General features: G+C 44.3%; 8 protein-coding genes across 12 annotated transcripts; 3 read left to right on the top strand and 5 right to left on the bottom strand.

Annotated features, from left to right (window-relative positions):
- Positions 1-23,797: 23,797 nt before the first annotated feature.
- Positions 23,798-25,241, top strand: LOC136950650 (piggyBac transposable element-derived protein 3-like). The gene is given in 3 exon segments (XM_067245091.1): positions 23,798-23,815; positions 23,978-24,777; positions 24,779-25,241. Coding segments are annotated over 3 exon segments (1,281 nt in total).
- Positions 25,242-43,288: 18,047 nt separating this feature from the next.
- qki2 (QKI, KH domain containing, RNA binding 2) lies at positions 43,289-52,109 on the bottom strand. Of its 3 annotated transcripts, XM_067245307.1 has the most exons (8): positions 51,438-52,109; positions 50,062-50,210; positions 49,120-49,236; positions 48,698-48,841; positions 47,928-48,015; positions 46,953-47,240; positions 46,392-46,466; positions 43,289-44,356 (listed from the first exon to the last, which is right to left on the bottom strand). In XM_067245307.1, exons 1-8 carry the CDS (start codon positions 51,577-51,579, stop codon positions 44,334-44,336), a joined length of 1,026 nt encoding a protein of 341 aa, XP_067101408.1. In that variant the 5' UTR covers positions 51,580-52,109; the 3' UTR covers positions 43,289-44,333. The 3 variants fall into 3 exon arrangements, with proteins under 3 accessions (XP_067101408.1, XP_067101407.1, XP_067101410.1); XM_067245306.1 differs by having other exon boundaries at positions 43,289-46,466; XM_067245309.1 differs by lacking the exons at positions 43,289-44,356; positions 46,392-46,466 and adding an exon at positions 46,472-46,796.
- Positions 52,110-60,430: 8,321 nt separating this feature from the next.
- prph2a (peripherin 2a (retinal degeneration, slow)) lies at positions 60,431-64,851 on the bottom strand. Its single transcript, XM_067245338.1, has 3 exons — positions 64,271-64,851; positions 62,322-62,568; positions 60,431-60,637 (listed from the first exon to the last, which is right to left on the bottom strand). Exons 1-3 carry the CDS (start codon positions 64,849-64,851, stop codon positions 60,431-60,433), a joined length of 1,035 nt encoding a protein of 344 aa, XP_067101439.1.
- A 1,018-nt stretch (positions 64,852-65,869) lies between these two features.
- Positions 65,870-67,152, bottom strand: tbcc (tubulin folding cofactor C). The gene has a single exon (XM_067245047.1). It carries the CDS (start codon positions 67,093-67,095, stop codon positions 66,052-66,054), a length of 1,044 nt encoding a protein of 347 aa, XP_067101148.1. The 5' UTR covers positions 67,096-67,152; the 3' UTR covers positions 65,870-66,051.
- An 822-nt stretch (positions 67,153-67,974) lies between these two features.
- bicral (BICRA like chromatin remodeling complex associated protein) lies at positions 67,975-75,804 on the top strand. Of its 2 annotated transcripts, XM_067244641.1 has the most exons (13): positions 67,975-68,035; positions 70,294-70,342; positions 70,536-70,581; positions 70,777-70,825; positions 71,085-71,150; positions 71,251-72,426; positions 72,605-72,674; positions 72,791-72,840; positions 72,952-73,001; positions 73,162-73,304; positions 73,402-73,496; positions 73,572-73,674; positions 73,777-75,804. In XM_067244641.1, exons 3-13 carry the CDS (start codon positions 70,541-70,543, stop codon positions 74,238-74,240), a joined length of 2,307 nt encoding a protein of 768 aa, XP_067100742.1. In that variant the 5' UTR covers positions 67,975-68,035; positions 70,294-70,342; positions 70,536-70,540; the 3' UTR covers positions 74,241-75,804. The 2 variants fall into 2 exon arrangements, with proteins under 2 accessions (XP_067100742.1, XP_067100741.1); XM_067244640.1 differs by having other exon boundaries at positions 73,402-73,674.
- Positions 75,805-76,050: 246 nt separating this feature from the next.
- Positions 76,051-79,507, bottom strand: si:dkey-21c1.4 (mitochondrial nucleoid-associated protein 1). 2 transcript variants are annotated; one of them, XM_067244643.1, is made up of 5 exons: positions 79,434-79,507; positions 77,543-78,901; positions 77,312-77,422; positions 77,110-77,226; positions 76,051-77,013 (listed from the first exon to the last, which is right to left on the bottom strand). In XM_067244643.1, the coding sequence occupies exons 1-5, from the start codon at positions 79,450-79,452 to the stop codon at positions 76,985-76,987; spliced, it is 1,635 nt and encodes a 544-aa protein (XP_067100744.1). In that variant the 5' UTR covers positions 79,453-79,507; the 3' UTR covers positions 76,051-76,984. The 2 variants fall into 2 exon arrangements, with proteins under 2 accessions (XP_067100744.1, XP_067100743.1); XM_067244642.1 differs by having other exon boundaries at positions 77,312-77,425.
- A 1,475-nt stretch (positions 79,508-80,982) lies between these two features.
- On the bottom strand, positions 80,983-86,701 carry LOC136950167 (guanine nucleotide-binding protein subunit alpha-13-like). Its single transcript, XM_067244313.1, has 5 exons — positions 86,377-86,701; positions 85,644-85,870; positions 83,781-83,831; positions 83,448-83,648; positions 80,983-83,239 (listed from the first exon to the last, which is right to left on the bottom strand). Exons 1-5 carry the CDS (start codon positions 86,657-86,659, stop codon positions 82,868-82,870), a joined length of 1,134 nt encoding a protein of 377 aa, XP_067100414.1. The 5' UTR covers positions 86,660-86,701; the 3' UTR covers positions 80,983-82,867.
- A 20,391-nt stretch (positions 86,702-107,092) lies between these two features.
- On the top strand, positions 107,093-116,325 carry LOC136950208 (regulator of G-protein signaling 9-like). Its single transcript, XM_067244385.1, has 17 exons — positions 107,093-107,268; positions 108,266-108,362; positions 109,140-109,190; positions 109,288-109,394; positions 109,472-109,523; positions 109,612-109,670; positions 109,785-109,861; positions 110,107-110,188; positions 110,722-110,784; positions 112,079-112,108; positions 112,958-113,019; positions 113,212-113,325; positions 113,482-113,597; positions 113,713-113,800; positions 115,268-115,406; positions 115,561-115,643; positions 115,794-116,325. The coding sequence occupies exons 1-17, from the start codon at positions 107,203-107,205 to the stop codon at positions 115,966-115,968; spliced, it is 1,461 nt and encodes a 486-aa protein (XP_067100486.1). The 5' UTR covers positions 107,093-107,202; the 3' UTR covers positions 115,969-116,325.
- Positions 116,326-121,896: the final 5,571 nt, after the last annotated feature.

Below are 121,896 nucleotides of genomic sequence, written 5' to 3' on the forward strand. Positions count from 1 at the left end.
GCGTTATGTAGCAACAAGTAACAGCTGACACTGTCAGCTGACGTTATGCAGTAACAGCTGAGGTAAAGCTAGCTAGTAACCCTAACCAACGCAACTGAAAATCATTAGCTTATCGACTCTATACATTAGTCACAAAGAAAGCAGAGGCTGGCAAACGTTAGGCAGAATAATTTATTTGCAACAATGAAAAGATATGACTGAATTAATGAATTTGATGAAAGTGTATACAGTAGCACCTATGAGAGCTCAAATTAAGTGCAGGTAACTGTTATACAAAAGTATCATTTAACAGTTACCTGCACTTTAATTTGAGGTTGTCATAGGTGCTACTGACACTGTCTGCATACCAGTGACGTGCGTTGATGTTAGTAAGAGGCTAAGCACTGAGTTATGAAAGCCAGATTACCTAATTTACTGTTGGGCTAATATGTAAAAACAGTAAACGCCGTAAACAGTGCAGGCAGTAGCCTACAGCCGCTGACTATTAGCACAGCCACATAGCCAATCTTTTATTCCATACCAGTCCGTTTGAAACGATCGAAAAAATGTTGTCCCTTTTGCTGAAGTAGTCCATCCAAGTCTGGCGTAGACCTCCCTCTTGCTTATATAACTCCTTTTTTGAATAAAATCGTTCTTGGAGAAATTCCTCAACTCTGTGATATCGGCAGACACCGCTGCTGTCATTTTGACTTGAATTTCGCGGGGATTACGCTTACAATGTAGCTGGTGTAATGACGTTAGCTGCGCAAATGTCCAGTAATATCTCATTTTAATTGGTCCATGTTGGTGATTACTGGCATAACATATTTAAGTGCAAAGGCACAGCAGGGTTGTGCTTTTCTACGTACATGTTGAAGAACACAGGATCAAAGTGCGCATGCGCAACATGAGTTTTTCGCTTGTCGTCCGCAGTGAATGGACAGTAAAAGCACTGCTTATTCTACAATTTTTGGTGTATTTGATTATGCGTTACTGCTACATTTGTCATCATAACGTCTAAACAATTGGAATAACACACATATTGCATATATAAATCACAAGAATATATGATTTAATAAAAAAAATTACGTTTTAATTTTGGCAGGGTAGGCAGTGCCTACCCAGACTGCACGTCACTGCTGAATACATAACCCAAACATGCCTTTTTGACATAACTTACCACAAAGGTTCATTGACTTGTGCTGACCTACTGAATAATGATTTCAGAATTTTTTATTTTTAAGCATTTCATTAATGGAAGGCGCAGCAAGGAGTTTCCCCATCCTCAACAAGGTACAAGGACTGGGGCTATGGTAGCAAAACTCTGTCGTCCATCTCCAAAAAAGAGGTACAGCAAACTTTAAATAGGCCTACTTATAAATATTGGCATGGTTAATATTGGTGAATTAAGTTATTTCTGTAACTTTGAGTGCCACCAATTTATCTACCATTTATTTGCAGAAGGAGATGTGAATGAGCAGTCACAGTGGAGGACCAAGAAGTCAGAGAAAGAGGTTAGATACATTTCTTGTCACAAAAGTTATTTACATGAAATTCACGAAGCTTTGAAATCATTGCATTGATGAACTTGACATCTCTGTCAACTTTCTCGGTGTTAGGGATGCGTATCGATGAGATTTTAACGATTCCGACTCCTTATCAATTCTTGCTTATCGATTCGATTCCGTATCGATTCTCTTATCGATGTTCCCCTCTACAGCAAACTAGGTCTGTGCGTCCTGCACCCCCCCACACACACTCGTTCTAAATGAATTTCTCAAACTGGCTTTGACTGGCTCTGAAATGAGCGAATACCTACCACCTCTAGGCCTCTTCAGGCCTCTGTTTTCAAAACAAAATCTAGTCGGAAATAGAAACTTTCAGTTTCCTTGTGTTCAAGCTTCTATTACTCAACACCAGTAGGACTTACAGGGGTCCTAACAACAGGGGAAATAACTTCAGTGTCACCTTTCAAAAGAGACCATTTACATGCATGTACTCCAAATGGTTCAACAACAGCTTTCAATGTACTTTGAGTATGTTGTTTAGGCGTTTTCAGGCACATTTAACAGGACTATTAAAAGGTTAAACAATTAAAATGCTAAGTTTAATAATGGATTAAAAATCATTATGCTCAGTTTAATAATGCGACACGCGAACGTTTGCTGAAAACACACGCCGCCCCGATAACGTGAAATGATCAATAAGATCAATACTAATGGAAGACGAATGCCGGAGCTAAAATGTATGCTTCAAACGACGGGACAGAAGATAACTAGATCGACTACACACAATAAAGGCAAATTGCTTCACACAGTAACGAGTGGTTGTGATCACTTTTGAGGAGTTTAGCTCTACCTTAGATAGTTAGAGATGAAGCGTGAACGTTAGCTGCGCTGCTGCATGCATCGAACACATGACGTTCCAGTAACTTCATTCCATGCTATGTGTTCAAATGCTTCTTCATATTTGTAGTATTTCCTCCCTTCGACGAAATATACTTTTTACACGCGTTACAAGTGGCGTTGTTGTCATTTTGTCTTGTGAAATACAACCAAACTTTAGAACGCTTCTTCCTAGTTGCCGTTTGCTGCAGTCTGTCTTCACGCATGCGTGCGCGAACTTTTATAGTTTATTCAGACAGACGTTCGCGTGTCCCATCATTAAACTCAGCATATCGATTTTTAATCCATTATTAAACTTAGCATTTTAATTGTTTAACGGCACAGGGAATCGTTAACAGAATCGTTAAGGAATTTTGCTAACGATTCCAAGGAATCGATTCACTGGGAACCGGTTCTAAACAAGAACCGGTTCTCGATACCCATCCCTACTCGGTGTACAGATCTTTCCTTGTGTAAAGGACAAAAAGTCAAGTCCACTTAAAAGCAGCTGTCCTTGGATTTGATGGTAGCAGTTGTGGTTTTTTGACACTTTGATGTCTTGTCCATTGATGACCACATAGAAGTCTTTGATGGTTGAGGCTGCCTCTGTTACGGTCATGTCTCTTGCTCCAAAAGGGCACTTAATTTCCAGCAGTCCAGTTTCCTCGTCGTCACATATGACGGCGTCTGGTGTTGCACCAAGAAACTGCAGCTCTGGCTGTAGCATCAGGCCAGCATCATGTACAATGCAGATTAGGATACTTCTCTTGGTAGAGCTGCTTGGCTCATTGGTAGTGCCGTAGCTTGTTGCTTTAGCAGTGAAGGTTTTTGGGTAGTATGTTGCCTGAATGAACTGCTCAGTGAACTTCCTTTTCACGATCGTTCCAAAGTTGGAGGCTGTCAATCTTCCCTCTCGCTCTTTGTGCCATTTGTCACAGGCAGCCTGCGCCTTTGTCTCAACCTGAATCTTCCTTGCTTCCTCCAGGTTGAAGCTGTGATTGCACTGTAGTGTAGATGTTGGTATGTCTGTGTCTGGAGAGAGGGGCATGGGGATGTTGTCCGCACCGGAACAGGATATGGGCGAGGAGGATGATACCGGCTTGTTTAACAGTGGAAGCTACAAGTAGAGAAAATAAAGTCATGACATGAAACATGACAAAATATTTGTAAGCAATAACATATGAGAGGGAGTGGTATATTGTGGTTATTGGCACCGGTGTGCTGCGGTCTTGATAATCATGATCAACATTTTGTATTGCCTTTCTTCCAAATTAACCATAAACTTGTATTTGCAGAGCATCCAGAGGAAGAGCAACCACAACTGGACCAGCATCTGCCATCAGAGGACCTGTTGAGATTAAAAACTCTGCTGGCTCAGAGGGATGCCGAAATTGATATATTGAGAAAAAAATCCAAATAGACTGACACCAGAAATCTTGCACCACAGCAATATCGCAAATTATTTCCAGTATTGCACTGGCTTTAGTTTAACAAGTTTAACACCCTTTGCTCTGTCTTTGCAGTGCCAAGCACTGAAACATCTGCACAAACTAGTGTCCTACTGAGTTATAAGAGGGTGGATCAATAAATTAATAAATTGCCACTACGTCACCAACTATTGCTAGTTCTTATGAAGTTACGCCAAAACTTAAAGGGCCGATTGATTGCAAAACCGATTTTACCTTGTCATAGTTGAAAAATGACAGTTTGGTGTGTAAAATAGACATACAGTGAATCTCAAAGTCCATTGAAACCTCTTTCCTATCAAAATTTCACTTCTCACTACTATTTTGAAACTGCAACTTGCAAACGCTAGCTTTTGAAACAGTGCAACTTGTGACGTCACTACGGTGGCCCACAGGTGCACACCACAGCAACATTAGCGAAGCAAACAAAATTTGAAAACACAACAACATTAACACACAACACAACGACATTGACAAAAACGAAACATTTATAAAAAAATACAAATACAAAAAAATACAAAATAAAAAAACAATCTAGTACTTACAACACAACAGCATTGGTTCACACCACCAACATCAGCCGTGTAACGGTGCGGCTGCCCGTTACCGCTAGCAAGCAAACGTACCGTCGCGGGGAAGCCGTTCATGCACCGCATGGCGAACGTTGTGCGGGGCTGGGCAGTGGCACGGGGATATCCTGTGTCCGGACAGAGGAAAGACCTGACGGAAAGTCGGAAGGGTCTTTTTAAGACGTGAGCGTACGGAACGTAAGACTTTGTTGGTGGAAGGACAGGGGTGTTTGTATAAGGTGAGCGCTGGGGAGCTATTTAGCGGGTTAGACATTGTGTAGCAGGATGGTATGTGTATTTACCTGTCGGTAGTATTTTAGGGAATGTATTTATTTTTAGTAAGGTGGAGTAGGTAGTATAGTAAGATTAATTGATTTAGGAGGGGGATAATGGGCAGAATGGTTGAGGCTGCGCGGATAAAAGTGCAGAGCAGAGCAGGTGGAGGAAGCGGGGACTAAGGGGAACAGCCGACCACACCTCTGGCGAACACGTATGTAAAAATGCCGAAATGATCTGAGTTAGCGGAAATGTTTTGAAGTGTCTGGTTATTTGGGAAGTTGTGTAGGTAGGGGAAATGAGGGTTCCAGAGTTTTCTTTTTTTCCCATTTTATTAATAAAACCTGCGGGGAATGACTAAATCCTTGAATCACTGCCTCCAAGTTTTTGGTCACCGCTGCAACGGTGGCCATCCTACAATTGGTGTCAGAAGAAACTGGAGCGCCTTAACAGGGGGCAGTGTTCAAGATGCCGCCTAAACCCAAACCAGCCAAGGGGGCCGAGGCCTATCCCCAGTCAGGGGAGGAGGGGGACACCACCTCAAAGCCAGCAGATGGAGATGAGGCCTCAACATCTACAAAGTCAGCAGAAGGGGCAGTGGCAGAACTGGCCGGGCTTATGAGGACATTACTACAGGTGCAAGAGCAACGAGATCAAAGATGGGAGAACGTGGTGCAGTCCCAGGACCAGCGATGGAAGACAATTAATCACCAATTTCAACAACTTCAGGGCCAGGTGGGAGACATCCGTCAGGGCAACGAGGGGCCAAGGCCCAGGACACTCCAGTCGCCTGCAACAACGGAAGAACCCAGAGAATTCGTTAAGGAACCTAAGCTTCACCCACTGTCCAAGGACGACGACATTGAACCTTTTCTGGCCACATTTGAGAGGGTGGCAGTGACGTGCAGATGGCCAGAGTCAACATGGGCCATACGGCTGATACCACTGCTGACTGGGAAGGCCCGCAGTGCATTTGTTTCTATGGAGATGGCGGAAACAGGGGACTATGCGTTGGTGAAGGAGGCCATCCTAAAGAAATTTAACATAAGCCCTGAGACCTACCGTCTGAGGTTCCGCACGACAGAGATCTGGCCGGATGAGACGCCCAAAGAACTGTATGTGCGCTTGAAAGACCTCTTTATAAAGTGGGTTAGGCCAGAGAAGCACTCTGTACAGGAAATTACAGAAATTATCATTCTGGAACAATATATGGATATGCTGGGCACAGAAATGGCTATCTGGATCCGGGAGCACGACCCCAGAACTGCAGAGGAGGCAGCTAGATGGGCTGGAGTGTTCCAGTCTGCCCGACTAGGCACCATGGGCCCAAACACCAGCCAGCGGGGCGCAGCTAAAAGTAAATTTAGTGGGGGTTGGGAGAGTCACGGTCAAGGCTATGGTAGACCTACAAGTACTAGATGGCCAGATAACACCAGACAGGACGTTCAGTGTTACTTCTGTGGGAAATGGGGTCACACTAAGCCAAACTGTCAGGCAAGGAAAACGCAGGACACCAGTGTCTGCTATACACCTAGGCCACATACACCACATATACCTAACATCACAGGTCACACAGTTCAGGTGCTGGTCAATGGAGAGTCAGCAAAAGCTCTAGTTGATACCGGCAGTTCACAAACACTGGTTCACGAGAGTCTAGTTCATGAGGAGTTGGGTAGTGGTCAGCCCTCAGTAAAAGTATGTTGTGTCCATGGTGATGTGAAGAGCTACCCAACTGCAGAGATTTTTCTTACCGTTAGTGGCCAAACTTTTTTCATGTCGGTGGCGGTAGCACCGCAGCTGCCTTATAGGTGGTGTTAGGTCATGATCTCCCAATTTTATGTGACTTAGTTCCCCAGGTTAAGCACTGTAATGCAGTCACTAGGGCCCAGGCTGCTAGTGAGAGGAGGGCACTTCCTTTTGCTGAGGCTGAATTGGTGCTAGATGTGGAAAGTAGGCCGGGAAGGAGGCATTTGTCAAGGCAGGAGAAACGCAGACAGAAGTTAAAAGGGACAGTTGGTCAGAAGGAGCAAGAGTGGCCACGGCCAGAGATTACATTGGACATCGATATACCCACAAACATTGTTGAACTGCAGGTACAAGACAAGACCCTGGAGCTATGGTTTCAGAAAGCGACAGGGGGCGACAAAGAGACACCGGGCACGGGTAGTCTCTTGGAGAAAGAGGGATACATACTGAAGAATCAGATGCTGTATCAAGTGAAAGGAGGGATTGAGACATTGGTGGTGCCAGGCCCCATGAGGCAGAAAGTTATGACACTAGCCCATTCTATCCCATGGTCAGGACATCTAGGGAGACACAAAACCCTTGCCAGAGTTGGTAGCCGGTTTAGTTGGCCCAATATGTACACGGATGTAGCAGAGTTTGTACGTACATGTTCTGAGTGTCAGTTAACATCAGGCAGAGCAGCCCCACGGGCACATCTTCATCCTCTTCCGATCATCGATACACCCTTTGCACGTATTGGGATGGATATAGTCGGCCCATTAGAAAGAAGTAAGGGGGGGGTAACAATACATCTTAGTAGTGTGCGACTATGCCACAAGATACCCTGAAGCATTTCCCCTTAGGAACATCAAGGCAAGGCAGGTAGCCAATTGCTTGGTACAGCTATTCTCACGGGTGGGGGTGCCGAGAGAGATAGTGACAGATCAGGGCACTAATTTTCTGTCCCTACTTCTGAGACAAGTGTACAGTCTCTTAGGCATTAAAGGCATTAAGACCACGCCGTATCACCCCCAAACAGACGGGCTAGTGGAACGGTTTAACCGTACCCTCAAAACCATGCTCCGCCGCTTTGTCTCACAGACGGGAAAGGATTGGGATGAGTGGCTGCCGTACCTCCTGTTTGCATACAGGGAGGTTCCACAGGCCTCGACTGGCTTCTCGCCCTTTGAGCTTCTTTATTGTCGGAAAGTGAGAGGTCCATTGGACCTACTGAAGGAGCTCTGGGAGGGGCCCAAAGACAAGAAGCAGAATGTGGCACTGTACGTCATCCAGATGAGGAACAGGCTGGAAGAAATGTCCGCTCTGGCGCATCAGAACATGGAGATGGCGCAGAAAAAGCAGAAAACATGGTATGACAGAAAAGCCAGGGAAAGAACTTTTGTGCCAGGCCAAAGGGTGCTGCTGTTACTGCCCACTGATGACCGCAAACTCCTTGCCAAGTGGCACGGCCCCTATGAGATCACCAAGAAAGTGGGAGACGTCACCTATGAGGTCTCTATACCAGAGCGGGGTAAGAAGAAACAGACTTTTCACATTAACTTGTTGAAAGAATTCCATTCCAGAGAACAAATGGAGACGCAGTTGTTTGTCCGAGCTGTGATCGAAGTAGAGGAGCCGGAGGAGCAGTTCTTCCCTGTTGGGACCACCTCACAGAACGTGGACCTTTCCTACCTGGAGGAAGGTAAGCAGCACCAGGTGAAGGAGCTGTTAGATCCCAATGTGTTCCAGGAAAAGCCTGGGCGGGCAACGGCAGTGGAGTACGACATCATCCTGCGGCCAGACACATCCCCCCAGCGGAAGAGCTACCGGGTGCCAGAGAGATTGGTGGCTGGCCTGAGGGAAGAGCTGGATGTCATGCTGTCACTGGGAGTTGTGGAGCCCTCCTCTAGTGACTGGTGCAGCCCAGTGGTACTGGTGCCGAAGCGTGACGGCACCATCAGATTCTGCATAGACTTCCGGCATGTCAATGCCCTCAGCAAGGTGGACCCTTACCCGATGCCCCGGATTGACGATCTGGTGGAACGGTTGGGGGAAGCGAAGTACATCTCCACAATCGACCTTTCGTGGGGCTATTGGCAAGTGCCCCTGAGGGAGCGCGCAAAAGAGGTGACGGCTTTCCGGACCCCTTTCGGCCTGTACCACTTCCGGGTAATGCCGTTTGGCCTGCAGGGGGCGCCAGCAACTTTCCAGAGGCTAATGGATGGTGTTCTGGCGGGCGTCCACAAGTTTGCCGCGGCATACCTAGATGATGTGGTAATCTACAGCAATAATTGGCAGGATCACATGTATCACCTCACGCAGGTCCTCAAACGCATCCGGGAAGCAACCCGAAGAAGTGTTCGCTGGCAAAGAAAGAAGTCAGTTACCTGGGCTACGTGATTGGCAATGGCGTCATCCGGCCACAGGTGGAGAAGGTGGAAGCCATTCGCAGCTGCACACCTCCAACAACAAAGAAGAAGGTGAGATCGTTCCTGGGGTTAATGGGGTGGTATAGAAGGTTTATCCCTAACTTCTCCAAGAGGTCCTCTCCCCTTTCGGATCTCACCAGGGCTGCGTTGCCAACCAGAGTGGTGTGGACGGAGAAGTGCGAATCGGCCTTCCAGGATCTGAAGGGGGCAGTCTGCAGCGACTCAGTCCTGTTGAGCCCGGACTTCAACAGGCCCTTTATCGTCCAGACGGACGCCTCTGGGGTGGGGCTCGGGGCAGTCCTGCTCCAGGAGGTGGACGGGTCCCGGAGGCCGGTTGCATTCATCAGCCGGAAGCTGCTACAGAGAGAAAGGAGGTACTCTGTGGTGGAGCTAGAGTGCCTGGCAATCAAGTGGGCGCTTGACTCTGCGGTACTACCTCCTGGGGAGATCGTTCCAGCTGGAGACCGACCACAGGGCGCTACAGTGGTTGGGGAAGATGCGGGACACTAACTCCCGGATCACCAGGTGGTACCTGTCTCTCCAGCCATACAGCTTCACAGTAATGTACCGGCCGGGTGCTTCAAACAGGGTTGCAGATTTCCTCTCCCGCATCCCGGAGGATGAGGGGGAGGGGGTGTGAGGATGGTGCCCTACGGGGAGGGGCGCGGCTCTTCCCTGAGACGACAGCCATCGTCTGTAGAGGAGGGGGGATGTGTAACGGTGCGGCTGCCCGTTACCGCTAGCAAGCAAACGTACCGTCGCGGGGAAGCCGTTCATGCACCGCATGGCGAACGTTGTGCGGGGCTGGGCACTGGCACGGGGATATCCTGTGTCCGGACAGAGGAAAGACCTGACGGAAAGTCGGAAGGGTCTTTTTAAGACGTGAGCGTACGGAACGTAAGACTTTGTTGGTGGAAGGACAGGGGTGTTTGTATAAGGTGAGCGCTGGGGAGCTATTTAGCGGGTTAGACATTGTGTAGCAGGATGGTATGTGTATTTACCTGTCGGTAGTATTTTAGGGAATGTATTTATTTTTAGTAAGGTGGAGTAGGTAGTATAGTAAGATTAATTGATTTAGGAGGGGGATAATGGGCAGAATGGTTGAGGCTGCGCGGATAAAAGTGCAGAGCAGAGCAGGTGGAGGAAGCGGGGACTAAGGGGAACAGCCGACCACACCTCTGGCGAACACGTATGTAAAAATGCCGAAATGATCTGAGTTAGCGGAAATGTTTTGAAGTGTCTGGTTATTTGGGAAGTTGTGTAGGTAGGGGAAATGAGGGTTCCAGAGTTTTCTTTTTTTTTCCCATTTTATTAATAAAACCTGCGGGGAAGGACTCTAAATCCTTGAATCACTGCCTCCAAGTTTTTGGTCACCGCTGCAACGGTGGCCATCCTACAAGCCGAGAACACAACAGCATTAGCCGAGAACACAACAGCATTAGCCGAGAACACTGCAGCATTAGCCGAGAACACAACAGCATTAGCACAAAACACAACAGCATTAGCCGAGAACACAACAGCATTAGCCGAGAACACAACAGCATTAGCCGAGAACACAACAGCATTAGCACAAAACACAACAGCATTAGCCGAGAACACAACAGCATTAGCCGAGAACACAACAGCATTAGCCGGGAACACCGCAGCATTAGCCGAGAACACCGCAGCATTAGCCGAGAACACAACAGCATTAGCCGAGAACACCGCAGCATTAGCCGAGAACACCGCAGCATTAGTACAAAACACAACAACATTTGCAGAAACGCTGCATTTCAAGTTCACAACAAATCGTTCTCCAGACCACTAGGGGCAGTGCATGCAAAGTGGGGTGTTTTTGGTGTTTTACCCAGTGTTGCCAGGTCTGCGGTTTTCCCGCGGAATTGGGCTACTTTTGAAATGTTGCCGCGGGTTGAATTTTTTGTCCGCTGGTTCGGGTAGACCTACTTTGTATATAAATTACATTAATATCTTTAAATAAAAATCCATATTTTAAATTAAATAATTTATTTATACCCAAATACTACCAAACTGACTCCAGATCAGCACGTACACACATTGACATGGGACAAGCCCACATACATTTACATTTAGCAGACGCTCTTATCCAGAGCGACTTACAGTAAGTACAGGGACATTCCCCCGAGGCAAGTAGGGTGAAGTGCCTTGCCCAAGGACACAACGTCAGTTTGCATGACCCGGGAATCGAACTGGCAACCTTCGGATTACTAGCCCGATTCCCTCACCGCTCAGCCACCTGACTCCCTGCACACGCACTGTGCGTGTGCACACGTGCCTCATGCTCTCAGTCTCCGGAGAAAATCTCCTGAAAACTGCTTTTAATGCTGGCATACTAAACATTTGGTGTTACTTTGTAGATATTACAATACATTTGGCAATGATAGCAATGCTGTTGGACTTTAAAAGCAGTGTATATGGTTTGGCAGGGGCATATTTTGAGTTCTGATATTGGGCTGGTTTTTATTGGCCATTGGGCTGGTTTTGTCACACAGACCTGGCAACCCTGGTGAGAACCCAACTAATTCCACTTTGCACTGCCCCTAGTGGTCTGGAGAACGATTTGGTGTGAACTTGAAATGCAGCGTTTCTGCAAATGTTGTTGTGTTTTGTGCTAATGCTGCGGTGTTCTCGGCTAATGCTGCGGTGTTCTCGGCTAATGCTGTTGTGTTCTCGGCTAATGCTGTTGTGTTCTCGGCTAATGCTGCAGTGTTTTCGGCTAATGCTGTTGTGTTCTCGGCTGATGTTGGTGGTGTGAACCAATGCTGTTGTGTTGTAAGTCGTAGATTGTTTTTTGAAATGTAGCGTTTTTATAAATGTTTCGTTTTTGTTAATGTCGTTGTGTTGTGTGTTAATGTTGTTGTGTTTTCAACTTTTGTTTGCTTCGCTAATGTTGCTGTGGTGTGCACCCGTGGGCCACCGTACGTCACAAGTTGCAGCATCAACTTTGTCACGCTACAAAATTTACATTTACCCGCCCTCTGGTTTTCTGGTCCAGGAACATAAACGGAGGTCGCGGAGGTTGGCAAGGAATGCAAGAACAGCTAGATAGCGAAAACACCTAGACTGTAGGCATGTTAACTAGTTTAGCTTGCTAACACAAGAGCTTAGGTAGAATGTGTGATGATTTAGCCTAGTTTATTGGCAATGGGGCTAACGTTATTGCATGTTCCTGACTGTTTAATTCAAATAAATAACCTGTGTTGTCATGTAAATCTACAATTCAAGATGCATGTTTGTCCAGATCTATTTTTCAGCAAGATAGCTAGAGCTAACTGAAGCTGAGTTGAATCACGATAGTTTGTTTGCTAAGCTGTAGTGTTAACGTTACATTTTACGGATACAGTGTACACAAATTTGCACATCACACCAATGTTAACACCACTGTTAAGGAGCTGGAAATATTGATCGGCATCTACCTGCGCATGGGTCTTTGCCAACTGCCGGGAAATCATGCATACTGGGAAAATGACACAAGATGTGCCATGGTGGCAGACATCATGTCACACAACTGTTATCAGACCCTGCTGGCATCTCTACACTTCACTGATAACACTGATTTGTCAAACAGGCAAGAAGAGGATAAGTGATGGAAGATCAATCCATGGCTTAAAATGTTTTGCAAACAATGCCTTGAGATCACCCCAGAAGAGCACAACTATTCAAGAGCAAATGTTGTCTTTCAGAGGGACTCACAGCCCAATAAGGCAGTATGTCAAGAGCAAGCCCCACCCTTGGGGATTGAAAATTTGGGGCTGTTGCACTTCCTCCGGAATGCTCTGTGATTTTGTGGTCTATGAAGGTGGTACTGGTAAAAAACCACCTCACTTGCCATGGAAGTTTACATTGTGGTCAAGCTGTGTAAATCTCTCCCATCAAACCAAAACTACAAAGTGTTTGCAGACAACTTGTTTTCTTCAGTAGCACTGGTGGTTGAGCTTCTTCAGCGACAGATTTACTTTACAGGACCACTCTGCAGCACTCGCTTGGCTGGTTGTCAACTTGAAGATGAGAACAGTCTTACCAGAGAGGCAGAGGATCTGTAGATGCCAGGGTGGAGAAAGAGGGATCAATGGGCATTGTCAAGTGGTATGATAACAGATCTGTTAATCTGATCTCTTCCTACTCTGCAGTTGAACCTCATGACAAAGCTCGACGCTGGAGCAAGTCAGACAAAGCATTTGTGGAAGTCAACAGGCCACACATTTTGAAGGAGTACAACACATTCATGGGGGCCAGCAAGCGCCATAATCATTGCATGACTGCTGCATGCGCAATCGACCCTGGAGCGCCAATACCTGCCATCATTGAGGGGGTCCAGAAGATGGACAAAGCCCTCCACTTGAAAATGGTCAATGTTATGCACACTGCATATTATGTGGCAAAGAAGAAGCTGCCTTTTACTCTGTTAACATGCTTCCAGCAAGCTTCCAGACTGTTATGCCACGGACGAAGCTTGCTTGAGTATAGTGTTCCACGTACACTGTAAAAAAAAATCTGTAGCTTTAACGGTAAAAAAATGTTAATTATAAAACATGAATTAACCTTTGAATTCACAGATAAGTACTGTTAATGTAAATACGAGAAAGTTTGATAACTTTTGCATTACTGCTTTGTAAAAACGATATTATTTTACCATATAAACAACAGTAAAGTAGACAAAAACACTAAACAGTAAATCACTGTGTTTACTACAGATGCATGCTGTTAGAACTGTTTTTACTTGTGTTTTTTCATAATAAATCACAATGATATGGTCAACAAGAACATGTACCTCTATGAAAATAGCCTGCACTACAAAATGCTGGGTTGAAACCCAGCGGCTGGTTAACATTTAGTCATTTGGCAGGTTAAATATGAGAGAACACACGTTGGGTAACTCAGCAAGATTGACCATGTAACCCATGCAAGTTTATCATTCAACCCAAATATGGTTCATATTGAATTGACCAGAAGGCTGGGTTAATTTGACCTCATAAATGGGTTATTGTTATTGTCAAGTTTCCTTACAGTTAAATCTAAAATATTTAGTTAACGCCTAGCTAGCATTACCAGAACACGCTATAGCAAGTCACTGGGCTGCCAACTTAAAAAAAAAAACCTTGGAGTGAGATTTGGTGGGTCCAACCAAATGTTTGCTGCGTACAAAGCAAAGACGAGCTTTCACGGGTGTTCGCGCGTCTGTATTGCTTCATTCAGTATATCTGTGCCTCGTCAATTACATACAACGTTAACAGAACTACTTGGTTGGCGTTGCCTTCTTAGCTAAGAAACACATTGTGTGGCGTGAGAGCATGTGAACTGGTTGAAATGCGTGTCTCACAGCCAATGCGTGAGAGTTGGCAGACCAGCACATGCAACTATTTAAATGGTTTATACAAACACGAAGATAACTAATGTTGTTAGATACGGTTTTATTTTCCGTTTAAAGATCCTGTAAAGTGGACCTGGAAACGAGTTTTAAGTTCGCCACACCACAGAATAGTGTGTTATTAACTACCCATCCAAATTCGAATGAAAAAATAACACCAACAAGTATGTTAAATTAGGCTTTGAAATCGTGAAAAAATCAGTAGTCTTCTCTGTTTGAGACTGGGGGGGGGGGGGGGGGGGGGGGCGTGTCTCCTGAAGGAGCTGAAGCCCCGCCCCTCGCTGCCTAGTGCCTATATCCGACCCAGATAATGGACGCTATGTCAAGCCGAACAAAACCGTATAGAATTAGAATATATTTGTTCATTGAGTGAAACATACAGATGCATATACAGTTAGGTCCATAAGTATTTGGACATTGACACAATTATCATCATTTTGGCTCTGTATACCACCACAATGGATTTGAAATGAAACAATCAAGATGTGCTTTAAGTGTAGACTTTCAGCTTTAATTTCAGGGTATTTACATCCAAATCAGGTGAACGGTGTAGGAATTACAACACATTTTATATGTGGCCCCCCCCTTTTTTAAGGGACCAAAATAATTGGACAAACTGGCATAATCATAAATCTAATTGTCACTTTTAATACTTGGTTGCAAATCCTTTGCAGTCAATGACAGCCTGAAGTCTGGAACCCATAGACATCACCAGACGCTGGGTTTCGTCCCTGGTGATGCTCTGCTAGGCCTCTACTGCAACTGTCTTCAGTTCCTGCTTGTTCTTGGGGCATTTTCCCTTCAGTTTTGTCTTTAGCAAGTGAAATGCATGCTCAATTGGATTTAGGTCAGGTTATTGACTTGGGCATCGCAGAACATTCCACTTCTTTGCCTTAAAAAACGCTTTGGTTGCTTTCGCAGTATGCTTCGGGTCATTGTCCATCTGCACTGTGAAGCGCCGTCCTATGAGTTCTGAAGCATTTGGCTGAATCTGAGCAGATAATATTGCCCAAAACACTTCAGAATTCATCCTACTGCTTTTGTCAGCAGTCACATCATCGATAAATACAAGGGAACCAGTTCCATTGGCAGCATTACATGCCCACGCCATAACACTACCTCCACCATGCTTCACTGATGAGGTGGTATGCTTTGGATCATGAGCAGTTCCTTCCCTTCTCCATACTCTTCTCTTCCCATCATTCTGGTACAAGTTGATCTTGGTCTCATCTGTCCATAGGATGTTGTTCCAGAACTGTACAGGCTCTTTTAGATGTTTTTTGGCAAACTCTAATCTGGTCTTCCTGTTTTTGAGACTCACCAATGGTTTACATCTTGTGGTGAACCCTCTGTATTTACTCTGATGAAGTCTTCTCTTAATTGTTGACTTTGACACAGATACGCCTACCTCCTGGAGAGTGTTCTTGATCTGGCCAACTGTTGTGAAGGGGTTTTTCTTCACTAGGGAAAGAATTCTTCTGTCATCCACCACAGTTGTTTTCCGTGGTCTTCCGGGTCTTTTGGTGTTGCTGAGCTCACCAGTGCGTTCTTTTTTTATTAAGAATGTACCAAACAGTTGATTTGGCCACACCTAATGTTTTTGCTATCTCTCTGATAGGTTTGTTTTGATTTTTCAGCCTAACGATGGCTTGCTTCACTGATGGTGACAGCTCTTTGGACTTCATATTGAGAGTTGACAGCAACAGATTCCAAACACAAATACCATACTTGAAATTAACTCTAGACCTTTTATCTGCTCCTTGTCAATGAAATAACGAACTCCCTTTATGAGGGAATAACATACACCTGGCCATGGAACAGCTGAGCAGCCAATTGTCCAATTACTTTTGGTCCCTTAAAAAGGGGGGGGCCACATATAAAATGTATTGTAATTCCTACACCGTTCACCTGATTTGGATGTAAATACCCTGAAATTAAAGCTGAAAGTCTGCACTTAAAGCACATCTTTATTGTTTCATTTCAAATCCATTGTGGTGGTATACAGAGCCAAAATGATGAAAATTGTGTCAATGTCCAAATACTTATGGACCTAACTGTAAATGAAATGTTCCCCTGAGCTGTAACAGTAAAAATGGACACCAGAGACAGCAGACAGTGAGCTCTCCAACTAGGCTACTTCTAACACATTAGCTACCATTTCACCAAAATACCATCATTCTACACCGAGTAGCCTAATATCAATTTAGCGGTTTGCACTAACTCATAGCAGAGATACCTCTGGAAAAGTTATCTAGTATAATTATAACAAGCACACAGAACTGATGAACTGCTGGCGGCGGTGGATGGTCCAGGTGCGACCGGAGGATGAACGGCCGGAGGGGCGATGCTCGATACGGCTCCGCGCTGCAAGAGAAGCCGTGTGTTGGTGAACCCCGTCTGTGTCTGGTCCATGTTAAAACTGTCTGTGGTGAAATGGTCAGTGCAGAGGCGCCTGCTGGAGTTTATCCGAAGCTTTCCATGAGCGTGGCTCTTCACAAAATCTATCCACCTGTTTTTCCTTTCATTATCAATAGGGAACTTAAATGGCGTTGCAGCGCAGCTGGAGTTCTTGCATCCAGGGTGCAGTTGCGGGTGGTGGGAGACATCCTGAAGTTAGTTAGCTGATGTAGGCTACAATAACAGTACAGCAGGAGGAGCCATTCATTGATCTGACGTAGATAGGGCGAAATGACGTAGATAGGGCATTTTTTGGCTCCGCCCATTAAAACCTGATCTGAAAACGGAAGAGAAACTGTTCTTCCGTTTAACTCCACATTTAAGTGTGACAAAGTTTTAGCGCTTTGCACATGCTTTCAGGAACCTTCAGTAGTAGGAGGCCTTCAGTAGCCTACGTATTTTGGTGGGGTGCTTCTGTGTTAACAATAATCTCACCAGTCACTGCGACACCACCGGACTGGTATTTTTGCTTGGCAAAGTCCCTTTCACCCTTTAGACCAGTCAAAACTAAATATATCAAAGACACTTTTTAATTTTGCACCTTGGCACATGAAAGCCTCCGGGTTAAAATGACCCACAACATCATTGTATACAAAATCTACAGACATTTCACAACACATCAGTGTGTCCACATTTTGCAGTTAGGTTCATGACCCTAAATGAGGAAAATTAATTTAATTTCATGTTGAAAAGCGAGTTTAACTAGTATTTTAGACAACTCAAAAGTGTAAATGGGTCAAATTGACCTGCAACATATAAGACCGCGGTCTCCCAGATTAGACGATTTCAATGACTCCTTGTTGAAAAGCATAATTTGTGTGTGTTGAAGCGCAGTCTTTTTTTTATTGGCTTTTCAGTTGTCCAATATGTGCCACGATGCTGCATAATATAAAGAAACTATATTTTTAACAAGCATTTTGTTTTAAAATTATTGTCTTTTGAATTGTCCAATAAGCGCTTAAGAAGTTGCATCACGTGCGCTCGCGCCTTTTGCCCTTGAACTGGCGGTTTTTCTGGAATAGACTGCAAGCAAGAATAAAGTCACAGACCATGGCAAGCAACTGAAAAATAAAAAGAATTCCCACACGAAAGCTGTCTGGTAAGCACAAATAAAGAAGTTGAAGTTAAATAATATATTTTTACAAGCTGTTGACTACAGCATGTGTGTTGTAATGCGTTTATTTTATTTTCAAATACTTAGCCTAATGTCATTATCGTAAATGACGTGGACCTGTTGGCTGTCTTGGTGGAAGCTAACGTTTTCTCTTATATATATACTTATTCATTGGAAATACACAAATTCGCTCTAATTTCTTTGATTTTAAACGTTTTTAAAGAGGTTTAGCAGTAGGCTATGTCGTTCTATGACAATTTGCTAGGCAAACTTCATGTTTAAAAGATATCTTGCATTGTGAAGGACTGAAATTCGTTTGTGTCTATTCCAATATGTAATGATGGTATTCAATGACACAAGTCTGTGTTCTAGAAAGAGTGGTCTGGAGTCGCAGAGGTCCGATAATATCAGCTTTAATGCAGCAGTTGGAAATCAACTAGTACAGAGCTCTGGGGTTGTCTACGTTTCCCTACCCGCAACAGAGTTTGAGTTGGTTCACAAAGTCCAACTGGCTATCTGTCCCTGCCCCAGCATATATTATACAGTGCAGTAAAACAAAAAAACAAGAAGAGGGTTGAGCTTGTTCTCCTGTGCAGCAGGGAGTTGTTCTTGCCTACGCGTCCCACCTGCTCGGGTGCCATCTCCACCCGGTTTCAAGGTTGTCACCCTCACCCCTGACTCCCCCCGCCCTGTGTGAGAAACAATGTTTAAGCCTGAGCACACTTCTAAGTTTATAAGACAGAAATTTAATAAGCACAATGCATAACTTTAATAAGCACAATATATTCTTGAATCCCTCTTTTGATCTCTGAAAACACCAGAGATCAATCAACATAGCCCGGACCAACCACCGCCTCCTCGTCCTGGTCAGCCAGCCCCAGCAACGGCATTTGGAACCCCGTCTTTGGGTTCTCCACAGCCGAGACAATGATCCGGTTGCACAGGGACCTGATACACGGGATACAGCAACAATCATGTTGATATTGATATAGCACACTTGGCAGCCGTATGACTCCTCCGCTTATTACAAAAATGCCCAGGACACAGACGACCACAAAAGATGAGAGATATAATATAAAGCTACTACGTTTAATTTTACATTTAAGAAGGGGTCAAAGATAATTATGTTAAAATAAAAGGGAAAACCAGCAGTCTTTGGCTCAGAATGAATGTCCACAGTGACACAGTTCGGCGGCGGCCGAAGGCGGGGGCCTTGGCGGTCCGATCCTCGGCTGCAGAAGCTAGCTCTAGGGACGTGGAACGTCACCTCGCTGGCGGGAAAGGAGCCGGAGCTGGTGCGCGAGGTAGAGAAGTTCCGGCTAGATATAGTCGGCCTCGCCTCGACGCACAGCATCGGCTCCGGAACCAGTCTCCTTGAGAGGGGCTGGACTCTCTTCCACTCTGGAGTTGCCCTCGGTGAGAGGCGTCGAGCTGGGGTGGGAATACTTGTTTCCCCTCGGTTCGGCGCCTGTACATTGGGGTTCACCCCGGTGGACGAGAGGGTAGCCTCCCTCCGCCTTCGGGTGGGGGGACGGGTCCTCACTGTTGTTTGTGCTTATGCACCAAGTGGCAGTGCAGAGTACCCACCCTTTTTGGAGTCTCTGGGAGGGGTGCTGGAAAGCGCTCCTCCCAGAGATTCCCTCGTCCTCCTGGGGGACTTCAATGCTCATGTGGGCAATGACAGTGAGATCTGGAGGGGCGTGATTGGGAGGAACGGCCCCCCCAATCTGAACCCGAGCGGTGTTTTGTTGTTGGACTTCTGTGCTAGACACGGCTTGTCCATAACGAACACCATGTTCAAGCATAAGGGTGTCCATATGTGCACTTGGCACCAGGACACCGGAGGTCTCAGTTCGATGATAGACTTTGTAGTCGTGTCGTCGGATCTGAGGCCGAATGTCTTGGACACTCGGGTGAGGAGAGGGGCGGAGCTGTCAACTGATCACCACCTGGTGGTGAGTTGGCTACGATGGTGGGGGAAGACGCCGGTCATGCCTGGCAGGCCCAAACGAAATGTGAGGGTCTGCTGGGAACGGCTGGCAGAATCCCCTGTCAGAAGGAGCTTCAACTCCAACCTCCGGGAGAGCTTCGACCATGTCTCGGGGGAGGCCGGGGACATTGAGTCCGAATGGGCCATGTTCCGGGCCTCCATTGTTGAGGCGGCTGACCGGAGCTGCGGACGCAAGGCGGTCGGTGCATGTCGCGGCGGTAACCCTCGGACTCGGTGGTGGACGCCGGAGGTGAGGGAAGCCGTCAAGCTGAAGAAGGAGGCCTATCGGACTTTGTTGGCTGGTAGGGCTCCAGAGGCAGCTGATGTGTACCGGCAGGCCAAGCGGAATGCGGCTTTGGCGGTCGCGGAGGCAAAAACCCGGGCGTGGGAGGAGTTTGACGAGGCCATGGAGAATGACTTCCGAACGGCTTCGAAAAGGTTCTGGACCACCATCCGGCGACTCAGGAGGGGGAAGCAGTGCACTGTCAACGCTGTATATGGTGGGGATGGTGCGCTGCTGACCTCGATGGGGGACGTCCTGGATCGGTGGAAGGAATACTTTGAAGACCTCCTTAATCCCACCATCACGCGTTCCGACGTGGAGGCAGAGTCTGGGGACATTGGGGGGGGCCCTTCTATCTCTGGGGCTGAGGTCGCCGAGGTGGTTGAAAAGCTCCGCGGTGGCAAGGCCCCTGGGGTGGATGAGGTCCGCCCGGAGTTCCTTAAGGCTCTGGATGTTGTAGGGCTGTCTTGGTTGGCACGACTCTGCAACATCGCGTGGACATCAGGGACAGTGCCTCTGGACTGGCAGACCGGGGTGGTGGTTCCCCTCTTTAAAAAGGGGGACCGGAGGGTGTGCTCCAACTTTAGGGGGATCACACTCCTCAGCCTCCCTGGGAAAGTCTATTCAGGGGTGCTGGAGAGGAGGGTCCGTCGGATTGTCGAACCTTGGATTCAGGAGGAGCAATGTGGTTTTCGTCCTGGCCGTGGAACTGTGGACCAGCTCTATACCCTCGGCAGGGTTCTGGAGGGTGCATGGGAGTTCGCCCAACCAGTCTACACATGTTTTGTGGATTTGGAAAAGGCGTTCGACCGTGTCCCTCGGGGGCTCATGTGGGGGGTGCTCCGGGAGTATGGGGTACCGGACTCCCTGATCGGGGCTGTTCGGACCCTGTACGACCGGTGCCAGAGTTTGGTCCGCATTGCCGGTAGTAAGTCGAACTTGTTCCCGGTGAGGGTTGGACTCCGCCAGGGCTGCCCTTTGTCACCGATTCTGTTCATAACTTATATGGACAGAATTTCTAGGCGCAGCCAGGGCGTTGAGGGGGTCCGGTTTGGGGACCTCAGGATCGGGTCGCTGCTTTTTGCGGATGATGTGGTCCTGTTGGCTTCATCGGGCCGTGACCTCCAGCTCTCACTGGAGCGGTTCGCAACCGAATGCGAAGCGACTGGGATGCGAATCAGCACCTCCAAATCTGAGGCCATGGTTATCGACCGGAAAAAGGTGGAGTGCAATCTCCGGGTCGGGGAGGAGATCTTGTCCCAAGCGGAGGAGTTCAAGTATCTCGGGGTCTTGTTCACGAGTGAGGGAAGGATGGAGCGTGAGATTGACAGGCGGATCGGTGCGGCGTCCGCAGTGATGCGGGCTCTGCATCGGTCCGTTGTGGTGAAGAAGGAGCTGAGTCGAAAGGCGAAGCTCTCTATTTACCAGTCGATCTACGTTCCTACCCTCACCTATGGTCACGAACTGTGGGTAGTGACCGAAAGAACGAGATCGCGAATACAAGCGGCCGAAATGAGTTTTCTCCGCAGGGTGTCCGGGCTCTCCCTTAGAGATAGGGTGAGAAGCTCGGTCATCCGGGAGGGGCTCAGAGTAGAACCGCTGCTCCTCCGCGTCGAGAGGGGCCAGTTGAGGTGGCTCGGGCATCTGATAAGGATGCCTCCTGGACGCCTCCCTGGTGAGGTGTTCTGGGCACGTCCCACTGGGAAGAGGCCCCGGGGAAGACCCAGGACACGCTGGAGGGACTATGTCTCTCGGCTGGCCTGGGAACGCCTCGGGGTCCCCCAGGAAGAGCTAGTGGAAGTGGCCGGGGAGAGGAAAGTCTGGGCCTCCCTGCTTAGGTTGCTGCCCCCGCGACCCGACCCCCGGACAAGCGGAAGATGATGGATGGATGGATGGCTGCACAACATATACAGTATGTATACATACACATTTACATTTTTCCGTTGCTCTTCTTCTACACTTCTATTAGCTACGCTAGCTTATCTATAGAATCTTCCATTTTCAGCCAAGGTCAAATCATATAATATGACAGTGTCAAACAATCGGCCATTCTGTTAAACAATTAAAATGCGAAGTTTAATAATGGATTAAAAATCAATATGCTCAGTTTAATAATGGGTTAACACGACAACGCGAACGTTTGCTGATAACACACGCCCTCCGATAATTAACGTGGAGTGATCAATAATGGGAGACGAATGCCGGAGCTAAAATGTATGCTTCAAACGACGGGACAGAAGATAACTTGATCGACTATACACAATAAAGGCAAATTGCTTCACACAGTGACAAGTGGTTGTGATCACTTTTGAGGAGTTTAGCTCTACCTTGGATAGTTAGAGATGAAGAGCGAACGTTAGCTGCGCTGCTGCATGCATCGAACACATGACTTTCCAGTAACTTAATTCCATGCTGTGTGTTCAAATGCTTCTTCATATTTGTTGTATTTCCTCCCTTCAATGAAATATACTTTTTTACACTCGTTACAAGTGGCGTTGTCATTTTGTTGTGTGAAATACAACCAAACTTTAGAACGCTTCTGCCTAGTTGCCATGTTTGCTGCAGTTTGAATAAACTATAAAAGTTTGCCCATGCGCAACGGCACAAAGAACCGTTAGCAGAATCGTTAAAGAATTTGGCTGACGATTCCAAGGAATCGGTTCACTGGGAACCGGATATAAACAAGAACTGAGCTGGTACTTACACTGCCATCTGGTGGTGTCAGAAGTTTATAACACACTACAGTCAAAATTCAAAATGGCGGCGAACACAAGGGAAGATTCAAGTGCTAGCTCCATACACAAACGTCGACCAGGTAAGAAGTTCTGTCATATTTCATGGCTTATTCTGATTTAGATATTTATAAAAGCCTTGTATATTTGTCATGACATGCAAATTTGAAAAAAAAAGTGTAAAACTAGCAACTTTGTAGGTCGCTAAACATGAAGTACACGTAAGTGTACTTATGGACTGATGCTCCTCGAAACTAAGCTAATATGCACACACGTAAAATGGGAAAAAGCTAGCTCTGATGCAGCATAAAAGCTGTACATGGTCCCAATGAAATAAATAACAATTAAATCACTAAATACATACATACTTAAATTAGTTGGGTTGAAAATGTTGGTAAAAATGTAATATGCTAGTAAAAATGTGCACATGTAAATTAGCTTGCATATTATCCCATTGGAATAAATAACAATTAAATAATGCAAACCTACATACATAAATGAAATTAATTTGTATTTGATTTTATCATGTTTTTATTTCCAGAGAGTTTTTCTTTGCAAAGAGCATTGGAGCTACTTGGGTCAATTGATGGAGACAACTCAGATTTGGACGTGTCTGACAACGATGATCCCATCCTGGATGGCAATTACCAACCATCACCACAGGAGGAAAGCAGCAGTGAGGACAGTAGTGATGATGAGGACCCCATGCCTGAGCCCGCTGACTACAGCAGAGGACGCAAACATCTCCATAGTGCAGATAATGGTTAGCCAAGACCCAGTAGATATTTGTTTATTTTATGCAGTTAGGACCTTAGGGCTATGTGAAGGATTGGAAGCAAAATGCTTATTTACAAAACTTGTTGACAGGTTCAGGGACAGAGACAGGTACAGGTTCATCCCGCACTCTCAGACGTCGCCGTCAAAGTCAAGAGATTGAGGCTGATAGCTCAAAAGATGACTTGGAAGAGCCAACACCAAGGCCAAGCCAAACAAAAAAAAGAAGAAAAATGGAGACTCTGAACAAGGTAATTGTTATTATTTTTGGCCTTCACACCTTGAGGGTAAATCTTCAAATTTCATATAAACTTCCACACAGATTCAAGTATTTTATGCACCAATACACCTCAATTGCTTACATGGGTAAAAATGTAACTTCCTACAATAAATACTATTTTTATTCTGATTAGGGTTGTGCAATCAATGCCATCACTGACAAATTCACACGTGCCAGATTCTTCAAACTGAGGGGAGCAATAAAAGTGGTTATTGATCATGATGTGCCAGAAGACCTGAGAATGTCGGACAAATTCTGGAAGGTGAGGCCTTTTCTGGATCGGATTCTGCGAGGCTGCTTGTCTCTGAATCGACCTGATTGCGCATCTATTGAGGAGCAGATGATTCCTTTCACAGGAGCCTGTCCCTGCAGACAATATCTGCCAAAGAAGCCAAACCCTGTTGGCATAAAGAACTTTGTTTGTGCTACAGCAGATGGCATTGTGCTTGACTTTGAGCTGTATCAAGGCACAGGTTCACTGATTGAGAAGGTCGAAGAACCAGAGGGCCTGAGTTTGGGAAGCTTAGTCATCGAGCGTCTGTGCCAAACTCTGCATCGTGGCACAAAGGTGTATTGTGACCGGTTCTTCACCAACATCAAAGGTGCGCAACGAATTATGGAGAAAGAGCTGTACATGACTGGTACAATAATGAAGAACCGACTCGCTGAATCGAAGCATAAGTTACCCAGTGACAAAGCCATGAAAAACGCAGGAAGAGGTACCTCATCAGAAGTTTCCGCTGAAGATGGAAAGTTGTGTGTAGTGAAGTGGTACGACAACAAACCAGTATTGCTGATGTCTGTTGTTCATGGTACACAGCCTGAAGACACCTGCCAGCGCTGGGACAAGAAAGTGAAACAATATGTCACTGTCTCGCGACCAAGCATTGTCCGTGAGTACAACATCAAGATGGGTGGAGTTGATTTGATGATGAATGATAAGTTACTATCACATGAGCACCCGTACTAAGAAGTGGACAATGCGGATGGTAATGCACTTCACGGATCTGGCTTTAGCCAACAGCTGGCTACTCTACCGAAAAGACCATGCAATATGTGCTGGACCAAAGACAAGACCGATCCAGTTCCTTCAGTTCCACATGGAAGTGGCTAAAATCCTCTTGGCCCAGCATCATGGTGCAGATGCAGACCTTTCGACACAGTCAGAGGAAGAAGAAGATTCAAACCAGGGAGTGAAACGTCACGTGACAGAGTTGCCCCATGTCTCGGTCCGCAGGAGGGCTAATGCTCACCTCCCAGAGATGATCGGCCTGAATAATGCAATGCACTGCAGACAACAAGGTTGCACTGGAAGAACCCGAGTTCCTTGTATGACCTGCAAAGTGTTCTTGTGCTTGCAAACCGAGCGCAACTGTTACTCAGCCTTTCACACATAAGTGATGGCAGTGATTCTCAAGGTGTGTACATGTTCCTTGGTTCCTCCATGTTCTCCGACTCCGTGAAGGTCAATCAATCAGGTGACCTCTGGGCCTCTGTAAGAAGGCCTGGTCCTTCAGTGCTCAGTTATCGCAGCCTTTAACATGTTCCCTTTTTTACATTACCAATGCAAAATGTCACATGAGCTACTCACCTACTATGTTTTTTTCTTTTTTTCACTATGATGTTCAAAACACATTGGTATCCTAATGCAAGAGTGACTATTTAAAATGCTTTGAATGTTTTATATTTTGTTACAGACATACAATGTCATCCTGCAACTGTTTTGCAGCATATCAAATGTACCAAACGCTATTTTTAACTGTCCAAAATGGACAAAAATGCAATGTTTCCATGTTGTTTTTACTCTGATAGTCACAACATGTTATGTGTGTTAAATATGTGTGTATGTGTTATTAATACATTAAAAAACAATCAGGAAAAAACTGCTGCGTTCAAGGCAGAAATAAAGAGTTTTTCATTCTATTACACTAAGGTGACTTTATTGACTTTTAAAGGTGTTTAATGACAATTCGGACCATGAATCCACATATGTGGACATCATTTTTCTCTAAAAGTACATCATATCAAAAGATGATACTTAGATTTTATTCTAATTAGGTTCCAATAAGCCCAAATAGCACAGAGAAATAAAAAATGCATGTAAAAAAACAGCTTGGGCCTTAAGAGGAACTCCGGGCGTGTCTTAAGGAACTCCGGGCGGACCTCATCCACCCCAGGGGCCCTGCCACCGCGGAGCTTTTTAACCACCTCCGCAACCTCAGCCCCAGAGATAGAAGGGCCCCCCCGACTCTGCCTCCACGTCGGAAAGCGTGTTGGTGGAATTAAGGAGGTCTTCGAAGTATTCCTTCCACCGATCCAGGACGTCCCTCGTCGAGGTCAGCAGTGCACCAACCCCACCATATACAGCGTTGACAGTGCACTGCTTCCCCCTCCTGAGTTGCCAGATGGTGGTCCAGAACCTTTTCAAAGCCGCTCGGAAGTCATTCTCCATGGCCTCGCCGAACTCCTCCCACGCCCGGGTTTTTGCCTCCGCGACCGCCAAAGCCGCCTTCCGCTTGGCCTGCCGGTACATTTACATTTATTCAACATTTACATTTGCTTTTATCCAAAGCGACTTCCAAGAGAGAGCTTTACAAAGTGCATAGGTCACTGATCATAACAACAAGATAGCCAAAAATCGCGAGTAGCCAAAACATGAAGCACACATTGTGAACAACCAAAGTAAGTGCCAAAGGGAAGAACCATAAGAGCATGTAGTTAAACAGGTTACAATTAAACAACATGAACCGCTATAAGTGCAAGTGTACCTGTGGAAAAAGCAAGCAACAATAATAAAAACAATATATCACAGCGAGTACAAAAATGTAAATCAGTTACCACTAACCACAAGAGCAACAAGTCTCTAAGCAAGAGTCATTGTGATCCTTGAGGAAACTAACATCGGGTCAAGCGAACCATTCCTAAGTACCGTTGTATTCCCGGAACAAGTGCGTCTTGAGCCTTTTCTTGAAGGTGGAGAGACAGTCAGTGTCTCTGATGGAGGTGGGGAGTTGATTCCACCACTGGGGGGCCAGACAGGAGAAGAGCTTGTGTTGTGTCTGAAGAAGACCACAGGTGACGGGTGGGGGTGTAAGGCTGCAGGAGAGACTTGATGTAGACGGGTGCAGTCCTGTTCACTGCTCGGAAGGTCAATACCAGGGTCTTGAATCTGATACGGGCCATGATAGGTAGCCAGTGGAGAGAGATGAGGAGCGGGGTAACATGGGAGCGTCTGGGTAGATTGTAGACCAGGCGGGCCGCTGCGTTCTGAATCCTCTGAAGAGGGCGGTTTGCACATGCTGGGAGACCAGCGAGCAGCGAGTTGCAATAGTCCAACTTGGAGAGGACAAGTGCTTGGACTAGCAGCTGGGTGGAGTGCTCAGACAGGTATCTCCTGATCTTCCGGATGTTGTAGAGGGTGAATCTACACGACCGGGAGACCGCAGCAATGTGGGCCGTGAGGGAGAGCTCGTCGTCCATGGTAACCCCAAGGTTCCTGGCAGAGGATGAAGGGGTCACCGTCGCAGATCCCAGGGTGATTGAGAGATCGTGGGAGATGGAGGGTTTAGCCGGGATGATGAGAAGTTCTATTTTGGCGAGGTTCAGCTGGAGGTGGCGCTCGGTCATCCAGGCAGAGATGTCCGGTACACATCAGCTGCCTCTGGAGTCCTACCAGCCAATAAAGTCCGATAGGCCTCCTTCTTCAGCTTGACGGCATCCCTCACCTCTGGCGTCCACCACCGGGTCCGAGGGTTGCCGCCGCGACATGCACCGACCGCCTTCCAGCCGCAGCTCCGGTCAGCCGCCAACTCTCATTCTGATAGATTAATTTAGTTCATTCACCTTTGCTCCTTTGTTTGTTGTACATTGGAATACCGACCAGGTACATTGCCGTATTACTCTTTGTTCAGTTTTATTTTTTGTGTGCCAACGGTGGTTCCATGTGTCATCCCAGAGTGTCAGTGTCATCCCCAGAGTGTCATCCCCAGAGTATCATCCCCAGAGTGTCAGTGTCATCCCCAGAGTAGCATCCCCAGTGTCATCCCCAGAGTGTCAAAGTGTTACCCCCAGAGTGTCATCCCCAGCGTGTCATTGTGTTGTACAGTTTGGAGACACACCCTGGCTGAAAGGGATCAAGGGAGATGCAATCGTGTTCGGGGCTGCTGAGTGGAGCTGATGGGAAGGATGGGAAATGTTTAGTCTTGGCATAATGACCATTTTCACTGAATTAACTCTACCTGCCAATGATATGGGTAGAGACTCCCAGCGCATGAGATCCTCTTTTGCCTTAGTAAGGGCCGGTTTCAGATTCTTATTAAACAATTCCGCATATTCTCTTGTCACTCACACCAAGGTATGTAAAAGAGTCAGTCGCCACATTGAACGGCAGTTGAGTGAGAGAGAGTTTGGAGGCACTTGCATTGACTGGGAAAAGAATACTTTTAGATACATTAATTTTATAGCCTGACACCATGCCAAAAGAATGTATGATGTTCAGAGCAACAGGTACCGAATTGAGAGGATTAGAGCAGTACAAGAGCAGATCGTCGGCATACAGAGACAGTTTGTGCGTATCCCCTCCTCGCTCAATGCCAATAAAGTCATCCCGCCCCCGGAGAGCCACCGCCAGTGGCTCAATTGCTACGTCAAACAAAAGGGGCGATAGAGGGCACCCTTGTCTTGTACCTCTCCGTAAGGGGAAATACTTAGAAATAATTCTGTTTGTACGAACTGCCGCTAGTGGTGCAGAGTATAAGACTTTTATCCAGGAGACAAAGCCAGAGCTGATACCAAATTTACGAAGTGCTGTAAATAGGTAATCAAACTCAACACGGTCAAATGCTTTCTGAGCATCAAGGGAAACAACAACCTCCGGGGTGGGCGCTGAATTTGAGTAAATAATATTATAAAGGCGGCGGAGGTTTCCAAAGGACTGCCTTCCCTTTATAAAACCTGTTTGATCAGGGTGGATGATTTTGTTTAAGACAGTCTCTAATCGTCGAGCTAGGACTTTAGCAAGAATTTTGTTGTCACAACAAACCAGACTTACCGGCCTGTATGATTCACGTAGTTTAGGATCTTTGCCTTTCTTTAAGAGGACTGATATAACTGCCTGCGACATGGTGGGGGGTAATGAACCTAACTGTAGCGCCTCTGCATAGACTTTGCACAGCAAAGGTGAAAGTTGTACAGAGAATTTTTTATAAAATTCTATTTGAAAGCCGTCCGGGCCAGGGGCCTTGCCACTGTTCATCAGTGTTATTGCCTGAATAATTTCAATCTCAGATATGTTACCATCGAGGGATGAGGCATCCTCAGAGCTAAGTGCCGGAAGCTGGAGAGACTGAAAAAAATCTGTGGAACCGGAGCTAGTAGGTGTGTCTGAAGAGTATAGGTTTTCGTAAAAATTCCTAAATTGGTTGTTAATAGCCATCTGATCAGAAGTGGAGTTCCCAGTAGATGTGGTGATTTCAGTTATTAGGCCGTCTACTGTGGACTGTCTCAGCTGCAGAGTAATTTACTGGCTCGTTCGCCTTGCTCATAGTGGATCATCCGTGACCTCAGATAGAGACCCTGAATGTGGGCAGATGCCAAAGAGTCATATTCTGTCTGCAGTGCAATGCGTTCCTTAAACAGGTCAGAAGATGACGCTTCTGCATGTCTTTGATCAATATCTTTAATAGAATGCACTAGGTCATCCATGCGTTTTGTCCTAACCCTGTTAGTACTAGCAGTGTAAGATATAATTAGGCCACGGAGGTATGCTTTTAAAGCCTCCCATACAGTCCCTATGCTCGTCCCAGGCTCCATGTTTGTTTCCAGAAAAACATCAATATTCACAGACACAAATTTTATAAAATCTTCATCCGATAAAAGGCCTGTGTTAAGCCGCCATGCTCGGTGCGGGGGGACACATTCAGGAAAGCAAAGTTGCATTACCACTGGGCTGTGGTCTGAAATGACTATGCTCTCATATTCAATAGAGTTAAGAATAGGAAGCAGTTTTTCATCTAGGAGGAAATAATCTATTCTAGAGTATGACTGGTGAGCAGGGGAAAAAAAAGAAAAGGTTTTTGCTGTTGGATTTTTAAATCGCCAAGGATCCACAACCCCATAACTATCAATGAAGGAATTAATAATTTTACCAGAATTCGATAATGGTTTTGAGTTGACAGTTGAGCGGTCGAGGGAGCTATGGATAACACAGTTCCAGTCCCCAGATAAGATTAACTGATGAGAGTTTAAGTCTGGTAGTACTGAAAAGAAATGCTTAAAAAAGTCAGCATTGTCCCAGTTGGGGGCATAAACACAAGCCAGCACAACTGGTGTATTGTACAAGCGACCCTGAACAATGACATATCTCCCATTCTTATCAGTTATAGTGTTAGACTGGACAAACTGTACCTGTCTGCGGATCAATATTGCAGCCCCTCTACATTTAGCCTGAAATTTAGAATGAAAAATTTGAGAAAAACCATCTCGCTGAAGTCTAGTATGATCTTTCTGGCGAAGGTGTGTCTCTTGCAAATATACAATGTCAGCCTTTAGTTTTTTAAAGTGAGCGAACACTTTACTGCGTTTGACTGGGTGGTTAAGGCCCCTGACATTCCAGCTCACAAGGGTTGTTGCAGCACTACTAAACTGGTATGGCTTTGTCATGGTGGATGACGGTACACAATATGCCTTACTGGGGCAAGGGAGCTGAAGTAGGAGGAGGAGGAGGGGGGGAACAAAACTTAAAACAAAAACACTAACATGACACACAATATACAAACTAAAGTCAGAAAACAGTGTAGATTTAGGATTCAGTATGATACTCTGAAACGTATGTCCAGGACCCAAACTGACATAACCCAAATCCTGCCGGTCTCTCCCCCATGGAGAGACTGCATCTAACTCCACGGAACACTCGTATCCCAAAGACAGCTTACCTAGCGAGGCTGAGCTGCACCAGAATCGTATTAAACTTTATCTTAATAGAACATGTATATTAGCTATATTATTCAGAATTGCAATGTTAATTATAACTAAATAACTTCACTACTATAAAATGATGAAGTAACAAGAGAACGTCAGATAAACAGTGCCCACTGCCAGGCGAAACGTCAGGAAACTTGACGTGAGGGATGATAATAAAAAAGATTGGAAAAAAAAACACAAAAAAAACCCATCACGTTTACTGCCAGTAGCTAGCTAGCCTTATTGGCTAAGCTAGATAGGCGGGAGCTAACGTCAGCACCAAGGCAGGCTAACAATATTCCTCTAATATCAATCGTTGGCGATATGAGGTTACACTACGTATATAAACACCGTACAATAACCTTAGCAGCTAACTAAGCTGCGCAGCACTAGCACCCGGGAGAGTCAGAGCAAAGCCCTTCGCCTTGATCGGATCTTTGAAGCTGTGTCGCTGGCCGTTAGACTTGGTGGTGATTAGCAACACTGCTGGGTACCTCAGCCTGTACTCCACACCGTCACAGTCCCTGAGGATCTTTTTGACATCTCTGAAAGTAGCCCGTTGCTTTACCACAGCCTGTGTGTAATCCGGGTGTATACCGATTTTATCACCGTCTGGTGTTGTCAGTCCTTTAGCCTTGGCTGATTTACGTAGGATCGCCTCCTTTTCCTGAAAGTAATGGCACTTAATCACAAAGGCACGGGGCGGTTCCTCATCTCCTGGTCGTTCGCGTAGGGTCCGGTGTGACCTGTCCAGTGTTGGCGGGCTGTCCAGCCCCAACGTGACCTTCAGCAACCCTGCAATAAAAGCTACAGGTGTTTTCTTCGCCTTCCGTCCCTCTTTCACTCCAGTGATACGGAGATTGCACCTCCTTGATCTGGCCTCAAGATCCTCATTTTTATCTGACACTGCTTTAACGGCCCTTGTCAGCTGCTTAACTTGCTCCCCCAATTCAGCGATTATGTCTGAGTGGCCATTGCACGCTGACTGCAGGCTCTCCACCGTGCCCTCGAGCGTCCCAGTCCTGCTGCTAACATGCTCAATGCTACTTCTCAGCTCCTCTCTCAGCTGGGAGATTTGCTGTTTCAGTTCCAAGGACTGCGTCTTGGCATTGTCGTCCATTCTTTTCATCAGGTCGTCCCTTAGGCATCGGATCGCATCTAGAATGGTATCAGATGATTCGCCACTGGTCTCCTGGTATTGAGCCTTGTTAGCACTAGCGCTGGACTTAGCCTTAGCAGTGGCATTAGCAGTGGCGCGTGTTTGTTGAGTTGCCATGTTCAGATGGAAAACCTAAGATATCGGGCGCAAAAATGTGGTTGAAGTGCTTCCAAAATTCTAAAATTATTTGAAGTGAGACTATCAAAAATTAACAATTCAAAATATAGCCAATATATACAAAATGAACAATCCTGATGAGGAGCTCAAAGGAATGTGACCTCACTCTGCACCGCTCATACCGGAAGCCCCCAGAGTGTCATCCCAGAGTGTCATCCCAGAGTGTCATCCCAGATTGTCATTCCCAGAGTGTGTGTGTTCGAGCGTATGCGTGCAATCTTGCTCCCTTGTTTGTTGTAAATTGCTATACATCGCCGTATTACGCTTTGTTCAGTTTTATTTTTGGTGTGCCAACGGTGGTTCCATGTGTCATCCCAGAGTGTCAGTGTCATCCCCAGAGTATCATCCCCAGAGTGTCATCCCGAGAGTGTCATCCCATAGTGTCAGTGTCATCCCCAGAGTGTCATCCCAGAGTGTCATCCCCAGAGTGTGTAATGGTGGAAATTCAAGTGGCACTGTGTAGATCTGAGTAGTCAAGAGATGTGGTTTTAATACAATTTATTTAGATTATACAATTACGTAATATTAAACAAAGCTTTGCTGATCAGTCATTACAAAGGAGGTGCTATAGCCACAGGTCGTTCGCAAGAGTGAAGAAGAACAACCCTAAAACCCTGCCTTATATAAACTTTAGATCAAATGGTTCTTCTGATGGTCAATCTATCAATGTAGCAAACTCTGTGATGGGTCAGCACTGCTCAGTGACAGTTTGACTCCATACCAAGTGTCCCACAGTTCTTTGATGCCCCAGCTCCCTCTCTTAAGAAGGAGATGGTTAATGATACACAAACAGGACACAGGACACAATCTCCTTGGCCAAAAGGTTAGGTCAGCTCGCTCAACTGAGATAACAATCTCCCCCAACCCCCAGACCTAACTAAGACCCTCTGGCTCTTAGTTAGGTATCATAAAACAACACCATAAATACCTTAAGACAATCTAAGTGTCCATTCTACAGAGTAAACCACACCACAGAGCCTCAGTTTCTAACATTCGTCTGTCTATAACAAAGGAACGTACTTTTTACCGCTTAAAGAAACATAGATATTGTAACTATGTCAAAAACTGCCATAACAAGTGTCAGTGTCATCCCCAGAGTATCATCCCCAGAGTGTCAAAGTATCATCCCCAGAGTGTCATCCCCAGTGTCAGTGTCATCCCCAGAGTAGCATCCCCAGAGTGACAGTGTCATCCCCAGAGTAGCATCCCCAGTGTCATACCCAGAGTGTCAAAGTGTCACCCCCAGAGTGTCATCCTCATTGTGTGTGTGTGTGCGAGCGTATGTGTGCATTATTGCTCCTTTGTTTGTTGTAAATTGGAATACCGACCAGGGCTGCGTTTCCCGATAATGATGGATCGTACCTGTTACGAGGGTTCTCTACGATCAAAATAACGATCCATCGTTATTTCTTACGTGCGTTTCTCGAACATGCTCTTAAGGAGAACCATCGTACGTGTCTCTTAAGTTCCACTTAACAAGACGCTGTCCATTGTACTGAAATGTGATTCTTCTGACGCAACTTTAAGACTTTAAAATTAAAACGTTAACCAAAGTAATTGACGAATTACGGGACACAAAACATATTTTCTTGTCGCTACAGAAAACTTTACATTTAGTATAGGCTACTTATTTTAGTACTTTTCAATGTACATTGTATGATGCTACATGAAGGCAAAGACAATAAGGTGAACATGCAAACTATGCTGCATCTGAGTTTTACACCGGTGTCAGGACCAGCGACACAGGATGCTAAATACCAAGAGAAGGTCTTGGAAATTAAGTGGGCTTGTCTCCAAATTGAGGTGAGGAAGCTCTTGTTTGTTAGATGAAGTTCACAAGGCCCTCCATTTCTGTGCCTATTCTTCTGCCCAATCAACAAGGTAGTGTCAAATTTAGGTTACCTTATAGCCTAAGCTACAATGTTTATTTAAATTAAGTAAAGGCTGAATTGTGTATTGTATCATATATTCAGTGTTGCCTGTCCAATCCTTACATTTTCACATCCTTACAGTTTACCTTATAGATCCATGTGAGGAGCAGGAGCAGGTAGAACAAACTCCCATAAAACAACTATTTCTCAAATTACTTGTGCCTTGGTTTTGAACTCTTCTTGGTACTCCACTTTCCATAGGCAAATATATATAGTTATGAGTCCTATATTTACTACTTGATTGAACTACAAGGTTAAAAAACATGCATATAAATGGTATCACACATGGCATGTCCCAGCTAGCAGCCTAAATAATTCAATGTACAAATACAAGCATCTCAATTCAACATATTGACCAACAGCTTTCCAAGACCATGTTTGCAATCTCATGATTCTCACATATTGGCCACAAATGACATTGTGACAAATGACAAACACATAAGTAATGAATACCCCGTGTCTTCAACATGGAATCATTGTTTCTGACATGAATAATCAACTCTACTTTAATTGATGGTTGATCAATTATACTCATTATGAGTATAAGATATGTCAGATGACATCATGATCTCATGATGCTCCTGAACCTCATACAAGCAGACCTGCAGAGGCTAACAAGGAGGTCCTTTGCACTGACCCCTACAACCCTACTGGCAGTGTTAAAGTTCTAGGCCACTGGAGGTTTTCTGGAGGTTCTTGGAGATGAACATGGGCTCTCCAAGGCCTCAGTGTCAAGAGCTGTGCAGGCTGTAACAACTGCATTACTTTGCCACATCCCAGACCACATCCAATTCCCCACAACCAGAGGGGACAAATCAGCGGTGCAGGACTTAGGCTATCTTCAATGGCTTTTATGATTTTTTAGGGAGTTTTCACTCCCTCCCAGCCCCTTCACCTGTGTGACTTCAGAATCTGAATCAGAATTCGGTTTATTCGCCATGTATGTTATACAAACACGGAATTTACTGTGGCAGGGAGGTGCAAACACTAAACATATACAAATCTTAAATGAAGGTACAGAAGTTTAACTATTCCTAAGAACTAAACAATCTAAGAATAAAACAATTTAAATATAAAATAAAATATATATAAGAATAAGAACTAGAGAGGGTACAATTTCTGGGGAAATTGTAGGGTGTGCTTGCTTGCGTCGGTTGCACAGGGGTCCGTTTTTGAATGACATTTTTACAACTGATATTTCTGTATATTTTATATAAAAATACATACTTATTATTAATAAAGATGACATAGATTTAAAAGCATCTTTTTTTTTGCTGCTCATTTACAACTCAAAATACGAGTGAAGTGTAGAATGAAATAGATGTCTTCTCATGTCCCAGAAGGCAGCCTCATAGCTGAAGAGGCAGCCTCATAGCTGAATCAAAACGAATACATTTGGCAGACCGGTGTAAAAATGGACCTAATCTCTATGACTTTAACGTCCTTTTAAGTTTTTCCCTTCTCATGATATTTTCAGGCATTTAGCCTACTCATGTTGCATTCATTCATGAATAAACAACCCCTTTGAAGATTATTCTACGACGTTACCCGGCAGTAGAAGATTTACATTACATTTACATTTAGTCATTTAGCAGACGCTCTTATCCAGAGCGACTTACAGCAAGTACAGGGACATTCCCCTGAGGCAAGTAGGGTGAAGTGTCTTGCCCAAGGACACAGCATCAGTTGGCATGACCGGGAATCAAACTGGCAACCTTCGGATTACTAGCCCGATTCCCTCACCGCTCAGCCACCTGACTCACCAAGATGGAATCGCGATTCAAACAGTACCATCTGCTAACTGAAAATATGCCCCCCAAAACGTAAATAAGCTTGACATTTATTTAGTGGAAAATCGCTCATTCATAAAAAGCTCACTGGTAGCGATCATTGTCAGTAACAACGCAAAATGGGATATAGCCCTGTGTGGAGAAGCTGCCCCGGTAAATTCTACTACTACAGTACAGTACTAGACTACTGCTGTGTTCGTCTTGGTAGCGATTGCGTTGGTTGAATTGGATTTAACGTTCCGTTGTACGGTTTAGGCTGAAATTAATTATTTTCATGAACAGATTGACAAAGTTTAGGCTGTGGCAATGAAGTTCAGGTTAGTAGTCAGATTGTTTCAACTATTGAAAGACTTTTGAGTAAGGGGAGTGCCGAACATGTTCTGTCGCCGTTTGACTTGAACAGCTGAGGAGTTTTTGTTAGCTACTCACACTAGTGTCTCGGGTAGGCTACAGCGTTGCAGTGAGCTACACTGGTTTGAAACCACAGGTAATGGTAATTTCACCAACAAATCGTTTACTAATGTCAGAATAAATCATACAACGAAAATGTATATGTGAGGAATGTTTATTTTAACGATTGAAAACAGATACATCATAGACCACTGTAGTATGTGTTGCCCGGGCAACACAGGCTAATGTCATGATGCTAATACTTCAGTGAAATAGTAGACTACTGTTTCCGAAAGTAGATGTACTTCCTTAATAATATCAGCTTATATTGTACATTACACATCACAATTGTGTGTCATATCACAAAGTAAAATGAGTAAATAGTTATCACCCTGGCCTCTTTTCTTGTGGCGTTTCTGCAGCTGCCTTGCAGTAAAGCTATAGTTAGCCTAGCTATCCCCCAAGTTAACAGATGCGAAACGAATGTTCTGCCAAAGGTAGTCACGCGTGTTTTCGTGACGTTAGTGACGCAGTGATGTTAGTAACGTCAGTGACTGTGGCTAGCAAATTAGCCACCGTTAGCTTCACTTTTCGCCACAAAAACTTAACTTAAGCCCAAACCATGCAACGGAACGTAAATTCCAATAGAAGCAACTCAATCGCTACCAAGACGAAACTTTTGACACCTACGTTGTCTATGTAGGCCAAATATTGACTGAGTTTTAGGGGGGCAAAAAGAATAATAATAATAAGAAAATATATATGTGAGAGAACAAAGGTTGTGCCCTTGCCGAAGGCAAAGCACACCCAATAATATATATGTGAGAGAACAAAGGTTGTGCCCTTGCCGAAGGCAAAGCACACCCAATGAGCAGCATGAGTGGTCAACATAGTGCAATAGTGCAATCAGATACTGGGTTAAATAATGAATGAATGTCAATGGGAGTCCTGGGCCTTGTTGAAGAGGCCATTAGCAGATGGAAAGAAACTGTTCTTATGGCGTGAGGTTTTGGTCCTGATGGACCGCAGCCTTCTGCCGGAGGGGAGTAGCTGGAACAGGGAGTGGCCAGGGTGGGAGGGGTCGGCCACAATCTTCCTCGCTCACCTCAGGGTCCTCGAGGTGTGCAGGTCCTCGAGGGCAGGCAGATTGCAGCCGATCACCTTCTCAGCAGTGCGGATGATACGCTGCAGTCTGCTCTTGTCCTTGGCAGTGGCAGCAGCGTACCAGATGGTGATGAGGTTGGACTCAATGATGGCTGTGTAGAAGTGCACCATCATTGTCTTTGGAAGGTTGAATTTCTTCAGCTGACGTAGGAAGTACATCCTCTGTTTCTTGGTGAGGGAGCTGATGTTCAGTTCCCACTTGAGGTCCTGGGAGAGGATGGTGCCCAGGAAGCGGAAGGACTCCACAGTGTTGACTGGGGAGTCGCACAGGGTGATGGGGGTGAGTGTGGCTGTATTCTTCTTGAAGTCCACAACCATCTCCACTGTCTTAAGAGCATTGAGCTCTAAGTTGTTCTGGCGGCACCAAGTCACCAGGTTGTCAGCTTCCCACCTATAATCAGACTCGTCCCCGTCAGAGATGAGCCCAATGAGGGTGGTGTCGTCCGCAAACTTCACAAGTTTGACAGACGGATGACTGGAGGTGCAACTGTTGGTGTACAGGGAGAAGAGCAGAGGGGAAAGTACGCAGCCCTGAGGAGATCCGGTGCTGATGGACCGGGAGTCAGAGACTTGTGTTCCCAGCTTAACGCACTGCTTCCTGTTAGACAGGAAGTCTGTGATCCACCTGCAGGTGGAGTCGGGCACGTTCAGCTGGGAGAGCTTGTCCTGAAGCAGGGCGGGGATGATGGTGTTGAAGGCAGAGCTGAAATCCACAAACAGGATCCTGGCGTAGGATTCTGGGGAGTCCAGGTGCTGTAGGGTGAAGTGGAGGGCCATGTTAAAGGCGTCATCCACCAGCTCTGTAGGCAAACAGGAAAGGGTCTGTGATGGATTTGAGGTGTGCCAGCACAAGGCGCTCAAAAGACTTCATAACCACAGAGGTCAGGGCGACGGGTCTGTAGTCATTGAGTCCTGTTGGCCTTGGCTTTTTGGGCACAGGGATGATGGTGGAGGACTTGAGACAGGCTGGCACATGGCATGTCTCTAGGGAGGTGTTGAAGATGTTGGTAAACACCGGAGACAGCTGGTCAGCGCAGTGCTTGAGGGTAGCAGGAGAGACAGAGTCCGGCCCAGCTGCTTTGCGGGGGTTCTGCCTCTTGAAAAGTCTGTTAACTTCACTCTCCTGAATGGAGAGAGTCGTCACTGTAGAGGGGGGGAGGGGGGAGGCCTCTTGGGTGGGAGGGGGTAGATCAGGACAGTCCAATTGTCTTTCAAATCTACAGTAGAACTCGTTCAGGTCGTTGGCCAGGCGGGAGTCGTTAGTGGAGTGGGGGGCTCTGGGCTTGTAGTTGGTAATCTGCCTGAGCCCTCTCCAGACAGAAGCAGAGTCGTTAGCAGAGAACTGGCGCTTCAGTCTCTCTGAAGCGCCAGTCGTGAACATATCCCAGTCAGTACAGTTCAAGCACGCCCGCAGATCCTCCATAGCCTCACTGATCCACTGTTTTGATGTCCTCACAACAGGTTTACAGAGCTTTAATTTCAGCCTGTATGCAGGAATCAGATGGAACATGGCATGGTCAGAGTGACCCAGTGCTGCACGAGGGACGGTGTGGTAGTACTGACTGTAGTGTAGCAGTGATCCAGAGTCTTCTCTGGTTGGGCATTTGATGAATTGTCTGTATTTAGGGAGTTCGTGGCTGAGATTTCCTTGGTTAAAGTCGCCAAGTACGATAACAAGGGAATACGGGTTTGGTCGCTCCACACTCAGAATCTGGTTGGCGAACATGCGTTGGGCCTCTTTAACCTGTGGACCTGGCGCCATGTAGACTCCGACCAAAATGAGTGATGCAAATTCTCTTGGCGAGTAAAAAGGTTTACAGTTTATAAATAATTCAGAACACTGAATTAACAGACAAAACAAGACAATACAGAGCGCACCTAGCAACCGAGGCAGCCATCATCGGCACCATCAGTCAACCCTGTGGAATCCTTCCATTTCCTGGGCGCTACCATCTCCCAGCACTTTTTGTAAATCTCTCTCTTAGATGCGCTTTGGATAAAAGCGTCTGCTAAATGAATACATGTAAATGTAACATCAGCTCCCTCACCAAGAAGGCAGAACAGGATGTACTTCCTGTGTCAACTGAAGAAGTTGATCTGTCAAAGACAATGATGGTGCAGTATTGGGTAGTGACAATGGGTACCATATTTGAGTGCATCCTCACCTCCGTCATCAACATCTGGTACCCTGCCTTAGACACACTGTTCCAGCCACTCCCCTCCGGCAGGAGCGTGCGGTCTACCCGGGCAAGAACCTCTCGCCCAAGGAACAGTTTCTTCCAACTCTCACTGACTCATGTCTAAATGGAATTAGGAACTTAAAATTAACTTAAATCCAGGAGAAGAATACCATATCAGGCCAAATGAAGTACGGGAGAATTGGACTGCACCTCCCTCTTCCCAGGTAGGCTATTGTTTCTGCATATACACTCTATTCTTCCTGTCTGCATGCTCACATGTTTCGTTGCCCTCCCACCCTCAGGCACGCCAGGGGGATCCGCTCGTGCTTCTGCTCAGTCGTGACCCTCAAGGACTCTTCCACCACACCCGAGATCCAGCCCGGTAACTACTATCCCATCCTTACCCACTTCATTCAGTCTTGATCATATTCTAGAGAATGACACTCTTGTCTTCACAGATCGCTAGGCTCGGCCTCGCTACCAGCCTCCCCAACGTCAGGCTCGGCTTTGCCACCAGCCTCTTCATCCACCGGGCTTGGCGTGCTACGAGCCCTATAATTCTAATAAACATCTTCAATGTTCAATTGTTGTTGTGTTATTGCACTCGTAAAAGCGTTACGTTAATGCATTTTCTAGTTACTATTGCACATTACAACAGCCTTATTTCAATGTTATAGTATTTTGAATAAGAATAATTGTTAAATCTACCTTCGTTTATTACATGCACCAAACCCACCAAATCAAATTATTTTGTGTAACCTAAATTTACTTGAGAACAAACCGGATTCTGATATTGTTTCGGCACTTAAACTTGTATGGTTCACTATCCCAGTTCAAACGCAACTGGTGGAAAAAGAGAACCAAAATTATCTTATTTTCCATCGGAAGTAACTTTCAGCATTAGTCTAATGTAGTTTTCATGGTCTGCCTACGTGTGTCTCCACTGAGTCTCTGCGCTACAATGCACTTAACGATCTACGACTGCTCTGGAGCTCTCGTTAATCTACGAGGATTTTCAAGTGCCTCTTTAGGTACGATGGTTTCAGGAAACGGCCCGTACAACTAAGATCCATCGTACGATGGACTCTACGATCAATTTAGGCTTACGACGCTTTCGGGAAACGCAACCCAGGTACATCGCCGCATTACGCTTTGTTCAGTTTTATTTTTTGTGTGCCAACGGTGGTTCCATGTGTCATCCCAGAGTGTCAGTGTAATCCCCAGAGTATCATCCCCAGAGTGTCATCCCCAGAGTGTCAGTGTCATCCCCAGAGTATCATCCCCAGAGTGTCAGTGTCATCCCCAGAGTGTCAGTGTCATCCCCAGAGTAGCATCCCCAGTGGAATACCGACCAGGTACATCGCCGTATTACTCTTTGTTCAGTTTTATTTTTTGTGTGCCAACGGTGGTTCCATGTGTCATCCCAGAGTGTCAGTGTCATCCCCAGAGTGTCATCCCCAGAGTGTCAGTGTCATCCCCAGAGTGTCAGTGTCATCCCCAGAGTATCATCCCCAGAGTGTCATCGCAGAGTTTCATCCCAGTGTCATCCCCAGGATGTCAGTGTCATCCCCAGAGTGTCATCCCAGAGTGTCATCCCAGAGTGTCATCCCAGATTGTCATTCCCAGAGTGTGTGTTTTCGAGCGTATGCGTGCAATCTTGCTCCTTTGTTTGTTGTAAATTGCTATACATCGCCGTATTACGCTTTGTTCAGTTTTATTTTTTGTGTGCCAACGGTGGTTCCATGTGTCATCCCAGAGTGTCAGTGTCATCCCCAGAGTATCATCCCCAGAGTGTCAGTGTCATCCCCAGAGTAGCATCCCCAGTGTCAATGTCATCCCCAAAGTATCATCCCCAGAGTGTCAGTGTCATCCCCAGAGTGTCAGTGTCATCCCCAGAGTATCATCCCCAGTGTCATCCCCAGAGTGTCAAAGTATCATCCCCAGAGTGTCATCCCATAGTGTCAGTGTCATCCCCAGAGTGTCATTCCCAGAGTGTCAGTGTCATCCCCAGAGTATCATCCCCAGTGTCATCCCCAGTGTCAAAGTATCATCCCCAGAGTGTCATCCCAGAGTGTCATCCCCAGTGTCATCCCCAGAGTGTCAGTGTCATCCCCAGAGTGTCATCCCCAGTGTCAGTGTCATCCCCAGAGTGTCATCCCCAGAGTGTCAGTGTCATCCCCAGAGTGTCATCCCCAGTGTCAGTGTCATCCCCAGAGTGTCATCCCCAGTGTCAGTGTCATCCCCAGAGTGTCATGCCCAGAGTGTGATCCCAGATTGTCATTCCTAGAGTGTGAGTGTATGTGTGCGAGTGTACGTGTGCAATCTTTCTTTCATCTCATACTGACCTGGTTGAGAATTTGACCTTGTCCTGACACAGTAGCACAAGTTGACAAGTTGTTGACTGTCAGTCCACTCTGGACTGATAGTCATTGCAGAGCAGACCGGAGACAGGAGCTACACACCTACCAGGACGAGCACCCTGTCTTCAGTACTCATGTTCTGCTGCCTGATCAGTGAGCTAGCACTGATGACTATAACAGTCATCATGCTTTGTTTAAACGTCTACACAAACGTCAGGTTCACTAGTTGTCCTCAGACAACTGTGCAGACAACTGGCACAAAAACAACTTGGATTTACTTCGATGTTAGACGGCATAATGGAAGATAATGTCAACTCGCCACGTGGTTGGAAACTGAAGGAGGTAAGTGGGATGGTCACTTCTGGCAGTTTGAGTACATTATACCACAACTGTACCCTTACTCACACACACATACCTTCAGATTGGGGTTTCAGTTTTGAGTGGTGGGATTTTTGGGACTTTGATGTAGTGGATGGGAGAGCTACAGGAAGGAGATCGCCAGATGTTCTAAAGAGACGTACTGCTTCTAAAAAGATCTAATTCAAGTTACTAGACAGCAGAAAGTAGGTTTCCAGATCATGCTTTTTACTCCCAATTTGTGAGGACTGTCTGAGCGGGTGAGCGTGCATCCTCATTGGGTGAGTGTAACTGTTAAATATACACATGTATGTCAATAAAGGATTAATTGGCTGAACAGAAAGTATGAAAGAGAGAAAGGGAAGAGGGAAGATTGTTGCATTCAACTTCTTCATGACCTTCCAAAAACAAATTTCTTGATATATTACCTTTGGCATAGTTTTTGGTCTGTAGTCATTTAGTTTACTAGTATTTCCAGAGTTGTTGCAGTATCCACAGTCTACTATTAGTAGGAAAAAAGCTCACTGGCAGAATTATGTGACAGAGTGAAAGCAACCAAGTTTGTTAGTTTTAATAGTTTAATAGTTTGCTGTTTCCAGTACAATGAGTTATTCTTTTTCCAAATAATGTTTAAAAAGTTAAACATTCAATGTTGAACACATTTTATTTCCAGACAGCTGGTGTTTTTCTAAAGTAAACCCAAGCAGAGACAGATATCAGTAAAGCTGTTAAGATCACTGGGTTGGTCAGTTAGTAATACTTGGCACTGGAGAGTAATAGTGATTCTACACCATTAACAGTCACATCTATATATAAAAGGCACAGAAGGTAAGCAACACAGACCAACAAAAATTCTGAAAAATATGTTCACTACATCAGGACTTTACAAACACTTGGCACACCAGTATGTGATAAAGCTGCTTAGAGTTTTCATTATTATATCTGAAAATTTGAAATTATAATCCATGATAAGGCATACTGTTCTTATCTGACATTGTCATTTAATGTTATTTTTCACTTACAAAATATAATAGAAAAATATATTATAACCTTGTTACAGATGTTAAAAATGAATATATTATTGTATTCTCTTGAAGGCACTGGTTGAAGGACAAGGCACTGAGTGGAATACAAATTGATCCGAGGAAAAATGCAACAGACACAGTTCACGTGAAAGCCAATGCACACTCACAAGTAAACACAAATCTACCTTCCACTCTTCCAAAAAAACAAAAGTAACAAAGTAACAAACACAAATGTTAACACTGATATGATGGCCCTGTCGTATTGGTAGAAGACTACCACCGACATGGTAGCCAAAAAGGAACCTACCAATAGCAATGCATAGTTAGGGCCTTAATACCCAAATACAGGTTCAGTACAATTGTGCTCCAAGATGCTTTTATAAATAATATTTATATATGACACACAGGATAATGGGAATACTCTTTAGACAAGCTAGGCCTGATTTATCTTAAATACTTGATTGAGACACTTTGTATTTCATTAGGAATACAATGCCAGGAATGTTGTCCTGATTTGTAACATCTTTCTCATATTGTCTAATTAAAGGCATTTTTCTTCATCAGATTTATAAAACGCTATGGTGATACAAAGGCAACATGATGACGAAAGAACATGTCTCCTCATTTACTGCACTGTGAGAGGACTGGGGTGTTGTTCCTAAGCGTGTGCGTGGATAGAGTTTCCTCTCTGTTTGATTCATTATTATCTTTATAAATGCATCACTTGGACTCATACCATGGCAGGAGTTAGGGGATACTAACTAAGTAGAAGTACTTTGGCCTTGGGGTGGGCGGGGACACCTGGTTAGGAGGTTTGGCCATGGGTGAGTCCTCTGAAGGGATTCCTATCATGTCCCCTGGTTGGCTGGTTAGGCAGAGACAGAGGTTGTTCACGCAGTGATGGTCTCTGGTGGATTGGGCTGGGGCACGGGTGCAGCCGAGAGCCAAGTGAGGTGGATGGGTCATCAGTGGGCGGAAAGGTCAGAAGGTCAGAGGTCATGGATTAGTTGCTGTGGCAGCTGGAGAGTTAGATGACAGACAGAGAGGAGGGTACGAGGAGAAACAAAGAAGACAAAGAAAAAAGATAGAAAAGATATTAGTGTCAACTAGTGGCGAAAGGATGACAACAGATCTAATGCAGTGAGGCAGACATCAGGACCATAAAATATGTCTTCATTAGCAGAATATGAGCTCATAACCATGGTCTGAACAATCACATCAATATCACAGCCAGTACAGGTATCTCAATTGCAGCACACAACAGATACCAGGCGTTGCGCATTGTTCACAGCGGTGCTACTAAAGGTGTTATATTTGCATATTAGGTTCCAAGAACTAGTGCTTCTGCTACAGATGCCTGCTACTTGTGCTAGTGATGATGCACCTAGCATAGCCTGAAACCCTGGAAACACTGACAGGCTAACTGTGGCTCCTGGATCCACCAGGGATCCTCCATTAGCTTCTCCACAGTAGAACTGACCCCAACGGTTTCCCACCATCAAACACTTTTATCTTCAACTTTGGGTAGACATATGACTATAAGAGAGAATAATCTAAACAATTAAACATCAAAGCCCCACCTTCCTCTGATCTACTCAAATCTGGTGGGCCAACCTCTCACTCAACCCCATCCAGCTCTTCATGTATGTGACGTAGAGCTGTGACCGCTGGTCACTTTACCGATGTTGAGAATGTCGCTTCCCTTACTATTGATAAACATGCTTCTTGTAAATGGCTTTGAATAATAGCATCTGTTATATGAATCAAAGATAAATGTAAGGAGGCACTGGAACACGGTGACATTTTAGTGTTTAGCATCAGTCTGGGCAGAGAGGGCCATCAGAGACGATGATGAGATTATAGTTTAATTATGGTTTTCAGACTTTGATATGAGAGCTGCATTCAAACGGAGTGCGAAAGCAAGGAGACATCTAATCACAAGACAGCAATGAGATGTTAAGAAATACGATTTTAGAAGGAATGAATAAGTAATTGACACTTGTAAATTTCCACTGCAGGCTTTAGTTTCTTCTTTGGAGAATGACTTGTCTCAGACTTTATTCTGTTTGTTGTTCTCTACGGAGCCTCCATCTGAGGAGGTTTACCAGCAGAACCAAAGTGCCTCAGACTCAGGACCAGAACACACAAAACCTATCAACACAGCTAGGTGCTTTGTTTACTAATAACAATATAGTTCTCTAATGCTATAAACCTCCTCGTCGATGACCCAGTTGTGAGACCTTCCAATATGTCATAATCATGGGGGTCTATTATATATTTTTTAAATGCACAGTCAAGACATGCAATGTAGTGGAAATGTATAGCTCAATTTTGCTACTTATTTTTTGTGGCTAAATACATACATTTCCACAAACTTAAACATTACTTTTAATTTTGTAATTCTTACACATTTGCCAATACACAATACTCCCTTTAACAGTTAAGACAATGTTGCTAAAAATGGAATGAAGCCCTTCTGACTGTAAACCCTATGGCTCATCAGAGAAGGTCCAGAAAAAAAGAATTTACACCTGCGCTAATAATATGTTAATAAGGTGTCAGACACCATCTTGAAGTAATATCATAAGAGAACATTATCATAAGGAGGCTGAGTGGGTTTAAGGTTTGCCCACAATCCAGAATAAAAAATATTGATATATACAACAACAAAAGAAAGTACATGTAATTTTTCTACATCTAGTTCGTGAAAATGAATCAATAATTTAGGTTTATAAAAATAGTTGATCTCTTAGGTTGGGTTGTAATGGACTGACTTAAATATGTGTTTACATTTGCAGTAAATGGACCAATCCATTCTCATAGTGGGGGTCAACCCCATGTGCCCACTAATCGTGCTAAGAACTGTCTCATTACTCCTTTCCTTTGTGCCACTGTAACCTAATTTTCAAGTGTGTCACCACCTCAACACATTTCACCAGCCCTTCTTAGCATGACAAAAACTAAACTGCTAAATAGAAACCAACCTTGGTCCATACCACAGATAAATAAGTCCAAACATACACACAAACCCACACAACTGGTGAACTAACTGACCTCTGTCTGGGGTCACTACCCTTTGGTAAGGATGGAGTCTCATGTCGTGGCGTCGTACCTTAGCAGTCATCGCACCTGCTCATAGTGCAATTACAATGACCAAAACAAAACACAAAAAGTTAGTAAAAATGGGGACATACACATAGTAAACCTCTCGTGTCAAAATCTGGTATTTTCAAGCTACCTTTCTAAGAAAATTAACAGTAACCTTAAAAGTAGATGCACATTTATGAGACGGAATAATGCACATGCATTTTATATTCCAACTTATTTTTTCCAGAATGAGATCATTTTAAATATGAACCCTAAAATGACTTTGTGATGGTTTATTTAGGGGGGTGTATCTGAAAGCCATCTCGTGCAGGAGGTGTGTAGCATCTTAGCCCTTGGTTGGGTAAGCCATACCTGCAGTGGGGGAGAAACAGGGCTGAGACCAAGGCCTTTACAATTGTACAGTCTGTTAATAATGAGTTCATTCTCATACATATCATATATGTAGTGCCTTTCAAGATTTTCCATGTTTTTGTTATTTTGAGAGTGTGTATTTGCACGTGTGTTTACCTAGTACTCCAGTAGAGTCAATGGGGTACTCCAGTATTGACGGGGTGAGTGTGTAGGGGTACTCATAGGGTGCGTATATAATTCCTGATTCTTGAGCTTGCTGCATCAGTGCTGCGTGGGGATTGGCTCCCTGCATTAAAGCTGAGCTCTGGATCTGACGAATCAGATGTGGCATGATGGTGGGCGTGCTGAGGGGGGTGGGGTTTCTCAGAGTGGAAGGCAGCATGGGGGATGGGCCAGTGATGATGCGAGGGGCCTGATGGGAGGCTAGAGAGAAGCCCATAGTAGCTGGGAAAACACAGGACAGAAAAAAAAAGCACACAGGCATCCATTACAAAGTATTCTGAAATACAGTAGACTCACTGTGAACCTAACCTCAGCTGCCGACTCCCTACCCACACGTGCCCTAACCTCAGCTGCCGACTCCCTACCCACACGTGCCCTAACCTCAGCTGCCGACTCCCTACCCACACGTGCCCTAACCTCAGCTGACCTCCTCCACACATCCCCTAACCCTAACCTCAGCTGCCCTCTCCACACATCCCCTAATTCTAACCTCAGCTGCCCCCTCCACACATCCCCTAATTCTGACCTCAGCTGCCCCCTCCACACATCCCCTAACCTTAACCTCAGCTGCCCCCTCCACACATCCCCTAATTCTAACCTCAGCTGCCCTCCTCCACACATCCCCTAACCTCATCTGCCCCCTCCACACATCCCCTAATTCTAACCTCAGTTGCCCTCCTCCACACATCCCCTAACCTCAGCTGCCCCCTCCACACATCCCCTAACCTCAGCTGCCCCCTCCACACATCCCCTAATTCTAACCTCAGCTGCCCCCTCCACACATCCCCTAATTCTAACCTCAGCTGCCCCCTCCACACATCCCCTATTCTAACCTCAGCTGCCCCATCCACACATCTCCTAAAGTGAACCTCCAGCACAATGGCAGTTTGGTGATGATGTCATACTTACCAGTCTTGATGTTAGCATCTCTGTAGGTTCCATTGAGAATGGCCAGCTCCATCAACTGCATTTTTTTCAGACTGTCCTCTCCCTCAGCCTACACACACACAAATCCTATATAATGTAATTTAAGCCAGTCTACCGCACACACACTCAAAAACACCAAACAGTATCAATCAAGTTGCCGTTTCTTTAAGCTTGGGTTACAGTACATAGCACAAATGTGGGTTTGAAAAACATGTTGGGTCATCTAAGTTAACCCAATAGCTATCATTAACTTACACACAGGCTTTAGAAACAGGTGAAAGGACATATAAATGAAAAATGGCAACTAGAGAATAAAAAAGGAGTAGATAAAACCGGTGACAACGTATTTAACAGTTTTTGATACAATTTGTTAGGGCAAGAGTGAAGGGTGCACAGACAAAAACTGTGTGTGCGCGTGTTTTTCCAAGTGTGTTCAAGTAGGAGGACAAGATAATGTGAAATACTGTAGCCTGTGTAGTATAGATGTAAATGTACAAGAGCGAAATCTTGAATGAGGAGAAAGAGTGAACAGACTCTCAATTCATCCCCATTGCCTTTCACACAACCATAGGTTACCATGGTGGCTCCTTTATACGTGTCACTACTGATTACCCCCTACCACACACACACACACAGCCCCCCCCTACACACACACACAGCCCCCCCCCCACACACACATATACACACTCTGTGTCTTTTCTGTCTATTTCTCTTCTCTATCTCTCTCACACGTCCAGTAGTTTGTGACTCACAGCAGGGATGAGCAGTTTGTTGACCTCCGCTGTGGCTCGCTGCAGTTTGATCTGGGCTCGGTTGTGGGTGTCCTCAACAGTAATTAACACATGAAGGTCTTCACTTAGATGCTCCCAGTTGGGCTTTCCTCTGTTCAATTCCTCCTGCAGCACACACACACACACAGTTAGGGTAAGTGTGCATTTGTGTGAGAATATTTTAATATTTGTTCCACCGTCCCCCTCTCTTTCCCTGGCCCTCTTCCTCCCATCCTCTATTTCCCCTCAGGGCTTAAAGTGTGGGTTGGGAATGTTCCGGAGAGAGGGGGAAGGAATGCTGGACTTGCTCCACCTGGCGTTTGTCTGGTTACCTCCACAGAGGATTGAATACAGATCCAGGACCAGAACATTCTCTGTCTGTGTTAGTGCGTTTGTGTGTGTACCTTCTTCTTGTCCCTCATAGAGCCTTTTCCTCGCACCATAATCTTGCAGCCTGTCTCTGCCTCCAGCTGTTTGGCTGTCAGTCCCCTTGGACCCAGGATTCTCCCCACAAAGTTAAACTAGACAACAGTACAAAATGAAACAGTCATTGTGGAAAAGAACATTCAGTAAAATTGAGTGTGTGTGCACGTATTTGTGTGTGTGCAGTATTTGTGTGTGTGTGCACGTATTTGGGTGCAGGGGAGGGCCAGGGGGACAGGAATAGCTCATTATGTGTTGGCTGGTGGTATGGCAGGACAGCTACACTCTCTTAACCTTATCTGTCACTGAAGCTGAGTGATTAACTAGACAGCTGCCTCTGTCTTTTCCTCTGTCCTATTGCCTGTCTCTACCTTGCTGTTTCTCTGTTTTTCTATATTGATCTGTCTCTTTATCTTTCTTGTGTCTCTCTTTCCTTTTCATTCTCTTTCATATCACTGCATACTTCTATCTATTTTAGTCTTTCTTTCAATCTTTCTCAAAATGTGTCTACCCAGTACCCCCCAACTTGTCACTCCAGACTAACTGTTGCTGTTTTCTTAACCTCTTCTATCTGTGAAGGTTGCAACACATTCTTTACATTCCTGAAGGCAACCCTTAACATACAGCGACCGTGACTAGATACTATATATAATACCCTGACCTAATCTGTTCCACTGTGTGTGTGTATCACATGTGGAAACATAGCTAATATATGTGAATGAGAAGACTTACTCAACCACCTGAACAGTCTAACTTGGGCCTTCTTTTCAAAAGCAACATTTGTTGTTATCAACGGTCTGTCCTTTGAGGTCTTACTAGTACCTACGTATTTTGCATGTGTGACCCTGTTACCAGCACAGGGAAACATGGGTAACCCAGAGCATCCTGACCAGCGTATGTAGGGGACAGGTTTATCCACTCACATCAGGGTACTCCTTGACAGGCACATAGAGTTTCTCTTGCAGCTGAGCAACTGGACCAATAGCATCAGGCAGCTCTTCAGAGTCCCGCCCCTCACTGACACCCCCATTCATGGTGTCATTGTACATGTCCTTGCGCACTCTTCCGATCTCTGAGGGAGGGGGTGAAAACATAACACCTTGATTAATGTGCTACAATAATAAGGTAAATATGTGTAGATTTACAGAGGGCTAAGGACCAACTAGACAGCCAAATAACAGATATATAACCTTTGACTGACACATGTTAAAGTTACATCCTACATGAGACTCTCTCTCACACACACACACACAAGTGCATGTATTGTGAACAGGCAGGATATATTCGGCACATTGAGGTGTCAGCAAAAGGCTACACAAAACAACAAACTAGCGACAGTCTGGGACAAAGTATGAGCAAACTACAATCCAGGAACAACATGGGATGTATGGTTTAGAGACCACTGTGGACCACACAAAGAAACAGTTACAGAACGCCATTAGCATTAATGTCATTAGAACATGGACAAGCCATATTTGTGTTTGTTTTATGGCTGACTCTGGTGTCCAATTTGTCCAATGATTCATTTTGTAACAGTATGCTAACACACATACACAGTGACTGGCCTGAAGCAAAAATATATTCTGACCTCAGTAAGATTGCAGACATGTCTCTGCTCTCCAAGTGATAATTCCAACCATAATAACTACAGTTGGACTATAATTACACCCACAGATACAACCACAACTATGATCTCCTAATAACAAGCTGACCTCAGACCCAGAGGTGACAATTACTGACACACACGCACACACAGACAGTTATAAACCTGTGTTTTAGAGTGAATGGCAGAGGCCAAGGGGGGTGGGTTGGGGTGGGGGTGGGGGGAATGAATTTATGACAGGCCCTATCTAAACACTTCAACCTGGCTGCCACACGTAGATACACTGGACCATGGTCATATTAGATATACAAAACAAACACACTCACTCACTTTTAAAGACAGATGTGAGCTGTGGAAAGTAAAAACATTGAATCAAACAATGAACTGTAAAGCAGCACAGCGCGACACGTTCCAGCTCCAACATGTTCAGTCTTACTGTCCTCGTGCCAGTCCGGGGACGGCCTGTTACGTCCACACCAGCTTGTGCATTAGGTCACCGGGAAAAACAACTGTCTTGTTTGTTCCAGCACCCACTGTGTGTTCAGCCCTCTCCCCCACAACAGTTATTCTGTCCTCCAACTAGGCCCACTTTAACCTTCAAGTTACGTAATGGTACATGATAGGCTACAAAACAATAAAATATGTTCTCAACCTGAAACTGTTGAACCTCTAGTTTCCTGTGCAACTGTTCAGTACCTTCATCCAGTAGGCGCTCCAGATGTGTGAAGATACCAGTGAAGTTGGGCAGCGAGCTCATCACCTTCCTGTCGTTCATGAGCTGCATGAGGTAGTCCGGGCTGGCCTTGGGTCGGTCCCTTAACTCCGTCTCACCCACCATGGCAAACAGTGTTCACTAAAGTAAAGTCAACTTCTTGGCCTTTGAATGTAAACCAATTTCTTTAAAAGTGGTATTTATATGTAAACAGTTATAATAAAGTCAAAGTAAATCAAATAAAAGTCTGCCGGTTTCTATTGACAGTCCGTGCTCCCCACTCCAACAATGATGCCAACCGCGACAACTCTGCCTCCGCTAACGAGATGAATTGATCAGCCGCCACTCTGGACCGACTGTCCCGCAGTCATGCGGAAACTGTTCAAGGACAGAGCTAGACAACAAACAAAAAAAAGCTATCAAACGGTTGTTTATTCCGACTCTTACTATATGCGTCTCTACACTCACTTGCAAATACACCTTTGTGTTTTTCTCCTGACAAATCTGAGATGAAAAAAACGTCAAAGCAAAAAACTCTGATCCGCTCAACAGTTATTAGAATCTCCGGTTTTCGGTATTTCTGTGTTGTTTCACGCACATTACAGTAAAGGTGACATATATCTCTTGCTTAAATTGTCCTTCCAAGTGTGAGTGTGTGTTCCGCAGCATGCTCAGACCTATCATATGATAGTTTGCACGAGTCGGAACTGGAACGCGCCGCGCGTCTGTTACATTGGGGCCGGAGGCGTGTGCTCGAGACACAAACATAAGCAAACAAACTTAAACGCACACACAAACACAAAGTACAAGTAGGCCTGTAATGCATAGGTATGCACACCTGTTCGACCAACACTTGTTGCTGTCCATCACTCTTGCGGGATATCTGGAAGTGTACATGTGATGGACTCACATATAAAAGTGGGCTAGGCTACACTCCTGTCATCGTTTGAGTTTATGGCAATAATCTGGAAATGGTGTGCCAAGGTTTAGACAATTACTCTTTAATTTGCTTGATAAGTGTTTCTTTGTAGTCAGCGGTGCAAATGCCATCAGAGGTAACTTACTGGACAGTGCGTTATTCTTCAGGAAGTCTATGACGGTAATGACACTGATAGAAAACAAGTCAAACAACAACTGGAGATACACACCATTTTCAGAGCATCATCCTTTTACTGTAAAGTGTTTGTCTTGTATGTGTGTGTGTGTCTCAGTATTTGTGTATGTGTCTCTGTATGTGTTTCTCATTTTGTGTGTGTATCTCTGTATATGTGTGTGTCTCTATGTGTGTGTCTCTGTGTGTTTCTGTATACATGAATATCTCTGTATGTGTGTGTGTCTGTATGCGTGTTTGTGACTCTGTATGTGTGTGTGTCTCTGTATATGTGTGTGTCTCTGTATGTGTGTCTGTGACTATGTGTGTGTCTGAATGTGAAGGTGTGTCTCTGTATGTGTGTGTGTCTGTGTCTCTGTTTGTGTGTGTGTGTCTGTATGTGTGTGTCTGTATGTATGTATGTATGTATGTATGTATGTATGTATGTATGTGTGTGTGTGTGTGTGTGTGTGTGTGTGTGTGTGTGTGTGTGTGTGTGTGTATGTGTGTCCATTGTCTGGCTCTACCATCCCACTGTGTAGTTCCTCTGTGTACTAGAGACAGCGGAGTCAATGTTCATGTTGGCCTCCCTCTCTCTTCCCTCTCTCTTCCCTCCTCTTCACCTTGTCCCTGCTCTGCTACACAGCCCCCACCCACACGGCACATTCCACGAAACAATCACACAACGTGTGTGTTTAGCTGTTTAATGCAATGTAGGGTTGGGGTTGTGGGCAGCCAAGTGCCGGGGTGTTTGTGTGTGTGTGCACATGCACGCGTGCGTGCACGCCTGTGGGTGGGTGGTGAGGTATCGGGGGGAGGGAGGAATTGTAAAGAGGCAACAGTGTTGGTAATAGCCAGCTGGCATGGTGGGCATTCTGGGTAGGGGCAGTGCATTGTCCACTCATGGCCTGGCTCAAACAATGTCCCACTGAGCAGTATAAATCAACCAGTCACAAGCCACACAAACACACACACGCGCACAGACAGACACACGTACACAACACTAGTAATAATACAGATTTTTAAATAATTAGGTGTGACCTTTTCCTCAGTGTGTCTGTCTAGCTGCTGTAAGCCATGAAGGACACAGTAGTTTGTGTGATCTAGTCAGTCCTGATCTGATCATGGCTGTTTGACCTCAGAGCTGTTTGAGGTCAGATTGTGAATGGCTTTAGTAAAGTATAAATAGAACATTGCTTACAATACTTAGATGTGCAATGGAGGTTTCAGTAACTATTTACCGTAGTATGTATTCGTTATCAGAGGTAATTTATTCGATTTAATAATCGAATAATGCCAACTATAAGCAACAGAATTATATAGTTACAGTTATATGTGTAAATTCATAAATGGAGGGAGCTGACCAACATGGAGAGTTTAGAAATATCTGTGGATTTTCCAGGCATTCCAAGCAGCCTACGTTATTTCTGTGTTCTACTGAGATCAGGCTTCCCTTTAGCCACCAGGAGAGGGAAGCAGAGGACATCTGTGGGTGAGATGCATCAAGATGAATCGTTCAGGACCCTACAAAGTCAGTCAAACAGTTCTGCAAGCATAATTTATTAATTAACACTAATAAATGACAACAGATTATTAGTTTGTTAATTAGTAAATGATTTAGCTCTGCCAACACAAATAGTTCTGCAACTGGACTGGGACTGAATTATTGCCAAGCAACACTAAAATGTTCCTTTCTGCAAGTCTGCACATTACCACAGGCCAGAAACTTGTTCGATAGACAAAGAATTTGTAATTTGTGGAAATGTGTGCTCAGTTTGTTACGATCTAAAATTGGCTTTTTTGCTTGAACTTCAACAAAGTAAATTTACAGTCAGAAATGCAATTGAACATATATATATATAAATATTCACTTCAGACCAGAGGACCAATCATAGTGAAGGAGCTGGGAGGCAAAGAGAGCAAACCAAACTGGAGGCAAAAAATTATTATTTTATCTCAAATCAACGTCAATCGTGGCACTGCACTCCGTTGGATTATAAAGATGACACATGCAGAATGTGAACTTTGCAGAGTGCCAAGTTCTTGATCTGATTGTGGGAAACTAAACCCAACTTAATTTGCTCACACACACACAGATTTCTGGCATTATTAGAGAGCCAAATAAAAATAATTCTAAACACAAAGAAGAAGTGGGGTCAATGTTATAAATTATGAATCTATTCAAATCTTTCCAAAATGTCCTTGGGGAGTCAGGTGGCTGAGCGGTTAGAGAATCGGGCTAGTAATCAGAAGGTTGCTGGTTGGATTCCGGGCTGTGTCAAATGACGTTGTGTCCTTGGGCAAGGCACTTCACCCTACTGCCTCGGGGGATGTCCCTGTACTTACTGTAAGTCGCTCTGGATAAGAGCGTCTGCTAAATGTAAATGTCCTTACATGAGCACAATGACAAAACAAGTGAAACCAGGTTTCAGCCAAAGGATTGTAAAAAGGACAGTTCAAATCAACATCTTAAAGATTTTTTTTTACTGGGTAGTATCTGTGTAAGATTTTGGAAGTTACTTCCTTAACTTTATTTACCAATAAATATTTGTTTGGTAAAGTCCAGATGTCTTTCTATAATAAACTTTCCATCAGTCAATTTCAATAAACAATACAGTTTGGCCTGGTGACAATGTATTTTTGAAGTAAAGAAAGAATAGTTGTATAACTATTTTTAATTCTAGGGGCAAAACAAAGTTTCCCAATTGCAGTATCAAATAAATCAAAAGCAGAATAATGCCAAGACCCCTACCAGAATCGCATCCATCACAACAGAAAACTCCCTTGGTGTCACTGGGATTTTAAGGACATCAAGAAACTCAGAATAAGTGAGCAACATATCTTCTTGATTTAATAAGGAAAGGCATCTATAAGAGCAGCTGAGACCTGATGATGATCTTTCAGGAACAGTGCAGTATCGTCTCCTAACTGGAATATGATAATATCCCTGCCAGCAACAGATATAGCTTTTAAGTGGCTTGACTTAACATAAATATTATTAAGCTGAAACAGAACACAAAAAGATAATGGAGATTGGACAACCTTGTCTAATACCACGTTTAAACTAAAATCTAGAGGATGCCCCACCTTTAAGTTTCATACAACAGTTTGCGTTCCTATACATTGTTAGTTTAGCTTTTCAGAAAAAGTCTCCAAACCCAAATTTTTGTCATGACCTAAAAATAAAAAAATAACCACTGTATCGAGCGCTATCTATCTAAGAATCTAAGAAAATAATTAATCATAAGTACTTACATGTGAGTAGTCCAACAAGTCTACAACTAATATTATATTATTTGTATTTTTTTTAAGAAGACAGAATAAGCATCATCTATAAGGGCTATAACTGACGGCAAAAGTTAAGGCAAAGACCTTAAAATCGTTGTTTTACAGATAAATTGGTCTCCAGTTATCTAAGAGCAATGGGTATTTTTTCTGAATCAATGTTATCAATCCTTGAGTTAAAGTAGGTGGAATAAATTGATGTCTATACTGTCTGTATAAACCTCTTTAAGCAAGGGGGCAATAAGATCAGAAAAGGTTTTATAAAAGTGGGCCATGAAGCCATCCACCCCAGTAGATTTGTTAACCTCCTTACTAGTAATTTAACTATCACAGCGATCTTTTTTTGGAGGGATACATGATTAGTTAAAAGTCCCAGTGCTTCAATACTCTACGTCAGCACTCATGGAATGCCTCTTGTCCAATCAAATTACTTGGCCGGAACTATGTTTTGTTATATCTTGTTTTTCTTTTTCTTGCTATGAACTCTCTTGTGAATCAGAAATAAAATTTGAATTGAATTGTGTACAGGATAATAGTTTGACAGTTTTTTCAAGACTTGTCTGACACTTTACTGTAAATAAAGTACTTTGAAGTCCCTGTAAAGTGACAATAAAATGTTTTCTGAGTTTGTCACACCAGAGAAAAATTTGTTTCTGACCACCCAGCCAAATTTGAATGATTAAAAAAATCGAAAAGTAACTCAAATAAGTTGGCACACTCTTGAAAAAATTTGCAGTTTTCTCAGATCTCAAATGCTGGGGGCGTGTCCGCTCAGGTTCCTGAAACCACGCCCACTCGCGGAAAACAATTGCTCCTCTCTCAACTGTCGAATACCGCTACAACAAAAGGGTTAGACTCTACAACAAAAACACTACAACAAAAATTGATACTCCAAGCAGGATTGTCTTTACACAGCCATATAAATTTGAGCCTACAAAGCCAGAATAAAATTCAGAGGAGAGGACATTGACCGGCTACCCGGGGCTCAATCTCGTCCTTCTCGGTCTGCAACCGAATGGACATTTTGTATCTCCCTTTTATGCAAGTTAACAAGCTAGAGTAGCATGTTATTGATATGTAACTAGCATGACTTAGCCAAATAACGTCAGGCTATCAATAAATAACAGTTTATTAGTTTTAATAACAGCTTATTTGCTCTCTAGTTACTAAAGTCTTAGGGGAGGGGCTATGCTCAATGCCTCCATTGCATCATCGAGGCATGGTTTCATCCCCGCCCCAAAAAATCCTGAACACAAAATGTTGAAAAGCTATTTAACGATGTAACGTAGTAATGTAATGGAGTCAGATGGCTGAGCGGTTAGGGAGTTGGGCTATTAATCCGAAGGTTGTTGGTTCGAGCCATGCCTAATGACGTTGTGTCCTTGGGCAAGGCACTTTACCCTATTTGCCTCGGGGAGAATGTCCCTGTACTTACTGTAAGTCGCTCTGGTTAAGAGCGTCTGCTAAATGTAAATGCGTTTAAGCAATTCATTTCAACAACAAAAATATGTGTTTAGACAAAATACTCGTAATTCACTTTACAGGGACATTAAGTACTTTTCTGACTTTTAAGACAGGATTTGAGGTGACATGATCTCAACAGTATTGCCAATTTCGTGACAACCAATAGGGACTTCTGGTGAGATTTGCAATCTCAAATATCAGTATCCCACCAATGAAACATATTCTGTTATATTCTCCTCTAGTATGTACAGTAAGCAAATGAGCACACCTAAGCAATCCACCCATATACCTTCCTGTCTGGAAGCAAGCGTTGAAGCTGTCAATCATTGTATCTCAATGAGGTCTATGAGGTCCATGTCCAATGATACTCTGAAAGTGGAATTTCACATTTAAATCACATTTAAGTCACATATAGTATATATATATATGCAATCACCGGCCACTTTAATAGGTACGCATGTTCAATTGCTTGTTAACACAAATAAATAATCAGCCAATCACATGGCAGCAACTCAGTGCATTTCGGCATGTAGATATGGTCAAGACAACTTGCTGAAGTTCAAACTGAGCATCAGAATGGGGAAGGGGATTTAAGTGACTTTGAACGTGGCATGGTTGTTGCCGCCCCCCCCCCACACACACACTCACAAACACAGTCACAGTCAGCAACCACGCTTCTTGATTCCTATCTTATCAGATAATCTTATCCGATTATCTCTCAGATTTTCTATTTCTTGTATTATTAGTTTCATTGTATCTCTACTTAACACAATCTTTCCTTAAATTTTTACTCCCACTTTTAGCATTTAACATCAATCTTTTTGCCTTTCTCAAAACCCAACATTAATTCTTTCCGTCCATGCTTTCTACATGACGTGTGTGTTCCTCCCCAGCACATTACCTGTTCATCTGACTGAGGGCTAAAGCTAATCTAAAGCCTCTTATGGCTCTTATCTGCTCAGTGCTAGTTAGATACTTTAGGCCAACCAAAAATACCTCGCTCATAGTTGGCCTGGTTAGCGCTGCGGCTAGCTGTCAGAGGGCCTCCACTAAGTCTGGAGCGGCCAGGACAGCCTCCCTGCTGTTGTCAGGCAGGGTACGGGGGTCACCTGTGCTAATCTGGTGACGAACACATAATGGGTGATTGGTCATGACAAACTTTTGACCTTGGTATGAGAATTGTTTTAGGATGTTATTGCCACAGGATTAGACAATTCAACAATTGGAGAAACAAAGGGATTTGTTTGTGACAAAGAAAATGTAAGGACATTGGTTGTAAGATTTAGACTGCATACTAGTCCATAATTGTCCAAATAATCTGATACAAGGAATTTAACAACTGCATCCCCTTCTTTGTCCTCCATAGCGTGTGTGTTCCCGCCACACTTGTCCTTCAGCACACATGTGAAAGCTTGTCCTATGGCCATGTGAAAGCAGTAATCACATAATGATCCTGATCCTATTCACTTAATCAGGACTCCCACAGCGCTCCCAGAATGCTTTGCTCTCTGATCTCCACTACCTTACATTGAAACAACACACCACTAATATGATCCTTTCTAACACGACTATGTTCCTTTATTCTGGTGTACAATAATCATCATTATTTTTCTATGCGTACAGAGAGACAAAAATATTTTTCACAACAAAAAATCTTTACAGTCAATAAAATAAAAGAATTTGATAGATTACATTGTTTAAAAAAAGTATTGTATCAATTCTACACTATTTACAAAGACAGTAGCCCAGTTGTTGGTGTTTGAGTGTGTGAGAATGGTATTTACAGCAGGTCCATACCTAAAATAGACACATTTAATAGGACACAGGACCACTGAGTGGTGAAGGTGAGGGGTCAGAGTTCAGGGTTCTGTGGGAGGGATTTAGCTGCCAATCTCAAATGTCCTCCCCAGCTTTGTGGTTACCCTGGTTCCCTCCGGTGCCTGCCCCTTTCCCCCTCACTTTGGCTCCAGCCCTACATCCCAGAGTTCCCCCTCTCTCCAGCCCTACATCCCAGAGTTCCCCCTCTCTCCAGCCCTACATCCCAGAGTTCCCCCTCTCTCCAGCCCTACATCCCAGAGTTCCCTCTCTCTCTAGCCCTACATCCCAGAGTTTCCCCTCTCTCCAGTCCTACACCCCAGAGTTCCCCCTCTCTCCAGCCCTACATCCCAGAGTTCCCCCTCTCTCCAGCCCTACACCCCAGAGTTCCCCCTCTCGTCCGCCCTACATCCCAGAGTTCCTCCTCTCTCCAGCCCTGAGAGACTCCAGAATGACCGCTCCCCTCTCCTTCACACTCCTACCCTATCTCAGTAGCACAACCCATCCTTTTTAAGATGAATGCAGTAGAAGCTGAACTTGTGGAAGAAGCTGTGTTTTTTGTGACATGTCATTTATTTTCTTTGCATGTGGCCTATTTTTTACCTACAAGTGAAATCACTATAAAAAAACACTGCTCATTGAGCTACCAATACCAACTTGACTCCTTAACCTTTAAAACCTTGGGAGGGGGGGCTGCATAGCAACCACCATCCCCACACCTCTCTGAAAATGACACACCTGCTCACCTGACCTTGTAGTACTGACCTTACGTTTCACATTAAAAGGAAATAATATACTTTCACATTGTGGTAAAATGCTAATTATTTGGTAGTATGCATTTTTTGGTGTTAGAGCATTAGCTTGTTGGTTTGTTGTGTTCCCACATTTGAGTATAGACAGGATGGAAATTAAAAATCAAATAAAAACATGAAATAAGCAATAACATTCTTTACCTATGAAACAAAGAGAGGAAATCCCACAGTGAGAATCTGCTTCAAAGCAGAGCTGTCGTCCGAGTTGGTCTACGTATGCATGAGCATGTGTGGTGACTGTGCGTATGTTTCTGTCTTGGGCGTGAAAGGTCACATTTTTCATAAATTCTGCTATCCTTTTTCTATATGTACTCAGGGACCTATGATGTACTTCCCTTTACACAATACTGAAGTCCATTTGTTTGTATGTATCCAAAAGCAAGCCAAATGTGTTTATAGTATTGTTTAGTATGTTTTATGTGGGTAAAATAGTAGCAACACCAATCTCACTCTCTCTCTGTCTCTCCCCTGTTCAATGAGAGTGGTTTCAGTTTGTATGGGCGGAGCTTGTTCAGCTCACCGTGGCGACGGGAGCCTCCGCTCCCTCGTCCACCTGGTTGCCTTTGCCCATGTTCTTCATCTTAGCCATGATGTCAGTGAAGGTCTCCTTCACAGTCTTCTCCAGGATCCAGCCCTCACTCTCACTCTCGGGGTCTTCTGGGTTGGCCAGGGTGGAGAGGGAGGTGTTCACGTATTGCAGACCCACCATCACACCCACCTGCAGGGTAGAGGGAGAGTCGTCACCCTGGGCCTGGTGGCACACTCTACCTTGACCCAGACCCGCCAGCATCCCCTCAGCCTTGACTCTCATGGCCACCTGATCCTCAGTACAGCTCTAATCTCAGCCTCTACACAGCCTTCCTCACTAAGCAAACATCAAGCCTGTGAAAACGCTTGGGTTAGAGTGCGTGTCCACTACAGCGGAGCGGGCGGGGCGTTGGCTTCCAATTCATTTTCAATGAAACCGGGTGTTGACGCTCGCGTAGGGCATTGTGGAAAGGCAAGCGGAGCTGAGCGTTGCAAGCTGAAATGTCTCAACTTTATGTAAATGAGGAGCGTTAAACGCTAGCGTTGGTCTATCGGATTGGTTTCTTGTTTCTTGTAACGTAGCAACAGTTGGTCATGGTAAACATTTCTAGGTTTCAGTTTCAAAATGGAGGAGAAATGTCTTGTGTGTAGCTGCACAACCAGTCCTGTTCAGAACAAAGTTACATAATGTGACAAGCCTGAATTTAAAGATTACATTAAAATAATAATGCATGGTGCAGGATTGCCGATGTTGTCAGTGTCCCTGGTGTGTTTTAAATCTTGCACTTGTAAAATATTGTGTATTTTTACACAAATGTTGTGTAAAAGTGGTATTTTGGTCGATATATGAGTACATGAACCCAAGTCTGCACGCTTGGCCATGACTACAACAGTGACCTTAGAGAACTACAACTCTGTATTAACCTGTCGGACACGCCTCCGAGCGTAGTGAACTGTGGGAATGCAAGCGGTGCAGTGCATTAAAAAACGCTGTAGTGGACACGTAGGATTATGGTTAGAGAACTCTGGTGGTTAGACCATATCTAATCATGGGTTGCAACTGGACAGCCCACGTAACTCACAATTTATCATCCAGGAAAGACAAAAATCTTTATAAATCACCTGTGGCTGAGAATGTGAATCTCTACTCACACAGCAAATATAACTACAACTGCTGGGACCACTTACACACAAACACCACATTGAAGAACATCAAAGATTGATAAACACCAACACAAAGAATACAGATTCCAAAACATGACAGATAATGTGGACATAGTACACATAGTACACAAGTACTTAATTCATTCCAGGAAGTGGGTTAGTGTCTGGCTCCGCCCCTGGTGGATCTACAGGACAGCTATCTGTGCCATCCTGGGGACACTTACGTAACCATGGCTATTCCAGGTGTAGGATCTCTTTGGTTGTTTTTGTCTTTGATAAGCTTCAGATGTCTTAGTCTAAGTTGTTAAACAAGTCTACCACTTGATTTTATGATTTCTAGATTGGACGAATCCCTCTTATGTGAGCTGAGTTAATCATTCTGAAAACAAAATGTATCAAAATAAAGGTCTAGCATACGTTCTGTTAGTATTACTAGACTGAGAAAGGAAGAAATGATGACAAGCACATAGGTGTTATGGTGACTGTTTGAAGTGGATGTGATGATATGCGACAGCTGAATGTGGACACAGAAGGATAGCTGGATGGATGCAGTCATGCTCTTTTCTAAGGGGACTTGTGAGCTAACATGTAGCAGGGGCCACAACCCACCCACAGCAGCCTGGGGCCACGAGGGATCAGGGAACAAGGCATGCATCTCACAGTTGTAGAGAGGCTGTGTCATTGTGTTTGTGTGTGTGGGGGTTCCTTACCTCCAGCATGGTCACCAGCAACACCAGGGCTCCTATTGTGTTCATCAGGCCTCCGTAGTAGGAGAGCAGGGCATCGCGGCAGCCCCTCTTCCAGATGTTCAGGTCCTCGGTGTAGTGGTCATAGCTGTAGTGGGCTGTGTTGTTGGTGACCTGGTACTGGATGCAGGGTCTGGGGGAGCTGGGGTTACAGCAGCTGAAGGGAACCCCATCCATCAGATACTGACCATCCACATTGCTGCCAATACGACTACAGAGGGAAGGGCAGAAGACAAAGGTCAGCATCCTATACATTCAATTTTTCAGAGATCAGTAATGTATTTGCTAATATTTGATCTCTTTGAGCTACAATGAATAATAAACCTTTCCCTAAATGGTTTTCTAGCCCTACAAAAGACACCTGAAGGATTCACTTCATCAAAATAGCAAAACACTATGAGGACAAAGCTACCACAACTTACTATGACATCCCCTACCTTTAATTTGCTGAATGTCAAGGCCTTGTGTTAAACACCTCTACATTAGAGACAGTGTTCACCACTACATTAGAGGCATATTTGATTAAGCAGTGCCATTGCACATGGCTTGGATGCTGATTAATCATCCAACTGTAGAATGTTTTATTGTAATAGGAAGTGTATCAAGAAGTGTATAAGTATTTCAACATATAAATTGGTCAGCACAAATGTATTCAGCATAAGTGTCTTCATTCAAGTCTCTGCCTGTTAAGGTTTTTTTTAATGTAATTTAACTGTAAAAAGTAACTGTGGCTAATGCAACAGCTAATGGAGATCTAACTACATTTGAAAGTGAAATAAACTGCAACATGTCTGCTTGGCCTGTATGTGACAGGATTAACCCCTTTAACCCTGACAAAGGCAATTAACTCAAGAGGCAGTATGTGCCTCATTACAGGTCACAGGGCTGATTACAATCTCCTTACAGAGAAACAATCATTGACTGTGCGTGTCTTTGTATGTGAAAGAGCATTAAGTCATTCTAAATCCTTCCCCACAAATCGGAGAAACGCACCGTCAAGTAGCAATGCTGAATAAGATGAAATAAAGGTTTTGTAAGGAGGGTGTCATTGAAATGTTTTAAACGATGTCTGGCACAGTGGTTATTTATGTTCTCAATAGTCGCACACTCTTATGAGAAGCTCTGGGTCAGTCAATCTCTAATGTGTCTAAATGTGTCACTCAGTTTGTCAATCATACTAATTTGTTAAATTGCATCAAGTCCATTGGTGAATCTGTGTGTGCAAGGAACTATCTGGCAATGTCTATTCATATCATGTTGCCAGGTCCAGTGCTGATTGGACAAGACAGTAAACCCTGGAGGATGAATAAATGCAATCCAAGAGGATTTGAGTCTGAGAACACCACCTGATACCCGTAACACACTCATTCTAGGTAAAACCACAACAATTAAAACGTATACTGACCGGATACCCCCCCCCTTCATAAAATCCATAGAAACAGTCCATCCTGTTACAGAAATCCAACATCCTCATTAACACCTATAATCCACTGACCCTGTACTCCTTCTGTTACCTTACACAGAAAATTGGCCTCATATTGCTGACCTATTTTCCTAATTTCTCATCCATGTAATCTAAACTCTTACCACAACTGGAAATCAGAGCTTAACTCTTATTCACAGGGTATGTGGTCAACATATCGTCATATCTATGTACAAAAGTAGCCTTAGATACCTGTGTGTTTTTCTAAATTCAAGACAACAGTCCTTAGTGTTTACATTTACATTTAGTCATTTAGCAGACGCTCTTATCCAGAGCGACTTACAGTAAGTACAGGGACATTCCCCAGAGGCAAGTAGGGTGAAGTGCCTTGCATGCAAGTCATTTTGCATGGCCAGGAATCGAACCATCTACCATCTAGATGCACAGGTAGGTTTATGAATGTGTAGCTCAACATAGATGGGTCACTTACTCTTTTACTTCTTTTGCCCCAAAGTTCAGGTAGCGGTTACTAACCCACTGGATTTCAAACCAGTCTTTGTAGTTGTTGTTGCCACAGCAACGGAACTCCATTTGCATCATGTCCAGGGTCCTCTTCATGTAGCAGCGGCCAGGGGTGTCTGTGTCTTTGTAGAACTTCATGCCGTTCTTCAGCCCCTCTGCCAGTGTGAACTGCAAGGGAATTCTCATAAGAAAGCAGAGCAGAGCCGTCAACACCAGAAGGGCATTGAACATCACGCACGACACCAGGAAAGGCTTCAGCATGGGCTTCCACTTGGCAAACTTGGTAGGATCCAGGGAGTCATAGCAGATCTTGCCTCCAAAGGCGTTGATGCCACAGGCAAGCAGACCCACTGCAATGAGCAAGTTGGGAACAAAGTGGCTCTCGTTGTTGTCCATGAGCTCTGAGCGTTTCCGCAGCTCAATCTTAAAGAACAGGCCCATGCTGAACACCAGTACCCCGGCCATCACTGAGAACCAGTACATAAACCAAACAAACTGGGCCAGTTTGACGCGCTTTTTCAAGTCAAACTTCACCTTCATGAGCGCCATTTTTTAACCTTTGATGAGTTCTTAACAGTTATAAACAGATACTACACAGATAGCTCGCAAGCTGCAGGGAACTTATCCAGCCTTGGACCCTAGTCTTCACTTCCGTTGCCTCAGTTCAACCTCAGGTCCTGTGAACTAATCTCTGTGATCAGGGTCTCCTCTGGCTGGTCCAGCAGGACAGGAGAGTCAGCCCAGATCTATAATCCATCCCAAAGTGAAGAAATTGAGAAGACACGAACACAGGGATTGTGGTTATTCCTCAAGTCTATTCTTCCATACCGCATCAATCTCCAAAAACTCTCAATGGGCCACAGAGTAATGTTCTCTCAGTTTAATTTGTTCTTGTCCAAAACTTTCCCTCCTAACGTGGCTGATCTTACAGGTGAAGCTAATCGTGATGTTCCTTTCCCTGCGAGCAGACGATTGCTGAAGATCCTCATGATTAAACTCAAAGTTGCAGTACGTCATGCTAAGCCCCTGTAAGTAGCCTGATCGCATTTGCAGAAATCCTTCTCCAGAAGATGAGCCTGGTCGTAAGCTGTTGCAGGGGACCATAATTGGTTTGAATGTTCACGTGGTTAAGGTCGCCCCAATGGAAGCATGAGCGCACAGTAATAAGAACAGTTAACAGTTAACCACACCTGGAAGGTGAAGGTGGAGCCAACTGCATGAATACTATATTCACAGGGGTCTTTGAGTTCAGCAGACAGGATGTTATTCTAAACAATGGAAAAAGGTGCTGTTCAACTAATGCCTCTCTAATTCCATCATAGTAAGTGAAGCTGCACACCACGCCAATGCCTATACCTGCCCATGACCCAGTTTGCTCTGCCTGCACTTCATGTAGCCTCTGACCTGTCTGTCACTCCACACTACAGAGCAGGATGTAGGGAGACTTATCATCAGTTTGTCATTAAAGCTAGATGTTGCTCTAGAAGACTTTTATAGATCAGCTTCAACTTTGAGACATAAGCTAAATGCACACAATACCCTGCGAAACAGAAAGAAATAAGAGGTATTTAAGTCAGGCCATCAGCCATTTTTATTCATATTGTTTGATCATAGACACAGAGCAAATGTATGTGAAGTTAAGTACATCAGTTAACAGTTTTGATATTTTTAACAGTCAGGTTGGGACTGAAGGAACATTTTATTGATCTACTGACTGATTTAAAGTCCACTCGTGATGGGTGTGTACTTCTAGACATCCCAGTCATTTCTTCTGTCAGGTTCCGGGATGACAGTCCAGTTGGGGGAGGGGGTGCTTGTGGCGAGCCAATTAAAGTCATCCACTTGGGTCCAGTTGTTTCGATTCTGGTCCAGACCAGACACAAGGAAGTCACTGTCCAGGCCGGGGTATGACCAGGAGAAGGGGGCAAAGCGGACCCTTTGGCAGTCCTCTATGATGGCTCGGCTTGTGACATGCAGATACACCTCAGTGTCAGTGGTGTTATGAGTTCTTAGTTGCTGGCAGGGGAAGACCAGAACGCAGTTTGTACAGTGGTCAACAAATATTGAACTAGACACCGGTCCACACAAGATCTCACAGTCACGGACATGTTTAACATGCAAAGTACTTGGGGCACCAAAAAGACGAACTTTGCAATTAGTAAGGTGTGTCAGCAGTACATCTTGTTTTTGGATCTCCTCAGCTGACTTGATCAGCGTCTGAGAACTGATGTGGGAAAACCCGCACTGATCCGGATGGGAAGTTCCGAGCAATTTAACACCACCAGAATCGACAGAAGTGGCAGACGCTGGGGAATTGGCGACTACTGCGGTTACTTTTGGGTTACTTGCACCAGTATTACGAGAACGAAAGGCGAATTTTTTCTTGGGCAAAACCACCTCTCTTTTCTCAGCCAGGGAGGTTTGCAGTTTTTGAAGAGACGCTTGTGCCTGTCTCAGCTCGTACTGCGTCAGAAATGTCATGCTATCGTTTAAAAACTTTTGGAGTTGTTGCGTCTTCAGTGTCACCTCTTCCAGCGTTTGCGTCGCAAACGCACAGTCATCCTCAGAGCAGGCCGAAAGGAGTCTCTCAATTGCCAACCGCTCGCTCTTAAACGTGCTTGAAAAGAACTCGCTCCTCTCCTCGGTTACGGACAGGCTCTCTTTTGCTTCCTTCCGCCTTTCTACATCCTCTAGCCTCAACTGATCGCGTTTCAGTAGCCTTTCTGGAATTTTTACAGTGTCGCTGGGACCTGAGTCACCATTTCCCTGGCTATCGCTGGTCACAACATCCATTTCCACTGACAAATTATTGTAGTAGCCTACTGTAGAAAACTAGAATAAAAATATGATTTTCACCGCGGAACAACAAGGAAGTGGTGATCCGACGTACAAACAAACTCCTCTCTCATTGGATAGAGGATATCTTCTGAAGTGTGCTGGAATGTGATTGGTGAATGCAGAAGCGCGTGCGTAGGATCTGGGTTCAGCTTGCAGTGCGTTGACATTGTGAAAGAGTGGGAGGGGGGACATTGGGCGGAAATTAAATACAATAACATAATAGCAAATTTCCATGTCCCCTTTTTTGTGAAGAAATATTATATTAATATTAAGGTATTACAATTTGAGGCAAACCCAGTCTATATCCATGCGTGCAATAAGACGTGTGCCTATTTAATTGAAAGAAAGAAATGCATAATGAACGCATTATTAGAGCACGGATGTAAAAAAATACTTAAGTGAAATGATCGAATGCAATCGAAGTATCGTCAATGACACAACTCAGTTATGTACACTAACAACATTGTGTTTAAGTTATGTCAGTGTAAAAGGGGGCAGAATAATAAAAATAAATGTTTGGGGTAAACTAGTGAATCTACTGATTTCACACTGAACCATAACGTAGCCAGTGTATGGCTATGAGCTGCTGTCAAATTAAGGTGTGGCATCGATTTCTGGCCCGCCCCCTACCGTTTGTTATGGTCAAGACCACAATTGCAATTTTACATTTTTATAGTGAGAGAAATATATATATTATTTGGGTTAGAAAGTGAATGGGAATTAATCTATGATAACAGATAGCTTTGTGTCGATATAATATCTTTTACTGGTGAGTCCTGTATGAGTACTTATTGTACTGTAGGTTTCTGTGATGCTGCCTTCTGTGCACTACCCCGACGACCCGTGCGGTGATGGCGAGGAAACCCCGTTGACAAGGCACTGCTTTTTCATGACGGTGAGTTTCCCTTTGAGTGTATTATAATTTTGTGATAAAATTTTCAAGGAAAAAACACACACAACCTCCTTCCTCTCTTCCTTCAGGGAGGGAAGAGAGTGAGAGTGCAGAGAAAAATCTATCTGAGACAGAAGAGAGACAGTGAGAAAAATATATGTGGGAGAGGGAGAAGGAGGAGGAGGAGAAGGAGGGGGGAGCAAATTAAAAGTTGCCAAATGGAGATATTGGGTTTCAAGAGGAGTGAGACAGTAGTAAGGGTTTGCCTCTTTTCGGTCGTCTTCGTGTTATGCTAATCGAAATAAATATTTATAGCTCAGCACTGTTTAGTCCGTTAGCCGTAACAACGAATTCTACCCGTCGTTTCTAAAATAGACTATGGCAGCGTAGCCAGCTAGCCAACCTTGACAGGCCGGTGTTTACCAGTAAAATGTTACGGAGTGGCTATCCTGAAGAGCTGCTTGTTTGAAGACTTGATGCTCGCGTAAATTCCCCTATTGAAATCGTCTGTTCAGCAAATCGAGAGAAATGTGACGTTTTGCATGCTGGCAGATGAACTAAAAAGAAGAAATGGAAGCCTCCCTCGTCTAACCCCAGCAGAGAAATTGCGCGTCAGCGACGACGACTAGCTAGAGAGGCTGGAGAGGACGAGGACAAGCTTTGGTGCTAGGATGAGATTAACATTGTCGATTCAGTCTATTTTTGGACATAAAAATCGCTAGCTGTAGCTACATTAGGTGACTCCTAGGCGACGTTTCTATACAGTTCAATTGACCCGCTAAACGACCGTGTTGGGTTGTTGAACTGGGGGTAGCACAATGCTAAGGGGGACAGTTTTGGAGGGTGTTATTTCGATATCGAAAGTTAAGCTAGTTAGCTAGCTAATTGGGTGAAATATTTCGTCAAATTCGTATGTACTAGTTTATAAATTACTGCGACCCCGTATGGCTGGGTGGTTGCATCTGCTTCCATTATTTAATTAGGTAGAGCGAGCTGGGTTCTGGCTATTGAGGAACTGTTTCAAGCTTGTTTCAGTAATTTTGTCGCCATTTCACTTAAAGGATAGAGCTTCTGTAGCAAGTCTAGCTATCTGTGTTAAAATTAGATTGGTTGGCAGCAATGATTTAACATATTTGCAAACTGCGGCCTATAAATGTATTCACATTTATATGTTTAATTCAACCAATTAAGCCCAATCCGCGTGTTACATATACCTCCTGCTGCACGTATCGAACAAGTCTGCTATTTATAAAAATGATGAGCTAGCACTACAACGTAGCTAGCACTAGCTCAACAAAATGGAACCAACAAAAATGCGTAGTCGACTGTCGACCGTACTAGCTAGGTAGCTATTTATCTCTAGCTAGATATACTAACACTGTCCATAGAGATACCAATTTGCTCTGGCTGAACATGTGAAATAAAACAACCACTGTATTAACTGTTTGGTTCATTATTTAAAGTTAGATGGTTAGCATAGGTATCGAAATGGTAGCCGTGTTAGCTAGAGCTATAGACCGTCTCTATTTTCATTGTTCATCACTTCTGGGCAAATACAGCTGTTAGGTAGCTACATACATAAACAATCTTAAAGGAAATGGATTTTAAATGAAATCATTTTAATTCCATGTTTACTTGCAACATCCGTTTTGTTTTGGACCATCTAGTGAGCTGGCTGAGCCAGTACATTTTTTATTAAGTAAAGATGGTGGCTGGGTTAGTGCAGCAGCTGCCATTTTGAAAGCAAGATTATGTACACCATGCTTTTGCTGAAAGCACATGCATGCTACACGAAATATTTGATACGAACATGTAATCTGAATATTTATTTATACTCTAAACACTGAAAAAAATACTCCACTTTCCTGGGAAGAATACAATTCCAACTTCCATTCAACAATGCATTAGACATTTGAAAAATGTCTCCTGAATAGTACCAACACTGACGACCACACTATTTGAATGCCTGTCAACACTCGATATTGTGAAAACAATTGCATCAAATGGAGGAACGGTCATATTTTAGTACATGCCAAAAGTACAAAGACATGGTATTACTCCACTTATTCATATTCTATCAGCTGTGGCAGCTGAGTTGACAGGATGAGCAGGCTGTGTGGAAGATGATCGAGAAAGTGCTCCACTGTCTAATAACAAGGAGGATCCTATGGCCAGGCTTTTAATGGCTATAGTACTGCTATTCTTAATGTACCCCCCCCCTTCTCTCTTGCTCTCTTTTCACACACACTCCCACCCTACAGGATATAAAGGGTGTTCAATGACTGATTCCATGCTCTCTGCCAGAAAGCTGTGAGTGAATGCTTAAGATATTTTCAACACACCACAGATTGTCTTGCAGTTACCATACTACAATGCTGATGTATTCACGTTCCCCTAACAAAGGGTAGTTTTGTACCATGAAACATTGTGTCTGCTAGTTGAGGTAATGATATACATTCACATTTCCCTCCCTGTACGGCTTCTTCCTGCACCGTTCTGTCAGGTGTCATGGATGATGAGGAAGATCGTCGTCTTCTGGATATTATTGGGTAAACAACTCCAAATATGTTCTAGAAAGTCAAACCATCTGCTCTGAGTTCTATGAGACATGAGCATCATGTACAAGCCATTTACAAGCTCATTTCATGTTTAGAAACTTCCCATGCTGATCTGTGCTTCCCCATTGTGTCTTTGTCCCTTTTCATCTGGTTTTCCCCCTTTTGTCTTCAATCTGTTCCTCATAGAGATGTGCAGGCGTTAAATGACTATCTCCATGGCTCCAACAACAAGTCTGTAAGTGTGCACCACTGACTGTCCCCACAGTGTCAACAATTTGAGACCTCTGGGTTGTATTTTCATAAGACAGAAACCACACCAAAATCACCACAATAACAAACATTTTTCTACCAGCAACACATTTGAGCACTGAACGATGACAACATTTCAATTTCTGCATTCTCTGTGAGATTTGTGCGGCCTTAGCTTTGATGATCGTAGAAGTGTAGGGAGATGTATGTTTTCTGTGTCATGCTTGACAGCCTGGTCTCTGCAGATCGAGGAGGACGATGTGACTAATGCAGCGTATGGGCCTGCGGGGAGCTTCTTTGCTGGAAGCACTGTGAGTTGACATATTTTCACATGTATAGTATGCTTATTTACATACCTTTTCTTGTTTTTTTTCCTCTAAATCCCACCACTTCCCATCTCTCCTGTCGCAGGCTGGAGCCAACTCTGACCTCAAGCATGGCCCCTCTTCCCTGGGGGATTTTGCTGAAGATTCGACGGGGACAGGCCTTCAGCTCTCCAGCAGCCTGTCGTTCATCGAGGATGAGCTGGGGGAGGCTGCATCCCCTGGAGGGGTGGAGCTGGGAGGAGAGGACCAGCCCTTTGACATACTCCAGAAGTCCCTTCTTGAGGCAGACATTACTGAGCAGACTCTGGCCCAGGAGGCCTTGCTGGACTCGCAGCCGCCCTCGGTCCAGGCCACATCCCCCTTCCCCTCCCAGCTGGTCTCTGGGGGGTATGGAGGGGGGACTGGGGTTGTTACCACAGCGACGGCAACCTTCTCTGGGGGTCAGTTCCTCCAGGGGATATCCCAGCTGCCTAATGGCTCGGCCGGGCATATCCAGGTGCTGGGTCCATTTGGGGGTGGCGGTGGGGTTATGACGTTGAGCAGCCTGGACAGGTCTCCTCAGATCCTGCTGAGGCCCGGCGCCCCAGCCGCCACGGCGCAGGTGTTCACCCCGCCCCCAGCTCAACTGGGCCAGGTGGGCTTGCCCTTCAAGAACATTCCTCTCCAGAACATAATCATCCAGAGAGGTCCAGGAGGGACACAGACACTGGTCAGACCCATCCAGCCTAAACCCCCCCAGTCTGGGTCTCAGACTTTGTACAGCCTGGGCATCCAGCCTACCACCACCACTGCTAATGTGGCTAACGCAGCGAGCCCTGTAGGGGGACAATACACAGCCAACGGCTCTATCCTGGTGCACTCTCCTCTGGGGCAGGGACAGGCACAGGGGCAGTACTCTGTGGCTCTTACACCAACGGTCCACAATGGCCCCACAGACCCCAACAACACCCTTCTCACCAATCAGAATGCAGTGCAGCTTGTTGCCGGGCAGAACTTCACAGCCACGGCTGGAGGTCAACTCATTGTTAACCAAGGCGTGGCAGCAGGTGTGCCGGTGGGGGGTTGGTCAACATTCCCTGGTAGCAGTCCTGTCCCTGGCCAGGCAGCATGTAACCAGCGTCTGACACTGGTGGGCCCAGCCGCAGGAGGAGTGGGCAGGGGGCAGGTTTCTGGGAGCCCAGTGCAGCGCCTGGTGGTGACCCACAACAGCTCCTCCCTATCCCCTGGCCCGGCTCCTCAGGAGCAGCAAGACTACACCCAGGTACAGCAGCCACCTCCAGACACCTGCATCTGCTTCTCCTCTCTCTGGCCTTGCCACTACTTTCCTCCTGCCTTTCCTACTTAAGGAATATGGGTTTGTCTCTTCATAATATAAGTATGTCCTCCAACTGCTATGGCTTGATTGTCCGCTGTGAGTGAAATGTCCTTGTCTTCCTCAGGATTCTTCATCACCTGGCCTTTCCCAGGATGGTTCACAGGCACAGCTCGTCAACCTCCTTGGCACCAAAGGTCAGGACCCCTGTCAGTTGGTGTGTGTGCTCACACACACTGTGACCTATCTAATAGATGTGTTTTCAGTATACTGGTATTAATGACTCTATCCATTCCATTGTTTGCTGTTGTAGCAACGAAAACTACAACGTCCATCAGTCAGGACTCTCTGCTGATTGCACAGGTACCAGAGATGTTGCTGTGTGTTTGTGATGGGGTGGGGGTGATAGAGGAGATGGTGTTACAGTGAGACGTGTGCTGGTCAGTGTGATGACGAGGCTGTGATCTCCCACAGGGCTGCACCCAGAAGCGTCCAGCACCCCACCAGCTCACCAGAGGAGGCATGTGAGTGCTCACACTGGCTGTATGGCAGAACATCTGTGTCTGGAGGAAAAATGGCCTTTATGTCAAAATAATTTGACCACGTCCTCTTACTGTGTTACAGCTCTGCATAGGCCTCAAGTGTCCTGCATTTTTTTGATTGTGTACGTTTTCTTTCCTTCAGGATTCTGCAGCAGCTGAGAAAGGATCATTCTGGAGTGTTGTCAACAGACTACAGGCGTTTCACTTCGTTGGAAGATACGTTTCACAGACTCATGCCCTATCATGTGTTCCAGGGCGCTGCACCAAATCATGAGTTCTATCTTGGTAAACTCAACCTTGTGATTGAAATAATAGAAATGGGCAAGGCTCTGAAAAAAGAGGTGTCCGTTTGTGTTTGAACTCACTGTCCTGTTGTTCACAGTGGATGAGGAGTTTGAGTCTGTGGCTACACAAGTACTGAAGAGAACCCAGGCCATGGTTAACAAATACAGACGTCTACTCATGGTGGAGGCTGAGGTGAGAACACACACACACACTCACACACACACACACGTTCTGCTACTAACTGCAGGTCCTTCCTGTCCTGTCCAGCGTTCTAGTCCTTCTTCAGAGATGGTGATGATCGACAGGACCTTCAACCAGGAGGAACGTAGTAACCTGACCCAAGACAAGAGGATGGTACTAGTTGACCCAGGTACAGACTGCCGCAGTGTTGGCTTAGAGGCTAAGAGGGACAAGCCAGAAAGTGAAAGGTGTTTGTTGCAGTACAGCTGTTGATAGTGTGCTCTCTGTGCAGATGGCTTCCTGGAGGAGTTCTGCTGTGGAGTGAAGCCGTCCCCTGCCCTGCCAGACCCCTACCTCCCTCCCCCCTCCACCAGCTGCAGACAGACAGGCACGGGCCCCCAGGGGCCAGGGAGGACAGACCCCCAGGCCGGGTATGGGGACCCGGGGGGGGGTGGAGGAGGGAAGGAAAGGGGGAGTCTGTCTCAGCACATAGACACATCTGCCAAAAGCATCCTGGACCTTAAAAGGACAAGGCAAACCTACAGCTCTAACAACAGCCTCTTAGCTGCCAGCAACCATCAGCACGCCAGCCTCTCTCCACCCACAGCCCTGGCAGCAGGACCCACTCACTACCAGGTGTCTCAGCTGTCCTCCCCATCCCTCCAGCCCCACCTCCCCCCAGAGCTGTCCTCGCCCCCGGCCACAGACACAGACTCGGTCCTGGAGGCAGCGGTCAACAGCATTCTGGAATGTTAGACCTGCCACCTGCTGCTTCCGACTGCTCCCAGCCTCCACCCACTCACCACATACTCTCCTGGGTGGGACTCTTATTTAGTCACTTTTTGTCTTTGAACATTCCAACCCTCCCGTTGGAGGTTGGCTCCACCCCTGCACCCCGTGCTGCGCAGCGCCGTGCTCACTAACTGGGCAGAAGAAAGAGGATGAGGAGAATTTGAATTATTCTGTGCCTGAGAAATTCTGTGTTGTCTTTGACACGTTTACAAGAAGCATTGTCTTCTGCAACTGACACAGGAGTCAGAGATGAGTTGGGAAGGGAAGTTTGGATTGTTCCTCAGAGGAATATGGAAATGATACAGTCCAACACATTCTGCACAGATGATCTGGTTCAGCCATGCCATTTAGATGACTCCCCATTCACACAAGGATTGGGTCATTTGCGTAAAACAAGTGTGGAATGACATCACTATCTCATCTCTCTGCCTGTCAGCTGACTAGAACAGTCTATGATGACAATGGTTTTTTTCTCCCATAACTGAATTAAGTTAACCACACACACATACACACAATGTGTCTAAAAGCATTTGTCTGCCAGTTTTCTGTCATTTGATCTATTTTGGCATTTTTCTTTTGTACCTTAAAGGTATGTGAACCCCCTACACACCTGTACACACACGATGTGCTTGTGTTTGGGGGGGTAAACCCTCAGATTGAGGGAGATAAGTTACAACATGTTTATCTTTTTTTGTGTTGATGGAATCGTTCAATTTTTAAACGTCACTTGTGATAAAAGTGATGACCTAGCTTTGTGATCACGGTAAGTTGATGTGTGAATGATTCATGTGATTGACCCTGGCTGCTTATGTCCAGCCTTTGCATATTGCTCTATGCTAGTACGTGTTCTGATGTCTGCGTCTCTTCACGTGTGTGATGGTGCGTGTTTGGTCATGTCAGTCCATTACCTCCCGGTCATCATCCTTCACTCATGTCCTTCCCTGTGAGGGCCCAGCGTGTCTACAGAGCTCTGTAGTCCCACTGGGGGAGGAACTGAGGGTTTTGCCGAGGTAGTCATGCCAGCTGGGGGAGGTCATCCTCTAGACCTTGTTATGTGACCGGTACCTCCAGCTCTCTGCATCTGAACCCCACATGTTTGAGCCCCTCGTCTGCAGATCCACCCTGAGAGACACCCCCGTGTACACCCTGTAAGAAGGGTTCAGCCTGCTCTTGCTGAGGTGCCAGGCTGCTGCATATGATGGTACATATTATAGAGCCTAGTGTTGAAATTGAGGCTATGCCCTGCTCATCACAGAAGCTGATGTCAACCCTCTCTTGAACCCAGACATTGAATAGACCTGAGTTTGGTACAGGGCTGTGCAGCAATGCTGCAGCAGCATAGGTCTCACCTAGTGGGATTGCTACCATTAGTTATGTAACTATGTATGGCCTGTGTCCACATAGTAACTATGTATGGCCTGTGTCCATATAGTAACTATGTATGGCCTGTGTCCATATATTTGACTAAAGACTGACAATGTACTGTGCATATGCCCATTTCTCCATGGAGAGAACTATTATTTTTTATCTATTTGCACCCATTTTCACTGTCAAATTCTTTTTGTATGTCTCACTCTCAACTTTATTTCTATAGTTTTTTTTAAATAAAAAAAATCTAAAAGTCAACGAAAAATATTTATAGTTTTTGTAAGGAGAAAAAAAAGAATGTAAAACAGGAAGCAAAGTAATTTTGTATTCTGTTGGCAATTAAAATTTCCAAACAATATTGTTACAAATGACTGTCAGTTCTAGTTAATGTGTGTTCACTTCAGAGTTAAGTCCATAATAAACTCTTTATGAATACAATCACAGAAGTTATCTACTGCAGTAATACATTAAGTCTGAGTAGACTACATGCCCCATATCTGTCCCTTATCTCATACTTGGACTACGGTTTTAACATTCACACTACCAACATGTTCTGTACCTTTGACATTAGATGTTGAGATAGTCTATGGACAGCAGAACCACAGTAACATAACCTACGAACTGAAGCAGCACAGCCCACTGTGGCTTTAATGAACGAAAATGCTCCAATACTGACCCCTACTGGACTCTAGGTAGTTTGTTGGAACTGTGGAACTGTCCAGTTGCCATAAAAAAGTTCTAATCATCTGGATTTCTCTAAAGTGGTCAATACATTGGATCTGATCTTTAATTAACAACAATAAAACAGTCTGCTTCAACCATTTAGAGGGATCAGGAGACAGATTACCTCGAGCCAGATCAATGAGAGAAGGGAGGTGTTGGAGGAGCTATCCTGCCCAGTGACCCTTGACATTGTGTCAAGTGTCACAACAATTACCTGATGTGAACCATGCCTGAAACTAAAGAGGTGAAAACTTTTCATTTCTGGTGTATCATTAGTTGAAGAAGACTGTCAATTGCTGTGACTTAGTAAACAATCTGATCATCTGATCAAATGTAACCACCAATCCATGCAGAAATCCAAGTAATTCCTGTATATAAACATGAATTAATTTACATTGTGAATGACTTGGTGAACCAGTGTGTAGGCTCTGGACCTATGGCTTCTCTTCTGAAATGACATCCTTCTAAGAAGAAAACCAGAAGGCAGTGCAGACATCCTTCAGACACTAGTACTGTACGTGTACTGGTGTGTATCCTGTCAGTGTTGTCTTCTTCTGAGGCCAGCCTGTCTGACCGTGGTGAGGGGTGCTTCTGATATCCACACAATCTCCTCCCCCTCAGTGGTATCTCCTCCAGCGGTCTCGCTCTGCAAGATAGGGTAGATCCCATCATTCAAGAAGAGCAACATGATCCATGTATTTGTATGGTATGGCAACACCTCTATGTGAGTTCATATACTTACTGATGTGTGGGTAATTCCAGGTGTAGCTGAGAACACAATACCCTGCTAACAGCATAGCCACTCCTCCAACACCTCCTTTCTTGACATCGATGTATCTCCTGTAATACCACTGCCAGCCTATAAACACACACCTAATGGTTAAGCTCATAAATACAGTGACTACAGATGTGTGTGTTCCATGTGTCTGAGATGAGAGCGTGACCTCTGTGAAGCATGTGGGCTGCCTCTCGGGGGTGGTTGGGGAGTTGGTCTGCCAGCCAGCCAGGCAGCTGTCTCAGTCTCACTTCCCCTAGAGCTTGTTGTGTCACAGCACCTGCTGCCCACACACACACACCCACACCCACACCCACACACACACACACACACACTGAAAACACTCCTCTTTAAACATTCACAATTAGTATTTGACTCATTAGCAGGCTGAATGACTGACCTACAGCTTCCTGCTCTGCATGTTGCTGTGCCTTTGTCTTGAGCTCCATCCCCTGTCTCAAACTCTGGGCTGTCTCCATGATGACAGGGGCTGGGCAGGGGGGCACCGTGGAGCTCCAGACAAAAGGAAGTGTTTCTCGTGTGTGAGACGTGTTCAGGAGGCCTGGGGAACGCGTGAGGCTGGACGGCAGGCTGGTCATTATGGTTTTGTTTCCTGTCCTCGTTAGTGGTACAGGGGTGGATGCTGGGAGAACTGGAACATCCACTGGACGTAAAAGGGAAACAGCTTGACTGCTTTCACTGAGGTCTCTGACAGGTCTCCTAGAGTCTATCATGTTGAACAGATGGTCCGCACTCTGGACTGCAGTGGTAGATTTAATCTGGTCTAGTATTGATGTCTGACTTTCAGTATTTAAGTTGCTTAAGATGGTGTGGTCCTGGAGAACTGGCCTGATCTGATCAACACCTGGCCAGTGCAACCTCTCCATCTTCTCCACCTCCCTGCCTGAAGATCCTCTGTTCTTCTCCACCTCTGCACCTTCAGCCCAGGCACAGTCTCCACAACTTGGACCATGCAGCCCCCCATCCTTCAGCCCCTGCTGCCCAGGACCCTGGGAGACAGAAGGAGGTGTTGCCTCCACTGCCAGTCCAGCCTTCTGTCTTTGTGGTTTCTTCTTGGCAGCATCTTTGGGTTGGAGTCTAACTGGGCCAGGTTCAAGGGCAGGTTTGGTGCTACCTGTGTTTTCAGTCATTTTGAGTTTCGAGGATGTGACTAGACGTCCTCTGTCCCCGTGAGAGACTGGGGACGTACATGACAGGAGATCTGGAGCCAGACTGGGCTCTGGGGAGAGCAATAGACCTGTGGAAGCAGCAGTTCCCCTCAGTGTTTTAGATCCTGTCTCTGAGTCCGAGTACTCCTTAGGAGCATGAAGACCCTTCTTCTTGGGTTTAGTGATGGGGGGGTTGATGGAGAGAGGAGGCAAGGGGACAGGCTTGATGTCATCTACAAGCCTGTGTTTCTTCTTCTGGGTGGTTGGTAATGATGGCAAAGCTGCTGTGGATGAAGATTCTAGTGTTTTCTTACTCTTCTTAGTTGGTGAGGATGATGCAGATGATGGTGGCGGTGATGGTTTCTCAGTCTTCTTAGCTGATTTCTTGCCACGCTTTGCTGTTTCTAGCAATGCCAATGATGGTAGTGAAGATTTGTTTACTGGTGATGGATAGTTCTGCAGGTGGGCAGCTGTGATGGGGCTCTTGGAGGCTTGTGTTGCCTGGGCGACTGGGGCATATTTGCAGTGCGGCAGGTGGGTCTTCAGCCTCTTAAAGCTTTTCCCACAGAATGGGCATGTCTCCAACATGTCTGGAAGAGAAGATCTGGGATCATTATATGATATGTAATCAGAAGACACATGATATTATCTCTGTAGTCCAGGTGGAAAGGCACCAGGAACTAAATGTATTAATCATTTACTGATTTAGGCAGCAACTGCTTTAAAATGACGGGAGTCAATGTGAGAACTCTGCACATAGCAATAAAGTTCAGGTGGCAATAACATTACACATGAGAGTAGTTAGAATCGGAATAAGAACATAGAATCGGTTCGAATTTGACGTTGGACAATGTTAATAGGGCAATTACGACTTATCATTAGTAATTCGTGTTTTTTAGATTATTAGTCATTTAGACTTTTGCGTTAATACATTCCCAAACAATTCGCTCTTCACTCCCGTCTTTAATTTCCGTCACTGCTTAAATGCACGTCGTGCACTGGGCGTGCTGGACTGCATACAACTGCAAGAACACGTGCCAACAACAGTTCTTGCTCTTGACCTTGCACACAACGTTTCTAATGTTAAACGACACGACGAGGACGACATTAGCGTGAACATACCTGAGATATAAAATGACATTCCCCAGTATAACTACATCTTAACACAGTAGGCTTAAACGCCCCCTGTTCTTTTCGTAATCTTCTATTTTTTTTCTCTCAATTTTGAAAAGACCCTCTAGGTAGCAGGATGAAACGCCTGAATGTAAATACAATATTTACTGAATGACCGGCAAAAACACTGACTGAAGGAAAAGTGGCAAGTTTGGTAAATTAAGCTTCTCCTCCCATGTTTACACTAGCTACTGTACATTTTTAAACGAGCGAAACGTGTTACTTTGAGAGCGGCTTACATAGTGTCATAAAGCCACTGCACAAATAAGGATTTGGGGGTTTTCAAAGTAAGAGTCCTGCTGAAAACTCCATGAGTAACTCAATATTCTCTCAATGGGGAATAGTGCATTACATTACATAGGTCACCAAAGTTACCCTTACATAAAGTTGTCAACATTAACTCACAACATCACATTTATGGTTCTTAATGGGAGATGATGAAGTGTATTATTCAAACTCAGTTACCTTCCACTAAAATATAATTTGTTGCCATTTGTCTACTAAAAGGCAAACTACTGGGAGAGAATACATTTCGAACATGTACAATAAACAAATTAATAGATATATCAGTGACAATATTAGTTATTTGGAGTGTTCGAACATAGATTACATTAGATTTTACTTTATTGTCACCGTTTACAGGACAAGTAGCTACAGAGCCAATGCAATGCAGTTAGCATCTAACTAACAAGTGCTAATAGTAACAGCTTAACAGGGCAAGTGTAGTGTAGGGAAAAAACGGATGTACTAGAGTACAGATTAAATAAAGTGCAAGAACAGTGTAGTGCAATGAATGTAAGTGTTGGGTTGTGTAAGTTTGAAGGTGTTATCCTGGGGGGTGGGGAGGGGTGGGGGCGGCGTTAAGAGTCCAAGGTTCAGCAAGTGGACAGCTGAGGTGAAGAAGCTGTTCCTGAGCCTGCTGGAGCACCAGCGGAAGCTTCTGGAGCTCTTCCCAGATGGAAGGGGGAGAAGAGGCTGTAGTTGGGGTGAGATGGTCTCCCTCCACAGGCAGCGCTGTCGCTGGATGTCCTCGCTGGAGCGTAGCTGGGTACTGTGACGGGTACGAGGAAGTGTCGGCCTCTGCCACCCTCTCCAGGGCCTTCCAGTCAGACACTGAACCCTCCACACTGAGATGCTGTGTGTCAGAATGCTCTCTATGTTACAGCGGTCCCAGGAGAGGTTCTCAGACATGTGGACCCCCAGGAACTTGAAGCTAGGCACACACTCCACCTCTGCCCCATCCATGTGGTTGAGGGGTTCTTCCTCGTCCGCCGGTAGTCCAAGGGGATCTCCTTGATCTTCTGGGAGCTGAGGTCAAGATGGGTGTCAGAGCACCGCATCGCCAGGTGCTTCTCCTTCCTGGAGGCCATCTCATGGTTGTCTACCATCAGGCCACTGGCTGGTGTCACCCAACTTGATCATGGTATTCCAGCCGTGAATAGGTGTGCAGCTCTCAGCCATACGGTTATTTATGAGTCTAATGAAACGATCAGTCAACAATGATAAAAATCTAGTTTAATAGTTCAAAAAAACAAACAAGATTCAACATGGCCCAGATTTAAGAAATGGGGGTATTATGATAATGGGATATTTATTATGTTGATGGCACAGACGTATGTACAGTTATGTCAACTTATGTCTAGGTGGGGGACTTTAAACTCCTTTTAAAGTAGGTCCTAAAATCATAAATGAATCACAGCACACTGATCCACACCGAGTTCCACCGAGTCCTAATTAACGGCTGTGGTAGAATACACAACACTACTGTGCATGCTACACATTACATGCTAAGAGACAGCAGGATGGAACTACAGGTGTCACACACTCTATTAGAGAATGTAATTCATTGGAACAGCTAGGCATTAGACTAATCTCATCTGTGAGAGGAATTAATAGATTTTAGGAGAAGAAATGACAAAGGAATACAGAAAAAACGCAAATCATAAGTAAGGCAAAGTCTGAAACATTCAGTAAAGTACAACAAATATCTGCAATTCATTTATAACAACCATATGACAATAAACCTAGGGGTATTGTACAGACAGATATGTAGAAGGCGGCCAGGTAAGAAGTACCAGCAGCTCAGGTCTCATGTCTGATCAGACACAAGGAGAAGGGGAGGCAATAGATGTATTCAATGGGGTCTTTGACTGTTGATCCCAGTAAAGAAGAAACTGTAATTTGGCAGTCACACTAATCACACACATGCCCACATCCACTCCACCTTAGCATGCATGGTCTGATTGAGGATCAGCTAGAACTCATCAAGCAACCAAGCTGATTAACCCCTTTGGAGTACAGTGAGACAGACAGCTGATGAAGCAAGTGTGAGACAGGTCAGAGAGGGAAGGTGGAAAGAGCAGAAAGAGAAACAGAACTAAACATAAGGCCTGCATGTGACTATACAAACTGGCTACAGTATTACCATTCAGGAAACGGAACAAAAACATGTCATATTCCAAATCTACAGAACGAACTAGAGTGGATATCTGTACATCTATTAACAAAAGCATCCAGGAGTACAGCCCTGTTTGAGCTCCAGAGAACACAAGCCATGAAGATACAGTATTTACTACCAGGCACCTACACTCAACAGTTACTGGATAGACAAGGCAGAGAACAACTCTGAGGCACTTATATTAGAAAGTTTTAGTACAATAACAATAATAATAATAATGACATAATTGACAGTGGTCTCCATTCAACCCTGAGAAAATATTATGTCTGTTGGCCAACAGCCATAATAGCCCTGCGTATTGATGTATGTGTGTGTGTGTGTATGCTCCAGACCATGAAGAAATTGAATTTTCTTGTTACACAGGTTTCATAAAGCATGCAGATCAATTTGATTGGGAAACAAGACTTTGGATTAACCAAACACAAACATTTGCACGCGCACGAACACACGCACACACACACACGCACACACACACAGAGACAAAGACATAGACAAACCCACAATAACAAAGACACACACACCTCCCAAGGCCACATTTCAGCAGTGAAAAGGTCTCTTGAGACCTATAGAAAGGGGCTGTGGGAATCTCTTCTACTCCACAGCAGAGCTGTTCTCAGGTTATAGGAGTGTAGATGCTTTCAAAGAGGAAGACAGAGAGCAGGCAGGGCTCACACTGATCTGACATCAGTGTCTATCCAGCGTTTATTTGCTACTGTCCTTGTAACCAGCATCATGATTCAGTCCCTCCTATAGGTAGCCTATACTGGCCTCAGAAGAAACTCTCAGTCCATCATTCGTCAACAGGGAGTAAAAACCAAATAAAAACATTGAGACCACAAAAGGGGAATCTTGCAGATCCTCATGGTCGCTCTATGACCCTCTCTCAGAGGTCAACCTCTCTCAGGTCTGCTTCAGGTCTCTCAGGTCACTGGAGCATGAGCTGTTTCAGGTTGTCATGGAGAATGGTGTCCTTGACATCCCGAAATACCAGGCGTATGTTCTCCGTGTTGATGGCGGTGGTGAAGTGGTGGTAGAGGGGCTTCTGTGTCGTGTCACGCCGTTTCCCCCGGAAACAGTCCACCAGGAACTTCTGCACTTCCGGCAGGCTGCTTTCCGGCCCGGTATACTCTGGGAAGTAGTCCCTGAGAGGAACGCTCTGCACCTTCTCCTCCAGCAGGTCCGTTTTGTTGAGGAAGAGGATGATGGACACGTTGCTGAACACACGGTTGTTGACGATGGTCTCGAAGATGTTGAGAGACTCTTGCAGGCGGTTGGTTTCCCGGTCCTCCATCAGCACCTAAACAGAATAAAGTCACATCCTCATGAGGGAACTGACTTACTGAATCCGAAAGAGAACAAAAACACAACGATGATATGCACAAAAGGTAAGATCCACATCAGCTACATAAATGATCATGAAGTTCTAGATGACTGTCTGAATGATCACTTTTTCATGCGGAAGGACGTGTGATGTGAGGGTGCAGGGTGTGAGAAGGTGTGTTTACCTGGTCGTATTCAGAGGAAGATACGAGGAAGAGGATGGACGTGACGCAGTCGAAGCACTCGAACCAGCGTCTCCTCTCTGAGCGTTGGCCCCCCACATCCACCATCTTGAAGGGCACGTTCTTGATCTCAAAGTCGTACTCGTGGATGCCCTTGGTGGGCTTCCGGGCCAGCAGAACATCCTGCTGGCTGGGAATGTAGTTCTGGTGGGGGAGGGAGGGAATGTAAAGGGTTTGTAAGAAAATGTCTACAGAATGCCCCAAAAGAAAACATATGGACACACATTTCCATTATCACTCATTATCTTTGCTACAAAACACACAGATAAGACTTACCGGCTCACCAAGTTTTTCTACATTGTCCAAGAAATATTTAACAGACTCCCCCTGTGACAAAGGGAGAAAACATCATTCTTTACAGCACATAAACAGGCCTAACACTGCATTACATAATATTGTTTAGAACCTAAAAATATTCTGTTTGGATTGTAGACAATGAGGAACCAGCTTCTAAATGATGTGTCAGATTCTTCAACACATTAAAAAAGGCAAAAGACTGTTTAGCACAGATTTAAATGGCAAATAAACCTGATCTGCTTATTTCAAAAAGGGAAGTTAACCTTTTAGGCAACCCTCCTTATCACTGTGATTACGCATAACAGGAGCATGTGTGTTTGGTGTTTCCCTAACATAGAACCGTAGGACATATAAGATGTATTTCCATGCTGTTTCTGACAGAGGACTGCATGCCCAGACACGAGACTCAACACTGCCAAGACTGGGTTACATTCCACCCTATGCCTGTTTATGTATCAGGCTGCACTCTCACACTGCTAGTTTAAAACCTCGGACACAACTAGCTAACAATCAAACAGACTGAAAAACTGCGAAAAAAGAACACAAAAAACACAGAAAACGTTGTTCTGTTGGTGTGGGGCAGCTTCAGGCTGTCTAACTCAATATCACCGTGGGAGGTTCACAGAAAAATGCAGAATATTCATTCTGGTATCACAGCTGTTATAGTGCAAGTCTGACTATTTCCTGTCTGCTCATGATCCTACCACTTTGTTCCCTTCCCTGGCCGTACTTTTGAGGACTCTGGTACTCACCGTACCTGAAAAACCTGTGTGAGTCTGTGGAAGTGGCTAGGGTTGCACAGGGGAGGGGCTAGGAGGCAGCAGGGCCTCAACCTGGCTGTTCTGGACCCTCCCCCCGCCCTGCTCCTACTCAGGGGTTACAGCTAGGAGCACACTTAGCTGGATTTCACCAACAGCTATTGCCTGACAAAGCAAAACTGAAACTTACGCTGGTTTCATAACTTCTCCAATCGCTTTATGAGCCTGACCACAGCAAATATATATTAGACTTCCTGAAGACTGATCTAGTCTGTGACATGATCAGATATTGTCCTCTGGATTCTTCACAGACATTAAGGGTATAGCGGTCGTTGTGATATCACTCACACACATTTCAGAAGCACTGTGTTTTACATACCACTAAAACCATAAATATTTGCTCTAGTTGTTGAGGAAGGTGTCACTGTGTAGTTAGTCTATGAGATGTGTCAGTGTGGCTATATTCATACATCACCTAATGTGTATTTGCCTCTGAACCTGAATGTATCTGTATGATGTGTGTGTTGTGTTTGTTAAGTTTTGTTTGTAAGCAGAAAGCAGTTTAACTCCAGATCAACATTCCAACTCAGATCACACTCCTCCATTCCCAACTAGCAGCAAGCTGTGTGCGAGCGTGTTTATGGTGTTTAAGTGTCTTGATGTCGTTTAGTAACCTGTTTGTTCAATTGAGTGAACAATTTTAAACATTTAAGTAACTGAGTGTTCTAGTATGCTGTATCATTGCAATTCACATATACTCTTTCCCCATAATCCCTTTAGCGAAGCTGTCGGAAGCCGGAACACAAGGAGGTGAGACTGAGGTATAAACAGGAAACAGGCTGAATCACGTGCCTGAGCACACACACACTAAGACACAGACAGTCCGTGAGTGAGACGGAGAGAAAGAAAGCGAAAGACAAGCAAGTGAGAGGCCAGGAACGACAAAAAGTCAGTTGAACTGTCCCTTCATTAACAGTGTGCGGATGTCCTCGAAAAAAAAAATATATATTCCTGCATTATTCTGAGAGTACATGTTTCTAAAAAGTACAAAAAAAAGAAAGAATAAGATAGTGTGTGTACTGACCAGCTGGAACTCCCTGCGGCGGTCATAAGCGTTCTGTATCCCTGTGTCAGCCCACAGAGCCTGGATGGAGGGCAGGTACTGCAGGAACACACTCTTCTCCACCTGGCCCTGGGCCATCATCGCTGACCTGGTGTCGAACGCCATCAAACTGGCCCCATGAGTGTGATTGTCAGGGCATCCCCAGGGAATGTGTAGCTTCTCCCGCGCATCCACCAACACACGCACTCCTGGAGGAGTCACAGGTGTTAGACTTGAACTACACACACACACACAATTCTCTCTTAACAATCCATTGCAACCCTCCTAGACGAGGAAAGTTTAAAATGGGATGGACACAATGTCTGAACTCTAAAACTGAAGAATTATAAATATGGCGAATGAAACCCGGACCTGGAAGGGGTTGCCTAACAGTTCACCCAAACTGTGTGTTTGTACCATTACTCTATTGACCAATTTTTTCAAGAAAAAGAGGCTGTTTGATGGTTCTGCCAGGGAGGAACTGATTGGTTGTACTTTAAAGACAGTCAAGCCATCAATGTGTAGTCTAAGCTCTTTAAGAAACGTAACTTTCAGATCATCACTCAAAATGGGCCTGTTAGATGTTACAGATGCATTTTACGTCTGAGTTTAGATAAAACTTCAAACTTGAAAAAAGTAACTTCAGTAGATTAGACTAAACAATCGGTCGATTTTCAGTCATTTATTGTAGTATTATTATTGTTGTTATCTTTACCTTTGATAACATTGCTGTAAATAGTAGCTCGGAACTCCTCTCTGGCTTGTTGGTCGAAGTCCTGTCCGTGTATTATCCGCATTTGTTTTAGGAAAGTAGACTTGCCGCTTTCGCCAGCGCCCAACAATAAGATTTTTACAAGTCGCTTTACGTATGTTTTATCCCGGGAGAGACATTTGTCGATTTCTTTAGATTTTCTTAGCTGCTCCACCTCGGTACTATTGAGGAGGCAGGCAGGGAAACACACATTTAACACGGACCTGGATGGCAGGAAATCCGCCATGTTCGAACAAACTTCATCGATGCAGAGCAGGCGGCAGAGACCGTGCGCGCTCGTGTGAAGCGTGGAAACGCCGCTCTCTGTCTGTCTATCTGGGGCCAAGCCCCACTTCTTCACGGGAGCCACTCTACCAAACAAATATTTAAGATACAAGTAACAAATCTCTATAATTGGATCTTTCTTCATGCGAAATCAGATTTCAGTTAGAATAAATTAAGATGTTTTCATAATGATGTGGTACAGCATTTTCGTACAGCCAATAGATGACAGGCCTACTTGCAAACATGGCCTAACGCGTTAAAGCACATACAGAGATAGGCTATTATAAATAATTGTGTTTTTGTGTAACTACGCTGTAGTTTCTAATTACCAAAGCTATCAAATGTCGCCATCTTTCGGTCAAATTGCGTAGATGAGCAACATGGTCGTGGCTTATAGCCTATTTATAAGGGAATACAACTTATGTTGGATTTTCCTTCTATTCTAATCGATGAGCCCTTCATGCCACCCATGCTAACAGTTGTAGAGTTACCCCCCCCCCCCCCCCCCCGTTGCAAATGTTAATGTCCAGTCCACATTGCGGGCTGGTTTCTGACGCAATGAAAAACATTTAAATCACAGAGTAAGTAGTTGGAGTTTACGACGCTAGGGTTGCACTGGCAGCAGCAAAAGGAAGGATCGGGGGGTCAGGTGGCTGAGCGGTGAGGGAGGTTGCTGGTTTGATCCCCGGCTCTGCCAAATGACGTTGTGTCCTTGGGCAAGGCACTTCACCCTACTTGCCTCGGGGGAATGTCCCTGTACTTACTGTAAGTCGCTCTGGATAAGAGCGTCTGCTAAATGACTAAATGTAAATGTAAGGATTGAGGCGACGCGTTACCAACATACAGTGGCGGCCTTAGCTTGTGTGGCTTCCCGGGCTGCCCCCCCCCCCCCCCCCCCCTCCCACTGTTTAACCCTAACCCTTAATCAGGCACGGAGCCAGACTTTGTAAACATTCGGGGCTTAGCCCAAACCTAGGATGTATGGGTTTGATGTGGCACAAGCGAAAAATTTTGGCCATTATTTGAGCGCAAAATTGTTTTTTTGAGCTTTATGTAAAATAAACATACCCGTTTTTCAATTGGTAAAACCTGCCCTCCTACATACTTCCGTTCAATTTTGATTTTGCTTCTGTACTAGGTCTGGCCATTCGGTACTTAAGTCAGATTTTTCAGGTTGATTTTCAACCGGCCAATCAGCGAACAAAGGGAGTGGCTGAGAACGATGACGTTGATGTCATGCGCTAGTTTGTGTTGTAGTTCCGTAATGGCGGCGGAGAAAGATGCGAGCTAAGCCATTCGTTCCGTTGTGGCAACACTGCCGAATATCTATAAACTAAAGCCGGAGCCAGAACAAGTTTTGCTGGTGGCCATGATGTTGTGGCACTCCTCCCCACGGGGTTCGGGAACAGTTTGATTTTCCAGCTACGGCAGCAAGCTCTGTTACAGTAGTGGTGAAGGAATTGGCTAAGGCGAACGTTAGCGATTGGTTATGGCAGATCAGAGTGATCTGGGCGATCCAATAGTTTTAAACTTCAACAGAGTACCCGCCTACAAGGAAATCAACGCTTGTCAATGGAGCGAGGCCAGACTCTCTGTACAAATGAAATGTTCGAGAGTCTGGTTAGGACCAGGCTAATTACTCCGGCCATGCTCCCATCCATCCTCTCTGACGCGCATCGTTACGGTAGGACCGCCTGGCCCAGCTATCGGTAGCCTATCTGAGAAAACTTTTTGAAAAAGACGGGCTATGGACCCAACCAACTCTATTTGGGAGGGGAGAACTCCCTCACATGGTACAACCCATGCAGAGGCTGAGGTGTTAGAATGCGGAACGTCTGTAGCCTACTTTAAGAGAAGATAGACTAATGTGACAAATGTCAACAACAAAAAAATCCTCGACCGACCCAAAAGTGAAGCGGCCCACCGGGAATCTCCCGATTCTCCCGATTACCCACCCCGGCCCTGGGCACCGTCAACAAAGTGAAGTTTTATAAACATTTTAAGAGCTATTCAACCATTACTCCTAAACTGATTCTATCTAACCCAATAACAATGACATGTTGCACACCCTTTGGTTTGTTCGTTTTCATCTCAAATTGTAATAGCCTATTCATAGTCTTACCATTTTTATTTCAATAACTCCTTGGTCATGTGACTTACAAACCTCAAAGCATTTTCTGACTATCCGTGAATTATCCTTATGCACACCTATTAGATTTTTTTTTTTTTTTTTTTTTTTTTTTCATCTCAGGTTATCTTACATAAATATTTAAAACAAGGGCGATCATGTCAGCGGTGTGGAAGTTTCTGCAGTGTTGGTTCAGCAGAAAATTTCAGGAAGGGGTACGGTGCCAATTAAAAAGTCTTAAAAACAGTATCAATACAATCATACAAAAAATTATAATAGTTTCACGGTAAAAGTCACTTTATTTTTTCAGCCAAGTACATCCAAAATGTTTGGTTTCGGCCCAGAATTTTCATTTTGTTGCATCACTAGTAATAACTATGGGAATTAACAAGAACGGTAGTAGGTTGAATCTAAAATGAATATATAACCTTTTCAAACTAGGCTAGAAAGGTTTAGAAAACATTGTCGAACTTCTAAATCATTGATGGAAGTGTGAGGCTGGGTGTCAGCCTGCCCCAGGGCTGGACTGGGACAAAAAAATGGCCCTGGCATTTTTGCTCAGACCGGCCGACCACAATCGGTCGGACACAACCCACCAGTACACCAAAAGAGTTAAGAGATGTGATTGGAGAAAGATTTATATATATATTAAAGATCCTGTAAAGTGGAATTAAAAACGAGTTTCAAGTTCACCACACCACAGAATAATGTGTTATTAACTACCCATCCAAATTCGAATGAAAAACACAGACAAGTATGTTAAAGTAGGCTTTGAAATCGTATGAAAATCAGCAGTCTTCTCAGACTGAGGGAGCGTGTCGCCTGAAGGAGCTGAAGCTCGGCCCCCTCGCTGGAAGGCGCCCCTCTTTCAAGTAAGCTACCTAGGACCCAGATAATGGACGCTACGTCAAGCCGAACAAAACAGTATAGAATTCGAATTTATTTGTTCAATGAGTGAAACATACAGATGCATATAAATGAAATGTTCCCCTGAGCTGTAACACAGGAGTACAAATTGACACCAGAGACAGCAGACAGTGAGCGCTCCAACTACTTCTAGCACATTAGCTACTATTTCACCAAAATACCATGGTATTTAAGGTAATCAATGGACTATGTACAGGGAGGACACTAAATCTGAAATGTGGTCAAGTGGGATGTTCACGTTCTTTTGGTAGCTTTTCTGGTTTAAGAAAGCATCTTAACAAGTGTCATGTATGCAATTCATTTGATTCTGCAGAAGATTCTTCACAACACCAAAGTACCGTTGACACTTGTAATGCCACTGATATTGAAGTGTAAATTCTAACACAATTTTGAGTAGAATTAACTCTGAAAAATTAACACTGACCAAAGAGTAAATTTAACACTATTTTCGAGTGGGACCAAATATGATCTGAAACAGAGTTAAATTTAACTCTGTAGGTGTTGAATTAACATTCTTGTTTTTACTGTGCATCATTCTACACCGAGTAGCCTAATATCAAGTTAGCGGTTTGCACTAACTCATAGCAGAGATACCTTTGGAGAAGTTATCTAATATAATTATAACAAGCACACAGAACTGAGTGATGAACTGCTGGCGGCGGTGGGTGGTCCAGGTGCGACCGGAGGATGAACGGCCGGGGGGGCGATGCTCGGTACGGCTCCGCGCTGTGCAGAGCCGGCTGTTGGAGTTTATCCGAAGCTTTCCATGAGCGTGGCTCTTCACAAAATCTGTCCACCTATTTTTCCTTTCATTATCAATAGGGAACTTAAATGGTGTTGCAGCGCAGCTGGAGTTCTTGCATCAGGGAAGGTGCAGTTGCGGGTAGTGGGAGACATCCTGAAGCTAGCTAGCTAGCTGATGTAAGCTACAATAACAGTACAGCAGGAGGAGCCATTCAGTGATCTGACTTAGATAGGTCGAAATTACGTATAGGATAGGTAGTTTTTTGGCTCCGCCCATTAAAACCTGATCTGAAAAAGGAAGAGAAACTGTTCTTCAGTCTAACTCCACATTTCATTGTGACAAAGTTTTAGCGCTTTGCACATGCTTTCAGGAACTAATTTCACATGTATATAATGTACTTAGAAGCAAAACATGGAATTTACTTTACAGGATCTTTAAATATCATATTGGCCCCAAGTGTGTCGGCCCACCAGGCATTTGCCCGGTATGCCAGATTACCAGTCCAGGCCTGACCCCACCTCTCATATGCTAAAATCTGGAGTTGCTGGACAGAGTCTCTGCTTGATGGGTCTCACACGTCATTGTGTAACTTACTGATGCATTGCTAGTCATATGTTGATAAGTAAGGATCAAGATGTGGTCTGTTGTTCTACAGATAATAGTTGGGTATAAAGGGGATTGTGAAGCAATGTTCTTTAGATTCTTGATCTCCTGAGAGTTTCTCCTCAGCTCTGGCTTCTCCACTCTTCCTCCTTCCTCACCTCTCACTCTTTATCACTCCGATTTACAATAATCATGGTAGAGTAGGTAAGCTTTAAAGGGGTGATTGACTGTTTTTTGGGGGGGTATTTCACACTGTTCCTTAAGGTCTCCAAATAGGGTATGTAACATTGGTTGGGTTTAAAATGGCCCGGGTGCTGTTCTATGCCTCCTGATAGATCCTCTGAAATTTTCCCGGGAAAAAACACTAGCTTTTCTCGTTTTATGGTATGCTCATTAATATTTAGATGAGCTGCGTGCTGATTGGTTGGTTTTCAACGAGTGAAGCTGGGGAACAAAAACGCAACACGGCCAACAGCACTCACTGAAACACCGAAGGTGGAGACTTGAAATAAAAACGCGCAAATAAATCTATTGTGTCTACACAGTGTTGTGTAGTGTTCAACCAAACTATATCGTGATTCAACTCAGCTTCAGTTAGCTAGCTCTAGACATCTTGCTGAAAAATAACCTGACAAAGATCTGGACAAACATGCATCGTGAATTGTAGATTTACATAACAACACAGGTTATTTATTTGAATGAAACAGTCAGGAACATGAAACAACGTTAGCCAAATTGCCAATAAACTAGGCTAAATCATCACACATTCTACCTATGCTCTTGCGTTAGCAAGCTAAACTAGTTTACATGCCTACAGTCTAGGTGTTTTCGCTATCTAGCTGTTCTTGCATTCCTTGCAAATCAGCGTTAATAAAAAGCATATGAGCTAGAGTCTAGCTAACATTGACTAGACGGGCATGGCTGATGTTTGTCTATACCATAGCGTAGAAGATCTCTGTGCAGTTCGACCCTCGACACATTTGCGCGAATCATTTCACCAAGGACGGTTTTGAAAACCTGGGACAATGTAGCTAAAGCAGGATGCTATGAAGCGGTTGCCGAAAAGAGGTGCGTTCCGACCTTACGTTCATCACAACCGCAAGCTGTAGTATGATTTTGTCGGTAACAGTTATTAGCAATGCTAACGTATCCTGTATCTAGCACCTGCCTTTCTCCAGTTCTTTCAAATAGATAATCTAGACAGGCGTTAGCAATAGGCCAGACTGCTATTTGTTTTCTGGCTATTTTTTCGGAAGCTTCCCTTCTAATGCCGACTACAGCTAGTCTAGCTAGAGTCATTTGCTAAGTAAAATATGTTGATGTGTTTAGAAACGTATTTAGCATTCTACCTATGCAAGATACAGGAGACGTTAGCATTGCTAATAACTGTTACTGACAAAATCATACTGTAGCCTACTTACAGCTTGCGATGAGCGTACGGTCGGAACAGCACATCTTTTCAGGTTCAGCTTCTTAGCAAATCCTGCTTGAAATTGTCCAAGGTTGTCAAAACTGTCTTGGGTGAAATGTTTAGAGCAAATATAATTGAGTGTCGAACTTCGCCGGGATCTTCTCATAGACAAACAGCAGCCATGCCTGTTGAATGTTTGGCTCCTTGGGAAGACTTTGAGTATTAGCCTTCCCTGTACAGCCTGGAACACAGCATTTACGACCGTGGTCCATTTTCAATATCCTTGTTATACTTCAAAACGTTATTCTTTGTAATTGCTTATGAAGGATTCTAATTCTTTGTGTCTATTCGAATATGTAATGATGGTATTCTATGACACAAATATGTGTTCTAGAAAGAGTGGTCTGGAGTCGCAGAGGTCCGATAATATCAGCTTTAATGCAGCAGTTGGAAATCAACAAGTACAGAGCTCTGGGGTTGTCTACGTTTCCCTACCCGCAACAGAGTTTGGGTTGGTTCACGAAGTCCAACTGGCTATCTGTCCCTCCCCAGCATATATTTATACAGTGCTTTTAAAACAGAAAGATGAAAAGAGGGTTGAGCTTGTTCTCTCGTGCATCAGGGAGTTGTTCTTGCCTCCGCGTCCCACCTGCTCGGGTGCCATCTCCACCCAGATCCAAGGTTGTTTCTGAAACTGAAAAGATAGAGACACAAAGAACAGCCTGCTTCCCACACTCAGTGTGAGACCCAATGTTTAAGCCTGGGCACACTTCTAAGTTCATAACTTTAATAAGCACAATGCATAACTTTAATAAGCACAATATATTCTTTAAGACATGCCTCCTTCATAAATCCTGTTGTTATATTCACTCGTGCACAGTGCCCGTGATGCATTCAGTGATTAAAATGCCACACATATTAATAACTGGGATCATAGTTAGTGTCGTGCCTGATATGCAGCTGGTGATTACAGTTCTAGAATATGTGTTGTAATGTATTATACATTCTTTAATCCCTCTTTTGATCTCTGAAAACACCAGAGATCAATCAACATAGCCCGGACCAACCACCGCCTCCTCGTCCTGGTCAGCCAGCCCCAGCAATGGCATTTGGAACCCCTTCGTCGGGTTACCTCAGCCGAGACAATGATCCTGTTACACAGGGACCTGATACATGGGATACAGCAACAGTCATGTTGATATTGATATAGCACACTCTTAAGTAAAATAGCGGAAACCTTCTTAGTCCAGTACAATTCTAGTGTGGTCAAGCAGTATCACTCTTGGCCTAGTCGTAACCCTCTTTTCCGGACTCTCACATTCGTAGCAATAGCAAAAGGTTCACTGGCCCTTCTCCACCAACTCCTGCAACGTACAACTGGATTCTGGAGCAGCACAACACATGCTCCACTGGTACCACGTACTTCCTTTCCCCAGCACCCTTAGGGCGTGCAAGGTTCTCTCGATGACCTTGAATGGTCCTGTCCATAAATGTACAACAGGCTTCCCCGAACATCTGATGATGTATTGGGGCAGGTGGGACAGGGTCTTCAAGGGGAAGGGGGGGGCAGACCACTCATAGGTCTGATGAGGCATAGGGGCAGATGGGGCAAGGTCTCCAGGGGAATGGGGCCTTAGAACAGGGGTTAGGTAGTCAGACCCGCCGGTCTGACTCGTCCTGAGGCAGAAAAGAGTTACAGTCCCAGCATCACCTTATCTCCCATGATCAAGCAGTAACTGAGTCAAATGAGATGCGAACAGTCGAACACCAATGATTAAACACAGATATTGAAATCAAGAACCCATTTAAGGATTTAAAGTGGATATTTTAAAGTTCAAATAAATCCCTCCTTTCACACCCTTTTAGGGTGTGACAACAAACACAAATTTAAAAATATCCCATTACTGATTACACAATGTTGGCATACAAATCAACAATAATGATGAGACTATGCAGCGTTATGGCCAAGTGGTGAGGATACACTGGACACAGTGGGAAAACCCTAATGATGTTATAGGGGAAAACCCACCGTCACTCCACAGAGTGGACATTCGACATCCATGTATCCACGGCAGACCTGGACATGCTCACAGGCCCCCTTCACCACATACATACAACTTCAGCCAAGCTTTTAGAATTGTAATAAAATAAAATAAATTCGAAACAAATAGAAAAACCAGAAATTAGACAGGATATTTTAAAGTTGTCATAAGATCCCTCCTTTCATTGATAACTTTAATCAATACCCAATCTCCTCGTTTGACTCCTCCACTCTTTGGTTTACTGCTTCACCTGGAACAGAATTTAGCAGAAGACATCTCTTTTCTAGTTAGCATTTTTTATAAAATTGGTTAACCATTTGATTCGCCTCTTCATCATGCTATGTGAAAGGTTTAAGTTGTGGTATTACATATGATCTCCAATAAATCAATTCAAATGGTGTTATGCATCTGGTATAGGACTGGGAAATATTTCAATTCACTGTAAACATATCTATATAATTAGCAGGCAGTATTGACCCTTCAGTTTTCTTATTGTTGAGCAAACACAAGAAACAGCATCTAATAAGACAGTATCATCATTTGATAGTCAACTCCTATTAGTCATGCCTAGAAATTACAATCTGTTTCTTTGTTCCCTTCTTTAGAAAATCAACTGTTAGTCTAATTTCTTTCACTTCAAAAAACCTTTTCTGTCTTTTAAAACAGTTAAGTTTAAGACCAATATTGTTTTAGATTCTCAATTTTACCAAATCACAGCTCTTTTTATCAAAGATATGATCAAAGCAATTTTCATTATGCCAAACCAGAATCCGTATGCTTCTTAAATGAAATATAAACCAAATAATGTTCTTAATGTAGCTATTAACCAAACATTTTTCCCAACTATATTTTCTATAAAGGTCAGATAGGTAGAACTTCATAACTCGTTTTGCTGCAGTTCAAAACGAGCCAATTAGCTCAAACCATCATAACCACAATTTATCAGACTTGATGAGTCTTCCCAAATTATTTCAGAACTGTATGTTATAATAACCCTCTTCATAATACAACATTATCACAGCCTAACTGTTTATCCCAAACAGTATGCCAGGCTCCGATAAAACTCTCAAATAAAACTTAAAACCAAATTACAATTAAACTCCAAATAAAAGTACATTTAGTTATTTTCTCTTTCTCATTTTTAACCAAATTATATCTAATACCTTTATCAAAACTCTTAAAAACCCTAGATTTTACTATTTTGACTTAAAATGTTATCCATATACCTTTCCAATTGCTTCCTCATAATTATTCACATACATTTCCTCAAACCATTCTTTGACCAACACAGCTGTTTAGCGTTTACCGTCTATTCACTTAATTTTGCTCTAGTATAACTCTTCCAATTGTATTAGAACCTATTTATAAACCAGGGGTATACCCTCTGGGATAACCTCTGTAAGATCTCGACGTAACTGACTCTTTTAGCCCCCACCTTTCTCCAACTCTCCTCGGGATTTCTTTAACTTCTTGGTCAAAGGAAAAAACACACCACACTCCTCTCTATTTTTATTAAACTCAATCTGACTCCACACAAATAGACAGTATTCAGAGATTCTAACCCTTGGAGAGGACTCTAACCTCCCTCTGGACAAAGACAACGAATTTAGGGACTCTAACCCCTGGAGAGGACTCCAACCTCCCCTTGGACAAGACAACGAGTTTAGGGACTCTAACCCCTGGAGAGGACTCTAACCTCCCCTTGGACAAGACAACGAATTTAGGGACTCTAACCCCTGGAGAGGACTCTAACCTCCCCTTGGACAAGACAACGAATTTAGGGACTCTAACCCCTGGAGAGGACTCTAACCTCCCCTTGGACAAGACAACGAATTTAGGGACTCTAACCCCTGGAGAGGACTCTAACCTCCCCTTGGACAAGACAACGAATTTAGGGACTCTAACCCCTGGAGAGGACTCTAACCTCCCCTTGGACAAGACAACGAGTTTAGGGACTCTAACCCCTGGAGAGGACTCTAACCTCCCCTTGGACAAGACAACGAGTTTAGGGACTCTAACCCCTGGAGAGGACTCTAACCTCCCCTTGGACAAGGACAACGAATTTAGGGACTCTAACCCCTGGAGAGGACTCTAACCTCCCCTTGGACAAGACAACGAGTTTAGGGACTCTAACCCCTGGAGAGGACTCTAACCTCCCCTTGGACAAGACAACGAGTTTAGGGACTCTAACCCCTGGAGAGGACTCTAACCTCCCCTTGGACAAGGACAACGAATTTAGGGACTCTAACCCCTGGAGAGGACTCTAACCTCCCCTTGGACAAGGACAACGAGTTTAGGGACTCTAACCCCTGGAGAGGACTCTATCCTCCCCTTGGACAAGGACAACGAGTTTAGGGACTCTAACCCCTGGAGAGGACTCTAACCTCCCCTTGGACAAGGACAACAAATTTAGGGACTCTAACCCCTGGAGAGGACTCTAACCTCCCCTTGGACAAGGACAACGAGTTTAGGGACTCTAACCCCTGGAGAGGACTCTAACCTCCCCTTGGACAAGGACAACGAGTTTAGGGACTCTAACCCCTGGAGAGGACTCTAACCTCCCCTTGGACAAGGACAACGAGTTTAGGGACTCTAACCCCTGGAGAGGACTCTAACCTCCCCTTGGACAAGGACAACGAGTTTAGGGACTCTAACCCCTGGAGAGGACTCTAACGTCCCCTTGGACAAGGACAACGAATTTAGGGACTCTAACCCCTGGAGAGGACTCTAACCTCCCCTTGGACAAGACAAAACACAAAAACGGTTGATTTCCCACCACTGTTGGTTTGACTAGGTACGATAAAACATAGTAATCGTCTAAATTTGGTTCTCAGTTCCGAATAGCAGTACTTTGAATTAACAGGTGTCTGCTTACCTTTTTTTTTAATGTTGAGGCCTCTGACGATTACGTTTGTCTCCTCGCACCGGTGTATGGGTCTCTCCCCCGATCCGTCGGTCGGGCCGGAACCCTCTGGACTCCCTCTTTTCAGCGTCGGGGTCACCAGTTGAAGGATTCTAATTCTTTGTGTCTATTCCAATATGTAATGATGGTATTCTATGACACAAATATGTGTTCTAGAAAGAGTGGTCTGGAGTCGCAGAGGTCCGATAATATCAGCTTTAATGCAGCAGCTGGAAATCAACAAGTACAGAGCTCTGGGGTTGTCTACGTTTCCCTACCCGCAACAGAGTTTGGGTTGGTTCACGAAGTCTAACTGGCTATCTGTCCCTCCCCAGCATATATTTATACAGTGCTTTTAAAACAGAAAGATGAAAAGAGGGTTGAGCTTGTTCTCTCGTGCATCAGGGAGTTGTTCTTGCCTCCGCGTCCCACCTGCTCGGGTGCCATCTCCACCCAGATCCAAGGTTGTTTCTGAAACTGAAAAGATAGAGACACAAAGAACAGCCTGCTTCCCACACTCAGTGTGAGACCCAATGTTTAAGCCTGGGCACACTTCTAAGTTCATAACTTTAATAAGCACAATGCATAACTTTAATAAGCACAATATATTCTTTAAGACATGCCTCCTTCATAAATCCTGTTGTTATATTCACTCGTGCACAGTGCCCGTGATGCATTCAGTGATTAAAATGCCACACATATTAATAACTGGGATCATAGTTAGTGTCGTGCCTGATATGCAGCTGGTGATTACAGTTCTAGAATATGTGTTGTAATGTATTATACATTCTTTACTTAGAAGTAGCCTACACACAGAGCAGCGCGCAGCTAAACTAGCATCGAAGATCTACTCTACCTCGGACTGGGCAAGAACACCAATGGGCTGGTCTGGATGTACATTTTGGGGCGTGATTAAGATACAGATCAGAGGCAAAAAAGGCGGTCCCCGGACTGACGTCAGTCCGGTGGCTTTGTTGAAAAGCTAGCGTTTTACAGCCAAATGTTTTCATTTGGAGATTTGCATAGGAAAGAGGTGTCAATGGACGTTGAGGTTCACTGTATGTTCATTTTACCCACCGAACTGTCGTTATTCAACTATGACATGGTAAAATCGTTTTTGCAATCAATCACCCCTTTAAGCCTTCAATGTGTAACATGTTTGCCTTGTAAATTGATCAAATTCATTTGCAATTTTATTAAATATCTATTTTTTTTAACCTTACTTTGACCATTCTTGCTCTGGTTCAACCCATAGAGTCAAATAACTGCCATTCCGACATGTTTGGTTAGTATTAATACACTGTTCAGTTGACCCCTCTTCCTTTAAACCTAGGGTATTAGTTTTGGTTGTTTGGCCAAAATTAAAACCCCTTACATATGTGTAATGTTGTCAGGCAACTAATAGGGTGACATAATAAAGTCTTTCAAATGCCAGTACCAGTCCGTTACTATTCTGTGCCACATTCTGACGCCCCAAACCAACAAATATTCCAGACAGCGTTCCTTCCACTTATGGCTGCTAGGTTGCTTGTGTTGTGCAGTACTTTATGTCAAGTGTGCATGGCGTCTTTGTTGGAGTTGTGAAACGTCTGTACTCTGATTGGTTTTACGTATCCTTACGCACTCAAAAATTGACCTTTTTAACCTGGAGTGACAGCAGAATATCTAAGAGACATGAAGATAGGACATGCTCTGCTCCATGCCATTACTGTTGAGGACACTCAACAAGAACTGAAGTCTCCATCGCCATGACAACCATGATAATCTCAGTGCCAGATATGGAAAGATTTGATTGAGATGTAAAGGGGGGAGGGGGCACTGAAAGGGTGAGAGATAACAAGAAGAAAGTGAGAGATAGAAAAAGAGGAAAGGGGAAAAAGATGATAAATGCTCATCTCCAATCAGTCAATAAATAAAGGCGTACTGCTAGTTTATGTACGCTTAGTATAGATAGTCCACATATTTAAATTTTAGGTATATGTTTATTGTATGCACCTTCCTGCCAAAGCAAATTCCTTGTCTGTGCAAACTTTCATGGCGAATAAATCCCATTCTGATTCTGAATAAAACTGAATATGAACGAATAATGACCTTGCCTTCCTCTCCATTCTTTGAGCAGCATCTCAGATGGCTGTACACTTCTGAAAGCAATGGGACAGTCCAGAATGTTCTGCCAGGTCAGATGTCTGACAAACAGCCACTGGAGAGATTCGTCTAGAGAGAACTCAAACAGGAAGAACTGCCTATATGTACATGTGGAATGTCCTCTTCTTTGGCACAACTTCAAATCCTTAATGCTTTAGAGTAGGTCTGCGTAAGTCTGCAGCATCACATCCTGGACCACAGTCAGCCTGTAGAAGACCTTGAGGAGACTTAGTTAGGGCTTCTACATGGATTAGGTCTACTGTTTACTGAACCTGACTAATGAAGAAGAACATGATAATAATATTGAGTTGAATTGGTTAAGCTCACCAGTCTAAATACCACCCACCTGCACCATCAGAGAGCTAGCTTTACGGTGGCATATCTAGCATAAAATAACTTGATGCCCATCATCTACTAACAAGGGGTTTATTTGTAACAAGGAGGGCTACACTACAGGTACATTTGAATTTGTGGTCCTGCTCCTCTCAACTGATTCCTATATCCGTCTAACCAAAGTCCTAGGTGGGTTCAAGTCTAAATTTCCACATAAATTTGCGTGCAACCTATGTATGCATTGTCAATTGTGAATCACTATGGAGCACTTCTGTCTGTGGAGATCCTACCCTCAGGGGAGCTGTGGTACAGGAATCCCCCTCCATTGTGATGCTAGAAACACTTCTGGCGTCTGGCGCTAACTTGTGGTGATGTAGGGGTGATGAAGGGGTGAACCGCTGCCGAATTCAAAGGAACCTGAGTGCATTCTCTGAAAGCACAATCCATTCATTAACTCACTGTGGACAGAATAAAGCAGCCTGTACACTTACCACACACCATCATCCCCGACAAATCAGAGCATTTGGAAAACGTAATTCTTCACACCTGCTCCCTCAGATAGTGATTAGTGTCCAGAGAATGATCTGTCATGTATGATTAATGTGGTCATGGCAACCCCTCTCATGAAGGATGCAGAGGTGTCACACACAGATTGAAACACACAAGCTCACGATCCAATATTAAATATTATTATATGGCAACGACAGTACGAGCGTCCTGATTGGCTAATGGGTAGTCATGCCAGCCGCGTATTCATAGTTTTCACGTGACATCACGTTCCAAGGGACACGCCCCCTGGAGGGCAAAAAAGACTTTCCGCTGCCCACTGCCCATTATAAATTCATACATTTACGTTGAGTCTGAGAGATTCGTTGAAGCATAATGCCGGATAGTTGTTGTGCTATCGGGTGCACTAATTGCAGAAGAGACAAGCCTGGGCTGGGTTTCTACAGAATTCCGCCCGATAAAGAAAATATAGAGAGGAAAAGATTGTGGATTTGTGCCATTAAACAACACTACTTCTGTCTCCGGGGAGGGCATACAATGGCAGCCGTCCAAATATACACGTATTTGCAGCTTCATCAAAGCTAAGCAGTAAAGTAAAGTTAAACGCAAGTATATTAATGATCGTATTTTTAGTAGTGGTGGGCCGTTATTGGCGTTAACGCGCTGCGTTAACGGGAGACTTATCTGGCGATAAAAAGTATCGCCGTTAATCTATTCTCAAAGTTGGGTTGGGAGCTGGGTCTATACTACGCAAGCTATGATGACTTTCACCTTGATATTTTAGCGCGGATGTATACCTAGCCGATTTGCACTGTAGGGGGCGAGAACGAGTCTTCGAACCTGTGTGTATTAAATTATCACATCAAACGTGACGTGCTAACATGGATGCAGCTATGAAGCCGCCTGGTTTGCTTCAGGGAAAATGTATTTTTAAGAAGCTTCCCAATGGAAACCTCGACAAGACTAAGGTTGTTTGCACCTTGTGCTATGCGGAATTAGTTTACTGTAGGAGTTCTTCCAGTGTCAAATACCACCTAAACGCAAAGCATCCCTTAGCTAATGTGGAAGATGCCGGGCCAAGCACTGATGTAGCATAGGGGAAGAGTCGTCGTCAAACTACGATGTTTGAGTGCAACCGAGGCAAGCCCGTCAGCCAAGCTAACTAATCTAATAAACAGTTAACAAACACAAGTACATATTATTGAACATAATTTATTTTCATCACCAATTATGTAGTAGAACAGCTTTCTCAAGCAGTTTGTGATGCATTGCCAGGAGATGAGCTCCTGGTCTAATGCGCCACCTGGCTTGAGAAACCCGTTCTCAAAGACTTACTTTTAGTCATTATTTGGGTAGCACACATGTTCTGAATGCCTTCGGTGGAATTCAAATGAGCCATATTAATCTAGATTAATCTAGATTAACGCCAAAATTACAGTGAGATTAATCTATATTAAAAAAAAGAATATGCCCACCAATAATTTTCAGACATTAAACACATCTTTATGTAATCGGTTTGTTGTGTATCGAGGCGACCAACTGCATTGGTCGTAGTGATAAAGTTAGCTAGTTAGCTAAATAGTTGGGTTGTTGTGTTAAAGCTGCTGGCGATAGCTGAGCTTTCTCCCCTCCAGGTCACCGAGCATGTCACGTGACTGAAAACTATGAATTGACCTCATCGCCGGTCTGCGGTCTGATACCCTGCTCTGACGTCATCTTCAAAATGAGCAATATCGAGTCAGCTGAGTTTGAGACTGACGACATAAACAGCAACAAAGAAATTGTTAACTTTCTAACAGAGTCGTTATTTGTGTTAGAATTAAAGCCATTTTAGCAGAACCGTGTTGCCCGCTTTCTGTCAAAAGTAATTGGTTGCTAGGCAACACCTGAAACACCGTGAGAAGACTTGAGAGCTAACGCTAGCTACAATTAGCCTACTTTTTTTTTTTTTTTACAAAATGAAAAGAGCTAAAAATGCCATATTATAAACAACTTACTAACCTCGACCTTTCGGTCAGTAGGGGCTAAATCCCTCAGAGCGTCATGGACGTCCATAGACGGACGGAGATGGCTGCTGATCTTTGCATGGATGGACGGACGGCGATGCTTTTCAGAGTGCCGTCCCTGATTAGCAGGGACGTCCGTCGCAAGGGGGAGCATAGATTATGGACGGCAATGCTGTTCAGAGTGCATAGAGCATGGACGGCGATGCTGTTCAGAGTATGGAAGGCCAAGTGGGCAAGTATTAAGACGCCCCCGTGTGTCAACCACGCGTAATTGACGCCGACTTTGCACGCAAAGACGGCGTCCATTACGCCGACTTCCATACAAAGACGGCGTCCATTACGCCGACTTCCATACAAAGTCGGCGTCTTTTTCGCCTCAAATTGAACCGTGTCACGTGAAACGTCACAAAGCACGCGTCTAAATAAACGCGTGCTTTTTTGAGACGTGTCTATCAAACCACACGAAATTAACGCCTGGTTTGGCTCAATCAGCGTCTGGTTTTCCAAAATTAAAGTCTGCTTGCTTGAATCTCCGATGGGAAATTACGACAACAATTGTAACATCTAATACGTAAGTAAAGTAGGTCTTAGGATGCTCGTGCGAGCTAGGCTACTATCAAATACAATGTTGGTTAGATAGTTAGCTATTAGTATGAAGTTGGTGGTCACAATTGCAATACTCTGATATAACAATTGGTGCAGAGACAAATAAATGCAGTAATATCAGGCTGGCTGGCTGTCTGTCTGGCTTGGAGCTTTGTGAACTTCCCTTGCACAGCGATTGCGTTGCCTCAGTATATTGTGCGCAAACTTGGTTGGTGGCAATATACAACTGTTGTTAGGCTAATCTTCAAGTCAAGTGTATTTTATTGTCATTTTCAATTGCATTTGGTTGTACATAATAAAAACGAAACAGAGTTTCAAGTTCAAGTCTTTTAATGTCAGATGCACAGACCAACACAGGGTCAGACTGTGCACTGAAATTCTTAGGACAAGACAACGCAAAGCAACCTGGCATAACATGACATATAAGTACTCAGAACAAGTGTCCACCTATGACAAGCTAACATATAATAAACCTCCTAAATAAATACAAAATAAACACTAAACCTATTCCCCCAGGACCATGATGCCATATAAAACAACATATAACAGTAATTGGTGCCAGTGCAAACGTATGTAGCCTACAGTGACAGGACAATATGTACAGTGATTGGAGGTAGCAGTTATGAAGTGATAGGTTCTCGTGCCAATATATTGTGATGCCAATTTGGTGAGCGGTCATCTTCCTTGTATAGACCTAGAAAAATGAAATGCACAGCCAAGGTGACAGAAATAAAGGTTCACCGGCTGTCCTTCACATTCACACACTGTTGTCTTTATACTTAACAGATCATGATGTCCTAAAGGCCCAACTCCTTCTCAGGTCACCTTCTGGCAGGAACCATGCAGCTGGATTTCATTGTGCAACCTGGCCTACCCAAGCTGCTGCTGGGCCCAGGGTTGATTGTAATGGCACACTGGGACTTGCAGATGACCTGAAATACATATTTGTCTTTATGCTGTGTAAGATGTAGGCCTACTGCTTTTAACTTGAGTTGAATGCTATTAAACCCTCCCATGGTCAGCAAACACTAGCCATTGCTCTACTTCAGAAAGGATACTGTTCACTGCTGTATGAGTCAATAGGACATTACCTGAATGACTTGTAGTGATCGGGAGGTTATGCCTGTGCTGATGATGGTATAAACCATGTTAGATTGTTGGCTCTGTGCATTGTTTGGGTCTCCTCTCTCTGTGTTCTGCTTCTGTGTCTTTGGTTCTGTTGCAGGATGGCAGGCAGGTAGAGGAGCTGTCATTGCTGCAAGGGCACACCTGTGACCTGTGCCTTGGTCCTTAATAAGCTGTGCCCTAACAAGCTGGGTCTCTCCATTACTAGCAGGAACATCAAATCTAATCTTCCTATGAACCCAATTAACACAAAATATTGTACACTGCTAATCATCAGCTAACTAAATGGTAGGTGAATAGACAATCAAGCTTGATATGGTATAGTCATGAACTAGCACTGTTCAAAGATGTCCAACCTAAGTTCTCAATGTCAATGTCAGCAGAAAAACACGAAAGAGCAGAAACCTGCTCTCGCAATGCAGTGTTAGTCTACTAATAAAATAATTGTGATAATTTTTCAACTTTCATTTATCTTCATAGCGCCCGCTCACTAGGGATGATTTTCCATAGCAAATTACGCAATGCGCCCTCTACTTTTATGAGGTGACCTGACGCTCAGGTCGTTGACCCTTTAGTGACACCATCTATATGGGTAACACAATTTTCATTATCTGGGAAATCACACCATAATCTTTTGATACATTTCCTTCTCATGTAATACACTTTCCCCTACATTCAGCCTAATAACATACTCCAAACTAACACAATGTACCATCATCAGGCTACAGTGTCTTGGTAACGGGTGAAAAATACTAGATTTGAACTGAACTTCCATTCATTCTTAAAATACACAGAACCAAACAAGTTACAGGTGGACATGATAATACAAACAAGAACTGAAACCACTGAATGAGACACAGGTGAAGACAATGGCAGACACGGACACAGTAGGGCAGGGCAAAACCAAAAACGGGGTCACGTTTGTGGCTGTGACATTATGCCTGCCCAAAGGTGGGTGACTGTATTATCCTAGACTCCATGTACTGTACATGGGTTGTGTGTATGGGCAGTCTCAGGGTTATGTCACAGGTGTTGGCCTCTGGGCACACCCTTGGTGCTGGGGGAGGACCAGGGGGACAGGGAGATGGAGGCAGAATAATTGAATATCCAATACAGTGCCAATACACACATCTGTATAAGCCCGACATGAGGTGTGTAGCCAACCAGGGCTTGTTTAATGCTGTCATAACTTGATTCATAGGAAGATTAGATAAGAACTTCAGGAAGTGACAAGCCACGGTAATAAGGATAACAATGTATTTATTTAATAAAAAGTGCTTACAAAGAAATGGTTGGTAAATTAGAAGTGTATGGAATGGGAGCCGGTCAGTCGCTCCAATTTTGCACACGAACTTCGCGCAGAGACAAATGCTAGAGAGGGCAGTGGGAGGCAAACCAATGGACATCAGGACTGTGGACCTACTTTTTGATGTCATGATGCCAGAGGTAAATGTTATATTCATTTTTATGCTAATGACCAACACCAAATCCAATAACTAAATGTATTTTCTCAGTTTTATTTTTAATTACAATTTTCTTGTTTTAGGTCATTATAAAAATACTGTTCAGGCATCAAGGGATGTGCCGCTACATGGCTGAACTGTTTATCCACAGCAGAAAAGCCATTTAGGCTGCTTTTATTTATGTTAGACTACATATTTTGATTAATATTGTTGGTGGGGTTTTGTATTTAGCCTAAATAAAACATTTAAGACCAAACACAGTTTTTTTCTTTATTTTATTGTAAAGGTTATTATGCTTTTATTGTTTTGGTGGTCCTATTTTCATGCATATAATGTCAAGTGCAGTTTTATTTACTTAAGTAAAGGGAGGCCCTCAACATCCCTGCTGTCGACCGTCCGTTCATGCGAAAAGGGGCCTATAAAGTTGTTTCTGCTATCATAATTGAACAGCCACGTCAATTTATGATGTTTTTTATAACTGTAGACCTTCTGGCTCAATGCTAACTTTACCGTGTAAGATAACATGTCGCCGGATCCATAGTCAAGAACGACTTTTGCTGGTGCTACAAGACTAAATGCATATTTTCTAAACTTGACTTGTCGCATAGCATGGTATTGCAACGTTTAGATTTGTCTCTGCTCTAGTGGTTCGTGCGCAAAATTGGAGCGACTTACTGGCGGCTCCAAATCCACCCATAAAACACTTTAAAAATAAATAAAACTGATGGCTTAAAAGACCTAAAGGGCAATGTATATCAAAGGGTCATAACACAATGTTTAAATCTTTAAACAAGTCTTTATTAACAATTCTCGAAATAATTCAAATATATGTAGCCTAGCCTATAGCCTATTTAGGCTATACACGACACAGCTAACACGACAACTTTGACGCGTGTTTTGTAATTATTCTGACACCTTCAGTTTCGCCAACGCTCAAATCAGGACCAAACTGTTTAATTGAATTAAGAATGTGTTAAAGAAAGGGTTTTAGTACGCCTCTTCACTAACGGAAAGAAGCAAACAGCGCTTGATCGGCCATGACTGACGTCAACGCAGCAAACCGCGAGAAGCTGGAATGTCCGACTTCACAGAGCAGTCCATTGTCGAACGCACCTATTATTACTGTGAGATGTAACACATGTGTGATAGAGTAAGAAAGTTTATTAACAATAGCGTTCCTGGTTAAAGTAAGCTTATTCAAATCTAAACGCGTATCACATAAAAACAACAATAATGTCATTATTGAGACTCGGAGACACTGTTGCAGGCATTATACACAATTTAATAGGCCCAGATAACGCTTCAACTCGTCATGACAAAAACAATTATCAAAATGTCGCCATCTTGCTGCCAGGTTGCGTAAATGCGTAACAGTTGAGGTTAATCCGCCCGAATATAACTGTGCTGTGGTTGGAGGGTTGTCCTCTCTATCCTTATTGAGGAGCGCGGTTTGGCATCGATTAGAAATAGGACCTGTTTGTTGTAATTTCATCAGCATCTTTCCACGATAAATTACCGACTATACCTCTTGTATTCTGTAAGTGGGGTGGAAAGCCACCACAATGACAATCAGAAATGTACGGGATCATGGACAGAGATTTCGACCGCGGATGGCATGTCTAAAGAAGGTAGGTTATCCATATAAAAATGTTGAGGCTGTCACAGCCTACTGCATATTCATCTGAGGACATCGATTTATTTTCCAAACGTTTAAAACAGACATGTTTCTTTGTCGACTCCTGTTTTATAACATGCCATATAAACCCCGTTATGATATTAATCTGTACTCATTCATAAAGATTTTATCTCGTATCCAGATCTATAGCTTAAATGTATTGACAAATATTTCTGAAAGTAAAGCGTGTTATATCAAAACATGAAAGTTGGCAAGACACAAAGATATATTTGCTGTGTTACCTCAAATGCTGTGCAAAGTTCATAGGCTCACTGTAAGAAAACAAAACAACACTGGAAATGCCGGTCATGTCAATGGCAGGGAATGCCTTCCTGCATGGTTGAGTGGGGCTCTGTTACTCTGTATTGGATTACTCAGTCATAGTTTTAGTACAATAAGCATTAGCCTGGATAAGTGCAGAACCTTCATAATTACCTTCAATGCTAACCCTCACACCAGAGGATATAGCTGCACCTCAAGCATAGAGACAAAGCCTACTGCAGCTTTGCTTTGCAGGTGCAATGTTGAGTTGCCAGGAGTTGGTACAACTGTGGATTAATAAATGATTGAACCACCCTCAATCATTTCAGGAGGGTTCATGAAACCCCCTTTGGTCCAGTTGAAGCTGCTGCTCTGAGGTCCTCCCTAGACCAGCTTCAAAGTGCTAGATGTTCACATGACACAAAGCCACTTCAAACAGCCACACAGAGTCACAGAGCTGAGACACCTGAGGTTGGTGATGGAGAAGATAGACGAGCAGTTCAGCATTCCTGAACGTTCCTCCTCCATCACTGTGAAGGCAGGGTCAAAGTATGGGGTGAAGAGTAGGTGTGGACCTAATTCCTGACGGTTTTCATCTTGATCCTTGCGTAATAAGTATCACTTTTTGCTGCTGAAATAGTGACTTGTTGTTGTGGTGACTGGTTGTTATGGTGTTCTGCTCCTATTAGCTGGAGGCGGTGATGCTGGAGATGCAGGATCCACAGGCAGGAGTGAAGTCACAACCTCAGAGACTGGTCATCACTACTATACCCCACGCTATGACTGGTAAGGAAGGACACACACACGCATCCACACACACACACACACACACACACACACACACACACACACACACACACACACACACACACACACACACACACACACACAGTCTTACGGGATTGTACATATACAGTATCTGGGCTTGGTTACTAGATGCACTTAAGTATTTCAGAGCTCTCAAACTGTTTTCCACCCCAATCGTTTAAGATTCCATCTCCATGACAACCTTGATGGTTTCAGTGTCAGAGAATGAAGTAAGAGAGAGAGATTAAGAAATGGAGGACGAGCGGGAAAGGGTGATAGGGGAAGTGGAGGGGTGAACAGAGAGCCACAGTAAAGAAAAAATTATATTCCTTCCAAAGGAAAGTGCTGATCTGGTCCTGATCTGCCTTCAGACATGACATGATTCAAATCAAACACTCCCGTCTGGGGTCTGGGTCTGGGTCTGGAGTCTGACTCACTATGGTGGTTCTTTATTTAGGAGGCAGCAAGGTAGATGCTTGTGGATCATGGAGTGTTCTGGACAGAACACTCCATGATCATACTGCTAATCATGCTAATCTCTGATCACTCTATAAATAAAACCTCATCTGGATGAGGCTGTAATCCACCCCCTCCCCTCGCCTCCCCTCGCCTCCCCTCCCCTCCCTTCCCCTCTCTAAAGAACCTGGCAGGTACAGGTACATGTTGACACAACATTTCTTGTGAATACATGCACATCACACACACATGCATTGCTATATAAAATATAAATGATCTTTAAGTATTTCCTTCTACCAGGTGAGGATATAGTGGCATGGCTAGCTAACCGCTTCACAGTAGAAACCCAAGGTAAGACCACCACCTGTCTCTTTCAGATGCCCCATAACTGTTGTAAAACCTCAGAGCACTTTCCCGTATTACTCTGCTTGTCTTTCCATCAACTTAGAGGCTTGCACCTTGGGAACTATGATGGTGTCATATGGATTTATATATCCACTCCAGGATCATAAACGCCTGATTCTCAAACCAGACACCTCTCTCTACCGGTTTCAGGTACACATACGCACACACGCACGCACACACACACATTCCTTTAACATGTCTGAAAACGAAATGTTGTCTTTTCTCAGACACCATACTTCTGGCCTGCCCAGCAGTGGCCTGTTGAAGACACAGATTATGGTGGGTGGTTCAGACAACGTTATGCTGCTGGCAAATGTTCACATGTTGAGTTACCATGTTACATAAAGCAAATACTGTTGTTTTCAAGCAATCTATCTGGCAAAGAGAAACATACGCAAGAAGGGTATCCTGGAGTTGCACGAGCAGGTGAGAGATGAGAGATGTTTACACCCCTGAACACGTGCATGGCTGGCTGCAGTACACTGAAAACCTGTCTCAAGATTGAACGTAACAATTTTCCTGTTTGCTTTTTACCTTCAGGAGAAGTACAACAACCTTCACAAGTGGATGAACCATAAATGGGACTTCATTGTGATGCAGGCAAAGGAACAGTACAGGTCAGTCTGTCTCCTCCTTAACAACAATCTTGCTCCTATGTCACGAGTAGAATGATGCCATATTCTGTATGATGAGTGTTTTTGTCTCTGCATGTATTTGTGTCAATGTATGTATTTGTGTGTGTGTGTGTGTGTATGTTTGTGTCTGTGTATATTTGTGTGTGTCTGTGTGTGTATATATGTGTGTATGTTTGTGTGTGTGTGTGTGTGAATATATGTGTGTCTGTTTGTGTGTGTTTCTCTAGAGCTGGGAAGGAGAGGAAGAAGCCGGACCGCGTGGTGTTTGACTGTCAGGAGAGAGCGTACTGGGTTGTCCACAGGCCTCCGGTGAGAAGCACACGCAGCGCCACAGACTCCCACATTCAGAGTAGCAGTCAACAAAAACAGTTGGAGGAAAACAGCACATGCTAAAATGGAAAGGATAGGCGATCCTTATCCCAATCCTATTGGATAGAGTAAGCTGGTGAGAGTCTCCTGTCCTACAGCACCCCATGAACTCCCCTACTACGCCTCATTACTGCCCCCCATGGTGCCTCATCACTCCCCCACCACACCCCATTACTGCCCACCATGGGGCCTCATTAGCCCTCTGGCCAGTGATGAGGAAAGGGCAGAGCTGGTTAATATTTCACTAGTGTCTGAGAACACACCTGGATGCCTCAAACCCCATGCACAAACAGCAGTCTGGAATCTCTCTCATCTATGATAGTACATATGGTAGCCTGCATATACTGTAGAAAGGAAGCATATGGAAAGGGGTAGGATGTTCACTGGGAGAAAGTGACAGTCAAATGACTCAGAGATCCTCTCTGTCTGTCTCTCTCTCTTCTCTGTCTGTGTGTGTGTGTGTGTGTTTCCAGCCAGGTACAGTCAGTGCCATGGAGTATGGACTGGACCGTCTGATAGATCCCAACACAGAGGAGGTAACAGGTGAGCCAGGGGCTGAGGCTGTCATAGTGGCTTCCTGTGTCTGCAGCTCTATCAAGGACATGCACAAGGGCTGTTGTCAGTCAGATTAGATTTGATAAGAGGCTTGTTGTTGTCTACTGACACAGCCCTCTCTGTCCTCCTGCCTGTCCTCGTAATCAGCCAACCACCAAGCATCCTCATGGTTAAGCCCTGTCTTTCAAGCCTGATCAATGCTTGGTTCACTGTTATCTGCAGGTGTGGATGAGTGTTCATTGTATATTTTTTCATATTTTTATCTCTGCAGGTTTTCTACAAGGATCTTCATGTGCTTACAGACTCAGCTTTAAAGATTGGATACAAACCAACATACACACACACAAACCAACAAACACACACACCCACAAACACACGCACACATAAACCAACTATGGGGTGTAATCAGTGTCAGCGTAGCTGCACACAGTGCGTTCACCGCATACCTGGTGAATTCCGCATGGGCTACTCTGGCGAGTTTTAGAAAGCGCGGAATGAATAGCTTACTACATCTTACAGTTTGAGAGAAAATTTGGTGTGCGTATAAACAGGCGTAATATGTGCATATTACATTTGATAAGGCGTGCACACAGGCAGGTGACATGTGTGCTTCGCATACTTTGTCAGCGCAGCATACAAACCTGCGCACACCTGCCCACCTCGACCAAGAGATCTTTCGGCAAAGATCTTGGTGAAATCTATTCAAACCCAAACCGCGTTTAGGCAGGCAGATGTGCACAGCTGTTTGGGCGCTGTGCAATGTCAGTATGAGAAGCACACATCACCTGCCTGTGCGCACGCCTAGCTAGCCATCAAACAGTCAGGTGTAGTGTTCACATAGGCGTAGGTCTCATGGATGTCAGGTGTAGTGTTCACATAGGCGTAGGTCTCATGGATGTCAGGTGTAGTGTTCATGACACGTACAGGTGCACACGTTGTTAAAATACGTGTGCACATCGCCAGCGAGACGCCTACATGAAGCGTGTGAACGCCTGTGTCCATTGTAAGCCTATGTAAAGTTCTCCCGTGCGTTCAGAGGTTTGATATAATCGCGCAGGCGCTACTGTGTGGTTTGCATATTAACCGGTGACACGTAATTACACCTCATAACCAACACACTCACACACGCATAAACCAACACACATATACGCATGCACAAACCCAGGCACACAAGCACACAGAAAGGAATACAAAATGACAAGTAATCTTAAACCTTAAATAATCAACCTTAGTCTCTGCTATGAAGCTTTCTAAAAACAACGTTTTATTTTCCAGAAAAAAACATCTGATGTCTACAGAAGAATTGTAAGTCAAGATCCAATACAATTATTTTATTGTTCAAATCCCTCTGAATTGAGGGCACATCATTCAATGAATTCACTTCCTTTTACAGTTAAATTTTGTATTTTTTGTTCCAAGCCACTATCTTTGGAACCATAGGCTATTTTTGCTAAACTCAACACACTAACCACAACAACTTACACCAAATCAGCAAAACATTTTACAATATATCTCTTGGAAAAGCAAGCAATTCTTGCAAAGCGTCTTTTAAAACATTGTCTTTGCATTGGTCCAGTCCGCACAAATTCAAATCATTTGAATAGGCACACAAAGCACCAACTGATAGTATAAATGAAAAACACTTGTGGCTTTTGCTTTATCAGTGGGCTGCGCACAGCAGTTTATCATAATGTTTTGTCATATATGTAGTACTGTATACACACTGATTCAACTGTGTAAAGTATGAATGTGTTTTTCCATACACTATTTATAGGTCCCCTGATACAAATAAGGGGAAAAGGTTAAAAAAAAGAATTTCAGTTGCCAGACCATTTTGTTGTTTGAGGAGTGTTAGAATATTTTTATGCACGAAAAAACTGGGGTTTCCCTCATTTGGATAGTGTGTTATGTCGTGAATTTACATTGTATTGATGCAAAAACATGTTTTTAAAGAGTTTGAAGATTTTTACAATATTTAGTTTTGTGTACTGTTTTTATGGTTTGGTGTAAGGTTTTGTGGTTAATGTGTAGAGGTTAGCAAAAATAACCGAGTTTAAAAGATAGTGCCTTAACCATCCGAAAAAACTGTAAATTTAAATATTTTGTTGTCTTCTTCCTGGTGAGTGTTTGATGACGTCTCCCTGTGTCCTTTAGATGATCTTTACCCAGCAGTCGATCATGAGGCCCAGGGTGAAGTCCTCTGTGTCCATTGGAGCGTACGTTTACTGCTCCTTTACACAGTTTTATCTTGTGGGATCGAGTGCTTGTGTCTGTGTGTGTGACAGGTTTGAGTGTTTGGGACACTGTGCGTCTCTGTGTAGGTCTGCTCCTTCACACTGTTTTATCTTGTGGGATGGAGTGTGTTCACCTGTGTGCATGTATGATGGTGACTTTTGATCTCCCTATAGGCTGGTGAAGTACTCAGTCACATACAAGCACCATGACCCGTTTCTTAGCAGCTGTCTCCCGAGCAACCCCTGGATCACTGATGATGTCACCCTCTGGGCGTTGAACATGGCTAAGTACATGAGGAGGCACACTAACAAACACTCATCAAACTGTTGTTTTATCTGCTACAGGTTTTAGATCTGAAAAGAAAACGCAAAAGAGTGTGTATTAATGTGAATGTGCGTGTCTGTGCATCTGTTTGTGTGCATCTGTGTGTGTGTGTGTGTCAGTGTGGAGATGCCCACTAAGATGCGAGTGGAGAGGTGGACCTTCAGTTTTGGGGAGCTGCTCTCTGACCCTCGGGGCCGTGCTGACTTCAGACTGTTCCTCAAGAAGGAGTTCAGCGGTGAGCCAGCTACGCTAACCCAACACCAGGCCACTAGGGGGAGGTTCTCCTCCGGTCTGGCCAGGAGTAATTGGCTATCAGGGGTAACGTTGGCTCTTCCCAACCTTGTGTCCAGGTGAGAACCTGGCCTTCTGGGAAGCCTGTGAGGACCTGAAGTGGGGCACAGCTGACACCATGCAGGAGAAAGCCCAGCACATCTACAAGTAAGAAGACCTTGGAGGTCCAGGACCTGTCTGGTGATGCCATGTCTGTTAGTGGGGCGTGTAGTCCACTGACAGACTGAAATGATTGTAATTTAATTTATAAAGACAGATATCCTCCAGTGTCTGGGAGGCTGAAAGAGTCCAGAGCTCTTCTCCTCTGCTGTGACACAGTTCCTGCTCACACTAAAAGATAAACTGCATGTCAATTGACAAACTTTTCAACTTGTCCACCCATCAATGGTGATGAAAACAAGTTAAGCGAGCTAAACTTATTTCGGTCGATTATTTCTCCCCTTTAATAATACCAATTGGTATTGTATTTTATACGGTTGGAAAGCCTGATTAGTCACAGTTTACAATGAGGTACAACTTGTAAGGATCGTGCATTTGTGGAATGAGCAACACAGCTAACCGTGTGGGTAGCGGCCCAAAATATTTTGCCAAAATCCCCTGCAATATTCTTCTGTTGGTATTCACTCTCGTTTTGAGTTGCTTGGTGGATTGGATGATTTGCACACTCTCACAGTAATAAGGAAAAAACAACACATATTGGCCATTTTCACCCTTTATTAATTTTACACTGTCAGGGACCTCAGTAGCGTGTGGAAGATCCATACGCAGCCACAACAACATGGCACCTCCTCCTCATGGGATCAGCTTGGGCGTGCTGTACGTGCCAGAGTGACCAACGCAAACATGTTGGCTGAATTGCGACAAATCCTGGTTGAGGAATGGGATGCCATCCCACAGCAGTGTGTGACCAGGCTGGTGACCAGCATGAGGAGGAGGTGCCATGTTGTTGTGGCTGCGTATGGATCTTCCACACGCTACTGAGGTCCCTGACAGTGTAAAATAAATAAAGTGTAAAAATATGCCAATATGTGTTGTTTTTTCCTTATTACTGTGCCTTATTATTCCTTATTATTACGGTGGGAGAGTGCAATCATCCAATCCACCAAGCAACTCAAAACGAGAGTGAATACCAACAGAAGAATATTGCAGGGGATTTTGTCCCAAAAATGTGGGACGCTACCCACACGGTTAGCTGTGTTGCTCATTCCACAAATGCACGATCCTAACAAGTTGTACCTTGTTGTAAAGGTGACTAATCAGGCTTTCCAATGATATAAAATACAATACCTATTGGTATTATTGAAGGGGAGGAATCATTTTTTGAGGAGTTTAGTTAGTTCAAATGATTTTCTCTCTGGCACTTCCTTGCTTATGAAATTGGTAAGTCTAAATATGCCTGGGAATGATCAATATGTAGATTTCTTGCATTTTCCAAACAATGTGTTAATCATAAAATGTGTCTCTTATGAACTGTATCCATGGCCCAAAATCGAAATGTTTTTATTACATGAATAAAGTGTTTCATTGTTCTAAAAATGATTTTGTGACATTGACGAAGCGTCCCATGGTCTGTGGTGTAGTATCGAGTGTTTGTGGAACCTTCTGTCTCTTCAGGACCTTCCTAGCTCGCGGCGCCCCCCGCTGGATTAACATCGATGGGAAGACGATGGACATCACAGTGAAAGGTCTGAAGCACCCCCACAGATATGTCCTGGACGCGGCTCAGACACACATATTCATGCTGATGAAGAAGGTGGGCCACACCGTCAACCATTCAACATAACTCAAGATTTTATGGAGCTTACTTTCCCTGAAATGTTTCTTTGCTTTCAGTGGATTAACTTGTGTGTATGTGTGTTTGTGTGTGCTTGTATTTGTGTGGGGGTGTGTGTGTGGTGGCCTGCTAGGACTCTTACGGCCGGTACCTAAAGTCTCCAGTGTTTAAGGACACCCAGAAGAGAGCCATCAACCCTGATCAGCACAGGTTCAGGTGAGTCTCCATCAACAGGGCTGATCTCTCCACCCCCCGTTATCAAACATTCCAGTTTGTGGCCATCATTGTATTTCTCTCACCCACCCCCCACTGTCTCTGTCTGTCCCTCTCTCTCTTTCTCTCTCTCTCTCTCTCTCTCCCCCCCAGTGATGTTCAGCTGGAGCAGAACGCCCGGAAGCGCAGGCCCAGCATCAGCCCCATCATCCTCCGGCAGCAGGAGGAGGAGCAGAGGGCCAAGCTAGCTGCCAGCGGTCCCGTGGACATCACACAGGTCATGAGTAAACTCAGCAACAAGGGCAAGGAGGTGCCCCCCAAGAAATAAGTACATGCACACTCTGTACATGCACACCAGAACACATGCTTTGGCAGGTGGGCTTGTGCATGGCAGAATAGCAGCTGTGAAAGGCAATGTCAGTAGATATATCTGCAAAAGTAAGGACTGTCTGTAGTGATGTCAGGGAGCAGAGCAGTCTAGTTGTGTTGGTTTGAACAGACGTGTCATGTATCACTGGGTTTTTGTCATCGACAGTATGTGTTTCAGTTTCCATCCACCTACCATGCCGTCTGTCTCTGTGTTCTACCATGCTGTCTGTTTCTGTGTTCTCTGCTTGATCGTTTACTTTTAGAGACTGTTCAAGTTCCATTAAAGTGTGTTTTGCTGTAATAAATACGTCAGGCCACCTCATGTGTCTGTGTCCTGTTATCTTTACTGTGCCATCCAACATTCTTCTCATTCATTCACAATTAATTCACAGTCTCTCACCACTCTCCTCACTGCAGACTGTTTATGAAGACCCAGGGGGGAGGGAGGGAATCAGAGAGAGACACTGGAAGACGGGTTAGGCCGTAAAGGAGAGAAGCCTAGGAAAAAGGGAGGGAGTAGGATTGTTCCGTTGAGTGTTGTTTTTGATTACTTTGATCAGTTGTGTATGATCAGATCAGACATGGATGGAACCTTCCAATCCTTGCTGCTGCCCCCTGATATTTGACCTTTGACCCCTACAGCTGTGCCGCTTCACTGCTCCCGTCCCCCACCTGGCCGTGTACTCAGGCATGAGTGACCCCCCGTCAGCCAGCACCCCTCCCCTCCTCCCCCACACCCCTGCCTGTCCCTCTCCAATCAGTGTGGCCATAGACAGCACCCCTGGGCCGGAACACAGGCAGGCGGGGGGGGAGGCCGAGGGCGAGGCCAGGCATGGGGGGGTTGGGGGCATGTCTCGAACCCGAGTGGCCATTTCATTGGGCCGCTTGCTTCGACGGGGTTGCACTCCATCCACTGTGTTTGCCAGCCTGTCTCCCAAATGTCCTGCCCCCGCTGGGATGACAAGCCGTGTCCAGCCAATCAGCACAGCCCGGCCGAGCCAGGCCCCACCCCGACGTATTGCTAAGTGAGTCAGGAAGATGTCCTGGCCCATACAATCTCCCCCTCCACTGTCAGCACCTTCATAAACACATCTGTTTGTGACCTTTATTGCAGCTTCTTCCAGATCAAGGTGGACATCCCCCCTGAGTGTCGCATCTATCCCATCGATTCTGAGGACGAGGACGAGGAGAGTGGCCCAGCCTCCCGGGGAGGAGGAGTCAAAGAAATCATCTGTCCGTGGGAAAGCCTCACCCCCCAGGATGGCACTGGGTAACATCCCAAACAGCCCCAGGGGGCAGAAGAGACCCAGACACTGATCTGGAGGCTGTCTGTTGATCTAGCCCTGGTCTAGTCCCCAGCAATTATCCTGTGTATGAATGTATCCCTATCGTAGCCTGATAATGAGTCCTACATGACCCCCTAAAGAGTTTAGACCAGTCAGCATTGACTCATTCTTCTTTTCACCAGCTGCTCAATGTGGTTTAAACTAGCTGACTGAGGTTGGTTTACTTTATCTAACTAGCTGACTGAGGTGGGTTCACTTTATCTAACTAGCTGACTGAGGTGGGTATCCAAATATAGTATATTGAAGCCACTGCCAAGCCTCTCTCATGATGATCTGTACCAAGTTGTAATACCCACAGACTGAACTGAACCCATACCCAAAAAAGTGTTTTTGTTTGTGTCCTGCACACACACACACACACACATAACACTTGCAGCGTATGATGCAGTGTAGTGACATGACCTTGAAACCCAGAGGACAGCTAGCTAGCTGCAGACCCTTTATCACAGTGATGCGGCTACGCAGAGTCCCATTTCCCAGTCAACATCCACACCCGCGTTGTAGAACAGTGCAAAAGTTCAACTGTCCACATGCCTCTGGGTCTCTTTTATTGTCCTTTTTACGGAGCATAAAGAATGTATATATTTATATATAAATATATTTGGACAGTGAAATTGTAGTTTTCTGAAGTCAGGAGTTCTGTGAGATGTGTCTCTGTGCTGCTACTATAATCAGATGTACCAAAATCTACCCACACTCCCTTCAATGGTTCTTAGCAATTTTACAAATATAGAAGAAGTGGATAGGTGATAGGGTTAGGTGAGGTGTTACCGACATGGTGATCAAGTCTGCTGTGCCGTCTGTGGATATTGACAGCATGGGTTGAGGCTTTCATTTTGTATTTGGCTTTTCTGCTGTTTTGTACATATAACTGCCTTATAGACTCCCATGGGATGTATAATATTATGTCGTGTATTTTCAATAAGACAGTGAGGTGTAAATCTTAATTATGTTTACAGATGCAACAATGAGAAAACTATGGTAACTGTATTGTGTTTATTTCAACATTCAATGGCTTGTGCAAGTGCCTCAATAAATGACTATATATATGACTGTAAAAGATAATGAATCCCATCTTTGTCCTATTAATTGGATTTGTATGGATTATGCTGCAGATGTAATATGATGGTGCAAACACACACAGCAGTATCTGCATGTTGTTGTCAGAAAGTGACCACTAGGTGGAAGCCTGTGCACATAAGAGGACCAGAATAAATTGGTACTGCATCATAAACCAACAAGGTTGAATGGTGAGAGCTAAGTTCTAAGACATTTACATTGTACATTTATTCATTTCGCAGACGCTTTTATCCAAAGCGACTTCCAAGAGAGAGCTTTACAAAAGTGCATAGGTCACTGATCATAACAATGAGATAGCCCCAAAAACTTTGCGGGTAGCCAAAACATGAAGCATACATTGTGAAGAACCAAATAAGTGCCAATGGGAAGAACGACAAGAGCATGCAGTTAAACAAGTTACAATTAAACAACATGAACCTCAAAAGTGCAAGAGTGTACCTGTAGAAAGCAAGCAACAATAATATAATTCACAGCAAGTACAAGAAGTTAAATCAGTTACAACTAACCAACAAGAGCAACAAGTCCCTCAATAAGAGTAATTGTGCTGAGACAGGTATCTTCTGATCTTCACATACAGACCACACTCACCACATGTAGACTACACTCGCCTATAGACCACACTCACCTGTAGACCACACTCACCACATATAGACCACTCACCTGTAGACCACACGCACCTATAGACAACACTCACCACATATAAACCACACTCACCTGTAGACCACACTCACCTATAGAACACACTCACCTATAGACCACACTCACCACATACATACCACACTCACCACATATAAACCACACGCACCTATAGACAACACTCACCACATGTAGACCACACTCACCTATAGACCACACTCACCACATATAAACCACACGCACCTATAGACAACACTCACCACATACAGACCACACTCCCCTGTAGACCACACTCACCACATGTAGACCACACTCACCACATGTAGACCGCACTCACCACATGTAGACCACACTCACCTGTAGACCACACTCACCTGTAGACCACACTCACCACATGTAGACCACACTCACCACATGTAGACCACACTCACCTACAGACCACACTCACCACATATAAACCACACTCACCTGTAGACCACACTCACCACATATAGGCCACACTCACCTGTAGACCACATGCAGGTGGGCCAAACAGTTGATCTTTCCTCCAAAACTAACTCAAACCACTAATACAATTTGTGCATGTCTCAAAATGAGCTTGTTTGATAATTACATAATTATATATAATAATTCTTACTCAGAAAGCATACATTGTCAACAACAACACACTGACCTAAAAAACACTAACAACAGGGAGCATTACAAAAATCTCTGAAGTTGAAATTATTTTTCACATGAATCAATATTTCATAGAACAAGAATATTTTTTTTCACTTTGACTCCTAAAGGCTATACAAGAATGAATCAGAAATACAGCAATTTATTTCAGTATCCATTATGTAATCCATATATTTGTGTACTTGCGAAAAAGAAAAAACAAACAAAATAAATTATCAATGATAATGCAGTTGCAACTAGAGAGGATACAATTTCTGGGGAAATTGTAGGGTGTGCTTGCTTGCGTCGGTTGCACAGGGGTCTGTATATTTTATATAAAAATGCATCGGGCCTACTTATTATTTATAAAGATTACATAGATTTAAAAGCATCTTTTTTTGCTGCTCATTTACAACTCAAAATACGAGTGAAGTGTAGAATGAAATATGATGTCTTCTCATTTCCCCTGCAAGAGGCAGCTGACAGGCTGAATCAAAACGAATACATTTGGCAGACCGGTGTACAAATGGACCTAATCTCTATGACTTAAACGTCCTTTTAAGTTGTCCCTTCTCGTGATATTTTCAGGCATTTAGACTACTCATATTGCATTCATTCATTAATAAAGAACCCCCTTTGAAGATTATTCTACGACTTTACCGGCAGAAGATAGAATCGCGATTCAAACAGTACCATCTGCTAACTGAAAATATGCCCCCAAAAACGTAAATAAGCTTGACATTTATTTAGTGGAAAATCGCTCATTCATAAAAAGCTCACTGGTAGCGATCATTGTCAGTAACTACGCAAAATGCGATATAGCCCTGTGTGGAGAAGCTGCCCCGGTAAATTGTACTACTACAGTACAGTACTAGACTACTGCTGTGTTCGTCTTGATAGCGATTGCGTTGGTTGAATTCGATTAAACGTTCCGTTGTACGGTTTAGGCTGAAATTAATTATTTTCATGAACAGATTGACAAAGTTTAGGCTGTGGCAATGAAGTTCAGGTTAGTAGTCAGATAGTTTCCCTACTGAAAGACTTTTGAGTAAGGGGAGTGCCGAACATGTTCTGTTGCCGTTTGACTTAAACAGCTGAGGAGTTGTTGTTAGCTACTCACACTAGTGTCTCGGGTACAGTAGGCTACAGCGTTGCAGTGAGCTACACTGGTTTGAAACCACAGGTAATGGTAATTTCACCAACAAATCGTTTACTAATGTCAGAATAAATCCTACAACGAAAATGTATATGTGAGGAATGTTTATTTTAACGATTGAAAACAGATACATCATAGACCACTGTAGTATGTGTTGCCCGGGCAACACAGGCTAATGTCATGATGCTAATATGTCAGTGAAATAGTAGACTACTGTTTCCGAAAGTAGATGTACTTCCTTAATAATATCAGCTTATATTGTACATTACACATCACAATTGTGTGTCATATCACAAAGTAAAATGAGTAAATATTTATCACCCTGGCCTCTTTGCTTGTGGCGTTTCTGCAGCTGCCTTGCAGTAAAGCTATAGTTAGCCTAGCTATCCCCCAAGTTAACAGATGCGAAACGAATGTTCTGCCAAAGGTAGTCACGCGTGTTTTCGTGACATTATTGCAGACCGGTGTAAAAATTGACCTAATCTCTATGATTTAAACGTCATTTTAAGTTTTTCTCTTCTCATGATATTTTCAGGCATTTAGCCTACTCATATTGCATTCATTCATGAATAAACAACCCCTTTGAAGATTATTCTACAACGTTACCCGGCAGTAGAAGATGGAATCGCAATTCAAACGGTACCATCTGCTAACTGAAAATATGCCCCCCAAAACGTAAATAAGCTTGACATTTATTTAGTGGAAAATTGCTCATTCATAAAAAGCTCACTGGTAGCGATCATTGTCAGTAACAACGCAAAATGCGATATAGCCCTGTGTTGAGAAGCTGCCCCGGTAAATTGTACTACTACGGTACAGTACTAGACTACTGCTGTGTTCGTCTTGGTAGCGATTGCGTTGGTTGAATTGGATTTAACGTTCCGTTGTATGGTTTAGGCTGAAATTAATTATTTTCATGAACAGATTGACAACGTTTAGGCTGTGGCAATGAAGTTCAGGTTAGTAGTTAGATAGACTTTTGATTTAAGTAAGGGGAGTGCCGAACATTTTC

This window comes from Osmerus mordax, chromosome 10 (genome assembly GCF_038355195.1).
Source record: "Osmerus mordax isolate fOsmMor3 chromosome 10, fOsmMor3.pri, whole genome shotgun sequence".
In the NCBI taxonomy this organism is placed as follows: domain Eukaryota; kingdom Metazoa; phylum Chordata; class Actinopteri; order Osmeriformes; family Osmeridae; genus Osmerus; species Osmerus mordax.

What these genes read in the sequence shown, in the direction of transcription:
- si:dkey-21c1.4 (XM_067244642.1), bottom strand. An exon ending in AGCCCACATGCTTCACAGAG is followed by an intron (nt 77,227 to 77,311) that starts GTCACGCTCTCA and finishes GTGTGTTTATAG; the next exon opens with GCTGGCAGTGGTATTACAGG. An exon ending in CTGGAATTACCCACACATCA is followed by an intron (nt 77,014 to 77,109) that starts GTAAGTATATGA and finishes CCTATCTTGCAG; the next exon opens with AGCGAGACCGCTGGAGGAGA.
- LOC136950208 (XM_067244385.1), top strand. Translation starts at nt 107,203, where the DNA reads ATGACAATCAGAAATGTACGGGATCATGGACAGAGATTTCGACCGCGG. An exon ending in GGATGGCATGTCTAAAGAAG is followed by an intron (nt 107,269 to 108,265) that starts GTAGGTTATCCA and finishes TGCTCCTATTAG; the next exon opens with CTGGAGGCGGTGATGCTGGA. An exon ending in GGGTTGTCCACAGGCCTCCG is followed by an intron (nt 110,189 to 110,721) that starts GTGAGAAGCACA and finishes GTGTGTTTCCAG; the next exon opens with CCAGGTACAGTCAGTGCCAT.
- tbcc (XM_067245047.1), bottom strand. Translation starts at nt 67,095, where the DNA reads ATGGATGTTGTGACCAGCGATAGCCAGGGAAATGGTGACTCAGGTCCC.
- bicral (XM_067244640.1), top strand. Translation starts at nt 70,541, where the DNA reads ATGGATGATGAGGAAGATCGTCGTCTTCTGGATATTATTGG. An exon ending in ATGGCTCCAACAACAAGTCT is followed by an intron (nt 70,826 to 71,084) that starts GTAAGTGTGCAC and finishes TGGTCTCTGCAG; the next exon opens with ATCGAGGAGGACGATGTGAC. An exon ending in CAACCTCCTTGGCACCAAAG is followed by an intron (nt 72,675 to 72,790) that starts GTCAGGACCCCT and finishes TTGCTGTTGTAG; the next exon opens with CAACGAAAACTACAACGTCC.
- LOC136950167 (XM_067244313.1), bottom strand. Translation starts at nt 86,659, where the DNA reads ATGGCGGATTTCCTGCCATCCAGGTCCGTGTTAAATGTGTGTTTCCCT. An exon ending in TTACAGCAATGTTATCAAAG is followed by an intron (nt 85,871 to 86,376) that starts GTAAAGATAACA and finishes TGACTCCTCCAG; the next exon opens with GAGTGCGTGTGTTGGTGGAT. An exon ending in TAGAAAAACTTGGTGAGCCG is followed by an intron (nt 83,649 to 83,780) that starts GTAAGTCTTATC and finishes CTCCCCCACCAG; the next exon opens with AACTACATTCCCAGCCAGCA.
- prph2a (XM_067245338.1), bottom strand. Translation starts at nt 64,851, where the DNA reads ATGGCGCTCATGAAGGTGAAGTTTGACTTGAAAAAGCGCGTCAAACTG. An exon ending in GGGGCAAAAGAAGTAAAAGA is followed by an intron (nt 62,569 to 64,270) that starts GTAAGTGACCCA and finishes TTCCCTCTGTAG; the next exon opens with TCGTATTGGCAGCAATGTGG. An exon ending in TGCTGGTGACCATGCTGGAG is followed by an intron (nt 60,638 to 62,321) that starts GTAAGGAACCCC and finishes TCTACCCTGCAG; the next exon opens with GTGGGTGTGATGGTGGGTCT.
- qki2 (XM_067245306.1), bottom strand. Translation starts at nt 51,579, where the DNA reads ATGGTGGGTGAGACGGAGTTAAGGGACCGACCCAAGGCCAGCCCGGAC. An exon ending in ACAAACTGCTCATCCCTGCT is followed by an intron (nt 48,016 to 48,697) that starts GTGAGTCACAAA and finishes GTGTGTGTGTAG; the next exon opens with GCTGAGGGAGAGGACAGTCT. An exon ending in AGATGCTAACATCAAGACTG is followed by an intron (nt 47,241 to 47,927) that starts GTAAGTATGACA and finishes GTGTTTTCCCAG; the next exon opens with CTACTATGGGCTTCTCTCTA.